General features: G+C 48.3%; 2 protein-coding genes across 11 annotated transcripts; one reads left to right on the top strand and one right to left on the bottom strand.

The window, feature by feature from the left end:
* Nucleotides 1-6,311: 6,311 nt before the first annotated feature.
* On the top strand, nt 6,312-24,231 carry CHRNA2 (cholinergic receptor nicotinic alpha 2 subunit). 8 transcript variants are annotated; one of them, XM_061425902.1, is made up of 7 exons: nt 6,316-7,057; nt 9,787-10,021; nt 11,237-11,388; nt 11,831-11,875; nt 16,345-16,454; nt 20,752-21,769; nt 22,926-24,231. In XM_061425902.1, the coding sequence occupies exons 2-7, from the start codon at nt 9,949-9,951 to the stop codon at nt 23,049-23,051; spliced, it is 1,524 nt and encodes a 507-aa protein (XP_061281886.1). In that variant the 5' UTR covers nt 6,316-7,057; nt 9,787-9,948; the 3' UTR covers nt 23,052-24,231. The 8 variants fall into 8 exon arrangements, with proteins under 8 accessions (XP_061281887.1, XP_061281886.1, XP_061281888.1 ...); XM_061425903.1 differs by lacking the exon at nt 22,926-24,231 and having other exon boundaries at nt 6,312-7,057; nt 20,757-21,767; XM_061425904.1 differs by lacking the exon at nt 9,787-10,021 and having other exon boundaries at nt 6,319-7,057.
* Nucleotides 24,108-89,606, bottom strand: PTK2B (protein tyrosine kinase 2 beta). 3 transcript variants are annotated; one of them, XM_061425900.1, is made up of 30 exons: nt 89,366-89,606; nt 60,664-60,842; nt 60,066-60,153; nt 58,432-58,511; nt 55,993-56,055; nt 55,420-55,474; nt 54,848-54,988; nt 54,379-54,453; nt 53,662-53,763; nt 52,892-53,009; nt 52,296-52,335; nt 51,591-51,637; nt 50,418-50,468; nt 49,807-49,904; nt 49,001-49,085; nt 48,282-48,382; nt 47,930-48,045; nt 44,816-44,916; nt 44,548-44,637; nt 43,492-43,696; nt 40,990-41,098; nt 39,141-39,206; nt 36,834-36,959; nt 31,682-31,828; nt 31,092-31,127; nt 30,703-30,727; nt 28,485-28,531; nt 27,691-27,828; nt 27,184-27,264; nt 24,108-25,211 (listed from the first exon to the last, which is right to left on the bottom strand). In XM_061425900.1, the coding sequence occupies exons 1-30, from the start codon at nt 89,567-89,569 to the stop codon at nt 24,996-24,998; spliced, it is 3,030 nt and encodes a 1,009-aa protein (XP_061281884.1). In that variant the 5' UTR covers nt 89,570-89,606; the 3' UTR covers nt 24,108-24,995. The 3 variants fall into 3 exon arrangements, 2 of the variants coding, with proteins under 2 accessions (XP_061281884.1, XP_061281885.1); XM_061425901.1 differs by lacking the exon at nt 36,834-36,959; XR_009738123.1 differs by lacking the exons at nt 24,108-25,211; nt 27,184-27,264; nt 27,691-27,828 and adding an exon at nt 28,682-28,989.
* Nucleotides 89,607-121,896: the final 32,290 nt, after the last annotated feature.

The raw sequence follows: 121,896 nt of genomic DNA, 5'->3' as shown, positions 1-121,896 counted from the left end.
GACACAGCATAATATGTGGGAGAGCACACAGAGAAACAGTTTGTTTATTTAGAGCAGAAGTGAGACAGAAATACACCCTCAGGGAGGAGCACAGGTGTCCTGAATGAGGAACACATTAAAGAGGTGATTTAAATCAGCAGTCCCCAACATTTTTGGCAGTAGGGACCAGTTTTATGGAAGAGTTTTTCCACAGACCCGGCAGTGGCGGGGGAGATGGTTTCAGGATAATTCAAGTGCATTGCATTTATTGGACACTTTATTTCTATTATTATTACATCAGCTCTATCTCAAATTGGAACAGAGCAGGACAATATGGTCCTTGTCCTACCAAGTCCTCTGCCTGCCTTTTGTCTGGAAAACTTTAGTCAAAGAATAAGTTTAATCAGAGAAGTGAGAACGTGTGAAAACAAAGGCAAATAGTCAAAGGAGACCAAATAATGATAATGAGTCATTAAACATAGTCAAGGATCTTTAGTTCTTTCTCAAGGGCCACAGATAATATTCTGAGCCATGTCCTATGAGCTGTCTTATAGATACTAAAACACCAGGTGGAGAAGTTACTTGCATGATGACCAGACTGTAGCCATGACATAAGCTGCCACAATTCCGTGAACTGACCACAGAGAAATGGTAACAAATAGACCCTGAAACTGAAGATTCAGTTCAGTTCAGTTCAGTCGCTCAGTTGTGTCCGACTCTGTGACCGCATGAATCACAGCACGCCAGGCCTCCCTGTCCATCACCAACTCCCGGAGTTTACTCAAACTCATGTCCATCAAGTCGTGTACCTAAAACAACCAAGAGGATGCCGGTGAGACCATCCACAACCAATTTGAAGGTGGCTCTTAGAGCTGACTATGCTGTTTCTGCATGTAGCCCCCTGCCACTCTGTCCACAAAAGCTCTCACCCCCTGCTTGTCATGCGGGGTTGGGGGAGTCGCCCTTGAAACAGGTGTCCACTCTCCCCCACCAATTGCTGGCATCTGAAATAAAACAAACTTTCCTTTCCACCAATCTGGCCTGTTTATTGGCTTTTGAGAGGCAAGCAGCCGGGCCCACATACCTTTCAGTACCAAGATTACCAGGCATTAGATCCCGGAGGTTGTGAACTCCTGATTTAAATCTCTTGTATAGGACAGTCCTTCCTGGTTTTTGTTTACCTTTGGCCAATTATCTCGTTTTTTTCCCCTAGGACCCTCCCCAACATCTATATGCAACTTTTTGTTAAGATGGATCCCACCACAGAGGACTATGGGTGCATGTCCACACTTATTATGGGGTGGCATCCCCTCCCTTTTTTACCCCCAAGGAGTCTTCCTGTGTATGTGTGGGCAGGGGAGTTTTCCTGACCTCAGGAGCAGCCATCTTATCCCTTCACTTCAGCAGAGCTCTGATTCTGCCACTAGCTTGGTCCTTGGAGTGTCTGGGTGAAGACAAAGCTTGAATTTTCCTCCACTTGATAAACACCAGCTGTCCGGCCCAGGGGCCCATCCATCTCCAACTTCAGATTCACTGGGGAGCTGGGACAGAGCTTCTCTAGTCTAATCCTGGGCGTGCTTGCTGAGCAGTGGTGGCCTTGTTAACATTGTACTGTCACTAATTGTTCTTGGCTGTGTGCTTTCCACACTTGCTTCTCTCATCCTCCCTGAGAGTCTGTGAGCTATCAATATCCTGTAATAAGCCCCTTTTTTCTTATAAGACCAAGAGAAATGTCTATGGTAGCAAATAAGAACTCCATAAGTCATAGCTAGGACTTCCCAGGTGACGCTAGTGCCAATGCAAGGGACATAAAAAAAATGGGTTTGATCCCTGGGTGTGGAAGATGCCCTGGAGGAGGAAATGGCAACCTACTCCAGTATTCTTGCCTGGGAAATCCCACAGAAAGAGGAGCCTGGTGGGCTACAGTCCATGAGGTCTCACAGAATGGGACACAACTAAGGCTACTTAGCACGCACTCCAGATGTGGCCACCTTATGAATCTTGGAAGAGCCACCTTGACCATAGAATCTAGAATTGCCAAGTGCTCACTTTCCTAGCTCCCTGCCTTGAGGCTGGGGTGAAGGTCAGTGAGCTTAGCCCAGCAAATCAGAGGCACCCAGCCCAGACTTTACAACAGGGGCTGGTGAAGAGAACAGGGAGAGAGGAAAAGGGTTTTGGTTGGCAGCGTCAGGGCAGCAGCAGCATCTGGGGTCCACAGCTGCCAGAGGTGATGCAGGTCCTATGGCCCTCCACCTTAAGCAACGGCAGTTCCAGTGTTCTTTGCAGGCTTCCTATCATTTTTTCCTTTCTTTTAAAAATATTTTTGTTTTTTGATGTGGATCATTTTTAAACTCTTTATTGAATTTGTTATTCTGTTTTATATATATATATATATATTTTTTTTTTTTTCCAGCCAGGAAGCATGTGGGATCTTAGCTCCCGAACTAGGGATCCAACCCACACACTCTGCATTGGGAAGTAAAGTCAACCACTGGATAACCAGAGAAGTCCTCCCCTTCCCATCATTTTTCTGATTTCTAAGTTAAAAGTCAGTCCTTGGGCCTCTTCTCTTCTTCATCTACATTCATCCTGTTGGTTATCTCAACTGATCTCCTCCTCCCTAAACTCTCTCTTCTGTGGTCTTCCTCATATGTGACTGCCTGGCCACAGACAGTTCTGTGTGAAGGCCATACAGGCCTCTGATTTTCATGTTCAAAAAGCTGCAGAGAAGTGATTGCCATGCTGAGACTACAAGCTGCACTCCAGCCCTGTCTGTGCTGGGAATTGCAGGAAACCTGTCTCTCTTCCACCTGCAAGGTCTCCCCAGAATTATCTCCTGAGAACGCTTAGCATCGTGCACCCTTCAAAGGAGAAATGCTTGAAGAAACATGTCAGAGCTACATTTAGAAATGAGAGGCTGAACCTAGATAACTGATCAGAGGGCTAAGGTCCAAACTCAGGTTTAGATCCTGTGATTTGCCTAATTATTGCGTCAATTTAACTTATAGCATCTATGGCGGGGGAGGGGACAAGATCCCAGGACAAATGCCAGGAAGCCTCCCTTGTCAGGGAAATGTATTTTTCTTCCTCTATCAGATGAGCTTGTTTCTGCTTTAGCAAAAATTCTTGCAACAAACTCACCTAAGGATTTTTATTCTTTAATCTTAAAAATTTTTTATTGAAGTATAATTGACCTACAACACCCTGTTAATTCCATCCGCACAACACAGTGATTCGATATTTATCACCAGTCTAGTTACCATCTGTCACTCTACCAAATTATCACAGTATTATTGACTCTATTCCCCACTGTATATTTCATTTCCCTGACTCACTTATTTTGTAACTGGGAGTTATACCTCTTAGTGTCCTTTACCTATTTCACTCATTTCCCCGACTCCCTTCCCCTCTTCATCTGAAAGATTTATCATGGACCAGGCAAGCCATCTTTCTTCCCTCCTCTAACCACCTCTCACTGCCTCTAAACTCGAACAAGGGTTGGGTCCCCACATGCCCCAGCAGGCAGGTTCAAAGGACAAACCTGGGAGGAGATGCAGTCACACCCCAAACCTCCAATCCTAGGCTGCTTACCCTATCCTGCCTTGTGTTCCCTACAGAAACTCCAGTACACACTCTGGGACATGCTTTCTCCACTGCCCTTTCTGCCCTGTCTGGCTCAAGTGCTTCCCCAAGTGGCCCTACCTTACATGCTATGATTCCTGCTTCTGGGGATCTGTGCATATAAACTCCTTCCTCCATGAAATCATTCACCTGTCTGCATGTCTTACCATATCTGATTGAAACAAATTCTGAGTATACATTCTAGAATAGGATATGTAGATGTATGCATTTTTTCAAAGTGTAATTACGAAAGAAACTTGGGTGTGTAAACTTCTTTTTTTTTATTTTAAGAGCCAAAGTGCTTGATTTGGGGGAGCTTCCCAGCATTTAAATTGCTTTCTAACACACTAAGTCCCCTACATACAAATGAGTTCTGTTCTGAAAGTGCATTCGTAAGTCTGATTTGTTTGTAAATCCAACAAGTTGGCCTGAGTACCCAACTAATACAATTGGCTATATAGTACTGTACTGTAATAGGTTTATAATACTTTTCACACAAATAATACATAAAAAAACACAAAAATAAAGAAAAAAATTTTAATCTTTAATCATTAAAGATTTAAATCATTTAATCATTTTTAATCAGTACAGTACCTTGAAAAGTACAGTAGTCCAGTACAACAGCTGGCAAACAGAGGCTGGCATCAACTGAACAGGCAAGAAGAGTTACTCACTGGCAGGGGGAGAGGAGGTGGTAGATGGTAGAGCTGAAGGATCATCAGCCATAGAAGATGGAGGGCAAGCTGTGATTTCACTCACACCTGACGTTGATGGCATAGGTTCTGGTTCCTTGCAGGAACCAGATGCATGTTCTCATTTTTGAAAGTTTGCAACTAGAAGGTTACTGTATTCTGTGAAAGTTCCCCCCTTGAAGGAGCCAGAGGCTACCTTCCACATAGAAGCTCAAAACACCACAGATTCCTGCTTCCTCTGGGTTTATACAGATAGTTGACCAGCACAAGATTAATCAGATGTATCTGTCCTGACCTTTGTCTTGGGAGCCAGTGTGACACAGAGAAGCAGGGAGAGAGGAGAAGCAATTCTGGCAGCAGCAGGGACAGTGGTGACAGAACCAGTTTCAGATGGTGCAAGCCTTCACATCCAGTTCTGTGGCAGCAGGGCCCACTGTGCAGGGGATGGCTTGTGACTTGGGCTCTACTCCAACAGGCATTTTCCTCGCTCTCATCTGTGCCCCAAGGGGTTTCTCTCGCTTTGTAAGTGCACCTGTGAACTTCCTGTTGCCCTTTAATAAAATTGCTTTCTGCTTAATCAATGGATTTTTTTTATTGCTCAAACCAAAAACCCTGATGGATACAATCAATGATTATTTTCCCCTTTCCTTCCTTCCTTCCTTTTATCTTTCTTTCTTTATGCCTTTAATACTTTAACTCTATGCACATAGAAATATCCATATATATCAATATGAAAGTACATATGGTAAAATATTAACATTTATTAATTCTGGATAGCGGGAATATGGGTAGTTAAATTTTTTGTATTTTATGGGTTATTATCTTTTTGTCAAAAGATAATCTATCATCTACATACATGTAAATATATACTCTTATATATCATATTTGCATATGTGTGTGCATGAGTGCTTAGTCATTTCAGTCATGTCCAACTCTTTGCAACCCCATGGACTGTAGCTCGCCAGGCTCCTCTGTCCATGAGATTCTCCAGGTAAGAAGACTGGAGTGGGTTCCAATGCCCTCCACCAGGATATTGTTCCAAGCCAAGGATTGAGTCTATATCTCCTGCACTGCAGGCAGATTCTTTATCACTAAGTCACCAGGGCTCCCATATTTGTATATATCACACGTATGTATCACATGTATATTCACATACCTATATATATATCCAACCAGTCCATTCTGAAGGAGATCAGCCCTGGGATTTCTTTGGAAGGAATGATGCTAAAGCTGAAACTCCAGTACTTTGGCCACCTCATGCAAAGAGTTGACTCATTGGAAAAGACTCTGATGCTGGGAGGGATTGGGGGCAGGAGGAGAAGGGTACGACAGAGGATGAGATGGCTGGATGGCATCACTGACTCGATGGATGTGAGTCTGAGTGAACTCCGGGAGTTGGTGATGGACAGGGAGGCCTGGCGTGCTGCAATTCATGGGGTCGCGAAGAGTCAGACATGACTGAGCGACTGAACTGAACTGAACTGAACTGATATATGTATCATGTATCATTTCCATTTTCTAAGCCCTTTATTTATACTAACATATTTACTCATCATTACACACTTATTCAGTGGAACCAGTATTCACATCCTCCTTTCACACATGAGGAAACTGAGGCACAGAAAGCTCTACTAGAGACCTGTCCAAAACCATACAGCTTTTAGGGAGCAGAACCAGAAGCTAAACCTTGGCAGTTGTATCCTGGGTCCTTGGCTTTTAACAATATGTGGGAGATGAGACAGCAGGGAGCAGACCCAAAGGGTGTATTTAGAGTGGAGGGTAAGCTTCCTTATGGGCTGAGGGGCAAGAACAAGGAGGAGAGGAAGAGATGAGGAAGTCTGGGGACGTTTGATAGATGGAGTCACTGTCAGAACCCCAGGGCCAAGCTCCACCATGTACCACACATGGCAGGAGGAACAGGAGTCCTGGTTTGATGTGGTCCAGAAGGAGGCAAGGGGTCAGTTTCTGGTTTGAAGTCAGGTGACTTTACTTATCTGGGAAGTTGAAGGCAAGGTCACTGGCAAGGGGGCTGGGGAGGAGACAGGAAAGCTGTAGCCAAACCAGGTCTCAGCAGGAGTGACCCCGGGGTCCTGCAGGAGGCTGGCTGCGGGGAGGAGGCGGGGCTGGGGGGGTTCCTAGAGGCGGGAGGGAAAGGAGAGGACGGCAGGTTGCTGACCTGCAGCTCTCTCTGTGGTCCTGCTTTACTCAAAACTGCACTGCTCTATCGACAGATGGACCCAGGAGGTTCCCCATCTAATGGGTGAGGGTCAGGGGCCCAGGAAGTCATCTTGGAGCACAGAATCCTTCAGAACAAAGAACGAAGCATCCTGGTAACCACGCAGAGGGTGAGCAATCTGCTGTCAGTCCCCACTGGACACGGACTGGAAAGTCAGAGGCTCCTCCTCCTCCCCTCTAGAGTGTGTGTGTGTGTGTGTGTGTGTGTGTGTATAAGACAGAGAGAGAGAGAGAGAGAGAGAGAGAGAGAATACGAACATGAGTCTGTGTGCTTGCCAAGCTGGCGATCCCTCCCCTGGACCTGCCTGACTCTTACCTGCAGAAGCCTCCATGCCAGGCTCTTCTGTAGGACTTAAATGTGCAGCTTCTCTGCCTTCAGAGCTGAGAGCCTGGAAACAGCAGCCTGATTCAGAACTTGCCCAGCACTCCCCAGGAAGACAACCTGCCGGTCAGAGTCAGACCTCTCTCACGCATCGAGGCGAGTCCTGCCCCAGCATCTGTCTGACCAGGAAGAGAAGTCACCCAGCTTGGTTTGTGCCTGCTTTTCTATTCTTGGGGTGGAGGGGGAACTTTTGCCAGCTGATCAGGACCTCCAAACTGGGCTGGTTTGTTGAATGGCTTGTCTTCTGTGGTCATAGATAAGAAAGGTGCCCCCCTCCGCCCCCGGCTTGTGTTGGTGACTTGGTGGATATGCAGACATTAAGTGGGTGATTCAAAGGAATATGCGAGGACTAGCAGCTTCTGGCTACTTTCGGCGGGGGGCAGGGGGGGCCGGGGGGGGCGGGGGGGGCGGGGGGGGGCGGGGATGTACATCAGACTGCTGGAAGATGCCTGCCTCTAGAAAAATTTTAGTTTTTTGGTTGTCCCTGCTGGGGATGTACAAGTCAGTGACAGTCACCTCCTCTCACTGTGAAGGTAGCTCCATCTCAGGCATTATTGGCTTTACTTTATTGAATCTGCTTCTATGTCTTTAATATCACTATTCCTCTTTTGTCATTTGTTTATTCACTCAGTATTCCATATCCTTGAATAAAGGCTACCAGACATCCATGGTATTCACTGACTTGGAGGGTAGCAAGTTCTATCATTGCTGTTTCCCCCGCGCCCCCGCACCCCCGAGGTTGGAATTTGTAGAAGAAAATGACCAGGAAAATGACCAGCTGGTGTGGTAATCCAGATGACCTTTAAGATTCCACCCAACCTTGAGAGGTTAAGCTTCTGTGATTAATCAATGTATTGAGCCAATCATAAGAAAGCTAGAAATAGGCTCTCTCTATCACTGCCTAAGCAGTTCTGATGAAGTGATTTGGAAGAAGAAACACTATTATTTCCTCTAACCGAGGGACTTTCTCTGGGGTATTGACAGTTACAGGAGAGCAATGACTCCCATGCCTGGGGATGTGCTGGGTAATGCACAGGGGCTCAGTGAGATGCACGCAGGTTTTATGGAGGAGTCTTGTGAAAAGAGTAGAACAGTGTGAGAAGTTGAAAACCATCTGCCGTGGGAAGATGGACAAAGAAGTCAGTGCATACGACCTTAACTTCAGTGGAATCCGGGTTCAGGACGTGGGCAAGAGAGGCTGACTTGGGTTGGGGTGTGGGGAGCTCTAGTCACAGCAATGCAAGCCCAGTGAGCATGTCTGAGCCCTTTGAAATGAAAGTGAAAGTGTTAGTCACTTTGTCATGTCTGACTCTTTGCAACCCCCATAGACTGTAGTCTGCCAGTCTCCTCTGTCCATGGAGTTCTCTGGGCAAGGATACTGAAGTGGGTAGCCATTCCCTTCTCCAGGGGATCTTTCAGACCTAGGGATCAAATTCAGGTCTCCTGCAGTGCAGGCAAATTTTTTACCATCTGAGCCACACGGAAGCCTTGAGTCCTTTATATATGCAATACTTTTTGTATAGCTTTCCCTATGCATCCCCTTCATCCAGACCCACTTTACAAATAGGGTCTTCACTCCACAGGCACCAACTCCCTAACCTGCCAATACAGGCATGTAGAAGATTAAAGGGTTTGGGGCTCTTTCTCTTTTCATATCTTTCGGACAAGAGGTGGAAGTTTACTCTAATTACTGCTAATTACCTGGAACAGTTTCTCCTTTGGTTTCCAGTGACAAATTAATTAAATTATCATAGTGGACTAATTACAAGATATGCAAGTATGAGTCTTCTTGTAGGAATATGTCCACCGGAGTCAACTGAATCTCATTTGCACAGTCTTCCAGAGGGTCTTGGATGTCTCTGGTTGAATCTTTATATGATGCAAATTCAGCATGCCTTGATTTCTACTTCTTTTCCCCCTATTCTTATGAGTGGGGGAAAAAAAAACATGCTTTTATTTAGTGCCCTTGGTTGGAAGGTGAAACAGATTATAGTCTTGGGATTGGCAGCCATGATACTGGTTGGAAGGAGAAGGGAGTGAAGCTGTGCGTGGAGGAACCTCCCCACACTGGCTTTGGTGTGGGGCACCTGGGCCTTGTCACCACCTGTCTTTCACAGACCTTAGTTGTGATTGTGGCAGAGCAATGACAGTCACAACCTACAAAACACAGGCCAGTACTGGCCGAGTCGCCCATACAAAATTATCTTTCTAGTTTCCATCACTGAGTGGCACCAGAACACGTTATAGTTGAGAAGCTGAGATGTGAGCTTGAATTCCAACTTCATCATGTGTTAACTGTGTTGTTGTTCAGTTGCTAAGTTGTGTCTGACTCTTGGCGACCCCGTGAACTGCAGCACACCAGGCTTCCCTGTCCTCTACTATCTCCCGGAGTTTGCCCAAATTCATGTCCATCGAGTCAGAGATGCTATCTAACCATCTCACCCTCTCCCGCCTCCTTCTCTTTTTGCTTCAGTCTTTTCCAGCATCAGGGTCTTTTCCAGTGAGTCAGCTCTTCGCCTCAGGGGGCCAAAGTATTGGAGCTTCAGCTTCAACATCAGTCCTTTCAGTGAATATTTAGAGTTTATTTCATTTAAGATAGACTGGTTTGATCTCCTTGCAGTCCAAGGGACTCTTAAGAGTCTTCTCCAGCGCCACAATTCAAAAGCATCAATAACTATGTGGCCTTGGGCAAATCAGTCGATTTTTCTGATCACCAGTATTTTTAATTTAAATAAAAAGGATAATACTATCCCCTTCCCCGTACCTTCCTAGGATTGATGGGAGGTCCAAATGAGGTCAAAGGTGTGAGGCGCTGGAGGTGATGCCTTCTGTGTCAAGGAGGCATCAGCCTAAGAACACTTTGTTGGGCTCACTCAGGTTCTGAGGTGAGAGGGAACCCCCTCGGAATCCCCCTGGGAGTTCTGCCGTGCTAGCTCCCCAGGCCCTGCTGGGGGAGTGGTCCCAGCTTCAACCCACAGCCAAGCCCAAGCCGGCCTTCCTTCTGATGTCCAGCAGCAGCCAGACCCCTCCTCTGAAGCCATGGGTCCCTCCCGTCTTGTGCTCCCGTTCAAGACAAAGCTCGGGCTCTGGTGGCTTCTTCTGATCCCGGCAGGTGAGCGGGGGCGGTCCCCAGGGCATCCTGTCACACATGCGAGCGCACATGCCTCCGGTTGAAACTGCTGCAAGTGGGTTGGTGGTGACCCGCCAGAGCCTCAGGGTAGCTGTTCCATCGCGGGAAGGTAGGGGGCGCTCGCTGCGGCATCTGAACCTCCCAAGCCCAGTTCTCCCCATCTGCAAAATGCTAACTGTGCCGGTACCTTCCCAGGGCTCTTGGGCGTGTGACCTGGAGTGAAAGCTAGTGACTAGCACCTGAGATACATACATGGCAGCTGCTATCGATGTTTTGAATTTTAGAGCGGGGGTTCTCGCCCTGCTCAGACAGGAGAACCCTGTAGAGGTGAAGCTGTTTGCAGAACAGGGTGAAACCAGACAAGGGGTGATTCCGTCAGACAATCTGGGGAGACTTTACCTAGCTGATGAGAAGGAGCAGATACCAGTGGTTTGAGGAAAAACAGGGGAGATTCTCCGAGTAGCAGAGAATTTCATGGTTAGCATTAGAGGTTCCTTATAAGAGGATGGGAGTGAAAGTTCCCGGGGCCAGCTCACCCCACACAATCAGGTGCCTCTCACAGTTTGCTGTCCCTTGGGTCTCCTCAGTTCCAGGCTTAATCTTTTCCCTTTGTCTGACTTCTTCCCACTGCTCTGCACGCCTCTGAGCACTTGTTTTCACCCCTTATCCATTGTTGTTGCTGTTCAGTTGCTAAGTTGTGTCGGACTCTTTGTGACCTCATGGACTTTGGCACGCCAGGCTTCCCTGTCCTTCACCATTTCCTGGAGTTTGCTCAAACTCATGTCCATTGAATCGATGATGCCATTCAATCATCTCATCCTCTGCTGCCCCCTTCTCCTCCTGCCCTCAATCTTTTCCAGCATCAGGGTATTTTCCAATGAGTCAGCTCTTTGCATCAGGTGGCCAAAGTACTGGAGCTTCAGCTTCAGCATCAGTCCTTATCCAGTAGTCATAGAGTAACTGATATTGCTTGAGTGCCGACTATACACTGATCGGTTGCTTTGTAAGCTCGAACAGACATTATTATATTTCATTCTCAGCAGTGTTTTGACATAGGTACTGGATTAGTGTGCTCATTTTGCAGATAAGGAAACTAAGGTTCAGTGAGGCTGAGTGGCTCTGGTTGGATGGGAGAGGGAGCCAAGCCCCCAGCACCACGGACTCCTGGAAACCCCCATCTCCCCTCCTGTCCAACAGTATCCTCGAAGAGGGCCCCCCACACCCAAGCTGAGGACCGCCTCTTCAAACACCTCTTTAGGGGCTACAACCGCTGGGCGAGACCGGTGCCCAACACCTCGGACGTGGTGATCGTGCGGTTTGGGCTGTCCATCGCCCAGCTCATCGATGTGGTGCGTCTGTCCTACCATCCTTCCCCCTTGGGATCAGCCCCGGACATGGACCCCTTTCCAGGGCTCCTCTGTTCCTCCCCATCTCCAGCCCTCCCAGCCCACCTCAGTCAGAGCATCACCCTTCAGCGTCACAGGTATTCAGTCTCCCTCCCACTCTCAGCCCTGGAGCCCCTCCAGGGAGGGCGTTGATTGGCAGCAGTGGGTTTTCTAAATGCCCTACTTGTGTCACCTGATATAAGCCCAGAGGACCCAGAGGCCTGTGTGATCCTGAAGAATCTGAGTGAGGAGGGCAGTATCAGGAGGGGTGGAGGGCGGGCTGGACTTGGGGCATCATGTCAAAGCTTCTTTGGCGAGTGGGATCCTGAATCAGCTCCTCCCACTCTGCCCTGTTTTCTGGGACTCGCTCCTCAGTCTAACTGCTTTCTCTCCCGCTGCTGGTCAGGATGAGAAGAACCAAATGATGACTACCAACGTCTGGCTAAAGCAGGTGAGTGTCCCTCCCCGGGGCAAGGCAGGAGCAGGGTGGGAACTCATGAACCCCAGACCCTCCCAGGACTCTTTCACTAGCAGCATGATTCTAAACTCACCTTTTGCCTGAGACTTGCCACTCAGGACCCTTCCAAAGCCAGACGATTTCAGGCCACTTTTTGCGAGGGGCTGTGCTGCTGTGGCCAGGCTCTGAGTCCAGTATAGAGACTCCACCTACAAGAGCCACGTGGTTCCCTTTCCTGGAGTGGACATTGCCTACATCCCCTGCTACATTTGCAGGTCAGCTCACTGAATTGTCACTGGAAACATGGGCAGTTTTATTCTGTCCCCTTTACAGCCGAGGGAAACAGAAGCAGAGTGCATCTCGGCTAGAAGAGAGGCCAGGTGTGTCCCACTCGGTATCCCAGGCTCCTTCTACTGGAGAACACTGAGTGCTCTGTGTCTACACTGCCTAACAGGCTTCCCCAAACCTCACCGGCTTAAAGCAACAGATAGCTTATTATATCAAGAGATTTTATGGCCAGGCATTTTAGTGCTTTGCTTGGAGACTCCTGGTGGCACTAGGCTGGTGGCTGGAGGGTCCAAGGTGGTTTCACTCACCTGTCCATCCCTCAGCAGGGATGTCTGGAAGACTCTAAAAGATTCTGGAAGCCAGGCCCAGCCATGCCTTCTCCTCCAGGCACTTTCAGGGTCTCTCCACCTGTTCTCTCCAGAAGAGGAGCTGGACTCCTCACCTGATGGCCCAGGGACCCCAGAGAAAGGGTCCCAAGAGATAGGAAATGTAGTTGCTGCCTCTTAACCAGAAACTGGTTCAGCATCAGTTCTGGTAATGGGTGAGTGGACCTCTTTGATGTGCCACTCACAAGGGCAGAACTCGAGTGCACAGCCTTTTTAGATCTCTCTGCCTTGCCCTCCTCATGCTCACCCTTCCCCAGACCCTGAAGTGGAGATGGGAGAAGACAAGAAAGAGGGCCCAGCCCTTTGCCTCTGTCCCACTCATGGCGTCTTCTCCCCAACCCACTGGCAACCTAACCCTCCCCATCTCAGAGGCTGGGACTTTGAAAACTATAACCATCAGAATTTTGATGGACATTTCTGTTTGGGTCACTTTAAAATATATATATTTAGTTTTGGCTGCGCTGGGTCTTTGTTGCTGTGCATGGGCTTTCTCTAGTTGCAGGGTACGTGCTTCTCATTGTGGTGGCTTCTCCTGTTGCAGAGTATGGTGAGCACTCAGGCTTTAGTAGTTGCCGCACATGGGTTCAGTAGTTGTGGTACCTCGGCTTAGTTGCTCCCCAGCATGTGGGATCTTCCCAGACCAGGGGTCCAACCCGTATCCCCTGCATTGCAAGCCAGATTCTTTTTTTTAAAAAAATTAACTTATTTTTAAATGAAACAAAGATGAATATTTTTAATGAAAAAAGGTACAATGCACAAAGAAGACACATCATAAACCATTAGACACTAAACAATAAAGAAGCTAAGATATATAAAGCAAAAATCAGAAGAAATATAAGGGAAAAGAAAAAATATATAATAGTGAGACATGTTAACATCTCTCTGAGAATATTTCATCAAATGCAGAAAAAATAAGAATAGGAGCATCTTGAATGATGTTATTAACAATTTAAATGTGATAGATTTCCATTTATATTAATTTGTATAAATCTTATATCCTACACAAATATATTTAAACTTTTGTATCTCATATGCTGTTATTAGATGTCCACAGGACATTTAGAAAAACTGGCAAAAAAATAAACATAACTAACTTTAAAAAGTAGGTTTCTTTTTTGTGTGGTTCAGTTATACCTATACACATACATTATTTTTGAAATTATTTTCCACTATAGGTTATTATAAGATATTGACTATAGTCCTTTTTTGGAGAAGGCAATGGCACCCCACTCCAGTACTCTTTCCTTGAAAAATCCCATGGATGGAGGAGCCTGGTAGGCTGCAGTCCATGGGGTCACTAAGAGTCGAACACGACTGAACGACTTCACTCTCACTTTTCACTTTCATGCACTGGAGAAGGAAATGGCAACCCACTCCAGTGTTCTTGCCCAGGGACGGGGGAGCCTGGTGGGCTGCCATCTATGGGGTCGCACACAGTCGGACACGACTGAAGTGACTTAGCAGTAGCAGCAGCATAGTTCTTCATGCTGTACAGAAGCAAGCCAGATTCTTAACCACTGGACCACCAGGGATACTCTGTCAGTGGCGGGTGTGCCATTCCTGCTCCATAGGCTGTAGATGGTGGGGGGCTGTCTGCTGGCCATTCAGGCTTTACAACTGGATGTTTAGATGGATGGCATGGATCAGACCCCTCTGATGCTATTGACCTTGGAACTGTGGGGGCCATGAGGTTCCTCTTTACAGATGAGATGCAGAGCCATGAAGGGACCTGGGAAGACACAGCAGTGCAAAGATCAGATCTTGAACCTGGGTGACTGCAATTGTCCCGGTGGGCCAGTTATCTTGGCTTCAGGGACTGGGGTAGTAAAGAGAGAAAGAAGCACTGCAGCAGAAGTCAGGCCAACAGCACCGCCTCTGACCAGCCTGTGATACCATGCAAGTTAGTCTCAGAGCCTCACTTTTCTCATCTGTAAAATGGGGATACTACAACCTATTTGCCAATTAATATAACCCAACTTGGTGTGGATGCCCCTCCACTGTTGGTCGAATCTGAAAACTTGACACACAGTGGACTGGGGGAAAGGGAAATATTTATAAAGACCAATCCCTTTCAAAATGGTTCCTCAATGTCCTGAAAAATCATGACAATTTTAGGAACATTTTTATCTTTCCTATTTGCAATCTGGCTTCTCTTTCTGTCTAAGCTGTCATCTGAAAGTGAAAGTGAAGTCGCTCAGTCATGTCCGACTCTTTGAGACCCCACGGATTGTAGCCTACCAGGCTTTTCCATCCATGGGATTTTCCAGGCAAGAGTACTGGAGTGGGTTGCCATTTCCTTCTCCAAAGCTTTCACCTACACACAAGTAATTAGCACCACTGCTAAGCCAATGTCTTCCCAAGCATGGTTTTGCTACCAATGGCAGTTTCTTGAGATGATTTTAGTTGGCTCCAAAACCTCTTAAAAAAAAAAGTCATACATGTGTATTTTAGTAGATGGGTTCAAATGATGTGGGTTTTCCAGCTACTTCAGTGATGTAAAATTCAAAAATTTATGTAAGCTTAACTAGGACTTCCCAGGTGGCTCAGATGGTACAGCGTCTGCCTACAATATGGTAGACCCGGGTCCGATCCCTGGGTTGGGAAGATCCTCTGGAGAAGGAAATGGCAACCCACTCCAGTACTCTTGCCTAGAAAATCCCAAGGATGGAGGAGCCTGGTAGGCTACAGTCCATGGGGTCGCAAAGAGTTGGTCACGACTGAGCGACTAAACTAGTGAATCACTTTAAAGGAAAATTCTGCTGCTGCTGCTGCTGTCACTTCAGTCGTGTCCGACTCTGTGCGACCCCATAGACGGCAGCCCACCAGGCTCCCCCTTACTGGGATTCTTCAGGCAAGAACACTGGAGTGGGTTGCCATTTCCTTCTCCAATGCATGAAAGTGAACAGTGAAAGGGAAGTTGCTCAGTCGTGTCCGACTCTTAGCGACCCCATGGACTGCAGCCTACCAGGCTCCTCTGTCCATGGGATTTTCCAGGCAAGAGTTCAAGAGTGCACCACTGCACCACTGCACTATTTTAGTGCAAATGCACAAAAGGAAAATGACCCCTAGAATTAGGGCAAGTTTGACTACTCGGAGACTTGGGTTCAAGCCCTAGCGCCGCCGCTTGTTGACGGCATACCCTCCAAGCTTCACTTGAAAAACACAGGTTCACTTGAACCAGCCAGCGGAATCAGGGCCACAAGGGGCGCTCTGGAGCACAGTTGGAAAGTCACTGGTTGACTCTGCTTTCTCAGCTGTGTAACTCTGGTGTGTTGTTTTTTACCCATCTGGTCCTCAGTTTTTACCCATCTGGTCCTCAGTTTCCTTATCCTTATCTGTTAGATGGGGCAATACTTCTACCTGCTCTGCCCTCTTTGCCCAGCTCTTCGCATTGAGGCTCTTTCTAGACGGAGGGTGTGAAAAACTTTTGTAAACTGTGATGCACTGAAAAAAAAATGTTACTATAAACGAGTGAGGTTGCTTGCCGGGGTCGTCCAGCTAGGGACCGCTATAACAAAGGCGGGAGTAGGGTTGACCCATGGTCAGATGTGACCCGGACTTTGAGTACTAGAGTTGGGGCAAACCGAGAGCTTGGTCGTCTTAGACTGAACTCCCCTTTCCCATCTCAGGGCCCTTTTGGGGCATCGTGGCCCCTTCTATGCTGCAGGACCGGGTGAGGAGCTCCGGATGCTCTGTAATTGGCTGCGGGGAGTCCCTAAGCTGCCCGAGGTTTTCCCAGGCCCCTTCCCCTGGCAGGGCCGCTTACAGGACTCCCTTCCCCACGCACAGGAGTGGAGCGACTACAAGCTGCGCTGGAACCCGGTCGATTTCGGCAACATCACATCCCTCCGCGTCCCTTCGGAGATGATCTGGATCCCAGACATAGTGCTCTACAACAAGTAGGAAGCGGCTGGGGTCCTGGGACACTGAGCCTGCGACGGGCGGGTAACTTGGTGCTGGGCTGCGTTGGCCTTGAGAGGCGCACCCCCTCGTGGCCCAGCTGCGTTGCCTTCCTCGCAAACTCCTGCTTTTCTCGACGCTCCACCTTGTCTCTTGATTCTCTTCTTTCATTTCATGCTTTCACTCATGCACCCCAAGTTTACTGAGCACCTACTATATATCCGTGCCTGCGCTCTGCTAGTGGGACACAGATTTGCCAACACTGAATATTGTTTGAAAAATGCGGTTGATGCAGGCTGTGAAAACAATGCCTAAGGGTGGGAGTTTTGCAGGATGACATGATTGTTGGAACAGGTAAGCAGCATCTCCCGGTAGCACCTTTGAAAGGAGCGAAAGTGACATTTAAAAATATTATTTATAGTTGCCTTGTATTCAGAACCAAAAAAGACCAGTCTTTGAGTGTAAGGACTGGAAGTTCTCCAGGGGATCTTCCTGACCCAGGTTCACTGGGTCTCCTGTATTAGCAGGCAGATTCTTTATTATCTGAGCCCCAAAAGAAGCCCCAAAACAAAAGGCAGGGGAATCTAAAGAGAGCCCCAGAGAACCAGGTCGGTTTTTTTTTTTAACAGAAGATATAAAGAACTATAACTTAATTTATGTTTCAGTTCAGTTCAGTCGCTCAGTCGTGTCCGACTCTTTGCGACCCCATGAATCGCAGCATGCCAGGCCTCCCTGTCCATCACCAACTCCCGGAGTTCACTGAGACTCACGTCCATAGAGTCAGTGATGCCATCCAGCCATCTCATCCTCTGTCGTACCCTTTTCCTCCTGCCCCCAATCCCTCCCAGCATCAGAGTCTTTTCCAAAGAGTCAGCTCTTTGCATGAGGTGGCCAAAGTACTGGAGTTTCAGCTTTAGCATCAGTCCTTCCAAAGAACACCCAGGGCTGATCTTTAGAATGGACTGGTTGGATCTCCTTGCAGTCCAAGGGACTCTCTGGAGTCTTCTCCAACACCACAGTTCAAAAGCATCAATTCTTTGGCACTCAGCCCTCTTTATAGTCCAACTCTCACATCCATACATGACCACTGGAAAAACCATAGCCTTAACTAGACAGACCTTTGTTGGCAAAGTAATGTCTCTGCTTTTCAATATGCTATCTAGGTTGGTCATAACTTTTCTTCCAAGGAGTAAGCGTCTTTTAATTTCATGGCTGCAGTGACCATCTGCAGTGATTTTGGAGCCCCCCAAAATAAAGTCTGACATTGTTTCCACTGTTTCCCCATCTATTTCCCATGAAGTGATGGGACCATTCGTTTCCTGAATGTTGAGCTTTAAGCCAACTTTTTCACTCTCCTCTCACTTTCATCAAGAGGCTTTTTAGTTCCTCTTCATTTTCTGCCATAAGGGCGGTGTCATCTGCATATCTGAGGTTATTGATATTTCTCCCAAAACTCAGCAGTGGCCACAGGACTGGAAAAGGTCAGTTTTCATTCCAATCCCAAAGAAAGGCAATGCCAAAGAATGCTCAAACTACCGCACGATTGCACTCATCTCACACGCTAGTAAAGTAATGCTCAAAATTCTCCAAGCCAGGCTTCAGCAATACGTGAACCGTGAACTTCCAGATGTTCAAGCTGGTTTTAGAAAAGGCAGAGGAACCAGAGATCAAATTGCCAACATCTGCTGGATCATCGAAAAAGCAAGAGAGTTCCAGAAAAACATGGCTTTATTGACTATGCCAAAGCCTTTGACTGTGTGGATCATAATCAACTGTGGAAAATTCCTCAGGAGATGGGAATACCAGACCACCTGACCTGCCTCTTGAGAAACCTATATGCAGGTCAGGAAGCAACAGTTAGAACTGGACATGGAACAACAGACTGGTTCCAAATAGGAAAAAGAGTACCTCAAGGCTGTATATTGTTACCCTGCTTATTTAACTTGTATGCAGAGTACATCATGAGAAACAGTGGGCTGGAAGAAGCACAAGCTGGAATCATTTATGTTTAGTAGCCAGTAATTATTTATTTAGAAGTCAAGAACTGAAAATTAAGAGATGTTTGGCATGATATTTGTCTAAGAATGTTTTCTAAAGTGGGGTTCCAGAAAGCACTAGTCCCTGGAGATATGACTAGGTATGAAAAATAGTTTTGTGGTCAAATAATTCTAGATAACCTTGTATGTCATTAAAACCCCCTTGGCACCCCATCTCTAGTCCTTTGGAAAATGTCATTATAAATGTTGTTAGAAGTTGGACAGACAAGACACCCCCTGAGCCCAGCATTTCCCAGTTCGTTTGACCCAAATTTGGAAAAAGATATTTTTAAACAATAGAATAAAGGGAAACATTCAATTCTGAAGTTTGGTGTCCTTAGATGGGTCAGGAAGATGACAGTGATCCCTTTACACTGCCCAGCCCCAATCAGGTCCAGAGCCCTTTCATCTGAGCCATCTCTGTAAACACACATTCGGCAGGGATTATCTGCACTGTCTCACACTGCTACTGTTAGACCACTCACCTTACTCAGGATCCCTCTAGTTTCTGCTTCTCGTTTCTGGCAGAGGGCAGGAGCAAAGTCCTCGCATCAGCTAGGGCCTGGAGTTTTAGGATTGCCAATAAGGCCAGTGTTACCTGATTATAACAGGAAGTTCCTTTGATAGAACAAAAGTTCAAATCAAATTCTTACAGACATTTGAAGAAAGGTCTTTCCTCCAGCCAAACCCTCCACTTCAGGTTAAGAAGACCCAGGACAGTGTTTGGTTCTTTCCTCAAAATAGGGGCCCATGGTGCCATCTAGTGGTCATTGAGTATGATGTCTTCAAAAATTAAACTTGCCCTCATCAGTTTGCACCTCCTTTTCAAAATTCCGGTTTCCAATCGGCTTAAGTCTCTAGCCTGGAACTACTGCAAGGGAAAGAAGTGTCTCTTCCTGTGTTTACTGGTTCACCTGCTTTTAGGATTGACTGTGGAAGCTGCGGAGGGAAGTATGGTTGGGGCCAAGAGCCCATTGCGCCACTTTGCAGGGGCATTCAGGGACTCAGGATCCCAGGAAGCCCAACTGGACTGGTCACCGCTGTTCCAGTGTCACCAGCATCCTTATGGGCCCTTGGATGGGTAGCCTCAGGACGCTGCTGGCCTCCTCTCTCACCACCCCCACCTAGGACCCACCCTGCCCCCAACTCACCGTCCAGCAGTTCCCCTAGCCCAAGCATAGTCTGTGAGCCATAGCCTTTCATCCTCCATTCCTTGTTCCATGGAAGCTCTGCTGGTCCATTCTCCACCCCAGCTTTCTGCCAGATCCTACCATCCATCCATCAAGGCTTTGCTAAAATGGCAGCTTGCTCACCGGAAGGGAGCTCCCCCCAATAGTTCTTGGGGAGCACTCTGACTCTGGCCTCCTAATCCTGTTGCCAAACTGCCTCCCTTGGACTGTAGATGTTTGAGGCTCGTCTTTTCCTTGTGGTTCCCTCAGGGCAGGCGTGAGTCTCCCATCCCATCCCCCCAACAGCCCCTATAGTGGCCCTGGTGGGGGCAGCTGACTCAAATATGGCTGTTAACTGGATGGATTCCTCCTTCATCAGCAAAATTATCAGGTCTATGCTGAGGAAGAAACTAAAATCCCAGGTAGAAAAGACAAGACCTCCAGCAGAGGGGCTTCATCACCACCTGCGGCAGATGGTGGGGGGATATAGTAAAAAACAACCAGGTGGCTCAGCGGTAAAGAATCTGCTTGCCAATGCAGGAGACAGAGGAAATGGGTTCAATCCTTGAGTCCCCCGGAGAAGATCCCCTGGAGAAGGAAATGGCAGCCCACTCCAGTATCTTGCCCGGGAAATCCCATGGACAGAGGAGCTTGGGTGGCTCCAGTCCATGGGGTTGCAGCACAATTACCCTAAAATATTAAATGAATACAAACAGGCCATCAAACTATGTATATACCCTATGATCACAAATATATAAAAATTCTATATGTGTTGTCTAGATGATGATCAAATATATGTGATATATATATATATATATCATCAACAGCAGTGATTATTTTAAAAATTCTTGGTACTTTCCTATATTCTTCAAAATTCCTACTTTTGTAGCTAAGAAGATGGTGTTTGAAAGACAACTCAGGTAGCTCTAGCTGTCTGTGTGCTGAAGAGTCTTGCTTCTTCAAGTCCCAACAACCCGGTGTGGTCTGGCTGTGTTATTGGGGTCCCCCTGCTGGTAGTTATCTGGAGTAGCCTGGGTTGGGCAGCTGGGGTGCCCCAGCTCCCCGCCCCCCAATGCGTCTCCTCTCCTCAGTGCAGATGGGGAGTTTGTGGTGACCCACATGACCAAGGCCCACCTCTTCTCCTCGGGCCTGCTGCACTGGGCACCGCCTGCCATCTACAAGAGCTCCTGCAGCATCGACGTCACCTTCTTCCCCTTCGACCAGCAGAACTGCAAGATGAAGTTTGGCTCCTGGTCGTACGACAAGGCCAAGATCGACCTGGTGCAGATGGAGCAGACGGTGGACCTGAAGGACTACTGGGAGAGCGGCGAGTGGGCCATCGTCAACGCCACGGGCACCTACAACACCAAGAAGTACGACTGCTGCGCCGAGGTCTACGCCGACGTCACCTACTACTTCGTCATCCGGCGCCTGCCCCTGTTCTACACCATCAACCTCATCATCCCTTGCCTGCTCATCTCCTGCCTCACCGTGCTCGTCTTCTACCTGCCCTCCGACTGCGGCGAGAAGATCACCCTGTGCATCTCTGTGCTGCTCTCACTCACCGTCTTCCTGCTGCTCATCACCGAGATCATCCCGTCCACCTCGCTGGTCATCCCGCTCATCAGCGAGTACCTGCTCTTCACCATGATCTTCGTCACCCTGTCCATTGTCATCACCGTCTTCGTGCTCAATGTCCACCACCGCTCCGCCAGCACCCACAACATGCCCCACTGGGTGCGGGTGGCCTTTCTGGGCTGTGTGTCTCGGTGGCTTCTGATAAGCCGGCCCTTGCCACCCTTGGAGCTCCGAGACACTCCGGATCTGAAGCCCTGCCCCTCCTATCACTGGCTGGAGACCAACGTGGATGTGGAGGAGAGAGAGGAGGAGGAGGAGGAGGAGGAGGAAGGCAGATGGGTGTGTGTGGGTCCTTCGTCCCCCTCCGTGGGCATCTACACCTGTGGCAGTCTGCACCCAGTGGCCTCGGGTCCCAGGGCAGAGGCTCAGGTGCCGGAGGGCGGGCTCCTGCTGTCCCCTCGTGTACAGAAGGCCCTGGAGGGTGTGCACTATATTGCTGATCACCTGCGGGCTGAGGATGCTGATTCCTCGGTGAGTGGGGGCTGGGGGAGGGTCCCTCCCCTGGGTGACTCTGCCAGCCTAGAATGGAACCACTCCCCCTCCCCCAAGGGTGTTAGCTGGCACCACCCCAGTCTCCTCCATAAGGACCAACTCCCTTAGTCATGGCTTTGGAATCTGGAATACATTGTGATGGAGAACAGCTGGCTGGCCACTCTTATGACATTTATTGGCAGCCCAGCAGTAAAGGCTGTCCCAGCTCAGCTTAACTGGGAGGCAGCAGGACAGAGGAGGAGGGGTCCCCCACGCCATCCTCACGCCAGCCACTTCCCACCAGTGACCCTAGGTGGGTGGACGGGGATGAGCGGAGGCGGACGGAGGGAATTCATCAGGAGATCCTCCAAAACCGGCCTGCTCCTTTGTCCTGGTGGGCTCCCCTTCCTCGTCCTTGTCCTGGGCTCTGGTCACTTTGTCAACTTCACTATTCACCCACAAACCCTGAGGAGCTTGGGTGGGCCAAGTGGGTTCCCATTCACCCCACCCCTGCTGTGTTCTGCATATTAGGTGACAAGGCCACTGCCCAGGGTCACAGAATTCTTCTCACCAACCTTGGTAAGGATGAAAGGCCAGGAGGTTATGACTGGGTGGCCTTGTTGAGTAGATAAGAAAAATTAATTATTATCTAATCTGGTGGCACCTGGCTAGGCTGTGAGCCCCAATCCCATGAAACCCTCAACCCTCACTGCATATACCCCCTGCTAGCCTTCTCTGGGCCATACCCTCACCTACCTTCCCAGTGGCTGGGTGAGTGGTTGGGGAGGCAACTGTGGGGGAAACAAAGTCTTCACCGTTTTGCAACTTCTGAGTGTCGTGCTGAAAATCACTCTCCTCCAGGGAGGGTTCATGCCCCTGGGTGATTCTAGAACCTTCTGTGTCCCTCTAACTCCCATAACCTGGAACTTGAGAGCCCATGGAAAGGCTCTGGGCTATTGTCATAGGGGTGGGATAGGGTGGAAATCACTAAGTGAGGGTTATTTGAGTCTTGAGACATCTTTGTCGTCCCTGCCCCCTCCACTGCCTTAGCGTCCCAAGGTCTCAGTGGGGTTGCCACTGCCCCCAGCACCAACCTCACAGGGGCTGCGTGGATGGGTCACTTCCCCTTTCACTGTGCACCCATCTCCCCCTGCAGGTGAAGGAAGACTGGAGGTACGTGGCCATGGTCATTGATAGGATATTCCTCTGGTTATTTATCCTCGTTTGCTTCCTGGGGACCGTCGGACTCTTCCTCCCTCCCTTCCTGGCTGGAATGATCTGACGTCACATCTCCTGCTCTGGCCTGGAGGTGGCATGGCTGACTGTCGTTCCCTGCTGCCACCTCTGGAGTTCGCCTTTGGGGTCAATGCCATCCGACTGCAGGTGTCTCTCCATGGAGTCCTGACGTGGACGTCTTCTTAGAATGCTTCACTTGACATTTTTGTACTATGTGCTGAGAATCTGCTGGGTACAGAGCCCTGTTTGGGTTTTAGGAGTTGGGCAAGGAGGAACTTGCTTTACCATGTTACCATGGTAAAGAGAGTTACCACGTGGTGAGGACGATGTGAAGATGGTGACGTGGTGATAAGATGCTCCTGGAATGCAAGAGGGATGGGAGGGCCAAGTTGGGGGACCCAGGGGGTGGCATGGGGCCATGTGAGGAGGCTCAGACATCAAAGGAGGGATGTGTGGGGTGAGGGTGCCTCAGGGGACAGGTAGCTCAGGTGCCCACCCCTTCCACACCTCCACATGCTCTCCCTGACACTCCAGGGAAAGCTGCCACCGCAGGCCCAGTCCACCTGCCTCAGTTCATTCCAAGAACCAACCCCCTGGGGGTCATTCTTATTTCTGACCCCTCCTGCTCTATGGATGCAGCCCCAGCCCCGCTACCCCCCCTCCCACCTGTCCTGAAGCAGGGATGCTCCCAGCCTTGACCTCCTGATATAGAGATGCTCCTTCTGGTTAATCCATCTCCCAACCAACTTGCAAATGAGGAAAGAGAGCAAATAAAGCCGCAGTCACTGCTCAGGCAGCTGGGACCCCTCTCCAGCCCCCCAGAGCCCTGGTTTCGTGGATGGCGGCTGGGAGGGTGCATTGGCTTTTCTTTGTGGCAGTGGAAGGGCTGTCTGGGTCCCCACTGGAAAGCCGCCCTTGGGTCAGGCACTGGGGCAAAGGGCTGGAGCACACAGGTACCTGACCCCACCACAACCCTGGCTTTACCTGTACCCTGGGGGTTGAGCCCTGGCTTCTTTTAGCTTTTTGATCTCTGCCCAACACAGCACAATCGATTCCTTGCAGGGCCTCAGAAGGCCAAACAAAAAAACAATCAAACCACAAAGCAAATGGTACAATTTTAATTCATCCACAAGTCAAATATAAAGGAGATAAAAGAGTGCTCTGCACAAACACAAGAGAGGGAGGGAGACAGGGCGTGGACGAGAGAAGGGGAGAGAAAAGACAAGTAAGAAAAGGCAGTAAGAAAAGAGAAGGAAGGGGCCAGGGAGGGAAGAAAAGCAAGGGGGCGAGGAATGCAGAAGGCGTCCAGGTCCAGTGTGGCCTTGTTTCTCCCCTCCTCCCCTCTCTGCGTGTGGAGGACACAGCCTCCTGGGCGCCAACTCCCAATAGCTTGTCCCTTGATCGTCCCAGGCCCGCTCCGGCCCTCAGTGGGGCACACGGCTGTCGATCCAGACCAGACTCACATTAAATAAATTCCAATATACACTGTACAAGAAGGCCAGGTCCATCCCTCATGGCACCAGCCACCGGCGTCCCCACTGAAAACCCCTGTCCGCCCCTCCCTCTGTGCATGGGGTTAGGGGAGGGGACCTCCGTGGGCGGAGGAGGAAGGAGAAGGACTAGCTTGGTTCCCCAATCGGCCTGCCCTGTCCCTGCGTAAAGCCATCTTGGCCACAGGGGACTGCCATGTGACCCCCTTGGGCCAGGCAGGAGTGGCTGGTGGGCAGCAGCAGTGCTCCCTCGGAGCCTCTTTGTAACCCCTTGGTGTCCTGCAGCCCCGAGTCCCCTCTGTCCAGCTGCGGCCTGGGGAGCACAGTCTGGGAGTAGGGTGGGGGAGAGGGGTCGTGCAAAACGGCAAGGGAAGAAGGACCCCTCTCGGCCTTCCCTCCCCAAGTGGGCCCACGGGACCAAAGGCGAGGCAGGGGCAGGGGCAGGGGCAGGGAGGGGTAGGCGGGTGGGGCGGAGACGTGGGCGGGGGGCGCCGCCCTCTTCACTCTGCCAGTGGGCGGGCCAGGTTGGCCAGGACCTTGGCTTGGTCCACGGCGTCCAGCAGGTTCTTGGCGTCCACGGCCAGCGTGTGGGAGGCGGTGAGCATCTGCCGCTTGCACTCCTCACTCAGGGAAGTCACGGCGTTCTGCTGCGCCAGTCGCATCTTATTGATGAGCTCCGCCAGGTCCTTGTTGAGCAGTTTCTGGGTCCCCTCGATCTGCAGGAAGAGCACATGGGAGGGGCTGGGACCCTGAGGGGCTGCCAAGTCCAGGCCGGGAGGACAGGGAAGCCCCACAGAGGTCCACCTCGGTGCTGGCCCAGGAAGGTGGGGCTGGGGGAGGGGCCGGGGGGGGGCAGGTCTGACCCAGCCCTGGGCTGAGTCCAAGGCCCATGCTGGTTGGAGCCAGGTCGTCTAGGACAAACACTGCAGGCACCCCAGGCCCCAACCTGCCCAAGTCAGCCCCCTCCGATCCAGCCCCACAAACATCCCCTCCCTGGCAAAATGCCTGGGTGCTGGCCTGACACGGAGTGAATGGAGAGAAGTCAAGTGCCTCCACACAGCTGTTAATTCTCTACAATCACATCAATAGATCACAGACTGCGGTCTGGGCTGTAAGGTTTTATTAACCACTATATCCTGGTATCTAGTGCACTGCTGAACAAAGACTTGGCACTCAAGAGATATTTATCAAGTGAAAGAAAAGACTGGGCCTTCACTGCCCAGGTGCGGCGCTCTCATGCCAGACGTGACCAACCCGGAGGGTGCTCCGCTGGGCTGCCGCAGCCACCTCGAAGGAACCTGGGAAGTGCCCAGGCCCCCCTGCCCTGTCCTGCCTGTCTTGAGTGGTCAAGATGGTGGAGACAGTGGTGGGATGCAGGGGGTCAGCTGTGTGTCACACTGCTGACCACTAGGAAGTGGTAGCTCAAGTTATAGCCTGGCAGGGGGTGTGGGGGTCTGTGACTGGGTTTCCAGACAAAACCAACAAATGCTCAGAGGCACTGCCTCTATTTCTAGTCCCATGGTAACAAATTACCACACAGTGGCTTAAAATAAGGCAGATTTATGCTTTTACAGTTCTTGGGGGTCACAAGTCTGGAATGGGTCCCCTGGGGCCAATGTCCAGGTGATGGCAGAGCTAAGTTCCTTCTGCCAGAAGGGGAACTTCCTTCTTCCAGGGGAGAATTTGTTCCCTGCCTTTTCCAGCTTCACATGGCTGCTGCCTTCTTCGGCTTGTGGATCCTTCCAGCAATGGCCTCATTCCAACCTCTGCTTCTGTTATCCCATCTCCTTCTCTGACTCTTATGAAACAAGCCTCTTCTTCCACCTCCTTCTTACAAGGACCCTTGTGACCACATTGGACCCACTTGGATAATCCAGCATAACTTTCTCATCTGAAGATCCTTAACTTAATCACCTGCAATGTCCTGTTTGTCATGTAAGGTCACATAGACACAGGCTCTGAGGACCCAGACATCCTTTTTCTGGTTGTTGTTCAGTTGCTAAGTCACGTCTGACTCTTTGTGACCCCATGGACTGCAGCATGCCAGGCTCCCCTGTCTTCCACTGTCTCCCAGAGTTTGCTCAAACTCATGTCCATTGAGTCGCTGATACTATCTAACCATCTCATCCTCTGCTGCCCGCTTCTCCTTTGCCTTCAATCTTTCCCAGAATCCGGGTCTTTTCCAGCTATCTTATGGGGGTGTATTCTTCTGCCTACCACTGGCACCATCTCAAGATAGAGCACTGGCACTCCCGTTTTGGTTTTCAGTGGTTGCTTCTCATTTAAATAAAGAAAATTAGATTACACGATCAATTGAAGAAAACTTAACTGCTATTTCTGTGACACACTCACCTTGACCTTAGTAAGAAGGGTGACTAGACAGAGTCATGGACAGGATGGGGCTAAAAAGGAGTATGTGTGTCCTCCTTTGCCTGTCCTCAGGCATTAAGAAGTCACTGCCACGATCTGAGACCTAAACTAGGAAATTTGCCCCAGAAAGCCGGTGAGGTCCCTGGGTTCCAACTCCGCTCCCTAGTGGTACCTGCAAGGATATACAGTGCAGAGCCACCTGCTGAAGTCTCACAGAGGAGATGGGGCTGCCCAGGTGGCCCTTCTGGGTCTCCTGTTGAAACACACCTGGAGCAGGATAAGGGGGCAAGGGACAGTGGATGACACCGAGACACTCACCTCTGTCCGTGAAGAAGACGGCAAGGAGGGCAGGAGGTCATCCACGCTGCCGATGAGCTTCCGCAGGGTCAGGCCCACATTCTGGGAGAGAGAGGGGTGGGTGGCTGTCACCCTTTGCCTTTTTTTTTTAAAGTCTTTATTGAATTTGTTACAACATTACTTCTGTTTTATGTTTTGGTTTTTTTGGTCCCAAGGCATGTGGGAATCTTAGCTCCCCGACCAGGGATTGAACCTGCATTCCCTGTACTGGAAGGTGAAGTCTTAACCACTGGACTGCCAGGGAAGTCCCACCCTTTGCTTTTTGAGAAAGCCACGTTTCCCTTGAGAAGAGCCCTCCTGGAATGGTGCCTGCCTTCCAAGGCTACCTGGAACTAACTTCTCTTTGACAACCTTGCTCTAATGGTGTCTAATTGGGCAGACTGGGAAGCTCAGCCCCTCCCACGTCCTTCCAGGGATGGGCTGAGTGGCCTCCATCCCCTCAGTCCACGGCTCCTCCCTGGCTCTCACCTTCACCACCACCACGTAGCCCTCGGGAGGCAGCTGGCAGAGCTCATTCTTGAGATCCAGCACGGCCCGCACCAGCTCCATGACGTTGAGGTACACCAGGTCGTCGGTCCGATCCAGGTTGGCTGTGGGCTGGATGGACTGTGGTGGGGAGAGGAGGAGGAGAAGCAGGTGGCCGGAGGGGAGGGTGGCGAGTCAGAGGGACACACTGTTCTTTCCTGGGCATGCACTAGTGGTGCCAACTCAGCCACCAAGACGTTTCTCTGAAGTAATAGTGCCTGGTCCTGGGGGGCCTCCTTCCCTTCTGCTTCTGGGGCAATGGTTCTTATGTGAGAGTCTGCCTGGGTGTCTTAAAAAAGTGCTGGTGGACAGCAAAGCAACTGAACCATCACCTGGGCGTGGGGGCCAGGCACTGTCAAAGCTCTCAGAGGATTCTCATGGGCTTCCAAGGCTGAGAACTGCTGCTCCAGAGTGAAGAAAGCAGCAGCTACCCCAGAACACGAGAGTTCAGGGAGCCAATGGGGGTCCACATCTCCTGCTCCTTGGGACAGGTGAGCTTTCCTCCAGGTCAGGGTCGGGGCTGGTTTTACCCCTGCTTTTTTTTTTTTTTTAAATGAATTAGCTGTGTGGCTTTAATTAGCTGAGAAGGCACTTGCCTTCTCTGGGCCTCAGCTATATAATGAGGATACAGGACTCGATTCTTTCTGTGGGCCTCTGCAGTCTTTGCAGTCCAGGCCTTGAGTCTTGTGGGGCCCTGATTCCAATCCATTACCAGCTTCAGCAGAGCCAGCACATACCTGTGCGCCGAGCCGTGGTGGTTTCTGCGGGGGGGCTGTGAACTCCGCTGCAAAGGGAAGGGACAATGAGTAGGGGATGTCCTCAGCACCCTGACCCCTCCCTTCATAGGTGCTGATGACCAAGCCCAGCCCTTCTCCACTATTACCAGGAGACCCCAGGGAAATGGGACCTGAAACCCAGGACAATGGAAAGTCACCTCTGGTCTCCCTGATCCTCTGTATGCAGGGACAGGCACTATGTCCATTTCAAAGACAGAAAAAGCCATAGTCCCGGTGGAGATGGAGTGATGGCAGTGGGTGTTCCAGTATACCAGGGCCTGAGACGCTGACCTTGATTGTCATGAGGGAGAAACCTGCTCTGAAGGCAGCAGGTGACCCTGGAGCCTCACCCAGTGGGTGCAACAGCCACCGGTGTGGTAGATTTGTGAAGCTTCCCTATTGTCTACTTTGTCCATCTGGGGGTCAAGGAAGTGAACTGCTAGAAGCATGCTGTTCTCTGGCCACTCTGATGAACAAAGACACACAGGCCGCGTGGGACTGCTTGGAGCAACAGTCAGAAGCCCTGATTCCACTTTCAACTCTTCCCCCAGAGTGGGGCGAGACTAGGGCAGCTCACTGACAGGCCCCGGGCCTTAAGTTTCATCTGTCAAGTAGGAGGGTTCGCTTAGAAGGGCCCTGCAGGAGCCAGATGCCTGGGCTCAAATCTAGGCCCTGCTAATCACTAGCTGTGGAGAAGGCAATGGCATCCCACTCCAGTACTCTTGCCTGGGAAATCCCATGGACGGAGGAGCCTGGTGGGCTACAGTCTATGGGGTCGCTAAGAGGCGGAAAAGACTGAGCGACTTCACTTTCACTTTTCACTTTCATGCATTGGAGAAGGAAATGGCAACCCACTCCAGTGTTCTTGCCTGGAGAATCCCAGGGACGGGGGAGCCTGGTGGGCTGCCGTCTATGGGGTTGCATAGAGTCAGACACGACTGAAGCGACTTAGCAGCAGCTGCAGCAATCACTAGCTGTGTGACATTGGGTAAGTCACTTGCCCTTCCTGTGTATGTTTCATGTCCTTTGTAAAATGGGCATGATGATACATTGTACCTATTGCATAGGAAGGACTGCTGTGGGGTTTAAACTGACATTTTAAAGCAACTTGGGCCAGTGCTTGCCATTGTCTTTAGTGGCTGCCATGGTCACCATCACCATCATCATCAGCCTCATTCCCCTAGGATGGTGATGAAGAGCCTGGCTCACTGCAGGACTGGGATCTGGGAACCTTTGCAGCAAAGTTTGCACCAGGACAATACAAAGAAATGATATGGGACTAAAAATAGCTGTGTGCATGCCGCAGTTGGGGCAAATTCTGGACTAAAAGATACAAAAAAGACAAAAAAGAAACCCAAAATAAAACCCAAGAACCATTTCTGAAGAGCCAGGAGCAAAAAACTGGGTGTTGGGAGCAAAAGCAGGGTACTCCTGCATGCCCCACTGCACGCACCATCACAGAGGGGTGGGCAAACCACCTAAGCCACTCCTATCCACACCCCATATAAGGAATGAACTCGCCCCTGCCTCTGGGAGCAAGCAAGGGAGCCTGTTTTCACTTCCTCCTGCAGCCTGCAGTGCAGGAGCCCCAATAAACTTTGCTTAAATTTCCTGTCAGGCCTCTAGTCAGTTTCTGTTCATTGGGAAAGGCCAAAGATCCTGCCAGGTAACACTCCCTCCCTGCCTTTCAGGGAGGCTCCTGGAAAGACCCTGGGGAGGGGCAGGGGTGGGTGGGAAAGTCAGTTGGCCCCGCCCTCTTCTTGCTTCCGTTCAGCTGGCCCCGCCCTCTTTCTTTCTTCCCTTCCTGGGGCCAAGGGAAGAGAAGAGTCACTTGGGAGAGATGCCATGGCGCTACTTTAGAGCTTCCGATAGAGTGGGTGGGAGACAGGAAGGATCACCAAGTCCTCCACATAAATGCAGCAGCAGAAAGGCGGGAACAGGAGCCATGACGCGAGAGGGGTGGGAGGCAGCAGTCGGAGCACAGGCTGGAGGTGGAGGATAGGAGGTGGTGTATATTGACTCCCAAACTGGGCCTCTCTGCACACTCTGAACTCAGGACAGATGTTTCTTTCTATGGCAAATACACTCCGTTTGCTCTCTGCAAGGGGCAGGGAAGGCGGCTGCACACAAGATGCCACGCCTGGGGACATTCCCGCCAAGAGGAAGGGTGCTCACTTACTGTAGCCGGCCTCCTTCTCTGGGGTCTGGAAGGAAGGAAAGAGAAGAGGTCACTGGTGCAGCTCTGGGGGCCACCCACGTCCCCCCTTAGCTTGTTCCCGTCCCCCTTGAGTGTCTGAGAGGTTTGGAGGTCATAGAGGCAGGGGGACCTGGGGACTCCCTGACTGGAAGTGACTTGGGGAGGGGGCGTCTTGTGCCAGAGCGGGGTGGCGCTAAGAGTACAGATCAAGTGTGAGCTCAGCAAGGAGACTCCAAGATCAGAGTGAAATGGAAAAAGGTGCTCTCGTGGTGAGAGGCAGAGAGGGTGAGGTGGGCAGGTGTGGAGTCGGAGGTCCCACTAACTACCCTACAAGCCCTCCCTCCAGGTAGAGTGCTCTCCCGGTGACTCACCAACGGGGACTTGTCGTTCATGTAAACCATGGGGTCCTGCAGAGGGGGAAAATAAATCAGAGGACTTAGGATTCTATAACCAAAAACTCCAAGGATGCCTGGAGAGCAGTTCACTCCAGCCAGGTGGGGAGCCGAAAGGGGACAAGATGGCATGGATCTCTCCCAGGGGAGCATGGTTATCAGAACGCGTTCAGGGGCTTCCCGGCTGGCTCAGCAGTAGAGAGTCCACCTGCCAATGCAGGAGACACCGGTTTGATCCCTGGTCTTGGAGGATTCCACATGCTGCGGAGCAACTAAGCCCATGCACCACAACTACTGAGGTTGTGCTCTAGAGCCTGTGAGCCGCAACTACTGAAGCCCAAGCTCCCAAAAGCTTGTGCTCTGCAACAAGAGAAGCCACTGCCATGAAAAGACTGGGCATCGCAAATGTAGAGTAGCTTGCCACAACTAGAGAAAGGCCCGTGTGCAGAAACGAAGACCCAGCACAGCCAAAAATAAAAAAAATAAGTAAAATTATTTAAAAAAAGAAGGTGTCCAGCAGTGGTGTCGGGGCATGTCCTCTCCCTCCCCTTGCTGGGCTTTCTCCTCACCAGGGCTTTCTCCTCCTGCCTCAGCCACTGGTAATCTTCCACCATCTGCTTCTGCTGCTTGTCCAGGAGTTGACGCATCTTGAGCCTCTCGGCCTCCCACAGCTGCTGGGCCTCCTCCCGGCTGCTGGGCCGGACGAAGTCCTCCTCCTGGGAGCACAGCAGAGGACACAGTCAGCCCAGTCTCCGGACCCAGGGAGGACAGTCCTCTGGAGAGCCTTGTGGGAGCCACACGCCTTGGCCTCACTGGCCTCAGATCTGCAGCCATCTATGCAGATGGTTATTACTGTTGGCTCCATCAACCCCAGTCACATGCAGTGTGTCTGTGAAATGCTGAATCGCAGGGCATAGAGTTTAACAGGTACTGGTTTCAAATCGTCATGTGATCCGTTAGTACCATTTTATTTTCAAGTGACTGTCCTAATATTATTTTCTCAGTTGGTATGTGTCATGGCTGCAGTCACTGAATTTACACTTAGGAATGCAAAGCCAGCCCTCTGGGAGGCCTTGAGTGCTTAGCTAAAACCGAGATGGCAGGTCTGGAAGCTTCAAGGAGCAGTGGTGTGTGGTCCTCCAAAGCTGTCCACTGAAGGGTGGAGCCTGAGAGAAGGAGCACGAGTGTGCACCCATCTGATCGTGCCTTTTTATCAAAAGATACTTGTTATTTGGGCTTCCCCATCCTAGTTATGGATGGCTCAGACAGTAAAGTGTCTGCCTGCAGTGCGGGGGACCTGGGTTCGATCCCTGGGTTGGGATGATCTTCTGGAAGAGGAAATGGCAACCCATTCCAGTACTCTTGCCTGGAAAATTCCATGGATGGAGGAACCTGGTAGGCTAGAGTCCATGGGGTCACAAAGAGTCCGACATGACTGAGTGACTTCACTTTCACTTTCTGTGGCTCAGAAGGTAAAGAATCTTTCTGCATCATTCTCTTGATTAAGAAACTAACCTGGGTTATGTCACCAAAGGCACCAAAGGTTAAAAGAGATGCATGAGCTAAGAGATAAAGTGAAGCACAAAATTTAAAGAAATAAGGATCTATGGATATGCAATAAGTGGTTCCTCTCCTGAGTTTTATTAATCTAACCCCATTTCAACTCATTTGTGGGGCTTTGGACCTATTCATAGTTCTCCCTGTTATTTCTCCCTGCATGTTTCCCTTTCCTATTATTTCTCTTCCCTCAATCTTCCCCAGGGTTTCATTTATATAAATATCTGCTCAGTCCCTTTAAACTGGCTTGCTTTTTTCTGCTGCACAAGATTACCTGGGTCTCCTGGACATACGAGTGTTACCAGCATTCTTTTGGTTGTGTAAAGCCTGGGGTGACCTTTGCTGGGGGTAGGTGACCTTTCTATGACGTTGAGGTCCGCAGGCTGCTCAGATCCCTTTCTTTGAAGTGGCCCGTTTACATACAAGTCACTTACATAAAATGCTAAAAATGATCCTCAGTCTACTTTAACAAGCCATAATCTCTGCCAAGCCTCTAAAAAAGATTATCCCCACTAAAGTCTCTAAGCAGCACAGTTTGAAAATAGTGACAGTGGTGTGTTTTTCCTAGGCTGTCGGCTACAATAACTGCTCTCAATTTCTAACAATACTTCTCCTCATAAGATGTCTTGCTGAAATAGTCCTTGTTCATTACGCTAGTCAACGACTGTTTATTGAGCAACTATTATGTGGCAGGGACAGGGTTGGGCCATGCTGGGCTGGGAAGGCAGTGATGTTTAAATACGCAGTGTCCTTCCTGTTTTCATGAGGCTATGGAACCAATTGCAGACTGGGGTTTCTCAGCCTTAGCACTATTAACATTGGGGCCAGATGATTCCTTACTGGGGAAAGATTTCCTGTAACCTGTAGGATGCTTACAGCAACCCCACTCACTAGACGCTTACAGCACCTCCCTTGTTGTAACAAAAATGACTCCACACATTACCAAATGTCCACCCAGAGTTGACTTACTGAGTTAGACCTTATTTTAAACTAACCTGTGGACATGGTGTGCGGGAGGAGGGTGGGATGAGTTGGGAGATTGGGACTGATGGATGTGCTCTGCCATGTGAAAACCAGATAACTAGTGAGAAGCTGCTGCACAGCACAGGGAGCTTGGTTCAGTGCTCTGTGATGGCCTGCAGGGTAGGATGGGGTGGGGAGGTCCAAGAAGGAGGGGATATATGTATACTGTAGCCGATTCACTTCATTGTACAACACTGTAAAGCAACTATACCTATCCCAATTAACAAATAAAAGCAAATTTCAGAACAAGACTATTTTATCATCATAGGATTGATAAAATACATAAGATTTACTTCATAAAGGCTTATGCCCCCCAAATGAAAGGATTTTAAGGCTGTAAATATCCTCAGTTAAATGCCAACACGTGCAAACACAATGATGTGTCTATATCAGGCTATTGACGAATCATGACAAATAGAAACTCAGTGTCAAACGTTCTGAATATGGCATTAGGAATCTCCAGGTAAGGAAAATGTATGGACTGAGGAAGACTAGAGTAGATACTGACAGGAAGAGTTTCCAGACTCAGGAGAACACTTTGTAGTTTTGAAATTGCCAAAGAAGTTTCCTACCACTCGAATGTCTAGTATGCCCCAGGCTTGATCACCATCTGACCAAATATTTTAACATATATTGGTGGATGTATTCCTATGTCTTCCAATTTTCTAATAAAACTCAAGAAGCAAATGAGATTAAAAAAAAAAAAAAACTGGATCTCTTTAGGGCTTACTGTCCAAAATATACTTCAAGAATTTTTATCAGGCAATGGATGCTTACACTGCTGGTCATTTTTAAGAGGAATTAGACCCTTGGGGTGTTTTAAAAAGACTCTGATAAGCTGTGACCCCTTCCAGGAATTGACTCTTCATCCTGCCAGGCCTATTTCTATTGTAACTAAACAGCTCCTGCACTCATCCTAAGTTTTCCCATCATTCAATCTGGGCCCCAACTCATGCTTCTGCCTTCCTCATCCCCTGGGATCCTTCTAATTTTTCCCATCCATTGAGGCCCAACTGCAAAAAAAAAAAAAAAAGAAGAAGCTGGAAAGAGTTGTTTTACTCTCTGAACTTCTGCTGCACTTTGGCTGTACCTCTGTGTGCTACTCACAGCTCTCTGATTTACATTACAGGCAACCATCTGCCCTGTTCCTTCCTCCGATGGTAAGTTCACTGAAGGCAATTCTCCCTTCAGCACCTAGGACAGCACCTGGCAAAGTGTCCCTTAAAAAAAAAAAGGTGCTGTTTACTGAACTGTTATTTTAAACCTCAATTGTGAGGGCTTCAAGAGGGAGACTGCTGCCATCCTGACTCTGGAATGGAATCCCACAGATTCTCAGATGAGTCAGGCAGTAGAGTTAGTCACTAGAAAAGTTGTTTTTGTGGGAAAACCATCTCTGATTTTTGTTAAATGCTTTCAAATGCTTTGCAGGGAGTCTATTATACTTTTTCAGCATTCTACCTGGAAGAGGCTTTCTTGGTGTTTCTGATGCATACCATAAAATGGAGTTTATATTTTTAACTTTTTTCTTTTTTGCTTATTTTAAGAAATGCTTATTATGTTCTTTTAGGTAGGCTTTCCTATGGCAAGTACATCTAAACCCCTGACACAAAAGGCCATTTTTCCTGCTGCACAGTTTGTCTTTATGGAAGGGAACAAAGTCCTTATGGTGAATCAGGGGTTAGACAAAGGCAGTGCCGACCCTCAAATGTGCAAAACACCTTCTTTCTGAAAGGGCACATTTTAAAGCCAAACTCACTAAAACCCAATTAATTATGAATAAAGAGTTAAGGGCAGGAGAGAGAAGTTGAGCACTGCCTAAAAGATAGTGCATGCTTACAGATGCAGTTTTATTATTGTTGAGTATATGCTAAGACATAAATTGGTTCAGTTCAGTTCAGTTCAGTCGCTCAGTCGTGTCTGGGTAAAACTAATGTAAAAAAGAAAAATGAGCTAGGTTAAGGGAAAACTTATTCCACTAAGCTCTCACTGCCTTGAATTCTAAGTTATCTTAATCATTTCAAAGTTTTACTAAATTAAGAAAAACAGCAAGGATATCTCAACATACTTTCCTACATTTTTGTAAATCTATTGTAATAGAAATGTAGTCTCCTCCAATTTTTAGAGTCCTATATACCCGAGTCTGAAATATGATGCATGGTTACAGAGTTAGAGCTAAAGTAATAAGGGGTTTAGTCTGTTATATCACATATCAAGACTCAGTTCAGTAAAATATATCAAATGCTCATGGCAACTGACCATGGGGCCCATTTGTTTTGAAGGAGGAGAAGATGGATGGTGACAAGTAACGAGTGGACAAGCAAAGGTGCACTTTTTTTTTTTTTTAAAAGGAGATCTGACAATTAGAAGCTAGTTCCCAGGTGTGCAGTGGTAAAAATCCACCTGTCAATGCAGGAGACTCAGGTTCAATCCCTGGGTCAGGAAGATCCTCTGGAGGAGGAAATGGAAAGTCACTCCAGTATTCTTGCCTGGAGAATCCCATGGACAGAGAAGCCTGGAGGGCTACAGTCCACGTGGTTGCAAAGAGTTAGACATGAGTGAGTGACTGAGTGACCGACAATGAAATACTCAAGGCTTCATTGGTAGTTGACAACAAAGAGGTGACTGGGGAGGGTGTGGCTTAGCCCTATGCTAGTCCCCAAGTTTGTTCTCATATAGCAGCAACTTTTGCAAAGCAGCAGGACTGGCAACCACAAGGCAGACTTTTCTTTGACCAAGGAGAAATTGAACAGTCACAACAATCAGGCAGGAGGAAGGGCAGAGCGGAGCGAGACCTCTAGAATCTTTTACTTTCTGGCACCATCAGGCTTCCTTGCCCTCTGCTCATGAGCTTTCACACTATCACCAGGGCTGAGGGAAGGGGGTGGTTTTACATCTTTTCCACAGCATCAGAGTAGGGATGGGGCAGGTCTGGGTCCAGCTGGAGTCTCAAGGGCAGCGCCTGGCTTGGCCCTCAAACTCTGCTGCTTATAGAGGTGCAGGAGGCACAGAGCCCCTCTGTGGCTGACTGGTGCAGGGAGGGCATCTCCTGAGCCTGAGGATGCAGGGTTCCCAGTATCCCAGGCACCTCCCTCCAGCAGCTTCCTTGTCCTGGCCAGGACCCAGCATGCAGAGTCGTCTTACCCGCATGCTGTGGCGCTTGAAGACATTGTGCCGGTGGAGAGGTGGGGTGTGCAGCGAGTTTACGGGAGATGGATACTCCATAGGGCTGGTGAGCGTGGGTGAGCTGGCACACAGACCCTCAGGGACCTATTCAGGAGAAGCAGAGGAGCACCAGGCACGGGGACAAGGCAACAAGGTGGACAGTTAGCTGCTACGAACACGAGCACAGAGAAACGATACAAGAGCTCCATGGGAGAAAAGGGACTTGCGCTCCAGGAGCTTATAAAGAACAAAGTGTGGGCATTTCACTGGTACTGTTTGGGAGACGTGGCAGAGCGACATACACAGCTCTTGGCTAGAAGTCAGCACAGACGTGATGGCTGTTCTTTCATCTAACAACCGTTCCCGCGATGCTGTGCATACCATGGGTCCACGTGTGGCACTGACCTACTGACTACATCTCCTCCTTCAGGACTCTTCAGGGAAAAGTCATCATTGTGTTAGAAATGAACAGATACTGTTAACCCACAAGTATATGTGTGTATGGGCTTCCCTGATGGCTCAGTGGTAAAGAATTTCCCTACAATGCAGGAGACATGGGTTTGATCCCGGGGTTGGGAAGATCCCTTGGAGAAGGAAATGATAACTCACTCCAGTATTCTTGCCTGGGAAATCCCAAGGACAGAGGAGCCCAGTGGGCTATAGTCCATCAGGATGCAAAAAAGTTGGACATGACTGAGCAACTAAAACAAACAACATATGCATGTATATATATGTTGTTGTGGTTTAGTTGCTAAGTCATGTCTGACTCTTTTGTAACTCCCATGGACTGTAGCCCACCAGGCTCCTCTATCCCTGGGATTTCCCAGGCAAGAATACTGGAGTGGGTTGCTATTTCCTCCTCCCGGTATCTTCCTGATCCAGGAATCAAACACACATCTCCTGAATTGCAGGCAGATTCTTTACCACTGAGCCCACATGGAAGTCTATATATATACACACACACATTTTTAAAACCCACTATTTTGGGACTTCACAGGCAGTCCCATGGTTAAGACTTCACCTTCCAACACGGGGGGTTTGGGCTCAATCCCTGTCAGGGAGCTAAGATCCCACATGCCTCATGGCCCAAAAACCAAAACATAAAAAATAGAAGCAATATTGTAACAAATTTGACAAAAACTTTTAAAATGGTTCACATAAAAAAAAATCTTAAAAAAAAAAAAAAACCCACTATTTTAAATATCACAAAGGGGTATGTTGCTTTCTAGGGATATCGTTCCTGTCTTCTGCCTTGAGGTTTGTTTTCTTTTTCTTTTTTTCGTATGAAGAGGGTTTGTCTGTTTGTTCCTGGTTAGGCTTGTTTTGCAGAAGGCAATGGCAACCCACTCCAGTGTTCTTGCCTGGAAAATCCCATGGATGGAGGAGCCTGGTGGGCTGCAGTCCATGGGGTCGCTGGGAGTCGGACATGACTGGGCAACTTCACTTTCACTTTTCACTTTCATGCATTGGAAGAGGAAATGGCAACCCACTCCAGTGTTCTTGCCTGGAGAATCCCAGGGACGGTGAGGCCTGGTGGGCTGCCGTCTATGGGGTCGCACAGAGTCGGACACAACTGAAGTGACTTAGCAGTAGCAGGCTTGTTTTGGCTCAGGAGCATTTCCTTGACCACAGAACACCAAATGAAGGAGCACCAAATAAAAGACACTGTTTCCATTTTTTAAGGAGGGACTCTGAGCTAAGGGATAGAAAGGGAGAAAAGAGAGAGGGCCCCTGGCTCCTTCTGACTTAGATGCAACAGAGAGACACAGGACAGAGACATCCCGAGAGGGACCAACAACTTGGGCAGGTCCTGTGGTTGGTAACCATGGAAGTGGGGGCGGGGAAGCACAGGGGGAACCCTGCTTTTTCTCCACCAGCTACCGAGGTTCTCAGCAGGGCCCCTGCAAGGAGCCCCAGTGAGCAGCTCCATTCTCTGGGGAACATCACTGGTCCCCAGCTGCCTGGATTCCTTTTCAGAGGCTCTGCTCAGGGTTGGGGAGACCAGGAATACAGAATTAGCTGCAGGCAGGCGCACGCAGCAGCCAATACTGTGGACAGACAGATGTGGGTTGAAGTCGTCTTAACTGAGGACAACCTGGTAGAGGTTCATTTAGATTCTTTGATCTCTGGGCACTTTGAGTTCGAGTTCTTTTCTGGGTACTCAGGAAGAACTGTCTCCATTGCCTGAGCAGATAGGACTGCTGCTCTGCTAAGGCACGAGGATGGAAGTTCAGGAAGGACAGAGATGAGGCCTGCACTTCCCCAGCCCTCCAATTACGTGTTTACCTGGAATTGCAGCTTGGGTGCCAGAAGGTTGGTTTGTGGAGGGGGTCTGTACTTGGGTCGGCTGGGCTGCAGAGAGAATATGAAGATGAGTCAGTCCCTCATTCTGTCCTGTTGAGGGAGCACAGCTCACCAAGGGGAATACCATGTAGGAGTCGGGTCAGGCTTGTTCAGGATGATGAAGACGAGGGACAGAGTAATCGTTAAAATCATTCATGTCCACTAACTGTGCATCTATTACTGCTGAGTGATATGACGGTACTAAGAGGCCAGTTTTCTCTGCCCTTCTGGAGGTCACTGCTAACTGGAGGCATTACCAGTCTCTGTGTAGCCTCTCTGCATGTGCCAGGCATCCTGGAGTGTGAAGTCAACTATGGCTTAGGAAGCATTACTATGAACAAAGCTAGTGGAGGTGATGAAATTCCAGCTGAGTTATTTCAAATCCTAAAAGATGATGCTGTTAAAGTGCTGCATTCAATATGCCAGCAAATTTGGAAAACTCAGCAGTGTCCATAGGACTGGAAAAGGTCCCAAAGAATGGCTGTGTCAAAGAATGTTCAAACTATCGCACAATTGCACTCATTTCACAAGCTAGCAAGGTAATGCTCAAAATCCTTCAAGCTAGGCTTCAACAGTATGTGAACCTTGGATGTGCAGAGTTTGCCAAATCAGTAATCGGGAGCTGCAGACATCCAGAGGTGAGTCATGGAGGCCCAGGCGTCCACAGCAGCTTCCTGGAGGTGATGAAACCTGAGCTGGGCCTGACTGCGGGAAGGTGCAGGGCACAGCAGATCAGGGGGACCTCGAAAAGAGGCCCAGCACCCACAGGGCTTTGTTATGAACTGAATGTTTGTTCCTCCACCCCACCCCACACACCCCATTCATATGTTGAAGTCTTAACCCCAGGGTGATGGTGTTTGGAGGTGGGGCCTTTGGGAGGTAATTAGGATCAGATGAGGTAACAAGGGTAGGACTCCTATGATTCTTATTAGTAGTAGCATTAATGAACTTCCCAGGTGGTGGTAAAGAACCCGCCTGCCTATACAGGAGAATAAGAGATGTGGGTTCAATCCCTGGGTAGGGAAAATCCCCTAGAGGAGGCCATGGCAACCCACTCCGGTATTCTTGCCTGGAGAATCCTATGGACAGAGGATCCCTGCAGGCTACAGTCCATGGAGTGGCAAAGAATCAGACATGACTGAAGCGACTTAGCATGCAGTCATATTAATAACAATAACAGACACCAGAGCTCACTCTCCCCACCATGTGAGGACATGTGAGAAGGGCACATCTGCCATCCAGGAAGAGAGTCCTCACCAGACACCTTGATCTTGGATTTCCCAGCCTCCATGCTGTCTGTGTGTAAGCTGCCCAGCCTGTAGTATATCGTATGGCAGCCCAAGCTGACTTCTACAGACGTGGTCCCACCCATCTAACAGTGGGGCAGAAGGGCACTGGCTCCTGCACCCAGAGATGCCACGGACATCACAGGCTGGACTTCAGGGCTCCCCATCACGTACTTTCAGGGGAATCTAATTTGTCCCTAAAAACACCAAAAGGGAAAGTGCTACTGTCTCCCGAGGGAAATGTTTCCAGGGTGACTGCCTGCTCCAGCAGCCCCACAAGGTGCCTGCTCTCTGGCTGTCTCAGGTTCCATCTGCCGAGGTGACTGATGGGGGCTGCCTCAGGGCTGATGGATGGTTGGGTGGAAGGGCTGAGAAGACGCAGGGGCCCATCTGACCGCCACTGTAAGGGGAGCTGCACAATCAGATCTGGGAGGGGTTGGACAGGGTCCCCGCTCTGCTGTGATTCATGGGGCCACTGGGGCCAATGAGTTCGGGGCTTGGCTCACCTTGGGTGGGGGTTCCTGGAAGGCTGTGGGCTCTAAGATTTTGGGAGGTCGGTAGCGAGCATTCCTCTCCTGCTCTAAGGCGATGTCCTTCTCCATCTGGTAAATGTCACTGCCAGGAAGTCAGGTCAGATAAGGAGACAGAAACAAGGTCAGATACACTCCTGGGGGCTCCCCTCTGTGTTCCACTGCAGCCGGGATCCTACTCCCAAGTCTTCTCCGACGTCCTTTGCAGACAGCACTGGGGAGATCCCTAGGAGACAGGCCACAGCACCGTGGACCCTGCAGCTGCCCCAGCCTACGCATTCCTGTTGTGTCCTAATGGGAAAGGGTACACATATATTCCTGATATGTGCTCATAGGAAAGGGCCATGGATTTCCTCCCAGGTTAGTTGAATGCACGCTTCTTCCCTTATTTTCTTTTACCCAACAGTGGTTCCCAACCTGGGAATCACACACCTCCAAGGACTCGAATAAAGGCAGAGGGTCCATGAATCCACAAGTATACCAAGCATTGTCTGCAGACAGGGATTATGTGTTGTTGAAATATATTTCTAGGCCCAAGATGGAACCGCTCCTGCCCAGGGGGGTCACATCAGCAGGTCAAAATGCAGATAACTTTTGCGTCCTTCTAAATGCTATGCTTTATCAGAATCAAAGTAGCATCCCAAACGCCAACCCAAATACCAATCCAAATGCCAATTCAGCTTTATGTGCTTAGTTGCTCAGTAGTGTCTGACTCTTTGCAACCCCATGGACTGCAGCCTGCCACACTCCTCTGTCCATGCAGAGTCTCCAGGCAAGAATGCTAGAGTGGGTTGCCATGTCCTCCTCCAGGGGATCTTCCCAACCCAGGGACTAAACTCAGGTCTCCTGCATTACAGGCAGATTTTTTTTTTTATCATCTCAGACACTAGGGAAGCCCATTCAGCTTTATACTTGTTTCCTATTCCCTATTCATTCTCTAATTATCTCTTCTTTGTTCCTTATTCTTTATCCTATAAAAGTGTCCTACCTTCCACTCCCATTTGCCATTGCTCTGGCCCTTGGAAATGGAGATGGCCACTTCACGCAGTGTTAAAGTTTGCTTGTATCACTTAAATTGCCTTGTTTAATCATTTTAAACAGTACTGTGCTGTGCTTAGTTGCTCAGTCATGTCCAACTCTTTGCGACCCCAAGGACTGTAGCCCCTGACTAGGCTCCTCTGTCCATGGGGATTCTCTAGGCAAGAATACTGGAGTGGGTTGCCATGCCCTCCTCCAGGGGATCTTCCCAATCCAGGGATGGAACCCAGGTCTCCTGCATTGCAGGTGGATTCTTTATCATCTGAGCCACTGTTTAGAGAAGCCCTAAATAGTACTACAAAACATATAATATTTTGTACCATATTTTCAGATTTATATGCATTCTATTGTGTGCAATACAAAAAGTCATGATACGGCTTGTTTATAGAGCCCTACCTATAAACAAATGCATTATCATTCTGAGAAATGCATATTTCCTGCCATATCAGTAAACAAGGATGTCACAGTCATCAGCAATTGCCTCCACCATGGATAGTGAGCTGGTGAGCCCTGAGGGAACTCAGGAAGGAAAGAAAACCTGCCATCTAGGAGCCATCAACCTGCAGCCACTCCCTACGGTGAGCCCTGAGGAAACTCAGGATGTGAAAACACAGGATACTGGCCCCAGAGAGCTGAGATGCATATCAAAGGAATGATTCCAGTGAGCCCAGACTCTCGCATCTTCCCATACATAGAAAAGCACTCAATTCTTTAACTTGGGTATCTGGTTTTCTTTAATTAACAATAATTGTTTGCTGTTCAGACAACCTGCCCTTTGTTGCAAAACTTCTGTATAAGCTGGCTCCCCCTTCACCTCTTCCGAACAGTTTCTCAAAACTATTTGAAATGTTGTCTCCCAGGCTGCAGACCTCATTTTGCTCGCAACAAAACTTAACTCCCAGCTCTCACACTGTGTAAATTTTTTTCAAAGATTCCCATTGCCTGGACCTGGGATTCCCAGCCTCTCCTGTGATGCCTTCCCATGTGGCAGTTTCTGGGGATGATTTTCTAAAAGAATGCCCACAAGTTGCCTACCGTGTTTAAAGCTGTAGTATTTAATGTTAATTAAGCACTGGGTTCCTTAAAGTAGGAGCCAGCAAACTAGGCCCACAGGCCAAATATAGCCCCCTATCTATTTTTATGTGGCCCCAAATGGTAAAGAATCTGCCTGTAATGCTGGAGACCCTGGTTTGATCCGAGTCAGAAAGATCCACTGGAGAAGGGAATGGCTACCCACTCCAGTATTCTTGCCTGGGAAATCCCATGGAAAGAAGAGCCTGGTGGGCTACAGTTCATGGGGTCACAAAGAGTTGGACATGACTTAGTGACTGAGCACACACACACACAGCTATAAACCTCTATGTGCTGCTAAAGAGGAGACTTGCTCTCAGGGGGCCCTGGGCTTGCAGTCCTCCCCCCCACACCCATCTCCTTGCTCACCTGAGGCTGCACACGAGCTCGGTGAAGCGGGGTCGTTCACTGGGGTCGTAGTCCCAGCAGCGGGTCATGAGGGTGTAGAGAATGGGCGGGCAGAGGTCAGGCTTGGGCAACCGGTCTCCCTTCTCCAGCACCCCAATGACATCCTTGTTCTCCAACCAGAAGAAGGGCTGCTTTCCGAAGCTCAGGATTTCCCACATGCACACAGCTGCAAGCGGGAGGAGAGGGCTCAGGGCCCATGCTGAGGGGACTTGAACCTGGAGAGGCAGCCCATCCTCCCCAGAGACAGCCGTGTGGTCAACACTCAGTGCCTGCTGGGGACCACCCTGTGTTCCCTTCTCTCCTCTATAGATAGCATCCCTGGGGGGCCTGCCCACGTGATAGTCTGTTAAAGGACCAATCACCTATGACTGTAAGTGAACTAAGCTCCCACACCCAGGCCCTTTCCTCATGGAGCTGTTAGGGTTCTGGAGAAGGAGACCATCAAAGGAACTTCACTGGGACCACCAGGAGGGAGTGATGGCTCCATCAGAAAGCTGGCATACGAAGCCTAGAGCCAATGCTTGCTGCCTGTGTGATCATGAGCAAGTCCCTGACTTGCTGAGCCTCAGTTTCTTTGTCTGGAAAATGGGAAGAAGAATGATGAGATTGTACTGGGCAGGCTGTGGAGACCTGAGACAGAGGATCTACATGGCTGTGTGCCTTTTAAGTAGCTGTCCAGCACCTGGGTTTCGTCTCTCCTCACCCTGCACCTTCTTCTCAGAGAAGAGCTCAGCTCTGCCTATGAGGCTCCCCTGCGGGGTGGCCTCACCTCAGTCCTGGGGCTGTCTGGGGGAGCTCATGCTCATATCAAGAGCCTTTTCCATGAAGATGAATGCAGGCTGGCCCTTAGCTCGTGTCACCCCCAATCCACCACTGACTCCCCAGCTCTGGGACTCCTCAGTGGGGGCAGCAAAACAGAACCTGAGGGTCCAGACCTCTGCTTCTTATGCCCCCTGTTATCCTGGTCACAGAGGGGTAATCAAACCCTCATTCACGCCCTATGGAGAGTCTGCTCACCAAACATCCAGACATCGCTGGCGGTCGTGAAGCGGCGGAAGTTGATGGACTCGGGGGACATCCATTTGATTGGTAGACGGGTTACAGAGGCTGTGGGTGGACCAAGGGTTTATGGGAGCTCTTAGAGAAGAACCATCCAGACTTATCCAGAAAGGCAGCTTACTCTCCAGAGACTGTTGGCCTAGACTTGCCTTATAGTCACCTTTTGGGGGGATTTTGGCTTCAGGGACGCCCTTCGGGGACAATGCTGTAACACACCCCCACTCACCTTTGTAATACTCCTCATCCTCAATGTATCGGGAAAGGCCGAAGTCCCCCAGCTTCACACATTCAGGGGAGGCTACCAGGATGTTCCGGACAGCAATGTCCCTGGAAGGAGGCAAAGACCAGGGTGAGGTGGTTCATAACACTTCAGGGGGACAGACAGATAGATAGATGGACAGAGAGGCAGAGGAGAAGAGAGCCTCAGGGCCCCAGCCTCCGGAGGAGAATCAAGCAGCTTCTGTGGGTCAGCCCTTCCTGGCCCCACAACTTGTCTTGCTGGAACTTGGCTCAGGCAGGAGCCTCGGATGGTCTTCCCTGCTGCTCACATGCCCTGGTTGCCTCCCTGCATCTCGCTGCTGAGCCCTGTCTCCCATCATCCCTTCTCATGCATCTCTACCTCCAAGCCTGTCTTGTGTTCCCCCTATTTGCTCCAGTCACTACACGTATTGTCCCCTCTGCTGGGGATGCCGTCACCCTGCTGACACTTCAGGGAGGAAGCCCGACCACTTTCCTGATCACAATTAACCTCTCCTTGTTCTGTGACCCCACAGCTGCTCACAGCTCACTTTCAGGGGGCACTGGGAGAGCCAGGACCCCCTAAAGGCTACATGCCCCTGAGCCGTGGCACAGAGTCCCTGGGAACCCCTGGTACGGAGGAGAGTGGAGCAGAGAGCTGGAGGAACACACCTGGCAGCTGGCAGGTGAGAGGCGCAGCCCAGAGCTGAGCTCTCACTACCCCCCCAACTTCCATCCCCCACTCTGGGAGCCCTTACCGACTCAGTCATCTTGAATCCCCAAATCACTTCTAACCCCAAACTGGCTCATCTCCTGCTTCTCCCAGGCAGGTTCTGCACCCTACTGTTTGTCTTTGTTATTGAAAAGATGACTTCAAAGCCCGACAATGTCACAAAGGATGCAAATCTATTATACCACTTTGCCCCAGGACTGTTCACCCTAGAAGATGCTAGAAGATGAGCTTTACAAAGAAAGGGGTTTCTGTTTGTTTTGATTGTGAGTTAATCGCAGAGCTTAGGACACTGCCTGGAGGTCCACAGGAAGAGTTCCACCATATTTGCTGCACGAGTGAGTGAATGAATGGGTGGATGAATATGCACATCCCCCAACTTCGCTGTGCATAGTGTCACCCATATGGCCCCATATCTCAGGAGGATGGCGTTGGACTGAAGAATTCACCTGCTCACCCCAGGGCTTTGAGTTGGATCATAGAAAAAGCAAGAGTTCCAGAAAAACTTCTACTTCTTTATTGATTACACCAAAGCCTTTGACTGTGTGGATCACAATAAACTGTGGAAAATTCTGGAAGAGATGGGACTTCCAGACCACCTGACCTGCCTCCTGAGAAATCTGTATACAGGTCAAGAAGCAACAGTTAGAACCCGACATGGAACAGCAGACTGGTTCCAAATTGGGAAAGGAGTACATCAAGGCTGTATAGTTTCACCTGCTTATTTAAATTATATGCAGAAGTACATTATGCAAAATGCTGGGCTGGATGAAACACAAGCTGGAATCAAGATTGCAGAGAGAAATATCAATAACCTCAGATATGCAGATGACATCACCCTTATGGCACAAAGCAAAGAGGAACTAAAGAGCCTCTTGATGAAAGTGAAAGATTAGAGTGAAAAAGTTGGCTTAAAACTCAACATTCAGAAAACTAAGATGATGGCATCCGGTCCCATCACTTCATGGCAAATAGATGGGGAAACAATGGAAACAGTGAGAGACTTTGTTTTCTTGCACTGCAGGTGGTGACTGCAGCCGTAAAATTAAAAGACGCTTGCTCCTTGGAAGAAAAGCTATGACCAACCCAGACAGAATATTAAAAAGCAGAGATATTACTTTGCCAACAAAGGTCTGTCTAGTCAAAGCTATGGTTTTTCCAGTAGTCATGTATGGGTGTGAGAGCTGGACCATAAAGAGAGTTGAGTGCCAAAGAATTGATGCTTTTGAACTGTGGTGTTGGAGAAGACTCTTGAGAGTCCCTTGGACTGCAAGGAGATCAAATCAGTCAACCCTAAAGGAATTCAGTCCTGAACATTAATTGGAAGGACTGATGCTGAAAATGAAACTCTGATACTTTGGCCACCTGATGTGAAGGACTGACTCAGTGGAAAAGCCCCGGATGCTGTGAAAGATGGAAAGCAGGAGAATAGGATGGCAGAGGATGAGATGGTTGGATGGCATCACCGACTCAATGGACATGAATTTGAGCAAGCTCCAGAAGATGGTGATGGACAGGGAAGCCTGGTGTGGGGCAGCCCATGGGGTCGCAAAGAGTTGGACACAACTGAGCAACTGAACAAAACTCTGTCTCCTCCAGAGGATCATATCCCCCTTGATGGGGACCTTCCTTCAGGGAAGGGGACAAAGCCGGGTGGAGAAGGGACCAGCACCACAGTCAGAGGACTGGACTTGGCAGCTTGGAGGTGTCAGAGACCAGGGCAGTGTTACTCACTTGGGCTGCAAGGCCTGGGACCCCAGGACTGTCCTAGTGCTGCCAGAACCCAGTCTCTCCTGCTAGACTGCTGCTGCTGCTGCTGCTAAGTCACTTCAGTCATGCTCAGCTCTGTACAACTCCAGAGACGGCAGCCCACCAGGCTCCCTGGTCCCTGGGATTCTCCAGGCAAGAACACTGGAGCAGGTTGCCATTTCCTTCTCCAATGTATGAAAGTGAAAAGTGAAAGTGAAGTCGCTCAGTCATGTCCGACTCTTAGCAACCCCATGGACTGCAGCCCACCAGGCTCCTCCGTCCATGGGATTTTCCAGGCAAGAGTACTGGAGTGGGGTGCCACTGCCTTCTCCTGCTAGGCTGGGTGCCACCAAATGGAAATGCCAGAGAATAAGTGAGCAGCAAGCAGGGAAGTGATTTCCTGCACCCACAGGGATGCGGGCTACTGAGTTACAGGCAGACACCCCCGATTTCAGATTTCCTCTTCCTAGCAATCCTGGGAGGGACCACTGGCTGTTGTACTTTTAGAGGGGGACACGGGTCCCAAGAAGGTGCTCAAGCTGTCACCTAAGCGGGACCAAAGCCAGGCCTTCAACCCTGGTCTGTACCTGACCCCTCCTTCTCCAGGGCCCTCCCCAGCCTCACCTGTGGACACAGTTGATGCTCTCCAGGTAGGCCATGGCCTTGCAGATCTGCAGCGAGTACAGGACAAGAGTGAGCACCTTCAGGCTGTTCTTGTTTCGCTCCAGGTAGTGGCCCAGCTGTAGGAAAGGGAAGATGCCCTGAAGATTCTGCCTGACCTGGGTGTGGAGCTGGAGGATGGGGGAGGGGACACCAGGCTGGCAGAAGAATCTGGCAACTTCCTCTCCAAACAGCCTTGCCGGGAGTTAAGGGCCCCTGGCTCCAAATGCATCCTCCGTGGTTACCCTCTCCCTAGGTGTTGCTCCACTGCAGTCCAGCTGTCATCACAGGGGTCCTCCTTGGCCCTCCAGCTCACCTCCCCGTAGGGGTACAGTTCCATGATGATCCAGGTGGGCTCCTCTTCGATGATGCCGATCAGCTTCACAATATGCGGGTGGTCCAGGTTCTTCATGATCACTGCAAGTGGGGGTGAGAGGGTTAGGGTTAGGGGTTAGGTTTAGGGTTAAGGCAGGGTTAGGGGTTAGGTGTTATGGTTAGTGGTTAGGTGTTAGGGTTAGGGATTAGTGTTAGGAGCTAGGGATTAGGAGTTAGGGTTAGGGTTTAGGGATTAGGGATTAGGGTTGGGGTGAGGTATTAAGGTTCGGGGTTAGGAGTTAGGTTTAGGGTTGGGGTTGGGGTTAGGTTTAGGGGTTAGGGTTAGTGTTTAGGGTTATGGCTAGGGATTAGGGTTAGGGTTTGGGCTAGTGTTTAGGTTTAGGTTCAGGGTAGGGTTAGCTGTTAGGGTTATGGTTAAATGTTAGGGTTAGGGTGAAGGGTTTGTTTTAGGTGCCAGGGACTAGGGACTAGGGGATAGGGATAGGTGCTCCAGCGCTTCCAAGGCCCAAAGCAAGAATCAAGGTCTGCTGGCTGGACCGAGAGCCAGGGGTGCAGCCTTTCCCCGCTGTGGATATTAGCTCTGTCCACTGCCTCCCCGACCTCCACCGCAGATGCTTTGACCCCTTCCTGCTTCCCGGTCTGCATAGTCTCTTGGCTTTTTTTTAGCCCCTGTGCTGGTGTCTCCCCAGGGACACCTACCTGCCTCACTCATGAACTTCTCCTTGTTATCCAGAGTGCAGTTTTTCTTGCAGGTCTTCACAGCCACATTGATCACCTCCCCTTTCTGAAATAAGAGTGTGTCCAGGTACCCTCAGTTCTGCCCAGAACACCCCACCCTGGCATCCCCAGGAGACAGGTGACATCTGGGTCTCTGCAAAGCCTTTACTTCCTATCTCTTCCCCTCCTCTCCTCCACACCCACTTCCTCCTGATCAGGGTACATTTGGACTGGAGGAACGCCAAAGATCAGATCCCTTGAACCCCTGGCTGTCCAGGTGAGGGCACGGAGGCTGGGGGTCCATGTGACCTGCCCAAAGTTAGCGGGTGTGTGCAGGTCACATGCAAGGCCATCATCAGACATGGCGTCCAGGCCTTTTTCTCTTTATTGTTGGTTTTTTCAATTTTGCTTTTTCCCCAGGCCTGGTTGAAGCACGAACACAAAGGCAAACTTGTCCAGCCCCCATTGGTGACCTTGGAGCCCACCTTGCCTTTCTCACAACTGCTTCACATGGAGCTTCCCCCTTCATGTTCTCCCATAAGACTCAGTCCCCACCGCTGGGCCCCACCCCATGCCCCATAGATGTTGCCTCTCTTCCGATCCCTGCAATTGCAGCCTTTCTGGGAAATGACTCTTGTTTTCATCACTCCCTGCGTATTTCATAAACACTGCAAAGGCCAAATGCATGAAGTTCCACACACCACAGCACACCCCCTCCCCCAACACTAGAGTATTTGAGCTCCTTTCTCTTTCTACTGAAGAGCAGAACTTGGATATCATGAACTCACGTGATTTGTGTAGACACCTTCATAGACCTCCCCAAAAAAGCCTTCACCGAGAATACGATTCAGAACCACATCTTCCCGGGCGATGCCATACTGTGGGCCTGCACAGGGGATAGAACAGACAGTCCTGGGGCACAAAACTGGTTGGCACCCCCTGGGAATCCAAGAACTGACGTCCCCGGGGATTCTGAATGCCCATATCCCTGGGATTCTGAGTATCCAGAGGCTCTAACACCAGGCTCTGACCCCTCCTGCCCAGGTGTGACCAGACCTCCCCCACCAACACCTCAGCCAGGAACCAGGGGCTAGACTGGGAAAGGGGGTCTAGAAGGTTCCATTGTCTCAGACTTGGGAAAGCTGAGTCCCATGTCCATGCTCTTAGCACGCCCCTCCACCACAGACACACCAAAGGTCAATGGTGACGGGATAAAAACAATGATCTCTGCTTTCAAATCACAGGTGCCTCACTCAGCTGTGTCCCTGTCTGAGACACACGTGGAAGATGACATAGGAAGGAGAGAAAGTCCCCTTGTGATGTCATATGTGTCCCCAGATGTCACTTCCCACGGCTCTGGCAGTGGTTGACATGGGGTGGGGGGCGGTCAGGGATCTACCTCCTGGTCTTCGCAGGGTCTCGTCAGGGATCTCAGCATAGATGTCTGATTCTGAAATGACAGGAGGACACCCCATGGGCAAGATGCCTTGAGGGGGGCATCACCAGGAACCAGGTGTGAGCCCCCCTCCTGCCCCTCCCGCCACAGGTCAGGGGAACTAAGCTGACATCACTGGGAGGGACTTGGGGAGGAGCCAGGGGAGAATGGGTTTCCCCCAGGTATCTGGGTGGCCGCAGGGCCCAGGGTCCTCAGCCTGAGTCCTCCTTGCTGCTGCCTGGCTATTTAGGGCAAGTTGGTTCATCTCCTTTAATCTGCTTCCCTTTCTGTGAAATGACTATTTCTGGGGAATGTAAATATTAAAGAAAACAATACCAGTTATGTATTTAACACTGTCATGAACTGAATGCTTGCGTCCCCTCAAATGCATATGTTGAAACCCTAACCCCAGGAGCGCTGGTGTTTGAAGGGGTCTTTGGGAGGTGATTAGGGTTAGATGAAGTCATGAGGGTGGGGCCCCCATGGTGGGATGAGTGTCCTTAGACGAAGAGGAAGAGAGACTAGAGCTCTCCATCTGTCCACCACACGAGGACACGGAGGAGGTGGCTGTCTGCAAGCTGGGAAGAGAGACCTCACCAGGACCCCACCACACTGGCATCTTGGTCTTGGACTTCCACCTCCAGAGCTGTCAGAAATCAATGTCTGTTTAAACGTTTAAGCTCCCCAGTCTGCGGCTTTTTTATGAAGCCTGAGCTGACCAAGACAAACATGGCGCCCCACTAGCTGCCTAATACATGTTCATGTTCATGCTCAGTTGCTAGGTCATGTCCAACTCTTTTCAACCCCATGGACTGTAGCCTGCCAGGCTCCTCTGCCCATGGGAGTCTCCAGGCAAGAGTATTGGAGTGGATTGCAATTTCCTTCTCCATCGATCTTCCCGACCCAGGGATCGAACCTATGTCTCTTGTGTCTCTTGCATTGGCAGGTCAGTTCTTTACCATTGAGACACAAGGGAAGCCCCACCCAATACTATTTATTTTTTAGCCGTCATTGAGCAGTCATAGGGGAAGTTCATTTGTCTGTAACTTTGAGAGAATCCTTCAAATTGCCACAAGAGCAGGCAGAAGGGAGGCTCTGGGCGCAGGCAGAGGACAGGCAGCAGGTGGGCAGGCTTACCTATGCTGCAGCTTTCTGAGAGGTGGGGCCGCCGAGCCTCCAGGTTTCTACAGGAGGAGAGGACAGGGCAGGAGCCCAGTGAGCTCAGAGCCTGGAAGTGCCCACCCAGGGCAGCCTCATTCCCCCTCTCTCCCTCCCACCCTGCCTGGAGAAGCAGAGTGTTCTGATGGCACTAAGCTGGGAGCATGGCCCAGGCCACCAGGAGACAGGAGGGAGCTTTGCTTGCTAAGTCGTTTCAGTTGCATCCGACTCTGCGACTCTGTGGGACTGTAGCCTGCCAGGCTCCTCTGTCCATGGGATTCCCCAGGCAAGAGTACTGGAGTGGGTTGCCATGCCCTTCTCCAGGGGATCTTCCCAACCCAGGGATTGAACCCATGTCTCTTACACTGGCAGGCAAGTGCTTTACCACTAGCGCCAAAGGAGAGGACAGCAGCAATTCCCCACCCCGCCCTCCTCGGCCCAAGATGGTGCCAGGTGGCTTTAGGACACAGGAATACAACCCTGAACGAATTTACTGGGAGAAATTTACTGGTGAAAAATAACCACTTGTGAAATGCTGGAATTCCATCATTTTCTCCTGGGGGCCAGAAACTGGAAACCGTGGCGGGGGAGGCCCCCTCTCTGTTCGGTCTGCCTTCGTAAGGAAGACACCGGCTGAGGGCGGGGCCGGTTCTCCGCCTCAGCCTCGCGGTTGGTTGTACTCACAGCGTGGGGATCTGGGGCAGACTGTTCCGCTTCTCACCATCTGGGGAGAGGAGAAGAAGAAGGGGAGCTGGAACCAGGGACACAGGTCCCGGATGGATGACAAACCTCACTGCTTCTACCAGCCGACACACAGGAGACCCCTCCCGCCACTCTGTGGCCCATGAGAGTTGAGTGGAAGCTGGATACACTGTTGCCCTGAACTGGAATCCTTTTAGCAGAAGAAACTCTCAGACTTCCTCTGCCACTGTCACACGTCCCAGCCTGACCCTTGCTTTCTGATTCCATCCCCAAACAGGACGGACCAGCCATGTTCTGGGAATAGCTTTGATCTTCCCAGGGCGACAAACATCTCTCCATCAAGTTGACTCCCGCACCCCGTGCCACCCTTGGTCAGCGGGGCCAGGGCTGTAGCCAAGCATCTGGGATGGGATCACAGGGAGTGTCCAGCAGGGCTGGGTGGGCCCCTCCCCACTTCCAAAGGCTCTTCATTCACATATCCGTCAATGGTTTAGCTTCTCCTGCTCCTCCCCGGAGGCTTGGCTCGGGTATGCCACCCACTGCCTGTTGGGCCAGGTTACCTTCAAGTGGAAACACACCTTTTTTGGTTCGAATGATGAGAGAGCCCTTGTGCTCTCCTTGCAGCCGGCAGTAACCATCTACGAGGTCAGCCATGTTCTCGGCCTCTGCCAGAGAGGAGGTTTTGATGGACAAAGACTGCAGGGAAGAGACCAGCCAAGGATGAGACCCCAGAGCCTTGGCTAGAGTCAACCCTACGGGACTGCAGGACTTCTAACCATGGCCTGCCTGGATTCCACCAGCTCCTCTTCTGGGGCTAGGCTTGAATTCCCTATTGCCACCAGGGGGCGCTCCCGTCACCCCGCCCAACTGACCACCTTACACTCCAGGAAGGGAATGCCTTTTTCTAGTCACTCAGTGTACAGCACATGCCTTGCATGCTTGAACAGAAATGGAGAAAAGGGAAGAGGGAGGGAGTGGGGCAGAGGACACGTGGATGAAAGGACAGGCATACAACCTGTTTGTGGTCTGAGGTCTCTCCCATTCTCCCACCTACAAAAAGCCCTGGATCCCCAAGGTCTTGGTTCTGAGTCATTGTTACCTGCTCACAGTTAGACCTCTGATCTGTACCTTGATTCCTGGTCACTTTACTCCTGCCCTCCCCCAAACTTCCTACAACTTTTTTCTTGACATTTTAAACAACAGTTTTGCTTCCTGATGTACTTTTCCTTAGTTTGACATCATCCTGTTACCTGGTCTAAGAACTAGGTGCCCTTTACTTAACAAGATCTCAGCAGCCAGGGAAGCCCTGGCCAGGCTGGCTTGAGCAGGCATGCCCAATGATGCTCACCTGGGGAGCGCCTTCGATGCCCAGCTGCAGTACCGCCTGGCCCTCTTCCAGAGGGAGGCATCTGATGGACTTGATCTGCTTGAACTCGGCCAGGCAGGTGGGCTGTGGGAAAGGAGGGGTTCCTTCAGACCATCTCATTCCTGGGATCAGGGCATGAGGATTGATCAGTATGGGGTGGGGGTGAGGATCGAGGAAGAACCAGGCATTGGAGTCTCTCGGCGGGGATAAAGAGGGAATCAAAGACCATTCAGGTTAGAAGGATCACCTAGCCCAAGCCCCTTGCAGAAGAAAAAATGAGCCTGGGAAGAGTCAAGGTTTGCCCACAGTCATATGCCAAGCTGGTGGTAGGGCCAGGGCTGGACCTGGTTATTCTGACTCCCAGGGACATGATAGCCCCATATGCCATTGAAAGAGCAGCTACTATTGCCAGAAGAGCAACAGAAGTATCCTTCCCTCTTCCCCTCCCCCACCTTAACCACATCTGTCCCCACCCCCTCTGTGCCAGGGACAGTCCCAGGGATGTAATGGCCCATGCTCCCTATGCCGTTATCCCAAATAGCCTCCCCACGGCTACTGATACCAAAAGCCTCTCTGCTCTCAGCAATGGGGTGGAAGAACCGATGGGACAGGCCAGAATGGGAGGCAGCCAAAAGGGGAAGAACGCTCTGCCTGGAGCTGGGTGGGGCCTGCCCCCCTCCCCACCCCATCTCTCTCTACCTTTGCATCTTGACTTGTCAGCTGGCGGATGCCTTTAGGGCCAATGACCAGGTCCACAGTAATGTTCCATCCTTGCTGGAATCAAAGGAGAGACAGGTTGTTGCCTCTTCTCTGTCCACCCGTGTTTCAGAGGCTTGAAAACAGTTCACTAGCTAGACACAAGCCATGTCTCCTGGGCCCTCTAGCTCCTTCCATCCTAACCTCCCACCATACAGATCACCCCGCTCCCAACACTCTGCCAGCACTGCCCACCTCCTCCCAGAGTTGGAGCCAAGGTTTCAGCTCCCTTCGGCAAGCAAGTAGCTTAGCGTTAGTTGCATTTTCAGATACACTGGGGGAGGTCCTGGTGCCACAGAATCTACAAGCAGTAGGTTGGAGGGTTGTCTTGATCCCCATCCCCACCCTGAGTTGCCCTCCTGAGAGGCTTGAGATTTGGGTCAGGGGTAGAATGAAAAGAAGGTGGCGTTACAATGAGTTCACAGCGATAGGTCTCCTGGTCAATGTTGGCGAAGCCTGCGAGGGTGTTGAAGAACTTCATGACGCACTCCTCCTCCCGGAGCGAGGCGTACTGCTGGAACGTCTGCTGGATCATCTTCCGGAACTGCTTGGGCTGGGCGAGAGGGTCAGGGGTGAGCGGGGCCTGATTCCTTCCCTTAGGATCTCACCGCAGGCCTGCACGCTGCTGTAGGACAGTTCCTTAGGCCTCTATAGACCATGAGAGCAGTGGTGATCTCTTACATCATGGTGGTCTCAAGGGAGCTCACCATGGCCCTGGGAGGGAGGCGGGGTGGTAGCATCCCCGGTGCTCAGGCCATAGAGCTAACTGGCCTTTGATGTGGAACTAGAGCAGGGTTTCTTGATTCCCGGACACAGATGGGCTCACAAGATGCATGGTCCCAGGTCCAGATGGCCTAAGGCAGCACAGATACCCTGGCTTCCCCGAGGGTCCCCATCTCCATCCCTTATAGATCTAATCCTTGGGCGACATAAGGGAGACACGAAGGGAGTCTTCCTGGGCTCTTCATCCACTGGTTTCCTCACCTTTAAGTTCTCCTGCATTTGCTTTGGGAAAAACAGGTCCAGGCCCACTTCTCTCCTGAGAGTAAGGGGGAAAAAGCAGCATTTGAATCCCCTTTGGTGGCTCAAATGGTAAAGAACTGCCTGTGTTGTGGGAGACCCAGGTTCGATCCCTGGGTCAGGAAGATCCTCTGGAGAAGGAAATGGCAACCCACTCTTGCCTGGAGAATCCCAGGGATGGTGGAACCTGGTGGGCTGCCGTCTATGGGGTTGCACAGAGTCGGACACTACTGAAGCAACTTAGCAGCAGCAGCAGCAGCAACCCACTCCAGTGTTCTTGCTTGGAGAATTCCATGGACAGAGGAGCCTGGTGGGCTACTGTCCATGGGGTTGCAAAGAATTGGACAAGACTGAGTGACTAATACTTTCTATATCCCCAACTCAGGACTTCGGGCCAATCAGGGAAAGGTGAGCACACCAGGGAGATGGGTCTTGCCTGGCTCTGGTCTGGGGGGTGGAGGTGTATAGGAGGTGAGCAAGAAGAGCAAAGCAGGAGCGGGGAAGGGAGGAGAGGCTGGGGCCAGTCCCGGGACTTACTCCAGGAGCTCGAAGTTGGACTTTTTGTCAAGTGCGTTGTGGGGCATGTCCTTGAAGAACCGCCTGCAGAGACAGAAGCCACGGGGAACAGGGCCATCAGAGCTGGGCCACCCAATGCCCACATGTTGGACTAGAAGCACCCTCCCCTGCCGGATGTGGGAACCACTGGGAGGGAGAAAGGAAGGAGAGGCGAAAAATTCAGTATTTAGAAAACTATGAGTTTTAGAAAACCTGCAAATTTCCTTCCTAGGAAAGACTCCAGTTGTACTCCAGGGTGTCCACCTCTGGCTTATAGAGTTTGTGGGCAGAGGAGGAGGATAGAGGTTCTACCAGTGGTCTCTGAAAATAAATGACCCAGGGCAGCCAACACTCGACTTATAGCTGAGGAACACCGACATCCACCTTTTAGGTTCTGTGTTCCCTTTGTGACTTCCTTTCCCCTCATTTGCTACCTCTGGAAATCTATGTGTATGCATGCAAATAATTATAAAATATACACAAAAAAATTTAGCATTTATGGGACAGAAGAAGAAAATAAATCCATAATCCTACCACCTGGGTGACATCTATTAAATTTTTATAGATATTCTTTAAGTATGATTTTCCCTTAAAATGTATGTCTTCGTGGAGATTTTTATGTATTACTCATTTATAATAATTGTTTACGTGGAGACCAAATAGCCAATACTATTTGTCTTATCTTCCCTTCCCTGTTTGGATCATTGTGTCTAGTAATTTCTTCAACTGTTGCAGACATTGTCCCACTCCTGATCATACATTAGTAACTCAGTGTTACTTCAACCCACATGTACTTGTGCACATCTGGGAATAGTTTTATGCTGCTGATACCATAAGCAGAGAAGGGCAACCAACTTATGATTAATAAACAATAAGTTTACAAAATTTACAGTGTTTAGAAAAGAGTATGCTTAGGCCTTCATCTCACACTTTATTCTAAATATTTATTCTAGATAGATTAAAGGGAAAATTTTAATAATAAAATTATTTTAAAACTAGAAGAAAAGCTAGGGAAATATTCTCAAATCATGGAACTTAGAAGACTATCTAAAGCATGAAATCATAGATGAGCTCTATATAAAAACTTGAAACATGTACTGCTACGTCCTTAACAATTTTTAATAAATGGTATTTTTGAGCATATTGTCAATCAAGATAAGTAGTAATAATTATTTTAGAGGAAAAATTTTAGAGGAAAAAAAAATGCATTGGAAAAAACCTGACTTGGAGCTACTCTGCTAATGGAGGTTATCTCTCGTTCATGATTTTAGTCACTTTTTCTCCTTCGCTACATGTTCCAAATACTCCACATTGTACAAGGCAGTGTGGCCATCTGCAACGCCCCCTGGGTTGGGTGAGCTGCAAAATGTACTTCCAGGTAACTGACCATATTGGCATGTTGCATGTAGTTAAGTAACTCTACAAAATAAATGTCAGCACATGTCCACCAGCAAAGAGGTCTTTAGATCTTTCATAGTTACCCAATCATTCAAATTCATACTGTGCCCTCGTGTGTGCCAGGAGAACGGGCACCAACCCTGAGTTCAAGGATTTGATGGATTTCAGACTAGTGCATGTGAACCACTCGGCATCTGACAGAGTGGTGCATACATACGGCCTTATGGCCAATCCATGCAGGGAGGGTAGGTGGGGTGGACCTGGGAAATGGGAGACTTCAAGATGGAGAGACCCTTGAGTGGGCACTGAAGGAAGAGCCCAGGGCCACACTGCCTGCTCTCAAGGTGTGCTTCACAGGCATGCTCCGAGGTTTTCTAGGAATGTTGAGGGAAAGCAAACAACTTTGGGGGCTTCCTTGGTGGCTCAGTGGTAAAGAATTAGTCTGCAGTGCAGGAGATGCAGGTTCAATCCCTGGGTTGGGAAGATCTCCTGGAGGAGGAAATGGCAACCCACTCCAGTATTCTTGCCTGGAGAATCCTACGGACAGTGGAGCCTGGTGGGCTACAGTTCGTGGGGTCCCAGAGTCAGAAATAGACTGAGTGTCTGAGCTGGATGATTTACCGACTCTGTACACGTCTATTAGCACCTACTGGAGTGGGGAATACAGCAGTGAGCAACACAGATGGAATCCCAGCATTCGAGTATCTCCCAGAAGCTTGTCTAGTATTCAAAGGAACGTTTACTGGATCACCTGGATGGCAGGTAGAAGGAAGAAGCTGGAGCCTGGAGGCAAGAACAATGGCAGCAAAAGGCAGACAGGGGACACCGACCAGAGAGAGGGCTGGCGCCTCTCTTCCCAGGGCCAGACGGTGAGCACCTCAGGGCTTTACCGTCTGTCAGCCACCACTTGTCCCCTTCCGGCTCTCACATTCCTGCCTTGGAAGAGTGTCCAAGCTGGCCGAGAGCCCAGTGGAGGAGGGAAGGAGCAGGCAACCTCCCTGGAGTGGCCTGGAGGCCACCTACCTGAGCTCCAGACAGCCCAGCTGCAGGGCCATCCCCTCGCTGACCTTGCTGGCATAGCGCTGCATGTAGTCATTCCGGAGCTGGCAGGGAGAAAGGCCACAGTTCAGACTCTCGCCTCGCTCCCCATTTATTTCCCTGAGATGAGCAGAGGCCCCAGGAGGTGGAGGGGGCTTTGAACACCATCCTGCTGCCCTGAGTGGTCTCTCATCCCTCCCCCGACAAAGGCACAACTGCGTAGCAGGAGGGGGAGGTGCCCTGGGTAGTGTCGATTGTGCCCCCACAGGCATGATCGAATTTTTGAAGCACTTTCATAGCACGTTTTTTTAAGGGTCCACAAGGCAGGAAGTTCAGGTTCCCCTCTCCCACTCCTCACTTTGGAGATAAAGAAACTGGGAATGGGGGGAGGAGTTAGTCATTTATTCTGGCTTCCCGATGGCTCAGCAGTAAAGAATCCTCTTGTAGTGCAGGAGACACAGATGAGGGTTTGACCCCTGGGTTGGGAAGATCCCCTGGAGGAGGGCATGGCAACCCACTCCAGTATTCTAGCCTGGAGAGGCGAGAGGAGCCTGGTGGACTACAGTCCTTGGGTTTGCAGAGTCGGACATGACTGAGCGACAGCACACATCCAGGCAGTAATTTACCCAAAGCCTTGTTGGTAAGTAGTGTTGGATGTCACCCAAGATACAAGAAAAGTCTGGCTTGGTCTCTAGAGGACCAGGAGGAAGATGTAGGCTGGGGCAAAGGCCAGACACAAAACAGCCATGGCGGCTCTCGTGCACAAAGTGCTTATTCCCTGCCATGTCTTGTGCTGGGCACCTCAGGGGCACTACAGCCAGGAGTGTGGTGAGCTCCAAACAGCTCGTGGAAGTCAGTTATTAAGTTTTCCAAAATTTTGTGAGCCAAGATGGGAGTATTTGATTTAGTTTAGTTGCTAAGTTGTATTTGATTCTTGTGACCCCACAGATTGTAGCCCATCAGGTTCCTCTGTCCATGGGATTTCCCAAGTAAGAATACTGGAGTGGGTTGCCATTTCCTTTTACAGGGGATCTTCTGGACCCAGGTCTCCTGCATTGCAGGTGGATTCTTTACTGCCTGAGCTACCAGCGGTTATTTACACCATGGAAATTGGCAAGTACTACAAATCAGAGTTGGTTTACCAGTACACTGCTAGTACTATCGTTAGGTCTTCATGGCAGCCCAATAATGTACGTATTCTTCTTATCATCCCCTTTTTATAGAAGAGGAAACAACCTCATGCAGGTAAATTACGTCCTGAGGGGTTTCAGGTTGAGAAGTGGCAAAAGTGGGCTAGAAACCAGCTGTGTCAGACAGCCAAGCCTGTGTGCTACGACTGCTTCCCTTCTCTTTGGACTTGCTCTGCGTGCTTCCCCAGCCAGGTCTTCTGGGTAGTAAATAGCCCCTAGGAAAATCCAAGAGGGCCTGTGCCTATGGGGAGGGGTCATTCAGCCCTCAGGTGTGAAGGAAGCAGATTTGGATAGCTGACCAGGGACTAAGGAATGTCCCCGAGAGAAGTTTCCTGGAATGGGACCTTCAAAATGCAAGCCTTGTCTTTCCATCTCCCCAGGAGAGGATGGTCATAGGACCCAGGGGACTGGAAGATAAAATACTTTTACCTGTTGGTAAAAATAAAGCAGCGTGGTCTTGTCTTCTTTCAGGCTCTCCATGAAGTCCTCTGGCAGGTAGCGGACTTGAAGGTCATACCTGGGACAGGAAGTTCAAATTCTCTGGTTGACAGAGGGAAGCTGGTCCTACCAGGGGCTGCCCACGGAGCCCCTGGCTACCCATTCAGGACTTGCTCCTTCTTTCCTTCTTTTCCACGGGTGGGTGGAGGACCGCAGAGGACAGAGGGGTGGGTTGCCAACCACAGTGGTCAGTGCTGGTTCTGACTCTCCCTCTCCTCCCCGCGATGGTAGCTGTTCTCCTTAGGTTCACTCCCCAGCCCTTGGCCTGGCTCCCCCTTCTCCTTGCACTTCTGCTCCTCCTCCTCCACAGCTCCAAGAGCATCCAGTCCAGGGATGCACCTAGATATCCATCTTGGAATGCGGATGTGTGGTCAGCCCTTATTAGGTCTTCGCAAACACGTGCATTGGATGCTACAGAAGGGCCAACCTAATACGCCACTCAGTAAGTGCTCTGAGGAAAGGCCTCCCAGGGTCTCCCTACTCCTCATTTCCCCCTCCCCCACTCCAGAACCTGCGGCTCCTCTCCTACCTCCACTCGGCTTCCACATGTAGACACTCATACTTGTCCTGCACCTCCCCCACTGTCATCAGCGGGTGCAGCCAGTGGATCTCATCTGACTTCATGTGCTTCAGCCTCAGCCCATAGCAGTCAGCCAGCTGGATGTTGGGCCCGATCCGCCCGCTCAGCAGGATGGAGGCGATGACGTCCTACAGAGGAGAAGAGAGGAGGCTTGACTCAGGGGTATGCCCTTCTGGGCTCCTACAGTCCTCACAGAGCCCCTGGAAGTGTGATTCTCTAGGGTGGGTTCTGACTTAAACGTTTTATTCATTGCTAATTCACTAGCACTTAGTGTAAGGCTTGGTACACAGTAGGCTCTATGTGATGAATGAACGACTTTGCAAAATCAGACAGAAATGGAGGAACTGAGAGGAGAAGCAAAGGAGAAAATGCAGTGAGGCAAACAGCATGGATTCCATGCTTATGCATTTCATTCCAACCCAACCAATCCATAACTACCAAGCACTGACCATGTAACAAGCACCCTCTGAATGACTTCCAATTCAGCCAGCATTACTAAGTGTCTGCAGTAGGCATTTCTGGGAACTGTGCATACATTATTTCACTGAATCTGTGCAACACAAGGGAGCAGGTATTACATCCCCATTTGGCTGATGGGGAAACTTATGGAGATCACAGGGGCTTCCTTGATAGCTCATTTGGTAAAGAATCCATCTGCAATGCAGAAGACCCAGGTTCAATGCCTGGGCTGGGAAGATCCGCTGGAGAAGGGATAAGCTACCCAGTCCAGTATTCTTGGGCTTCCCTTGTGGCTCAGCTGGTAAAGAATCTGCCTGCAATGCAGGAGAGCTGGGTTCAAGAGCTAGGTTCGATCCCTGGGTTGGGAAGATCCCCCAGAGAAGGGAAAGCCTACCCACTCCAGTATTCTGACCTGGAGAATTCCATGTACTATATAGTCCATGGGGTCACAAAGAGCCGGACACAACTGAGCGACTTTCACTTCACTTCATTTTAATGGAGATCACACAGCTCATGGCATTAAGGTGGAATATGGACTCTGAGCCCTGGACTCTGAGGACTAGTACTAGATCAAGCTGCTTCATGGAAAGGTGGGCAGGGTAAGATAGAAGGGCAGGACTAGCATTAGGGATTAAGTGGCACCATTTCTGCACAAGAAGCATGGCCACCAGAAACAGAGCACTGACAAAAAATTAGGTGCCCTCCTTATTCCTGCTTTCTTGATCAGAAGCCAGCCCACCCCACAGCCTGGCCTGGAGCCTGAGTTGGATTAAGAGGCCCATTGACAGCAGCCTGGAAAACCACCATCTATAAAGTCCTGTCTAGTTCTGAAATCACATTGGTTCCACTTTAACTCAGGTTTCTCATGGAGTTTCACACATAATTCGTCAATCAAGCCCACTCCTGATGGAGTAAAAAGTGCTCTAAAGGCAAATGAAAAAACTCCCAAGCACTAACCAATCTCTGTTGAGTATCTTTGCAGTACATGCCACCCAGTCTGAGACCTCTGTGAATATTGAAAACTTCTAATATATATGAAGAAGACAGAAGTCAGTAGATTAGTATAATAAATCCCCATGTATACCCCACCCATCTTCAACAGTTACTAACATTTCATCATTTTTACTTCTTCTATAACACCACCATCTACTACTTAACCACCACTCAACTATCATCAATTTTTACAGTTCTTCTTTCACAGTGAAATATATATTAATTTAAAGATACAAAGTTTAGGTACACAGTTTGACACATGAACACAACCTGTGCAACCCACATATCAATTAAGATATTTCCAGATCTCCAGAAAGTTCCCTCATATCCCTTTTCAGTCAACTTTCATGGTACATTCCTATTTCTGGTTCTAGGCAACAATTTTTTCCTCCCACTTTTACTTAGCTTTGCCTGTTGTAGAACTTCATATAATTGGAATCATTTCGTATATATTATTCATCCTCCTGTTGCTAAATACCTGGGCTATTCTTCATTTTTGCTATTGTAAATAAAATTACTATGAGCATTAATGTACAAGTCTTTTTGAGTATGTGTGTTGTCATTTCCTCTGGACAAATACCTAGGAGAGAAATGACTGGGTCAAAAGTAGATGAACTTTATAAGTGATTGCTACGATGATTCCATTATATATATATATTGTGATATATGAGATGTCCATTACACTGCATCCTCTCCAACTTTTGGTGTTAGAAATGTTTTTAATATTAGACATTTTAGTGAATATGCATAGTATCCCATTGTGTTTTTAACTTGCATTTCCCTGAAGACTAACAATATTGAGCACTCTTCCATCTGCTTGTAACAATTGCTGTATCTTCCTTTGTGAGGTACTTGTTCAAATTCATTGTCCAGTGTGTATGTGTGTCTATTGATTGTTGGAGGTCCTTATACAATCTAGATAAAAGTACTTTGCATATGTTTTATGAATATTTTCTCTAGATCTGTCCTGTGAAAGAAAGTGAAAGTCGCTCAGTTGTGTCTGACTCTGAAACCCCTTGAACTGTAGCCTGCCAGACTCTTCTGTCCGTGAAATTCTCTAGCTCAGAATACTAGAGTAGGTAGTCATTCCCTTCTCCAAGGGATCTTCCCAACCCAGGGATCAAACCCAGGACACCCACATTGCAGGTGGATTCTTTACCATCTGAGCTACCAGGGAAGCCCAAGAACACTGGAGTGGGTAGCTTATCCCTTCCCCAGGGGATCTTCCAGACCCAGGAATCGAACCAGGATCACCTGTATTGCAGGTGGATTCTTTATCAGCAGAGTTACCAGGGAAGCCCAGGTTTGTACTGTGCCTATTATTTATTTCCTTAACAGCATCTTTCAATAAAGTCTCATTTACCAAAATATTCTTTTATGGCCAGTGCTTTTTGCATCTTAAGAAATCTTTGCCTGTCTCCAAATCATGAATATATTCTCCTGTTTTCGTGTATAAACTTCATAGCTTTAGAACTTCCCTGTGGTCCAGTGGCCAATGCAGGGGTCGTGGGTTCAATCCCTGGTCTGGGAAGATTCCATGTGCAGAGGGATAACTAAACCTGTGTGCCACAACTATTGGAGTCCTCGTTCCCTAGAGCCCATGCTCCACAATAAGAGAAGACAAAACTAGGAAAAGGCTGCACGCAGCAACAAAGACGTGGTGCAGCCAAAAATTAATTGATTTTTAAAAGGTTATAAAATAAAAACTTCATAGTTTTAGCTTTTACCTTTGTCTCTGTGATTGAGCTTGAGTTAACTTTTGTGTCTGGCATGAAGTAGGGGTCAAATAAAATTTTTTTTTAATCATAAAGATCTATGGTTATTCAGCATTGGCTGTTGATTTTCATTTCCTAATCGAATTGTTTTGCTGTCTTTGTCAAAATCAATTGGCCACATAGATTCTGGGCTCTCAGTTCTGTTCTACTGATTTCTGCCTGCGCTGTGCCAATGCCACTCTGTCTGCATTACTGTAGCTTTAGATAAGATCTTTTAAATTTTTATTTATTAATTTTATTTAGTTTGGTGTGCTGGGTCTTCATTGTGGCACACTGGCTTTCTTTAGTTGCAGTGAGTGGAGGATACTCCCTAGGAGCAGTACGTGGGCTTCTCTTTGCAATGTCTTTTCCTTGTTTTGGAGTAGGAGCTCTAGGTACCTGGGCTTCAGTAGTCATAGTGTGCAGGCTTAGTGGTGCCAAGGCATGTGAGATCTTAGCTCCCAGACCAGGGATTGAACCTGTGTCCCCTGCATTGGCAGGCAGACCAGAGAATGAGTGAACCGCCAAACCATCATTCTTAACCAGTGAACCTCCAGGGAAGTCCCTAGAGGAGATCTTGAAGTTAAACAGCATAAGCCTTCCGCCATTTCTTCCCCAAGATTATTGTGCTATTCTGGGTCTCTGCCTCTCCATATACATTTTTGAATGTTTGTCACTTTCTATTTAAAATATCTGCTGAATTATGATTGAGATTGTGTTACATCTATAGCTTAGCGAGGAAGAGCTGGCATCTTAACAGCATGGAGTCTTCCAATCCTCACACATGGCATATCTTTCCATTCGTTTTGCTTGTCTTTCACATTTGTCAGCAATGACTTGTATTTTCCAGTGTATAGGTTTTACAGGTCTTTTGTTAAATTCACTCCTAATTTTAACAATTAGGACTGATGCTGAAACTCCAATACTTTGACCACCTGATGTGAAGAGCTGACTCATTGGAAAAGACCCTGATGCTGGGAAAGATTGAGGTCAGGAGGAGAAGGGGGTGACAGAGGATGAGATGGTTGGGTGGAATCACTGACTCAATGAACATGAGTTTGAGCAAACTCCGGGAGATAGTGAAGGACAGGGAAGCCTGGCATGCTGCAGTCCATGGGTCGCAAAGAGTCGGACACGACTTAGCAACTGAACAACAACATGGTTTGAGAGAGAAAGGTCTGTTTACTGAGAGATCCTAGGACCAATGACACCCTGATAGTCAGCTGGATACCAAACACCCAGTCTTACTTTCCAAATACCCTTCTGTACTAAACAGATCTAGGATTCCTTGGAGAAATGCTGATTCCCCGGCTGGGGCAAAGAAGGTCTGAGATGACCCTGGAATACCTTTTTGTGCTAGAAAAAAAGGAAGTGTTTAGAGCATGTTGGGGGACACATAACAAGGAACCAGTATCAGCTCAAAGGGGCTAGACAAGCCAAGTCTGGGAGAACATAAGCATTACAGTCTACCATGGTGGAGTGCATCCACAGAATAAAACAGAATCTAGGACAGATCAGTAAATAAATGGGGGAGAAGAGGATGTTTTTCTTTAGAGTAGAATACTAACTAGGAAATGTAGAAGAAAGGATGGAAATAGAAAATCACTGTCAACAAACTCAGTGTTGGTTAGTTCAGGCATGATTCATCAATGGAAGATAAGGCTGGAGGGCAGAGGATACTGACGTGGTCTGAGTGTATCTCCTTTTAGACACTAAACAAATACAAAGGAAAACCTGACAGACACAAGTGATCAGGTCAACAAAGATAACTTGACCAGTGCTAGAACAAAGTAAAGAGGACATGCCTCCCACCTTGATACACGAAGATGGGCACAGGACGTCATGTCTGGGCCATCTCTGCTCTGAGTTCACGATGAGTCTAGCACAGACCTGGGTAAGTGGTCTCCTCAGAGACTGATAGATGGAATAAAGGGCTTAACTCTCTCAGACTAAGAAACTCTTTCAGATTGGAGGAGACCAGAGAGATATAACAATCAAATGCAATGTGTGTTCCTGGACCAGACAGGAAAAATAGATATTTTAGGCACAGGTGGTGAAATTTGAATGGGTTCTATGGTTTGGGCTTCCCTGGTGGCTCAGTAGTAAAGAATTCACCTGCCAATGCTGGACACATGGGTTCGATCCCTGGGTCAGGAAGATCCCCTGGAAAAGGAAATAGCAACCCATTCTAGTGTTCTTGCCTGGAGAGCCCCATGGACAGAGGAGCCTGGGGGGTTACATTCCATGGGGCCACAAAGAGTAGGACATGGCTTAGCAACTGGACAACAAATGGTTTAGATGGTAGTGGTCATTGTAGCAATGGTGGTTTCCCACTTTAGATGGTCACAATTCTGTAGAAGAGTGACCTTGTGTGGGAGAAATAAACACTGAAGTCTTTTCAATGATGGAGCAGTACTGCTGCAACTTGCTTTCAAATAACTCAGGAAGAGAATAATGATAGTGGGCATAGTGTATGCGTGTTTATGGAGAGATAGAGCCACTACATATGGAAAATGACACATTTAAACAATTGGGAAATCTGGGTGTAGGTGATATGGGACTTAGGCCATGTCTTTCAATTTTTTTATGTTTTAAATAATTTCAAAATGAAGACAGTCTCTGGTAAGGGAGATTCCCAGCCATATAAGAATTAAAGGCACCATATCAAATGGACTAATAGAATTTCTGCCCAGTTTGACAGGGGCCTTGTGTCCAGTTTCTCTTCCACTTAAGAGTCTCTAAGAGAAACCAGACTGTATCCACTTTTTGCTCTGTGGTTGAAAAACTCTCCAGGGCATAACTGGTGCAAAATTTTTCCCCCCTAGGTTTCCTTCTAAAACACAACCAACTTCTATCATAGGGATGTTGGGATAAGGTTAAATCTAGATCCTTAGAGTGGAAATTCATTAAGAGATTCTTCATCCAACAGATTTTCACAGGAAGATTGATCTCAGCTTCAGGTAGGGAAGAGTATAAAGTGTACTATTTGGGGGGCTGCTTGATACTGAGCAGGCTTTTACCAGAAGGCATTCTTCCTAGAGGAGGAAACCTGAAGCTCCTGGGGGGAGGAAGCTTTACCAAATGGCTACTGCACCCACCATCACCATCACCGTCACCCCACTAGTTACTGACGAAAGGATGTTGTACATAAAAGAACTTGGCTGCTCTTTGTCCTCGCTTCTGGGAAGGGAGCTTCTGAACCCCTGAAATTTCCTAAGTATCACTTGCTGCTGCTAACTGCTAAGTCACTTCAGTCGTGTCCGACTCTGTGCGACCCCATAGACAGCAGCCCACCAGGCTCCCCCGTCCCTGGGATTCTCCAGGCAAGAACACTGGAGTGGGGTGCCATTTCCTTCTCCAATGCATGAAAGTGAAAAGTGAAAGTGAAGTTGCTCAGTCATGTCCGACTCTTAGCGACCCCATGGACTGCAGCCTACCAGGCTCCTCTGTCCATGGGATTTTCCAGGCAAGAGTACTGGAGTGGGGTGCCATTGCCTTCTCCAAAGTATCACTTAGAGTATCTTTATTGTTCCTGGTGGGTTCCTTGGACTGAGGTTTATGCTGATGAAGTGATTCATGGTGGGCCCCTGAAAAGTCTCATGAAGGGGGCTGGCCTTGTTGGAAAAACCAACCATGTCATTAGAGGTTTAGAGCTTTGAATCATGTGATATTAGCCTGGCTGAGGAGGAGGAGGTGGAAGGTTGGAACATCAAATCAAATAGATAAAGAAAATGTGATACATAAATATAATGGAATATTACTCAGCCATTAAGAGGAATGCAATAATGCCATTTGCGGGAATATGAACAGACCTGGAGATTGTCATACTCAGTGAAGTAAGTCAGATAGAGAAACAAATATAATATGATATCTCTTCTATGCAGACTCTAAAAAGAAAAATGATATAAATGGATTTATTTACAAAACAGAAATAGACCTACAGATTTTAAAAATGAACTTGTGGTTGCCCAGGGGAAGGATGGGGGATGGGACAGTTAGGGAGTTTGGGATGGACATGTACACACTGCTATATTTAAAATGGATAACCAACAAGAACCTACTATATAGCACAGGGAACTCCATTCAATGTTATGCGACAGCCTGGTTTGGAGGAGAATGGATGCATGTATACGTACGGCTGAGTCCCTTCACTGTTCACCTGAAACTATCACAGCATTGTTAATCAGCTCTGCTGCTGCTGCTGCTAAGTCGCTTCAGTCGTGTCTGACTCTATGCGACCCCAGAGATGGCAGCGCAGCAGGCTCCCCCGTCCCTGGGATTCTCCAGGCAAGAACACTGGAGTGGGGTGCCATTTCCTTCTCCAATACCCCAGTAGAAAATAAAAACTTTAAAAATAAAATAAATAAAAAAGGAGACGCTTCTTTTCAGGGGGTGGAAGGGAGAAAGTGGCTTAAGTGGAAGGGGGCCCTAGAGTGAGCTGGGCAATCAATTTAAAAGAAAAAAACTTAGAGGTTTGACATGATCTCACCATGGAGGCTTCTGCCGCCCCTCTCACCCTTCACTGCCTCTTCTCTCTTATCCACACAGCTTCTTGTCCAAACGGTGGGAGCAGCAGTATCAGCCCTCTGCCCACAGCTCATAAACTGTCATTAATGAGTTCCATATTTCTTTCTCTATGAATAAATCACTTCGAAAAACAATGGTATAGGATGTTTACCTACTCACGAAATTGCAATATGTAACATGATAGAAAGGAGGGGGGAAGCTGTCTTAATTGTATCAATTGTTATTGAGCTAAGTCCAGGATTCTTTTTTTTTTTTTGCTACAAGAAAATCTTTCCTTCTGCCCATGTGAGGGCTACTGAAAGGCAGGCCCCCAATCAGCCTATGGCTCACAGCTTCGGATGTGCAAACAGTGGGATTTCTGTGGCTTTTCCTCCTGCTTGACGGACATAAAAGTATTGGCTTTATCAACCAGCGTGAAGACTTCAGACTGTCTTCACCTCTCTCCCTGTTCTCTGGCATCTCCTCGTACAGGTCAGAAACAAACAAGGGGCAGGACCAGATGCCTATCCCCATGCCCAGGATAATTTAGTTCTAAAGAAAAAAGATCATCTGAGCAATTAATTCCTCAATCCATTTTCTTGCTCTTTTGTTGGAGTTGAGTCATATTTTTTTCCATCTGAAGTTGATTTCTTTTTTGAAATTGATTTTTATATATAGTGTGAGGGCTCAGACAGTAAGGAATCTGCCTGCAATGCGGGAGACTGGGCTTGATCCCTGGTTGAGAAGATTGCCTGAAGAAGGGAATGGCAACCCACTCTAGTATTCTTGCCTAGAGAATCCTATGGACAGAGGATCCTGGGGGGCTATAATCCAGGTTGCAGAGTCGGATATGGCCAGCAACTAAACCATCATGCCTGATGTCACACCCCTTACTGGGGGAAGCCTGCAACCAGGGATTGGTCACCGTGGGGGTTTCAAGCCCCTATCCTTTCATGCCCAGCAGAGCTGTCCCATCCCAGCTCCAGTGCTCCCTGTGACGTGTCCTGTCACAGCCCAACTCTTTTCTCTGCCCAGTCCTGTTGTTTTTATCACTCGCTCCAGGTGAGGTTCATGGGCATGCTCACTGATGCTTCCTGCCTGCAAAGATCATTAGGGTCTGCTTTCTGGGAACCCACCCAAGGCTCTGGCCTTCATTTGCTTTCCAGGCTTGATCTAACTCACTCTCCTTACTTCTTACTCTTTGGCTTATGAAAACAAAATGATGGAACTTAGGGACTTCCTTGGTGGTCCATAGTTAAGACTTCATCTTCCAATGCACAGGGTTTGGATTTCATCCCTGGTCAGGGAGCTAAGATCCCACATGCCTCTTGGCCAAAAAACCAAAACATAAAACAGAAACAACATGGTCCACATTTTAAAAAAATCCTTTAAAAATAGTAGAAATTAAAATTTTAATAACTTGAAACTTCGGTTTTATAAAGTCCTGCTTGAATTGTACTTTAAAAGTTACCCCTTTGAGATGAAAGGCACATTTAAGGCGGTGACTTTTGTTACTGGGTTCTCATTGTCTAGACAATAAGATCCAGACTCTTTAACATGAGGCATAAAAGGCCCTCTGGAATTTTCCTCCGTGTGTTTTTTCCAGATCATCTCCCATGCTGACACACAATGAATTTTAAGCACCTGCCATCTCCCAGTATTACTCTCCATGCCCAAGAGGCTCTTCCCTCTTGGAGGATGCCAGGTCCCCTCCCCTCCTGTCCTCTCCTGATTGAGTTGCATCAAAGCAGTCAGTCCTAAAGGAAATCAACCATGAATATTCATCGGAAGAACTGATGCTGAAGCTGAAGATCCAATACTTTGGCCACCTGATTCGAAGAGCCGACTCATTGGAAAAGACCTTGATGCTGAGAAAGACGGAAGGCCAAAGGAGAAAGGGACAGCAGAGGATGAGATGGTTAGATAGCATCACCAACTAAATGGACATGAGTTTGAGCAAACTCCTGGAGATAGTGAAGGACAGCAAAGCCTGTTGCAAAGAGTCAGACAGGACTTAGCAGTTGAACAATAACAACAAGCTTTCTGAGGTCCCCTGGGAAGCCCTGCCTGAATTGCCTTGACAGGGTTTGTTTTCGTCCCTGGGTTCCCAAAGAAGTTTGCACACTCTAAGATGCTGTTGGGCTTCCCTGGTGGCTCAGATGGTAAAGAATCCGCCTGCAATGCAGAATGCGGGAGACCTGGGTTTGATCTCTGGGTTGAGAAGATCCCCTGGAGAAGGGAACAGCTATCCACTCCAGTATTCTGGCCTAGAGAATTCCACAGGCAGAGGACCCTGGAAGACTGCAGTTCATAGGATTCCAAAGAGTCGGACATGACTGAGTGATTTTCACTTTCATGTTTGTCTTTCAGGTTGCTGTTATGGATTGAATTTCCCACCCTCCCCACTGGGATATGTTGAAATCCGAACTGCCAGACCTTAGAACATGACCTTATTTGGAAGCAAGATCTTTAGAGACTAATCAACTTAAAATGAAGTAGTTAGAGCGGACCTTAATCCAGTATGACGGGTGTCTTTATAAAAAACAGAAATTCAGGCGCAATGAGAGTTACACACCCAAGAAGAATGCCATGTGAAGATAGGGGATCTTGTTGCAGAAACCAGTAATCAGGAAATCAAGCATCAAACTCGGTAAGTTGGAGAACTCAGGTTTATTAGGCTGATGGGCCCGGAGGAGTTAACACTCTAAGCTCTGAGCCCCAAACAAAGGGGTTACAGAGTTTTTATAGACAGACTATAGTGGGCAACATTAGCTGTTAATAGGCTGGTTTAAACTAAGGGGTTTCGCGCACTGGGAACAGCAGTCAAGATGGGGAAGGGGTTCCTGACCTCTACACGGAGAGGCATGATTAAGCAGGTTTGCAGGGGCTTGCAAAAAGCAGCACAAGAGTGAGTGAGATAAGCTCCAGTTTCTAGTATTTTAAGTCCCTACTTTCTGAGACTACATGATATAGGTGATCCAGACTTTGCAAGGAGCAAGCTGAATTACAGAGGCAGAAAGAGCAGGAGGTTATGTAAAATTTTTACTTTTCCTTTTCATTCTGAGTGATACTTCTGCAAGCCCAGGAATGGTAATGGTTGCTAGGAACCACCCAAGGTGAGGAAGATGCAAGGAAACATTGTTCTCTTACAGGTTTCTGAGGGAGCATGGCCCTGCCAACAACTTGACCTTGGACTTCTAGCCTCCAGATCTGTGATAAAAATGAATTTTTGTTGTTTTGACTCACCCCACTTGTGTTACTTTGTTAGAGAAGCCAGAAGAAATGAATACAGACATTCACCAATTAGAACTAAGACAATGGTTGATATTTGTCTTTCTAACCTTTCAAATGCAAGGTCAGAAGCCAAACCTTACATACAATATTATCCTCTTGACAAGCCCAGTGCTTGGCCCACAGGAGAGTCTCAAATACTTCAGGGATGAATGAATGAGTAAATGAATAGAAGCCAGCTCTCTGGATAACAAGTCAGGGTTATGAGAAACAGGGACCAACATTAAAAGATGTTCAAGAGATCAAGAGTGTGGTGACTAATGACATCACCAAGACTTTGGCATCTATCAGATCCAGCCAAGACTGTGCAGTAGGCCATGACCAGGTTACCTAACCTCTACTTCCTCATCTGAAAAATGGGGAGAATACCTCTTTCGTTATGAGATTTTTGGATGGGATTAGATAACGTGCTATAAATATAAGGTGCAGATATAAAATTATAAACATGTAACACTGTCCCTTTTCCACCTTCTAAGGAGGTTTCCATGGACCACTCAACTCTTGAACTTAGGTAGCATGAACTTGGTAATGGGGAGTGTGAAGCAATGCAGTTGAATTTGAATTATACACTGGAAGAAACAAACAGTTGACAGTACGTGTGCGTGCTAAGTCGCTTCAGTTGTGTATGACTCTGTGCAACGCTATGGATGGTAGCCCGCCAGGCTCCTCTGTCCATGGGATTCTCCAGGCAAGAATACTGGAGTGGGTTGGCATGCCCTCCTCCAGAGGGTCTTCCTGACCCAGGGATCGAACTGGCGTCTCTTACATCTCCTGCATTGGCAGGTGAGTTCTTTACCAGTAGTGCCACCTGGGAAGCCAAAGAGTTGACTAAGGGAAGAAAAAGAATGGATTTTGCCATGAGCAGTAGAGGGAAGGAAGATAAGCGCCTTCGTGGGCTGGATTTTACAAATTTAAAAAAAATGCAAGTAAAGATATTTTTGGTCTGCAGTCAACCGGATTTGATATTAAGACATGGTTATAAAAATGTTTAAGAAATGTTGCTATTTTTCATAAAAGTGATCCCTCAATGATATTTTTTCCCTAAGAGATTACAGTAAAGATTCAAACTGATTTCTAATTATTTTTAAATAGCAGACTAATAATTTTTTTGGAGTGTGAAACTACTAAGATTGGCTTCAAGGATAACAAGCTGGCCAAGCTTTTGGTGGGTTCCAGACATGTAAAGAGCTTACGTAGAAAGCTTACGTAGCAAGCTTACCTAGCCTTAAAGTAACACAGAAGAGTAGGTGCTTAATAAACAGTGGCCATTGTCAGGGTGGGTCGGCAAAGAAGAAGAGATGAGCCTGGCTCAAGGTCAAGTTATCCTGGGAGTTGGATTAATGAACTCAAGAAGTCTATTTTGTCATTGTTTTCATCACTAAGTGATGTCCAACTCTCCTGAAACCCCATGGACTGTAGCACGCCAGGCTCCTTTGTTCATAGCATTTCCCAGGAAAGAATACTGGAGTGAGTTGCCATTTCCTTCTCCAGGGGATCTTCCCAACCCAGGGATAGAACCCATGCCGCCTTCATTGCAGGTGGATTCTTCACCATTGAGCCACCAGGAAGATCCCCAAGAAGTCTATAGCTGAGACATAAAATTTGAGAGCCTGAAATAGAGTCTAAAGTTGCCTGATCAGAGGCTCCTCTGACTCCCAGCCTGAGTGGGAGCTGGAGGCCTGGGAAATGGACCCATGGAGAACCTGTCTGAGTAGAGGCTGAGGGAGAAGGAGAGAGCCATGGTTACCAGTAACTTCCGGTAACAGCTCTTCAGCTCCATCAAAGGGGTCCAGGTGGCTAAGGAAAGCTGTCACTGGTAAAAGAATCTGAGACCATTTCTAAGCTGAAGACAGTCCTGGTGGGAGCAGGCAGCTGACGAATGATGAATGAGCCTCAGAGGATGTCATGTGATGGCCATGGAGAAGTCGCCCGGGAAGAAATAATGCAGAGAAAAATGACTTCCTTCTGCCTGGAGCAAGAAAGCCACAAAGGGTTTTGCATTCCCAGGGCAAAGCTCATGATAGCAGGCTTCTTCTTTTCCCCTTCAGCCACACATAGAGGCAGGAAGTGAAGTTCTGAGAAAGTGCAGAAATAGGTGGAAAAGGACTTCTTTTTAAATGACTTGTACAAAATGTAAGAGGTGTCTCTGGAAAATATTCTGTTAAGAATAAGACCGTTCTGTCAAATATTTGGATTTACTAATAAACCCCAAGGAAAGACTTTGGCTGCCAAGCTGAGATTTATTAATAGAGGGAGGAGGAATGAGATAATCCATTATGACAGAACCAAGAGGACTTCATGTACTTCTTTTTTTCTTTCTCATTTCTTTAAATATTAATTTTTTTTCATTTATTTATTTTTGGCTGCACTGGTTCTTCATTGCTGCACGCAGGCTCTCACTGCATGCAGTGATCGGGGGCTACTCTTCATTGAGGTGCACGAGCTTCTCATTGGAGTGGCTTTTCTTATTGTAGAGCACAGGCTCTAGGTGCCCAGGCTTAGTTGCTCCGTAGCATGTGGGATCTTCCAGAACCAGGGATTGAACCCACTTGTCCTCTGCAATGGCAGGCGGATCCTTCACCAGTGGATCACCAGGGAAGTCCCTCATGTTCTTCTTTGAAACAAGTCTTCCTACCAAAATATCTCTTGAAGTCATGACTCACTGATTTGTTTGTGTGGCATATAGGGTCTGCCTTAGAGCGAGTTTGCTTCAGTGTGACAGGTGAAGCTTTATTCTCACATAGGGCGATGGGTTCCAGGTTGTTCATTTCACCATAATGCTTCATAACTCACATCAGTGAGTGCTAACAGGCATTGGCATTTGGGGCCAGATGATTCTTTGCTGTGTGGTGCCATGTGGCACCCATGGCTGCAGCCTACTGAATGTCTCGCCCCGGTCATTCCGACAATGATGATAACGTGACAAGTGAAAAAGAAGGCCCCTACATGTTTCCAAATGCCAGGTTCCAGGAGATGTGGAACAGCCCTCAGGGTGAACTGTCAACTCATCTATTTGGTACTGTTTTCTTCTGCATGTATTGATACCAAAAATTACACAAGAAAACCTCTCAATGATTCTCATCCATGCATTCAATAATTAACATACTCTTGCATCAGGCTCCCTTCTAGGTGCGGTGGATACAGCAGAGAATGAGAGAAAGTCCTGTACCCGGGGAGCTCCCATCCTAGTGCAAAGATAGATAGGAATATCTGCATTGTATCAAGAATCTGAAGGGCTTCCCAGCTGACTCAGTGGTAAAGAATCCACCTGCCAATGCAAGAAATGAGGGTTCAATCCCTGGGTCGGGATGATCCCCTGGAGGAAGAAATGGTAATCCACTCCAGTATTCTTACCTGGGAAATCCCATGGACAGAGGAGCCTGGTGGGATACAGTCCATGGGGTCATAAAGTGTTGGACATGACTGAGTGACTGAGCACAACACAACATCAAGAATCCGAAATGTGTTTATATCTTGGATTTAGTTTTATGCCTGGAAGTGTGCTATAGACTGCTGGTGTGACCCCCAAATGCATATCCTGAAGCCTTAATACTCAATGGGATGGTAGCTAGAAGTGAAGCCTTTGAGAGGTGAATAAGTCATGACGCTGGAGCCCTCACGTAGGAGACTAGTGCCCTTATAAGAAGAGACAAAAGGGTAATGAACATTTTCTCTGTCACGTGAGGACAGCAAGAAGTGGCCATCTGCAAGCCAGGAGGAGGGCTCTCACCAGAACCCAGCCCTCCTGGCACCCTGGTGTTGGATTTCCAGCTTCCAGAACTGGGAGTAACAAATCTCTGTTGTTTAAGCCCTGTAGCCTGTGTTATGTTCTGACAGCAGCCATGTTGTTATGGTGGCCACGCTGTTACAGCAGCCAAAGCATAAATTGATGAACTGATTCAAACCCCAGAAATATTCTGTATACAAAGAAACTCACTGTAGCAGTTATAAACACAGCAAAAGCCCCAGCATAAGCCACCAGTCCAAATAGTTTGAAAAGGCCCATGAAAGTGATGGGAGGACCACATGGGGTTTATGTGCTAGTATAATTTTACAAAAATTGTATAAAGAGCTTGTAATCACCTTTGAAAACAGCTTCTATTATAAAATGGGAGGTGTAGTATATATATACCCTGGGGGCTCAGTGGTAAAGAATTTGCCTGCCAAGCAGAAAATGCAGGTTCGATACCTGGGTCAGGAAGATCCCCTGGAGAAGGAAATGGCAACCCACTCCAGTGTTCTTGTCTGGAGAATCCCATGGACAGGGGAACCTGGTGGCTATAGTCCAAGAGTCGGACATGACTTAGCGACTAAAAAACAGCAACAACAACAGCAAGTACTATTATTAAATGAACATGTATTCCATTCTACATATCGTTGGATTCAATTTTCTAATATTTTGTTGAGTATTTTTGCCTCTATATTCGTGAGAGATAATGATTTATAGTTTTCCATTCATGTCTGTCTTTCATATATTCTTGTTATACTTGTAAAAAACTTTGAAAATAAATGTCTAAATTTGGCTATTATATTAGGCTTAGTTTAGCAGATGAGGCATAAGAAATCCACAGTGAAATAAGAGCAGACATCAGCTTCCAGTCCGAGACAAATGGTAACTTTTGCCTACATGCTTGGCTTACATGCTACCCGGTAGAGACCTCCTACCCAACTTATAGGATAAGCTCTTAAGAGATACACAAACTCCCTGTGCAATATAACACTTTAAAATTAAAATGCTGACTGGACAGCAAATGTCACAGGGTCAGAGAAAAACAATGGCCAAAACTCACTCAGGTTTTGATGAAAGTTACATTGAACAACTATTTTGCCTTCTGGATCCTGGAAGCTCATATGTAAAAGCAAACCTCACTGATGCAACCACAGCAATACAATCTACAGCTCCACAGATATTCAAATATTCAGACATTAATAAGCTCATAAAACTTAGACCATAATTCTAGAGTCTTAAGTAAATTTAAAGATCACTTAATTTGATTCAGTTTTTAAATGAAGAAACTGTGAGCCTGGGAGGTCAAGTGACTTGCCCAGGAATATACAGGAAATTCTATTTTAAGCCAGCTGAAATGCTATTAACTCTCCTATACTTAATCATTTTTGAAGGCCAAGCTTCCTTGAGGTCAACTTCCTCCTTGTCTTTACATCAAGTGATGTAGGAGATTCCTGGTCTCCTTTGTGGTCTACAGGCTCAGCTCATTCACTCATTCATCCATTTATTCTACAGACATCTGAGTGTCTGCTTTCTGTTAGGCACTAAGTAGCCACTGGGGAGATAATGGTGAATGAGACACAGTCCCGGCTTTCCAGGAAGCCACCTCTGTTTAGAGGCTGACAAGAGGCAGGCACCGTACAACCTTTCTAGGGCTCAGATTAGGGAAACGGGAGCACAGTGGCACCACCTCCAACCCCACGAAACCCACCTACACCCCACCCCATCCCACCTACTCTTGTCACTTTTTCACAGATCCTCCAAGACTTCTAGTATCTTAAGAGCTCTCAGATCCTCTACCATGACTCCGTAGCCTGGGCTCTGCCCCACCTGGGTGATGGTTGATAATCCTTCTCCAGGGCATGTGAGCTAGGTGGGCAGCCTGCAGGCAGAAGTGGGTACTTCGGGGCAATGACCAGTCCCAGCAACCTGAGATTTCAAAGCAGTGAATTTTGGATGTGACTTGGAAAACTCATAGTTTCAGTCTCCCTGGTGACTTAGCTTGTTTGCCTCATCTGGGAAGACTGTAGTAGGGGTTATATGAACCCCTCTGCCTGCCCTATTCACAGCATCTCTTAGCATTCAATGCCACTGACCCCAGACACTGCCCTCTGTACACATCAGGTCAGTCCAAAACTCTCTCTCCCTTGCTGGAATCTAGAGTTGAGACATGGAATTCCAGCCAGTCTCTGTTGACTTTATAACTGGAGTTCATCCATCTACCCATCCATCATTAAGTAACTACTCAATTCAGCAAACTGGGAAAACAAAAGCTTGCTCTCTCATGGAGCTTATTTTCTGTTGGGAGGATGGTTAACAATAAACAAATAAGCATAATAATATCATGGGTCCTAATAAATACCAGGAAGACAAACAAAGAAGGCAGGGCAGCAGAATGACGGTCAGGAGAGGCTGCTGTTCTGTGTGGTGTGTTTGTGTGCGCTCAGCTGTGTCCAGGTCTTTGCAACCCCATGGATTGTGGCCTGCCAGTTTCCTCTGTCCATGGGTTCCCCAGCAAGAATACTGGAGTGGACTGCCATTTCCTTTTCCAGGGGATCTTCCCAACCCAGGGATCAAACCTGGGTTTGATCTCCTCCATTGTAGGCAGATTCTTTAACATCTGAGCCATTCTATGTAGAGTGGCCAGCAAAGTTCTCTCTGATAAGGGGGCATTTGAATGTATCTCTGAAGGAAGTCAGGGAGAGAGGGATGGCCTTGTGAGGGGAAGGATCTTCCAGGCAAAGGGACCAGATGTACAGAGTCCCCAGGGGGAGCATTTATGAAGCTCTGTGTGCTTGGCACATTTGGGGAACTGTAAAGAGGCCAGTGGGGCTGAGGTGGGGAAGATACAGAGGAGATGACGTCAGAAAAGGTCAGAAGACCAGGCCAGAGGTCAGCAGACTTTTTCTGGAAGGGGTCAGGTAGCAAATACTTCAAGTTTTGTGGCCAGATGGTTTCTGTTGCAACTACTCACTTCTGCTATTGTAGCTCAAATGCACCAGAAATAATACACAACAAGTGTAGTTAGGTCCCCCCGAAAACTTGTTAACAAAAACAGGTAGTGAGCCATATTTGGCCTGCAGGTCCTGTTGCAGGTCAAGGCAAGCACTTTGGATTTTACCTTGGGTGAGGAAGGTAGGCACCAGAGAGTTTAAAGCAGAGCAGTGATATGATCGAAGGTATACCTTAACTATATCCCTCTGACCTGTGTTTGAAAAATTCACCATGTCTGCTGCCTGTGGAATGGAGCACACAGGGATACAGGCAGAGGCAGTAAGGAGGTGAATGCGTTATTCTAGGTAAGAGATGCTGTCGGCCTAGACCAGGGAAGAGGCAGCAGAGGTGCTGAGGAGGAATGCTCAGAATCTGGATATGTTTTAATAGTCGAGCAGACAGGATCTCCTAATGCATGAGGTACAGAGTGTGACAGAAAGAAAGAATTCAAGGAGGACTCGGAGGTTGACAGCTAGAGACACGGTCACTGAAAGAACAGCTGCAGTTGGTGGAGCTGGAAAGACTGGTGGAGAAGTGAATTTCAGGAGAGGATTCTGAGCTGTTTCTTCACACGGAGGTGGGCAGCCAGTGGAGATGGTGGGCAGGTAGGTGTACCTATGGCCTGGGGTCATGGAAGGAGCCAGTACTACACACTTAGGTGCCACTGGGTAAAATCAGAATTTCAAGCTCTGTGACTGGATGAGGTCACCTGCTGAGGGACAAGGGACCAGCCCATGGTGTCACCTGGGCTGACTGTCATCGGAATCGGGCTGGGGTGGGGACAGCCCACAGCCGGCCAGCAACCAAGAGTCTCAGGAGAGGGCAGGGCAAAGTGATAGGCCTTCATCAGCCTGTGGTCACTTTCTGACACTTGGCCTTGTATCAGTGTGGATGTAAAAAGGTTGCAAAGTACTCACACCACCCTGTGTACTGTGTACACAGGCCTATGGGCTCCTGAACGAGGGTACCAGCATCTGCCATTGTAATCCCACTGAGGGTTTGAATGGTGGCCCCCTGAAGATGGGTCTGGGTGTCTGGGAACCTGTGATCATGACTTCATTTGCAAAAAGGGTCTCTGCTGATGCCATCAAGTTCAGGATCTCAAGATGAGATCATTCTGGACTATGTGAGGTAGGCGACAGCTCTTAAATCCAATGACTGGTGTCCTTATAAAAGACACACAAAGGAGTGAAACAGTGAGAGAAGAGAATGGAACGTGAAGATGAAGGCAAAGAGTGCAGTGATGCAACCGTAAGCCCACAAGCCGAGGAAGTCTGGAGTGGCCAGAAGCTGGAAGAAGCAAACAAGGATTCCATCCTAGAGTCTCCGAGGCAGCCCAGTCCTGGGACCCCTTGATACAGGACTTCCAGTCTTGGGAGCCATGCGAGAAAACACTTTTGTGTTTTAATCCACAAGGACCACAGTGATTTACAACAGCCGCTCTAGAGAACAAATAACAACAGCAGGACAAGTTCTGAGTTTTCCACGCACCTAAGGGATAATTTTTAAAAAGTGCCTGAAGAACAAAGTAATCAAAGTTAACATGATTTATCACTCTGAAAGCATTCATTTAGATGTGCTAAAAGCCTGTACCTAACAAGGACATTCAGTGATGCGACTGCCATTTAAAAATAGAAATGTGAGCACTGGCACCTCACTGCTAATTTGCGGACGTCATGAATCTGGGTGCGCAGTGAATAAAGGGCCCAGAGGTCTGCACAGTTGCCTCTCGCTCACCTCTGTGGGTGTTGGGGGTGGGTGGGCTGGGCTGCCAAGCACACACAGGAAATGGGGAGAGGGTGTTGAAAGGAGGAGGTCCTTGCGAATGTACCTCTCTTTGTCTCACTGTGTCTCTGTGGTGTCGATCTGTGGTTTCCTGGCTGAACCTTTGTCTCGGGTTTCCAGGGACTGGTCTCACGCATGGGGGGCTGGTCTTGTGTGGCTCTTTAGGGTAACCTTTCTCTTAGCAATAGTAGCTTCCCAGGACACGAATTCCTTTCCTCTTATCCCTCAGCCTCATGATCTTCCCTCCGGAGACACATGATAAGGGCAGCTTGGATTGTTCTGGAAACAACCTGAGCCCATGAACTGTGGCCTGTAGACCCTCCTCTGACCACAAAGAGCTGTTGGTCTTGTGTCTGCTGAGGCTACTGTAACACAGGACCACAGACTGGGTGGCTTACATGCCAACATGTACTCCTCAGAGTTGGAGAGGCTAAGTCCAAGGTCAAGGTGTTGGCAGATCCAGTTCTTGGTGGGCGTTGTCTTCCGGTTTGCAGAGAGCCGCCCTCTGGTTGTGTTCTCACATGGCAGGGGACAGAGCTCTTGTCTCTTCACCTTCTTCTCAGCACACTAAGACCTCATGGAAGCTCAAAGGTCACGACCTCAAGCCCACCTCGTAGTACCACTGCACTGGGAGTCAGGACTTCAACATACGGATTTTGGAGGGGGCATGCCTGCTCAGTCACTCAGTCATGTCGGACTCTTTGTGACCACCATGGACTGTAGGCCACCAGGCTCCTCTGTCCATGGGGATTCTTCAGGCAAGAAGATGAGTGGATTGCCATTCCCTTCTCCAGGGGATCTTCCCAACCCAGGGATCAAACCCACATCTCCTGCATTGGCAGGGTGGGTTCTTTACCACTGAGCCACCCAGGGGTAGGGTGGGGAGGGGGCACATGTTCAAGCCATAATACCCTGTGTCTGGTTAAGTGATAAGTTTAAACTCAAGAGTAACTGGGATGAATGTCTGACAAGATAGGGCAGGGACAATGGGTGGCAGCATCTGGGATCTGCCTCTCTGGGAATATTCTGGGATGTACTGTAAGACCACTGAATCTACAGGGAGGGCAATGAGTCCAAGCAGGTGTACAGCAGGCTGCCTTTGGACTGGACTGTGCTCTCCTCACACGCCAGGTGAGTGGCCTTTACTGGCCGCCCCACAGCCTGGAATCACTGCTGTAGAGGGGAGGGGACAGAACTGGACCAGCTGGGAAAGGGCACAAGATGGCTCTGTCTCTGACCCTCCCGGGGATGTAGGCATGGATTCTAAGTAGGGTGATGCTTCGGGACTAAGTAAGGGTGGATCTTTTTGTTTGTTTGTCTTCTTTTGTACACATGTCATGTGGGATCTTAGTTCCCTGACCAGAGAGTGAACCCGAGCCTCCTGCAGTGGAAGCACAGACTCCTAACCACTGGACCCCCAGGGAAGTCCCAAGGACAGATATTGATCACAGCTTTTCAGCACAATAGAGGCTGGCCGAGGGAGAGGGTTTTAATGTGGGGGCTCTGCTGACATCCTTGGAACCACACCGAATCACAGACAAGTGCCTCATTTTCTGCTTAAGGCCCTCCTGTGTGAGACACAGATGGTCCACTGATGGAGAGAGATGGGTCCATGCAGGGTGTGGGTCAGCTGGTGTCAGCAGGGGAGAGAAAACACCACGAACCAGCCAATCAGTGTGTTATGCAGAGAGGAGTGAGAATGGCACTTAGCTGTAGGTGATTTATCCTCCGAATCATGATGCTCTTGAGATTGGCAGGGGTACTGTTCATATTCATTCCTGGACAGTGTGTGGAAAGAAGGACTCCCCCATACAACTGGGACATATGGTCAACCTACCCTAAAGAAAGAGAGGAGAAGGAGAAAAGAGGAGGGAGAGGAAGACGGGAGAGAGAGAGAAAGGAGAGGCTGTAAGAGTCAAAGAGAGACGCCCTGTGTGGGCACGTCTGGGTGGCACTCAGCTGGCTGTTTGCAAAGTGTTATCTTAACCTCTTTCCCGACAAGCAAATTAGCATGTTAGAAAAATATATGATGATAGAAGCCTCCACTTGCTCCAGAGCTCCCCCCCCACACAATTTCCTATGAATATCAAACAAAAGCGAAACAAGAAATCAAGAGGAGCAATCTCCATTTCTCATTCAGCACGTTGCTCCATTCTCTCCAACACCTGTCTAATTTCTGCTGGGTCCTAAACACAGGGGCCAGGGCTTATTTACAAAGCTTTTAACAACCTAGAGAAAACATCCTGAGGCAACTGTATTTATGTAGAAAGAGGCTGAGAAAAAAGGGGAAAACACAAGATCAGCAAGTAGACATGGAGTAACTATGTTTTGGAAATGTGTTGCCAAGTGGATTGTACCAGGGCCATTCTCCATGGCTTCTATTCCATCAGACACAATTCTGACACCTCCACTATTTGGAGGTCAGAATTTCTGGAGTGTTCTTGTGGAAGGACAAGTGCTTGGCAAGCTTGAAAGGACTGGCAGTACTTTGACGCAGAGAAGATGGTGAAAGAAGATACAGAGCTGCAAGGAGAAAAATCCATCAGAGCATGAAGCCCAGTTGGGGAAAGAAATACTGGAAGCAGAGGGTGGGAGTGGCCAGTCTAGGAGATTCTTGGGCAGGGAAACTGGTCTGGATCTAAAAGGACTGGAACACAGCATCTACAAAAAGGCCATGAAAGGCTAAACAGTTCCTTGATGTTTAGACCAAGCTCTTTTGTACTCTGTGCTCTCACAGAAGTTCTGTCTTCCTGTCGGAGCACTTGTCTCCATTTGTAAAGGTTCATTCATCAGTGGGGGTCAGTGTCATTCATTACTGTGGGTCCTTGGCCTGAAAGCCCATTGAAAGCAGGGATTGTATTTGTGTTTGGGGGTTTGGTTTTACTTCCAGGCCACAACCGGCATGGTGCCAGGTACATGGGGGCACTCAACACATCCTTGTGGAATGGATGATGAAATTATTCAGGACTTCTTCATTGATGATTTTACCCACATTCATGGCTTTAACCACCACCCAGAGGCTGACAAGATCCAAGTATCTATCTCCAGCCCAGTTTTTCCTCCAGAATCACGTATCAAACAGTCTACTCAACATTTTCACATATATAACATGACATGAAAACGTCAGAGCATCCCAGTTGCTCTCGACAGTCCACAACTGGTTCTGGGATCTCCCTACTCTCCAACTAGTTTCTCTTCAAGTGTCTTTCACCTTAGGGAGTGGGACCCTGACCACCTGAACTAGAGCTGCTGTTCTTGACACCTTCTTCTTTGTTTCTGAATCTCTGGTTCATTAGCAAAACCTTTCATTTTCATCTCTTAAATTTTCTGGATTACAATCACTTCTCTCCCTAAACCATGGCGATTAAGAGTGCAGGCTCTGGAATTTGGATTGCCTGGGTTTGCAAACAGGTTCCACCACTTACTAGCAATTTGCCTAACACTTCGGAACCTTATTTCCATATATAGAGAATGGAGATAATAGTAGTATGTACTTCATAGGTTTCTTCTGAGAAGTTGATGAGATAATACTTATGATGCACTTTCAAAATTGCTAGTTGCTATTATCATCACCACCGCCATAAGCAGTACCACTATTGCATCACTACCACCATCATCACCATCACTACCATCACCATAACACCATCATCACCACCACCATCAATACCATCAACATTATGATCATCATCGATCCTCACCATCACCACCGCCATCATCATCACTATTACTGCCACCATCATCACTGTCATCACCATCACCATGAATGCCATCATTATATCATCACCATCATTACCACCGGCACCATTAGCACCACCACCAGCACCATCAACCCTATCAAGATTACCATCACCATCATGATCACCACCATCACCTCCATGGCTAGAGTCTCAATCTAAACTACCATCATCTCTTATCTGGATCATCACGATAGCCCCCTAACATCTTCTCACATCCATTCTTGCCCTCTCCAATCTATTTTCCACTGTGTAACCCAAGTGATCTTTTAAAAACACAATCTCATGTCACTCACATATTTAAACTCTATCAGTAGCTCTCCATGGAAGATGGGGTAAAATCCAAAATTGTTAACATGGTTTAACTACTCAACATTGGACATCCTTTAGCCTCAAAACTAACAGATGTATTGGTCACTTCAGGATCTTAGCAAAAGCTCTTTCCTTTGCCAGTAACACTGTTTCTCTTGCTTTTTCCTCTTTCCTTCCTTACATGAGCAAAGCCTCTCTGGAATGATAACATTCACGGTCTCTGCTCTCCAACTGACTGCACAATGGCTTCTTCCCCCATCTTTTCATTGAAATTGACCAGAAAAAGAGCATTATAGCACTTGCTGGTGAAGTCAATGAGTCTATTTTTAGCCGTATCTGACTTGACCTTTCTGAGAATCTCACACAGCTAACCACTCTTTCCTCAACGTTTCCTCTGCCTTTGTCTCTCCTTCCTGCTCTCTTAGTTCTTTTCATCTTCCTCTGGATGATTCTTTGGTTTTCCTTCATTTGCCCCTCTTTATCAGCCCCTTAGAAATCGATTGCCCAAGGTTTCCTACTTAGAACCTTTCTTTTGCTCTTTTCATTCTCCGTGGGTGATCCTACCTATTCATATGATATCCACTGCATAATGACTCCCAAATCCTCATCTCTAGGGCCTTTCTCCCTCCTCAGCTTCAAGTCCATGCTCCTCTATGAGGGTGTTTCATAAAAATGTCAAACAGAACACTCATAAAGCTGAAATCTCAGAATGTCCTTCCTTTCTCTGTTGGTATCTCAATGAGTGGTATCAACACCCATTCAGTTGCCCAAGCAAAAGCTTGAGTCATCCTTGTTTCCTTTCTTTCTCTTCCTCCCTACATCAAGTTAATCATCAAGTTCTGTTGACTCTGCCTGTTTAGATGCACTTGGATCTGTTGACTTGTCTTTGTAACCTATGCCACTGCCTTAGTTCATCATATCCCACCTACACGACAGCCATGGCTTCCTAATTCCTCTGCCTTTCACCAGCCTTTCCTCTCTCCTACACTTTTTGTACTTTGGTCAGAATTGAGGGAAAACAGATCCCTAAATGATTTCTTAGAGAACTGGTTCTCCAACTCATACAAGAAAGGGTTTCTTAGGCAAATCAGAAATGACTGACTTAAGAGAACAGCCTCAGATATGCAGATGACACCACCCTTATGGCAGAAAGTGAAGAGGAACTAAAAAGCCTCTTGATGAAAGTGAAAGAGGAGAGTGAAAAGTTGGCTTAAAGCTCAACATTCAGAAAACTAACATCATGGCATCTGGTCCCATCACTTCATGGGAAATAGATGGGGAAAGAGTGGAAACAGTGTCAGACTTTATTTTTGGGGGCTCCAAAATCACTGCAGATGGTGATTGCAGCCATGAAATTAAAAGCCGCTTACTCCTTGGAAGGAAAGTTATGACCAACCTAGATAGCATATTGAAAAGCAGAGACATGACTTTGCCAACAAAGGTCCGGCTAGTCAAGGCTATGGTTTTTCCTGTGGTCATGTATGGATGTGAGAGTTAGACTGTGAAGAAAGCTGAGCGCCGAAGAACTGATGCTTTTGAACTGTGGTGTTGGAGAAGACTCTTGAGAGTCCCTTGGACTGCAAGGAGATCCAACCAGTCCATTCTAAAGGAGATCGGTCCTGGGTGTTCTTTGGAAGGAATGATGCTAAAGCTGAAACTCCAGTACTTTGGCCACTCATGCGAAGAGTTGACTCATTGGAAAAGACTCTGATGCTGGGAAGTATTGGGGGCAGGAGGAGAAGGGAACGACAGAGGATGAGATGGCTGGATGGCATCACCTACTCGATGGACGTGAGTTTGAGTGAACTCCGGGAGTTGGTGATGGACAGGGAGGCCTGGCATGCTGCAATTCATGGGTTGCAAAGAATTGGACACGATGGAGCGACTGAACTGAACTGAACTGAAGAGAACATCACTGCTGTGGCTCTTTATTAGAACCCATCATGCAGAACAGCATATTAAGGATTCTAAGAAGTCCTGTCACAAAGGAATTGGTTCAGAATTATTTAACCAAGGATCTCCAAACGCCTTTGACCATAAAAAAACCTTCTCCAGAATGCACTTCCTAACATCTTGCAGGACACTACAAGCTGTTTCAAAATACAAATCTGATCATCTTACTTTACTTGAAGATATGACAGGTAAGTGGATAAACACTAAAAGAAGATGATTTTAATTTTATTCTACAGGCAATTAGAAACCCTTGGGGATTCTTGAGCAGGGTTAAGACATAATACCCACACAGTCAATAATTTCCAAGGACTGAGCTCCTGCTATATTCTGGATGCTTCTCATCTACCATCTCTGATCCTTAACAATGAGGCTACAGGCAGGCATAATCCTTAGGTGAGGGACCTGAGCCAGGTTGGCTAAGTGTTGGGTCTAAGGCCATACAACCAGTAAGGGTGGAGTGGTATCAAGCTCAAGGTCTAGATAATTTTAAAGCCATGGTTGTTTTCAGTGAGCAGGTGACATGCTGCCTCTAGGACAGATGTGAAACAGGAAAAATCAGAAGGCTGGGACATAAACTCCTAGGAGGCTATCACTTCTTTCTTTGTTCTTTTTCCACCTCTGTTTTCATACTTCTCCAGATAATACTTCAAGTACTAGCCATTCTTCACTTTTGCTTAAGATTTTTTGATGTGGATCATTTTAAGTCTTTATTGAACATATTACAACAGTGCTTCTTTTGTGTTTTGGTTTTTTGGCCATGACGCATGTGGGATCTTAGCTCCTTGACCAGGGGTTGAACCTGCACCCCCTTCATTGGAAGGTGAAGTCTTCATCACTGGAGGCCAGGGAAGTCCCTGAGCCATTCTTTCTAAGCTCGGGTCTCCTTGCCCTTTCCGTAGGCTTTTGTATTTTTTCTCCTTAAGCACCCAGCAAGACATCAAACGGCTCCAGGAAAGCCTCTCTCTTGCTTGAAAGCTGTGTGTCTCTAGTGCCTGTCTGAGCCCAGATTCCTCAGCTTGATATTCTAAGCCCTCCCTTATCCACCATCAGATTTCCCTTCTGATCTTGACTCTAGATACTTTTCTAAATATAACCCATGCCCCAGCCAAACCCAGCTACCCACGGTTCAGCAGCCTCTCTGTCTTTGTCCTTGCCGTGTCCTCCTCTTAGAAAGCCCTCTTCAGTGCTGCCTCTTCCAATCCACCAATCCTTTCGGGTCCCCTTTCACCATACCTCCACAGAACATGGGATTCCCTGGTGGCTCAGATGGTAAAGAATCTGCCTGCAATGCAGGAGCCCTGGGTTCAATCCCTGGGGTGGGTAGGTACCCTAGAGAAGGGGATGGCTATCCACACAAGTATTCCTGCCTGGGAAATCCTATGGACAGAGGAGCATGGGGTTGAAAAGAGTTGGACATGACTGAGCAACTTAGCATGCATGCACACCACAGAGCACATCCTAATCTGATTAATCTAACCACATGCTCTTTGGGTTTCAGCCCCAAAGGGCAAGAAGGTGCTCCAAACATGGAAAGTGGATTGCCTTCTGAAATTAAACTGTAAACCCCATTGTAGATGGCATCAGCTATCTGCAAAGATGATATACCCAAAGGAAGGCTCAAGAAGTAGAGAGTTAAGGAGATCTGAAAACATCCTTTTGGAGGAAAGTGCCTAGGACTTACTTCTGGGACATAATTGTACACACATATCTGGAACCATAAGATACAGACAAGACCCTCATCAGATCAGTTATAGGAAACAGAGGGAAGAACCAAGCCAGAATCAATTGTGACAATAGGCCAAGACAGTGACCTAATCAATTACATTTGGCTCAGTGTGTTGAAGCACAGCATGTGCACAGACAGAAAGGAGCCAAATGCACAGATGTGGAGAGGCTGCTGCCAGTGCCGACTGGAAGAGACGCTTGCCGAGTCTGGGAAATGCTGACTTCCGGGACATGGCAGGGTTGCTGATTAAAGAACTGAAGATGGTTCATCCAGCTCACTCAGATCTGATGAGTGTTCCCAAGATCCTCCTGCTTCCTTTGTTCAAATGACAAACCCAGCAAAGCCAGCTCTGGAGAATCAGTTTGGCTTTGGCTTACTTTCGCATCATCAGAAAGGAATACTCTGAGCAGTGGAAAACGATATCCTTGCTGTATCTATCTCAAAGGTTCAACCAGATAATGTAGAGGGATTGATTCAGGCATGTATAGGAAAGAAAGAAAAGTGTTAGTTGCTTAGTTATGTCCAACTCTTTGTGACTTCATGGACTGTAGCCCGCCAGGCTCTTCTGTCCACCGGATTCTCCAGGTAAGAATACTAGAGTGGGTTGCCATGTCCTTCTCCATGGGATCTTCCTGACCTGGGAACTCAACCTGGGTCTCCTGCATTGCAAGCAGATTCTTTACCATCTGAGCCACAGGGAAGCCCCATGTAGATAGGAATTGTTCAATAAATGTTGCATTTAAAATTAATCGGTGTATTGTGGCTCTGCTTTTGATGACAAGCTCTCATACATTTGGTTAAGGTGAGTTAGCTTCCTGGTGTTAAGGTGCCCTGGTGACTGTGGGTACTTGGATTTGCAAAACAGATTCTGTGACTCTGGATGAGAATGAACCTGTTGAAGTACAGCCTCAGAAAGGGCCTGGCAACCAGATACCTGGTCAAGGGCATCTCTAGTTTATTACCATCCTCTAAATGTCTCCACAGCTCCCTTTTCTAAGCATCCAGGGCATGTCTGGAAAAGTCACTCTTGTTCTGTGTTCAATGCAATCACTTGTGTTATTCCAATTCCATGAGAGTGTGAACTCTTTGAGGGGGGAGGGAGCATGTATATCTCTTGCAGAGCCTCAAATGTCATAAATAAGGAACAAGTTGAAATGAGATAAATCAAAGCTTGAGCAAATGATCTAGGGTTTGAAGGAAGGCTACACACTCTGCCCCCACCTCTAGAGCTGCAGAGCCTTGGAGAGGAAGCCCAGAGCTGCAGGAGGAGAGCATCCCTCTGGTGCCCACCCCTCCCCGCCATCCAAGGAGTGTATACAGGAGAGCTGTCAGGCTGAAGGAGAGATGCTCAGCCACCCAGGAAGAGTGAGGGAGAGACGGACAAATGGATGGAGCAGGTGGCGCCCGCCACACTCACCCGGATCTCGGTCTGCACAGTGCATTTAACCAGTTTGAAGTTCTTCCCAGAGTTGAAGCTGTTGCCATAGAAGCAGACCTTGAGGATCCTCACGTCTTCCTTTTCCACGTCTACTGGCACCACCACCATGGGCTCTGGGGGGCCCTCAGGCCGACGTAATGTGCCCACCTTCACTCGGCTCAGGGCCTCAGACACCCCGGACATCCTCTCTGACGGTGGCTAGGACCAGCACATCGCAGTCCTGCGGAGACAGCAGAGGGATAGCCCTGAAATGATGGGTGTGAGCCCACCTGCCTCACTCCCCAGGGGCAGCACCCAGCAAGCACACATCCTCCTACTCCTGAAGACTCCCCTTAAAGGCATCCGGCTCGGAGGATGGGGAAGCGGAAGTGTAAAGGAGCAGTCTGAATGAACATCCAGGTACCAGCCAGAGGACCTGGTGCATGCAGGCGGGCACTCTCTGTGGGGGGCCCCTTCTCCCCATCACTTTCCTCCTCCCACACTGGCTCCTAGGCAAGGGGCCCACACTTTGCAAACGCAGCTGTGAGAGGAGGCGGCCCCAGTATGGTTCCAAGGCACAGCTGAGCAGAAAAAGTGAAGAGCAAGACAGTAGAAAATAGCAGGAGAGAAACAGGGACAAGAGGGGAGAAGCCTGGAAGAAACAGAAGTGGAAAATGGGTAGCCTGGAGGGCAGTGGGATGGGGAAGCCAAGAAAGGGTCCAGGTAGGGGACCAGCCAGGGGCTGATGGCTTTGCCCACACCCACCTGCAGCTGCCAGCCTGGGTTTCAGGGCTGGCAGCCTCAGTCCCATTGGAAGTCATCTCCCAGAGCATCTGTCACCATATCAGATGGCACCCTGGCATCCCAATCTGAGAGGTCTTTCTGCTGAGGGAGGGGTGTTGAGGGGGTTGGGGGGTGCAACTGGGGCCCTAGAAGACCCAGCCCAGTTCTGATGACAGTTTGGTTGACATCTACATGGACTATAAATATACTAGGAATCTTCAGTTCACCCCGAATCTCAGCCAACATTGGCCGTGGCTTCTTGATTCAACAACAGCTCTGTAGGGTTTACTATCATTGGTCTAAAGCTATTCCTGCTTTAGTGATACTCAAAGGGAGCAAAGGAAGTCTTACACCAGACTGGAGATGCCAACCTTGGCTCTGCATTAATATCCCCTGGGAAGCTAAATCCTGACCCATGCCCAGAGATCGTCAGTGAGGTGGCCTGGGGGAGGCCTTGCATTGGTATTTTTAAGTTTCCAAGGATGTTTCTAACATTCAGGCTGGGTTGGGAACTTCCGTTATAGACTAAGTTTAGTTCTCATCGAAACCCATTCCTACAGAGAAATCTCTCCCTTCTAACAAGAGACTGTGATTTTAGGGGGACATTCCTAGACTAGGAGTTGGGGGCCGAAGGATGGAGTGACAAGTGAGCTTACTCATGAAACAGAAATAGAATCACAGATGTAGAAAACAAACTTCTGGTTGCCAGAGAGTAAGGGGTGGGGAGGGATAAATTGGGAGATTTGGACTGACATATACACACTACTACATATACAATAGATAACAATAAGGACCTGGGTTTCCCAGGTATCTCAGTGGTAAATAATCTGCCTGCCAAGCAGGAGACGCAGGTTCAATCCCTGGGTTGGGAAAATCCCCTGGAGAAGGAAATGGTAACCCACTCCAGTATTCTTGATGGGAAAATTCCAAGGACAGAGGAACCTGGTGGGCTACAGTCCACGGGGTTGCAAAGAGTTGGACATGACTGAGCGATTGAACATACACCACACACCAGAATGTAATGAATGTACCACTCTAGTGGGGGATGTTGGTAGCCAGGGTGACTATGCATGTTTGAGGGCAGGGGGTAGATGGGAAATCTCTGTACCTTGATACCACTGACACTGGCACAAACTCCATGCAAGAAAAAAAAAAAAGTGTCAGCCCAACATGGAACATCCCAATCTGTGAACAGTCTTGAACCCTCGTGGCTTAGAGAGTGTCACCCCTTCCCAAGCTAGGATGTGGTCATGACAGGTCCTTGAGGGACTTAAGAGTCTGGGCAAAAGACCTCAGTCCAGAAAGGTGGTGCCCACATCTCTGATGACACATGGCAACTCCCTCAAGGGCATCCGAAACCACCAGCTGTCAGTACAGACCTGCAGTGAACTGCCAAAGGGGTCCCTCCTGAACTCTCTGAAGCTGAGTAACTGAAAGGTGTTCTATAATCAAAGCCTCAGTTACCTGCCTTTGGGGTCTTAGAGAAAACAGCCCTCAGCCTCATGCATGGTCTTCTCTCCCAGCCCTCCACAGCTGATTTCAATCTACCAACTTAACGGCAGTGGATGCAGTGTGGAAGACAGTGTGGAAGACAGGAGAATAACCCACTGACTCTAGCTCATGCTTCCTGACAACACAGCCTGCCTGTTCCTCCAGACTTTGCCTGATAATGTGAATCTCTCACTGACAGCTTGCCTCTGGATTTTGATGGTCACAAAATCCTCTGGCTCTCCATGTGCGAGTCAAAACCCCTGCCCTCCAGTCCAGACCTGGACTACAGCCTGGTGACCCCTTCTCCCTGCGTCCTGGCCAGCCCCAGACTCTGTGAGCACTGGCGGAGCAGAGACCATCCCACCACCCCAGGGAGAGCCCTGGCAGTGAGCCAGTGTGGGCTCCGGGCTGCCTCCCAACCCCCAGATCTGCCCAAGTCAGAGCCAAAGAATAACAAACACAAGGAAATGGGCTCAAATTAAAACAGGAAAAGTTTTGATTGGCTCTAAGAACGTCTTGGACAAGACCGGCCAAGGGCACTGACGGAAGCTGAACAGTCTTTGCGTCCCTGAAGAGTTCAGGATAAAAATACAGGACACTCAACACGAGACATTCACCTACCTGAAGCGGGCAGGGGGAAAATTAGGAGATTTATTTATTTATTTATTTTTAACTTTGTATTTTATATTGGAGTATAGCCGATGAGATGGTTAGATACCATTACCAACTCAATGGACATGAGTTTGAGCAAACTCCAGCAGATAGTGAAGGACAGGGAAGCCTGGTGTGCTGTAGTCTATGGGGTCGAAAAGAGTCAGACATGACTTAGCAACTGAACAACGATAGCTGATTAACAATATTGTGATAGTTTCAGGTGGAGCGTGAAAGGACTCAGCCATACATATACATGTATCCATTCTCTCCCCAAATCCCCTCCCATTCAGGCTGCCACACAACATAGAGAAGAGTTTCCCATGTATACAGTAGGTCCTTGTTGGCTATCTATTTTAAATATAGCAAGATGTATACATCCATCCCAAACTCCCTAACTATCCCTTCCTCCCATCCTCTTCACTGGCAACCACGAGTTCATTCTCTAAGTCTGTGAGCCTGTTTCTGTTAGAAAAATATACTCTTGTTTTTGAAGATGTTGCAGGGTAACGTTACATCTTACTGAACACACACGGTGTGTTAGGGAGCTTGTGTAAGCAATCGTTCATTCTCTAGAAAGAGTCTACAGGATAGGTAATGTTAGAGAGATCCAGTGAGGTGACTTTGTCCAGATCACACAACTGGTAAGGGCAGAGAATTAAGGCCGCTGAGTTGCCAAAGATTAGAGGACCCATGGTATCATGTCCTGCCAACCAAGTGTCCGGCTCTGCCACCAACCAGCCCTTGTACCTTGAGACGTCAGGCTGGGATGGGACAGAGTTCCCAAACAGCAGCTGGCAGGTGGATGATGGCCTTTGGTGATATTTTGCTGTGTCCTTGGCAAAATGAGAAAAAATAAGGACACTATAGAGAATCCATCATAAAGCTCAATGTATTCCATTTGAGGCGCAGGGGCAGTCTTTCATTCTTTGTCTTTCCACCTTTTTTTTTTTTTTGGTTTGGTTTTCCAATGTTCATTAATTTATGAGATGACAGTAATAGCCTTTGGCAACTGACATTGAAGCTGGGCCTCTTGGGCAACCAGACTTGAGGTGACACTGGGAGTTCCAAGGGTAAAAGGCAAAGTCTTGAGGATTGGAAGTTCTGCCCTGGATTTCAGGGAGCAGAGACAGGGCACCATTAATCAGGAAGATGGCACAGTATCAGGAAGAGAGCACAGACACCTGACTCATTTGAACCTGGTTTAAAACTCATGTCCTCGGGGCTGCCATGCTGCACAAGTCTGGGGCATTACTCATGAGGGATTTCACAGTTAGGCAGTGTGGTGGCCTTCAGTCTCTGCTGCTTATCAGCTGTGTGATCTGGACAAGGATACCTCTCAAGACCTCAGTTTCCTTTCTTGGGATAGGAGGCTAACATTACCTATCCTAGAGAATTTTCTGAAAAATCAGAGATTACTTAGATAGACTCCCTGGCATGTGTATTTTTTTAAAATGCCTGTGACTTGGCAGAAGACAGAATCAGAAACCCAATACCAGTGCCCACTTGTAAAAGATTAAACAGAGCCAGTAAGTCAAGGCTCAGAGGGTTGTGACAATCTTTCTTATCTCCAGTACCAGTGCCCACCCGCTCCATCTACCTTGGCACCTGAAAAGATCACCTCCACCTCCAACCCTCTGCTCACACTTAGAGCCATCGTCTGTTCTGTACGTGGAAGGAGGCCCCCCAGGACACAGTTGAAAGGCCAGTCCTCTGCGTCCAGCAGAAGCCAGAATGTCATGAGACACACACTTTATTTCCACTCTGTCTCTGAGTCACTTCCTCTTGCCGTTTCCACATCAACAAAATGGGGAACACATGCCTTTCCTCTGCAGAGGCCTGCTGAGAACAGCCACTTAACGAATTGGCAATGACCTTGCAGTCTTGGGGAGCCAGGCCTGTGTTTCTGGGAAGCCGGGCCCTACTGGCTCCACACAGTGCCCCTCCCCAGCCCAAGCCCTTTCAAACCCCAGTTCCCACTGGGTGGAGGCATTCTGCTTGCCCTGGGGAAGCCCAATCCATCACTTGTTTAATCCCTTCCCCTCCTCTCCAAGCATCCCTCCCCACTATCTTGCAAAGGAAGGACCCAGGAAGGTTGTGATTAATGCCAGCTCTAATTCAATGTCATTCAAAAAACCTCTACTGAGACTCTATCGCGTTTTCAGCCTGCCACCTCCGCACACAATACCCACTCTGGCTCATTCTCTTGCCAGCACTTTGTGACCAGAGGTCCCCTGACGGGGGCTGGCTCTCAGGGGGCTGGAGGGGGCTGGCTGAGGTGCTGCACCTGCCCTTTCTTGTTCACAGAACCTCTGTTCTCTCACTAGTTCAAAGGCTCTGAGCCTCACAGCTGGGCAGAGCATTTTTACCTCCTGTGACTTCTGGGTGCCCCTGTTTCCCCAACCCTTCACAAAATCCCCCTCCCCTTGCTTCTAACTGGCTAGTTCATGAGTGATTTGGGCTGGCTGGTTTTTCTCCCCCTCCCTCCCTTCCTTTTTTCCTTCCTTCTTTTTCTTCTTCTTCCCTTCTCCTCCTTCCCCTTCCTTCCCCCTACTTTTCTCTCTCCCTTTCTGCTTTGCTATGTTTCAGGAGGCATGCCAGAATCCAGAGATAAGAAGATAAACAGAAGAAGGAAGAGGGTCCCCATAAGCAGGGACTCATCCAGTAAAAAGGAAAAGGATTAAGCAAAGCAGCCACAACGTGATACAGGATCTAATGGGGTCTCCCCTAGGTGTCAGAGGATCACAGAAAAGGACTTGCCTCTGGGTCCCTGGGGTCTCAGGAAAGGGGAACACAGCAAGATCAGGAAATCATGTGACATGATAAAGAGCTGGCCAGGAGGGTGCTGAAGGGCTGTTGGGAAATGAGGTGGTAGCAACATACCACCCTGTGGAGAGGCAGATTTTCATTTAGAAAATAGAATTTGGGCCATACAATGAAGCATAGGTGAGAAATGGGAGGCAGGAGGAGAGGCTCAGATAATGCCTTTGTATGAGTTTCACAATGGGCTTCCCGGGTCGATCAGTGATAGAGAATCCACCTGCCAATGCAGGAGATGCAGGTTCCATCTCTGGGTCAGGAAGAGCTCCTGGAGATGGGAATGGCAACCCATTCCAGTATTCTTGCCTGAGAATCCCATAGACAGAGGAGCCTGGCAGGCTACAGTCCATGGGATTGCAAAGAGTTGGACACGACTTAAGTGACTGAGCATGTACATGAGTTTCACAACCAGCAATCCAGAGGAAAGATGGCTCAATTTCAGTGTTTCCTGATTTCTCTGGTGTAAATGCTTCTGGCATCTCTGATTTCAAGCTACCAGTGTGACCTCACTGACAGCAGACTCGGGGAGAGAAGGGTGTCTCCTGCTGGTCCCAGCCCTGCAGGGCTTTATCAGGAAGAGACCTGGGAATAGGATGGGGGCAGAGACTAGAGCACTTGCTTCAAGCCCACCTCTGACCCTGGATGTTGCCTGCTCTTGGCAGTGGTATGGCCAGCCAGTGCTGCAAGATAGCAACACACTATAAGGTGTATGGAAGCACAGAATTTTTTAAAAATATATAATTATTGTATTTATTTGTTTGCTCCAGGTTTTAGTTGTGGCAGGCAGGATCTTCGACCTTCATTGCAGCATGTGGGAACTTTAGTTGGGGCAGGAGAACCCTTAGTTGGGGTATGTAGGATCTAGCTCCCTGACCAGGGATCAAACCCTGGCCCTCTGCATTGGGAGCATGGAGTCTTAGCTGCTGGACCACGAGGGAAGACCCAGAAGCACAGAATGTCAAGATTCGCTCCTTTTTTCAAGGAACTTCTGTTTCTCTCCAATTTCCTAAAAGTTGTAGTTTTCAAAGCCACACCCTGTCCTCATTAACCATCAACTAAATTCTCCAACTTCTCCACTATCAGTCCCAGTCTCAGCCTTTTCCATCTCTTCCAGCTTTCAGCTCCAGCAAACCCCATTTCTCTTTTTGTGCGTGCTTAAGTGTTGGTTATTGGGCTGGGAAATTCGGCACCATGATGAATCCATGCTCCATTGGGTGTTTTGAGCTCTTCCCCATTTTCTTGAGAAGTGAATGAGGAGGCCAGATGACAAGCAGGTGAATTCACAACTGGTCAGATGGTTTCCCCAACAACTGATCAAACGTCTGTGTTAACCTGAGGAGCAATGGCTGTTCGAACTGGCCCTTGTTCACACCGCTGCGCTTGGCTTTAAGGAGTTTGTGGTTGTCAGACAAGGAGCACTAAGATCAGCACAGGATTAGGGGAGATTGTGGCTCTGGCTGAAGGACCCTTGACATCTGCACGAGAGGGAAGACATACCAAGGGAAAAAGAATGCAACCAGTGAAGTGGGCTAAATGTGAAGTTCTTCATGTAGAGAAAAAAGATCTCCTCCATCCTGGGATGAGGAAGATGTGGTTGAGCAACAGCATGGATTAAAAAGTGGAGTTTAAGCTGTGTCACCATGAAATAGCTGCCAAAAAGTTAGCACTGTTGGGGTTACTAGAAAAATCCCTAATATAAGGATGGTGATTTCCCGCTGGGGCTCTGCATGGGAACAACTGCATCTATGGAACTGGTGGTCTACGGCCCCGAGGTTTGATAGGCTGTGTTCTAAGATAAGCATCCCAGGACACTCAGAGCCCTGGGAACCTGGAGGGCTGACCCTGAGGCTAAAGGGAGATGGCAGTCCTGGGAAGTGAGGACTGGATGGCTGGTCTCAAATGGTTGCAGGGCTGCCATGCAAGAGATGGACTCACTCCCCCCATCCAGGTCATTGTTTTAAAAACAGTACAACAGGGACTTCCCTGGTAGTCCAGTGGTTGGGACTTCACCTTCCAAAGCAAAGGGTGCAAGTTCAATCCCTGGTTGGGGAACTAAGATCCCACATGAGTTGCAGCCAAAAAACCAGAACACAAAACAGGAACAATGCTGTAACAAATTCAATAAAGACTTAAAATATTTATCCACATTAAAAAATATTTTAAAAGCGCAACAGACGGATGGGAGGAAAGAGGGTCTTTATACACACAGAGTACCCACTGTGCACCCGTTTCTGGAGCGTTTGCCCCCTCACTGGGTATCTTGTTGCTCTCTCCCAAGGCAGACGTCACTCCCATTTGGAGGATGAGGAAAAGTGATCAAGTAGCTTGCCCGGGGTCACTGTTGTTAAATGTCAGAGGCAGGACCAGAACTCAGAATTTCCCATTTTAACCCAACAAATGAAGCCCACAGCCCGAGTCTCCCAACTTTGTGCTTTGTCTCCTCACAGCAAGTGATTCCTGTGCTCAGGTGGACACTGCTTTTCTGGTATGGCCCCCAGAATTCTGCTCAGATGAAATCCCACACATAAACGTCATTTTCCAGCCTTGCAGTGCCAAAAGGGATACTCGCCTTTTGATATATTAATATTATAATCATGGTGTATAGAATTTTGTCTTTGATGACACATTTAATAAACAGAAAAAAATTGACCATGAAAAGAAAACTCAAGTTTTTTTTATTTTCACCTAGATAGTACAAACCCAGGTCTGACAGTACAGATATTGTCTTCTCATCTAGTACCACTTGAAAACAACCAAAACATCCTCCTGAACAAGCTTCTCCACCTGACAGCCCCCAATATGCTGCTCTTTGCAACTTCAGTAGACACAACAAATTTGCTTTTTGTACACAGATATCCAAGCCATTAAACATGCTGGTGGTCCCAATCTGTATATTGAAGTGATTGCCTTTCACTTTAGTGAAATTAGATGCCCTGTCAAGTAAACAGGATGCCACCTGTGTGTGAAATGACTTGGGAAAATTAAAAATAGAGGGGAAAATCTTCAGCAGTTAAAAATACTAATAAAAAAACACTTTGAGGCACCACTACAAACCTTTTAAACAAGCCAACATAGCTGGAGAAAATAATACAATCTTATGTTTATGGACTGGAAATAAAACTAGTACAATTGCCAGTTGATTCAGAACCAGCTTCCTGAAGAATAAGCTAGTTGAACAGAAAACAACTCATGAAGGGCAGAAGACCTAGACAGAAGTTCCTCCAGAGAAGGCAACAGGAACATGAAGAGATGCTCAACATCACTAATTATTAGAGGATGCAAATAAAAACTACAATAAGGCATCACCTGACACTGGTCAGAATGCTGCTGCTGCTGCTAAGTTGCTTCAGTCGTGTCCAACTTTGTGCGACCCCACAGACGGCAGCCCACCAGGCTCCCCCTTACCTGGGATTCTCCAGGCAAGAACACTGGAGTGGGTTGCCATTTCCTTATCCAAGGCATGAAAGTGAAAAGTGAAAGTGAAGTCGCTCAGTCGTGTCCGACTCTTAGCGACCCCATGGACTGTAGCCCACCAGGCTGCTCTATCCATGGGATTTTCCAGGCAAGAGTACTGGAGTGGGGTGCCATTGCCTTCTCCACTGGTCAGAATGGCTAGCATCAAAAAGTCTATCAAAAATAATATATGCTGGAGAGGGTGTGGAGAAAAGGGAACCCTCCTACACTGTTGGTGGGAATGTAAATTGGTGCAGCCACTATGGAGAACAGTATGGAGATTCCTTAAAAAACTAAAAATAGAGCCATCATATGATGTAGCAATCCCACTCCCAGGTATATATCCAGAGAAGATGAAAACTATAATTCGAAAAGACACATGTGCCCCAGTGTTCATAGCAACATTATTTACAAAAACCAAGATGTGGAAGCAACCTAAGTGTCCACTGACAGATGAATGGGTAAAAAAGATGTGGTGTATACATATATATATATAATGGAATATTATGTAGCCATAAAAAAGAATGAAATACTGCCATTTGCAGCAACATGGATAGACCTAGAAGTTATACTAAGTGAGACAAACACAAATATATGACATCATTTATATGTGTAATCTAAAAAATAATACAAATAAACTTATTTATAAAACAGAAACAGACTCACAGACGTAGAAAACAAACTTATGGCTACCAGAGAGGAAAGGGGGAGAGAGAGGGATAAGTCAGGAGTTTGGGATTAACAGAACAACCTTACTATATATATATATATGTATATGCTGCTGCTGCTAAGTCACTTCAGTCGTGTCTGACTCTGTGCGACCCCAGAGACGGCATCCCACCAGGCTCCCCCGTCCCTGGGATTCTCCAGGCAAGAACATGAGTGGGTTGCCATTTCCTTCTCCAATGCATGAAAGTGAAAAGTCAAAGTGAAGTCGCTCAGTCGTATCTGACTCATAGCAACCCCATGGACTGCAGCCTACCAGGCTCCTCCGTCCATGGGATTTTCCTGGCAGGAGTACTGGAGTGGGGTGCCATTGCCTTCTCTGACATATGTATACACACACACACACACACACATATATATAAAATAAACAACAAGGATTTACTGTATAGCCAGGGAACTATATTCAACATCCTGTAATAATCTCTAATGGAAAAGGATCTGAAGAAAATACACAATATACACACACACACACATATGTATAACTGAGTCATTTTGCTGTATACCAGAAACAAATACAACATTGTGAATCAACTATACTTCAAAAACAAAAACAAAACAAGTAACTGACATAGGTTGACATTGCTGTTCAACTTTGGGAAATGCACACCCCACATATCTAAAGAGGAAGCAAGGTCATGTGCACAGAAATGTTCATAACTATAATATTTATAATAGAGTAAAAGTGAAATCAGAACAAAATGCTCAGGGAAATGCTGAAGGGGAATTCTATCTAGGCAATATCCATAATGATAAACCCCATTTAAAAACATGAACAGTGGTAATTCATGAAAATACTGGGTTGGCCAAAAAGTCTGTTTCCATACAACATCGTATGGAAAAACTTGAATGAATTTTGGCCAACCTAGTATTTATATTAAAAATGTTAAGTGACAAGGAATGGGGCTTATGTACAGATTGTAACTATGTAAAAATACATTCTGAATTACATACAGTAAGGACTGACGCTAAAGCTGAAACTCCAGTACTTTGGCCACCTCATGCGAAGAGTTGACTCATTGGAAAAGACTCTGATGCTGGGAGGGATTGGGGGCAGGAGGAGAAGGGGACGACAGAGGATGAGATGGCTGGGTGGCATTACTGACTGGATGGCCATGAGGTTGAGTGAACTATGGGAGTTGGTGATGGACAAGGAGGCCTGGCGTGCTGCAATTCACGGGGTTGCAAAGAGTCAGACATGATTGAGCAACTGAACTGAACTGAACTGAAAAGAGGTTAAGATCTTTTGTTGTTAGGTTGCCTTCCCAGGTAGCTCAGTGGTAAAGAATCCGCCTGCCAATGCAGGAGACATGGGAGTCTTGGGTTTGATCTCTGGGTTGGGAAGATCTCCTGAAGGAGGGCATGGCAACCCACAATAGTATTCTTGCTTGGGAAATACCATGGACAGAGAAACCTGGTGGGCTATAGTCCATGGGGTCGCAAAGAGTTGGACACGACTGAGAATGCACACACTGTCTGTCTCTCTGGTTAAATATAAGCAAATATTAAGTGGCTCCCACAAGGCTAGAAGCTGGCCCTGTCTCTCCTTCCGACCTCCAGCTCCCCTTCTGATGGTCTGACTTTCTTATTTTCTGTGCTCTCCACATAGCCCAGAATGGCAAATCCTCCTACTCCAGAGCTTGACTAGAGAGCAAACAGACCCCATATGTAGATAACAGCATCCCACTCAAAGCAGGAATTGGGGTGAAAAGGCAGAGAGGGAGCTCAATAAAAGCTACCAAGAGAAACTGGAGCTACAGAAAGTTACCCTCAGGCCAAGACAGTCCTCCAGTAGACCAGAGCACATGGCAAGGCCTGGTGGGGGGCTCTTTGCCACAGGTCTCCAGCCTGAGCCCACGTTCCCTTCCTTCTCCCCTGCACACTCGTGGAAGGCTCACTTCTGAGAACTGGCAGCAGTTCACACGAAGACTGTTCAGCCCTAACAACAAATTGAGAAGGTAGGTACTGTTATCACCCACCTCATGGATGGGACAGCTGAGGCTGAGCAAAGTGACTTCCCAAAAGTCACAGAGGAGGCAGAGACCAGATGGGATTCCCACATTGTCTTGAGGGCTCTGAGTGTGGGCTCTTGACTGCCACACCTGCAGTAACTGTGTCTGGGATGACTTGGGGAGGGGGCCTCGGCATACAGACAACACCAGGGTAATTCCCTTTGGGGTTCTGAATTCTAACGGTGAAAACAGTGGACTATTTGCCCTGATACATAACACCTAACAGCACTTGGACTCTACCTTCTTCAGCTGGCTGTGAGCTCATGTGCTAATACACGTATGGATAAAGATTCTCTCCTTGACCAAACTTTAGTCTGGCCCCTCTGAGCCCCTCTGCTCTATTAGGCCTGGATATCAGCTTCTGTTCTTGTCTTTGTAGAGTCCAGATTTTAGTAAGAATCTCACTAAGCAGGTTTAGTCAGAATTCCCTACTTTCTATAGCTCCCTACTCCCACCCCCAAAGTAACATCTGATCACTGTAGCGTGCCTTCAGTAAGAATCCTGTTAGGTTAACTTAGAAAAGAAATACCCTGTCCTCTTACTCTGTCTATCCACTGACCCCCATCCCCCACTGTGGTTCTTGGCAATAATTTCCTCTTTCCCTTGTTTTGTTTCAATTTCTTTCCCCTACTGCAAAAACCCACTGTAGTAGTTCCCTTGAATAAGGTCTGCAATGGCACCCCACTTCAGTACTCCTGCCTGGAAAATCCCATGGATGGAGGAGCCTGGAAGGCTGCAGTCCATGGGGTCGCTGAGGGTCGGACACAACTGAGCGACTTCACTTTGACTTTTCACTTTCATGCATTGGAGAAGGAAATGGCAACCCACTTCAGTGTTCTTGCCTGGAGAATCCCAGGGACGGGGAGCCTGGTGGGCTGCCGTCTATGGGGTCGCACAGAGTCGGACACGACTGAAGTGACTTAGCAGTACTTAGCAGTACCATTCTTTAGCGAGCCTCTGAACATTAATAGTTTTGCTTTAACAATTTACAAGTGTAAATATCCCAAAGCATGGTGGCTCAGTGGCAAAGAACCCACCTGCCAATGCAGGAGACTCGGGTTTGATCCCTGGGTCGGGAAGATCCTCTGGAGAAGGAAATGGCAGACCACTGCAGCAAATTTACCTGGGAAATCCCATGGACAGAGAAGCCTGGCAGGCTACAGTCCATGGGGTCGCAAACAGTCGGACACGACTGAGCAACTAAAGAACAAGAAGTCTCATCTTAGTTTCCATGACTGGGCCCTCTGAACTGGGGGCCCAGTCATCTACTTTTTAAATCACATCCTAGGTGATTCTGATACATAACACTGAGGGTGCAGAATGGCTGGTTTGGCCTTTGTCTCCCTGCTGAGCACTTAGTTTCAGAGAGACTAAAATCTGAGAACTCTTGGCTGAACCCCAGGTCTCCCCATTCCCAGGCTACAGGCTCCCACTAGCAGGGTGGTGTCTGATAAACACTTGATGCAGACAGGTCTCAGTGAGTTATGATTCTTAAGTGTGGGACCTTCCTGGCTGTCATCGAGACTGAGTGCAAAGCACAGTATTGGTTTCTATTTCAGTTTCTTGTTGTTACCCAAGCCTATTATTGGGAAATGGACTGATCGACAAGAGACAGGTGGCTTCAGTTATTTAGAGCTCAGAAAAATCAGAAAATTTGGGGGAACTCTGGTCTTTGAAAACTCTAGCCACTCTAGTTCCAAGGGAGGGAAACCCTCAGTGTAGTGGCAAGAAATCCCCCAGCTTATACCCCTTCTCTCACTATCTTCTCAACTACTTCTCAAAGTGTGATAGGATATTTTTTTCCTCCCCTGGTTAGAAAAATAAAACAAAATACAAAGGGAAAACCCAAGCCAAAATTCCCTGAGCCCAAAAGGTAGCAAAATTACTGTTAGCCTTTTACAAGGGCTATGCAAGGAAAAGGTCTCATGTACCCAAAGGCAGGCATACAAATGATGCCAGGTGGCCAGGCTAGGATGGGGAAGAACTGACCCTTAGGGACTCAAGTTTGAGTCATGATTTGAGTAGGAGGCCCCGAGAATGGGGGTTTATGGGCAGAAAGCTCAGCAATGTGCCACCAAAAAAAAAAAAAAAAAAAAAAAAAAGGAAGGAAGGAAAAATGAAAGAGAAAGAAAGAAGGAGCCTGGTATTTCTCCATAGTTTTGTCTTTCTCACCCAGGTATAAAATTTCACTCATATATTACTTTCCATCTGTTCTCAAAAGTATTTAATAAAGAGACTACTTAGGCATATACAATTAAAGTAATATTAAAAAAAAACTCCAGAGATTCGATGCATATTCATTACACAAATATATATGCTCCCATGGTTACAACTAGCTGCATGCAGAAAAGGAGACAGAGAAATTAAAATGGTTGTGGTAAAGAGGTGAGTAAGCATTCTCTTTTAATGCGTTTGATTTCAGTGACACATATTTCTCAAGAATCATTTGGGCTACCTCCCGAGGCATAGTGGACCCAAGCCCAGGCGTTTGTGTTCCCTAGAGACCAGGTAGGGGTCAGAACCTTGGGGTCTGGTTCTATAAAAGTCATGAATCTAGCTCCCCACATGTCAGATGTAAGTCTATGTTTGGCATAACGGTTCTTGGCCCTTTCTTCCTTTAGTTGGTCTTTCACTGAGGTTTCCGAAAGCACACAGGAAGTCAGAAAAAAGAATAGCAACCCCACTCCTCCACAGCTTCACCACAGATGAGAGGCAGTGGGGGGTGGGGTGCAGAGCACAGCAGATCCCAGAAAGGGCCCCGTGTCAGAGGAGGGGCGTGGGGACTGGCGGGCCCTCCGTGCCCCACCGGGCAGGGATGGGAGATGGCAGAAATAGGTGGGAGGGCAGCAGCAGGGGTTACGTCCACAGCCAGGTCTTGTAGGGTCTCCAGAGGAACCCAGCTCTGGTACCTCCCTCCTTCTGTTGGCTGAGAATTTTCTGGGTACCTCACATACACCCACAAAAGCTATAGCATGTGAATTCTTTTGAATCCCATCTAACTTAAATGCCAAAGAAATGCTTGGTTAACTATGCCAAGTCACCTTACCTGCTGGGACCTCAATTTTTTCATCTAAAAAGTGAGGGTAAGAGGAAGATTTTTTCTAACAAAGTCTAGAGCATGAACATTTCACTTTAAAAGGGGTTCCTGGGGTGGCTCAGCTCATTGTTTGGCTGAAAATGCTTCCATTTTTGCAACCCCCGACCTAAGTCCTTTTCAATGGCCCTGAGTTCCAGGCTAGAACTGCTGGACTAGGTTAGATGCCTCTCAAAGGGCCCTCTTAGATGGAAAAGTCTGGAAGCTGAGGTCATTAGCCCCAAGGAGAGACCCTGGGTCATTGAAACAAGGGCAGGGAGGGGTAAGTCATGAGTACAAAAAGAAAAGGAATGATTTGGGATATTGATGAGGGAGAAAACATAATGACTCTGATTATAAACTCATTGGTGGTGAGAACCAGAGCTGAAGGGGCTCATAAATGATATATTTTTACCTCTTCTGTCTTATTTTTACCTCACCAGTAGGTGAGGAAACTGAGGTCGGAGATGTCAAGTGACCTTCCCAAAGACACAGAGCTGAAATCTTGATGTGAGGGAGCAGAGCAGGGGCCCTTTGATGTGTCAGCCACAGAACTTGGGGGGCCTGAGTCTTTGTCAGGAGGTGCATCTCACCAAAAGGGAATCCCCTGTGGGTGCTAGAGTCCAGGCGACCCTATAGGGACTGACTATGTAGGTGATGCCAGCCAGGAACAGGGTTAAACAGAGGAGGACTCTGCCTTCTAGAACCTTCTGTATCTCCCTCTAACACTTCTGTGGTCTTTACCTTGCCCTGCCCATCGTGGACAGCCCTCTTGGGAGAGCTTTCTTGCTGCCCAGAAAGGAAGTCTACATTTCAATGGCGAGCTAAGCTAGAAACGGGGCTTTCCCAACGACTTAGCGGTAAAGAATGTCCCTGCAATGCAGGAGACGCAGGAGACACGGGTTTGATCCCTGGCTCAGGAAGATCCCCTGGAGAAGGAAATGGCAACCCATTCCAGTTTTCTTGCCTGGAGAATTCCATGGACAGAGGAGCCTGGTGAGTTACGGTCCATGGGGTCGCAAAGAACTGGACACGACTGAGTGACTAACACTTTCACACTTTCAAACTAGAAACACTCCCCCCTCACACAAGTAGTCGAAAGTAACAGTCCACAGAGCAATTGTCCTTCTCCTTCTTCCTCTCTCTGGAGGTGGTCCTGATTCCTTTACAGAGGAAGAGACATTGGCTTAGAAAAGTTAAGGTCCATGCTCAGCTGGAAACAGAACTGAAGCCTCCCAATCAACAGCCGAAGGAGGCCTTCTGGGAGAACAAAGTTCATATCATGCTGGAAGAAGCACATGTTTGGAGGTCTGTCCTGGTTCAGGGCACTCATCTGGGACAAATTCTGTTACCTCTCGGCATCTCAGTGTGCTCACCCACAAAATTTAGGTATGTTAAAATACTATCTTCCCTAGAACTGCTATGAAGAGGAATGAAAAAAACTGTATATAAAAGCATTTCAGAGGGGCTTCTCTGGCAGCCCAGTGGTGAAGAGTCTGTCTTGGTATGCAGGGGACATAGATTCGATCCCTGATCTGGGAAGATCCCTCACTGATGCAGAACAAATAAGCCCGTGCACCACAGCTACAGAAATTCAGACGCTCTGGAGTCTGTGCTCCACAACGAGAGAAGCCATCGCGACGAGAAACCTGCACACAGCAACTAAAGAGTAGTCCTGCTGTCTCCAACTAGAGAAAGCCTGTGGGTAGCAACGAAGACCAGCACAGCCAAAAATAAATACATAAATAAAATGAGTGAAGGACAGGAAGCTGGCGTGCTATAGTCCATGGGGTCGCAAAGAGTCAGACATGACTTAGCAACTAAACATTACAACAATATTAAAAAAAAAAAAAAAGCATTGGGGAAACACTAAATCCTTGAGCTTTGATCATAATCATACCTAATCCACAATCCCTGGGTTCCTTCAAGCATCTGCACAAACATTTCCGTGACAAAGACTTATTCCTGTCAAAGAAACTCATTTGTCCCATGTTGGGGCCAATTTCAGTACTAGAGAGGTTTTTCCTGTGATATGTTAAAGGCACTTTTCTGTATCAGTAAGTGCTGGACCTGCCTCGGGAGCTGCTAATCATGAGCTCTGCCCCTTCACCTATCCTTGGCACAGCCAGTCCTGGTTCCAAACACAAGGCTGCAGGGAAACAGGGGGGTTTGCAGGACTCTCGGCTCATTCCATACCAGAACCACCTGCTGCACATACACATCTTAATGCCAAGAAACCCATAGAAATCATATGGATGAGCTATGCCAGCACCAGTGTGATGGTAACTGGACACCTCCGGAGACCACTCAGCCTGCAGACTTGCCTGGCCTGAGCCTGCCCCAGGTCCCAGGTCTTTGGATCTAGACTTAGGTTCTTAGGACTTTAGAGCTGCGTATGTGTTGGCTCAGATGGAAAAGAATCTGTGTACAAAGAAGGAGACGTGGGCTCGATCCCTGGGTCAGGAAGATCCCCTGGAGGAGGAAATTGCAACCCATTCCAATTTTCTTGCCTGGAGAATTCCATGGACAAAGAAGCTGGGTGGGCTACAGTCCACGGGGTTACAAAGACTCAGACATGACTGAGCGACTAACTCTTCACTTCACTTCATGGGTTTTGAAGGGCTTCCCTGGTGACTCAGCAGTAAAGAATCTGCCTGCCAATGCAGGAGACATGGGTTTGATCCCAGGGTCGGGAAAATCCCCTGGAGGAGAGAATGGCAGCCCACTCCACTATTCTTGCCTGGAAAATTCCATGGACAGAGGAGACTGGCGGGCTACAGTCCATGGGATCACAAAGAGTGGGACATGGCTGAGCGACTAAACAACAACAGACTTTGAAGACCAGATCTTCCCCATGGCCTTGTAGTCACCAATGTGGCTCCTGGGGACATTCAGTCCACTCTGAGCACTGGTCCCTGCTCATCCTCGAGCTGGGGTGGCAACCACACCTGCCCCCTTTAGTCCCCATAGCACCCGTTGAGCAGACTCACCTCCCACTCGTTGTGCTATTCTCAGCTGTCAACATCGCCATCACCACCACCATCGTTTGTCAAGTGTCTAATTGCACATGGCCATGTGCCAGGTGAGGGGGAATAAAGAACCCAGAGCACGGGCTGCCCCACATGCCATTGCAGCCCACAGTCCTTCTGAGGGCAAACAGCTGGTATGGGCAGAATGCTGAGCCTGATGTGGATGGACACAGTGCACTTGTTGTATACACTGGGCTCAGTGGGGACCCGGGCTAAGTGCATAATGGGGGATGGGATTCGGGTGGGGGGAGGCCCACTATGGGAGAGACATGTGGGCCAGAGCAGAAATGCAGCCTCAGGAGACAGGGCTATGGGCTTCCTGTGCTGAAGCCCTCCCCACAGGTCCTCAGATGTGACTGCATTTGGAGACTCGGCCTTTAAAGAAGTAATTAGGGAAAAGTGAAGTCAATAGTGGCTCAGTGATAAAGAATCCATCTGCCAGTGCAGGAGATGTGGGTTTGATCCCTGGTCCGGGAAGATCCCGTGGAGAAGGAAATGGCAACCCACTCCAGTCTTCTTGCATGGAGAATTCCACGGACAGAAGAGCCCGGTGGGCTACAGCCCATGGGATGTCAAAGAGTCAGACATGACTGAGTTACTAAGAACAGTAGCAGTAGCACAGTAGAACTCAAGGTCTATCAGGCAGAATGAATGGGTGGGGCAAAGAAAGAGGAAACTTTATTTTAACAGGGAGGCTATCAGGCAGCAGGTTGGGAATGACTGGATCACAGTTGATAAGCCTGATGATAGGGAGGGAAATAAGCTGCCCAAGTGAGACACTTGGAGGGCCAAGAAAGCTGAGACCAGCGTGGCACCTCCTCCCCTAGGCTGCATCTGCTTGCAGACCCTGCTTCCAGGTCTTCCTTGTGCCTCTAGGGCAGAGAAGGGGAAATCAGGAGCTTTGCTGCACTACCAGAAACTGCAGTTCCCACCTGCCCTAGGAACCCCAGGGGCTTCCCAGGTTGTTCAGTGGTAAAGAATCCACCTGCCAAGGCAGGAGAAGTGGGTTTGATTTCTGGGTTGGGAAGATCCCCTGGAGAGGGAAATGGCAACCCACTCCAGTATCCTTGCCTGCGAAATCTTATGGACAGAGGAGCCTGGCCGTCTACAGTTCAGGGGGTTGCAAACAACTGGACACAACTTGGCGACTAACAACAACAGGAGCCCCAGATGTTGCTAGCTAGTCCACATTCTCCCATTGTGGGCTTTTATGCATGAGGAATCTGTGCCTGCTCCCTCTAGCTCCTTCTAACCACAGAGAGTGACCAAAGGGGCACTGGGTTCCAGGCCCTTCTCTGAAGCGAACCTGAGACTTTGACTGAGTCTGTTTACCTCTTTGGGTCCAGGGTCCCCTCTGAACAAACCAAGAGTAAGGCTGGACTTTTGGGTTACCTCTGGCTCAGAGGTGCTACCTGATTAACAGCACCTCTGGGCTGGAAGGAGACGCAGGCATCACTTGGTCTGGCGCTCCCCTCCTGGTGCACCTGGAGAAACCCATCTCCCCAGCCCCCAGGCACATGGGCCAAGCCTTGTTAATCACCATGTTTCCTGGTTTCTGTGTTTGGTGCTCTGACTCCAGGGGCTGCGCTGACTCTGGAGGGACTGCTCCTCCCTCTGCTAGCAAATTCTTGAGAAGGTGCTTTTCATGTACAAACCTGCCAATCCTGAGTCCCTCAGTTCAGTTCAGTTGCTCAGTCCTGTCCAATTCTTTGTGACCCCATGGACTGCAGCACGCCAGGTTTCTCTGTCCAACACCAACTTTTGGAGTTTATTCAAACTCATGTCCATTGAGTTGGTGATGCCATCCAACCATCTCATCCTCTGTTGTCCCCTTCTCCTCCCGCCTTCAATCTTTCCCTGCATCAGGGTCTTTTCAAATGAGTCAGTTCTTCTCATCAGGTGGCTAAAGTATTGGAGTTTCAGCTTCAGCATCAGTCCTTCCAATGAATATTCAGGGTTGCTTTCCTTTAGGATGGACTGTTTGGATCTCCTTGCAGTCCAAGGGACTCTCAAGAGTCTTCTCCAACACCACAGTTCAAAAGCATCAATTCTTCAGTACTCAGTTTTCTTTATAGTCCAACTCTCACATCCATACATGACCACTGGAAAAACCATAGCTTTGACTAAATGGACCTTTGTTGGTAAAGTAATGTCTCTGCTTTTTAACATGCTGTCTAGGTTGGTCATAACTTTTCTTCCAAGGAGCAAGCGTCTTTTAATTTCATGGCTGCAGTTACCACCTGCAGTGATTTTGTAGCCCAAGAAAACAAAGTCTGTCACTGTTTCCATTGTTTCCCCATCTATTTGCCATGAAGTGATGGGACTGGATTCCATGATCTTCATTTTTTGAATGTTCAGTTTTAAACCAACTCTTTCACCCTTCTCTTTCACTTTCATCAAGAGGCTCTTTAGTTCCTCTTTGTTTTCTGCCATAAGGGTAATCTGCATATCTGAGGTTATTGATATTTCTCTCTGCAATCTTGATTCCAGCTTGTGTTTCATCCAGTTCGGCATTTTGCATAATGTACTCTGCATATAATTTAAATAAGCAGGTGAAAATACACAGCCTTGATGTACTCCTTCCCCAATTTGGAACCAGTCCATTGTTCCATGTCAGGTTCTAACTGTTGCTTCTTGACCTGTATACAGATTTCTCAGGAGGCAGGTCAGGTGGTCTGGAATTCCCATCTCTTGAAGAATTTTCCACAGTTTGTTATTATCCACTCAGTCAAAGGCTTTGGCATAGTCAATAAAGCAGAAGTAGATGTTTTCCAAGAATCCTCTTGCTTTTTCGATGATCCAATGGATGTTGGCAATTTGATCTCTGGTTCCGCTGCCTTTTCTAAATCCAGCTGAGTCCCTAATCACTCCTAATCACCTTATTTATTGGGTTCTCATACTCTGGTCACTACCTCCCTCTCCTCATCACCCCAGGGCCAGGTATCAGACAACCAGAGACAGTCCCTATGCCCCAGAGTCCTCTGATGTTATTCAGAAAAAAAATCACAGGGAAGGCTCTTCCCCATGTTTCCCCCCCTCATTCCCTCTGCCTCCTGACACAGCCTGGTGCTTCCCCGTGTGGCCCCCTGTGTAGCGTGTTCTTCCTCTTATTCTAGAAACCCATATGTATAAACTTCTTCCTGCATGACATGCATGCTAAGTCACTTGAGCTGTGTCCAACTCTTTGCGACCCTATAGACTGTAGCCCGCCAGGCTCTTCTGTCCACAGGATTCTTCCTGCATGACTGTCATCTCCATGTCTGCACATCTTTCCAGACCTGCTTAAATATAATCCCTGGTTGGGCTTCCCTGACGGCTCAATAGTAAAGGATCTGCCGGCCAGTGCGGGAGTCATGGATTTGAGCTCTGATCCAGGAAGATCCCACATGCTGAGGAGCAACAAAGCCCACACGCCACAACTATTGAGCCTGTGCTCTGGAGCCTGGGAACCATGACTACTGAAGCCTGTGCACCTAAAGTCCATGCTCAGCAATGAGAGAAACCTTTGCAATCAGAAGACCACGAACCACCACTCTTTACAATCAGAGAAAGCACATGCAACAATGAAGATCCAGCACAGCCACAAATAAATAACTGAAATTATTAAAAAATAATAACAAGCCCCGATCTCCTCAAAACTGCAATGGCTTAGAACCCTGGGCCTGTATGCAACGCCTCTAGGGTTAAAATCCCCACTAGTCAACCTCCTACTGTCGTAAGAATATTTTCATTGCCTATGTGTACCACCCATGAAGGAGGTTTGGGGCTCTTGATACAGTCATCCTCCAGTCTAAAGATCAAATCCCCTCTGTAGTCCCCATGGCCATGGGGCTTTAATGTGTTATGCATTATGCCTTTCTACTTCCAAGGAGCCTTCTTTGCTAGAAAAATCTGCATTATGCTCACCACAAACCTGCCTTTTCATGACTGTTGGTCCCTGATTTGATGCCTGCCCTCTGGGGATGTACCAAACTGGTGTAATCCCAAACTTCCATATGACATCCCTTCAGCTTTTTAAAAAGCAGCTCTTGGTTCCCCTAGAGGCTTTTCTTCTCCCATCTTAACACCCCTAGTTCCCTCACTGTGTCTCATTAGTGGAAAGTCATGTTTTTCATGATTCTGTGACTCTAGAAGTTTCCATCCCAAGGTCCATCTCTGAGTATTGGGCTTGAAGAAGAAGAAAAGACACCCTGACCTTAAAGATGCCTGACTTACATGTGACCACTTCTTCTAGGTTTTCACAAGATTTTGAATGTGAAATCAAATTTTTAAATGTTGTTATGAACTCACAAAACATGGTAGCAGCATGGGGCTGCTGGTCCTCTCCCAGCCACTCGCTTAAGGCCAATTCCCTCCGGATGGCTCGGCTGTTCCCTGGTTGGAGGGAATCTAGAGCTTTCCCACCTCCACCCAAGATCCTTCCCAGTCATAGCACTCTGGAGGGCCTGTGGCCATGGGGCTGCTTTGGATAGAAGCTTGTTAGAGAATCTTGTGAGGAGACCTGGGCAAGATCTTGGTGAGTGCTTTGAACAGTCTTATCCTTACTTCTCCCTCTGCTCTCACAAGGAAAGGACACAGCCTGCTGTTGGCACAGGCTCTCTGCTAGGGGAAGCGGGGGGTGGTGGTGGGGTGCTGATGTTCAGGTCAGGTGTCTCTGTTCCTATAACAGTGAATAAGTGAAAGTGTTAGTCACTCAGTCATGTCCAACTCTTTGTGACTCCATGGACTATAGCCCACTAGGCTACTTACTCTGTCCATGGAATTCTCCAGGCAAGAATACTGGAGTAGATAGTCATTCCCTTCTCCAGGGGATCTTCCCTACTCAGGAATTGAACCCAGGTCTCCCACATTGCAGAGTGATAGTAATAGACATGAGAGCAGCAAGTCAGGAGTGGGTGATGGAAGCTAAGCCAACAGGTTGGGGGTACCTCATGGCAGGGGGGTGGCAGCCCCAGCTCAGATGTCTAACCTCTACACAATCACTTCTGTTTTTTCATGTGCTCAGTCATGTCTGACTCTTTGTGACCTCATGGACTGTAGCCTGCCAGGTTTATTTGTCCATGGGATTTTCCAGGCAAGAATACAGGAGGGGGTGGCCATTTACTTTTACAGGGCATCTTCCCCTGGCCCAGGGATCAAACACACATCTCTTGTGTCTCCGCATCTCCTGTGTATTGCAGGTGGATTCTTCATGCACTGAGCCAGTGAGGAAGCCTTCTATTTTTTTTTTTTTAATATAAGAAGCTAGAAATTCAGACTTTTAATGAGAACTCTTCAAGATGTTGGCACAAACTTATAAAGTACAGCGTAAACCATCAACAATACATCTTTGGATTGGACAGAGCTCCAGGACATCTAGTTTGCATCCTGTCCTGACCTCAGCCAGGGTTACCCTTCCCTTCAGGATAGGGTGGTCACTCAGTGATTCCTCAAGGACTTGCTCAGCTAAAACATCCTCCAGCCATGGGTCCTGGGGCTGGTTGATTGTGATGTGTCAATTTGACTGGGGTGCCCAGATCTTTCATCAAAGATTATTCTGCATATTTCTGTAGGAGTATTTTGGATTAAGGTTAACATTTGAATTCCCTGGAGAAGGAAATGGAAACCCACTCCAGTATTCTTGCCTGGAAAATTCCAAGGACAGAGGAACATGGTGGGCTACAGTCCATGGGTTTGCAAAGAGTAATGTAGGTGGGCCTCATCCAATCAGATGAAGGCCTAACAGGTTTAAAAAAAAAATGCTGAACTTCCCCCAAATAAGAGAGAATTCTTCCTGTCTTATGGCCTTGGAAGTAGGACATTGGATTTTTCCTGTCTTTTGATTTTGAACTAAAATACTGTCTCCTTCTGAGTATTGAGGCTGCTGGCTCCAACTATACCACTGTCTCTCCTGGGTTTCCAGATTGGGACTTCAGATCTTGGGATTTGTCAACCTCCATAATCACATAAACCAATGTCTTATAATAAATCTCTTTATACATTCACATATACATGCAAACCACTCAAGTATTATTGCCTGGAAAATTCCATGGATAGAAGAGCCTGGCAGACTATAGTCCAGGGGTTTGCAGACTTGAACATGACTCAGCGCATAGCATGTATATACACACACACACATATATATGCATCATATATATGAGATACATATATATTACTATATGTATACCCATCTCCTGCTGTTTCTGTTTCTCTGGGAAACCCTGACTAATACAGTCTTTCCTTAACCAAAAGAGAACTATAAGTCTGAAGAAGCTATATATTTTACTGAATGAAAACATCATTTCTGATTCTCTGCCTGGCCATTTACACCATATTTTTAGTGTTAGATGTAAGAAATATAATAACAGTAACAACTACCATTTATCAAGCACTTTTGTGCACCATGCATGACGATAGGGGACATGCACATACACATATATACACACACATCCATACACGTGTACTTTCTTAATCTGAACATCACCTAGTCCTTTATTGGAATACATGAGTATCAAGGGGACAAGAGCCATATCAATCCTTCCCACCAATGATGCTCGTGCCTGGCAAGTACTTACCAAGAAGGGGGTGGTCAATAAATTATGCATTGAATTAAATGTTCTTAAAAAGAGATACAGTTAATATCCTCATGTTACAAGTGGGGAAATGGAATCTCAGAGATGTTAATACCCAGGGTCACAAGACTAAGGAATGGTGGAGCTGAGACAACCCCAAGATCACTTGAGTTAGCATCCCACATTCCTGACCCTCTGCCCTCTTCCCAGTGAAGATGGAAGAGCCTGGAGTCAGGGTGGTGGTCTCCAGTGCCTGACCTTGACATTCATGCCTACCTCTCTCTCAGCCAATGTGGATGCTTGGCGTGAGAGCCTTCACAGCTCAGCACCCCTCACCCGCCTGCACACTGATAGCCCTGCTACCAAGCTGTCCGCTGAGGTTTCGAAAGACTAATTTGAGCATCTAACCACAGTTTCATCTTTAAAAATAAGACAAAAGCAAGACAGGAAACTGGCTGCAGAGGTCTTTGTTCACCTCCTTTTTTCAGAACTGCCTCAGGGAACAGAGGAGACTGAGCAGGCAGACGCCCAGACTGAGAGGCCAGATCATAGAGTGACTGAGGGGAGGCTGACCACTCTTGGCTCTGGCAAGGAAGAAGGCTTTGAGGAAATGTGCACAATTTCTAGAAACTATCCCATCCTTACATTTGGCCTCTGTAACCCAACGTGGGTCAAGCTGCACAGCAAGCTGGCAGATAAACAGTGGGTGGTGAGTGCAGTTAGGTGAATGGCAAAACACAGCAAGCACAGGAAAGAGGCAGGAGGGGGATGAGAAGGAGGAGCTCCAGATGGACCACAGAGAGATGGGAGGTTTATCAAATCATGGATGCCCATGGGACCCATCTGGAGTAGAAGGCACAGCAAAGGATGACTAAGAACTTGGTCTGGAATGTGGCCGCATACACTAGTCTCTTCATTTGCTTCTTAATGACCAACCCCTTCCACCAGCATGTCTCTGGAAAGCATCATTGTCTGGATCCCTCCAGGGGCCATTTCAGTCCCTAAGTACCCTGGGTATGCCACTTTTGCTTTATCTAGAACAAACAACAGTCTGGTTTCTCCTTCTGTCCCAGAAGCAATGAGCTCTCATTTCAATGATTGCGATACAACACAGCCAGGACTTCCTTTGTGGTCCAGTGGTTAAGACTTTGCCTTCCAGTGCAGGGAGTACAGGGGGCTTCCCAGGTGGTACTAGTGGTAAAGAAAGTGAAGTTGCTCAGTCATGTCTGACTCTTTGCGACCCCATGGACAGTAGCCTACCAGACTTCTCTGTCCATGGGATTTCCTAGGCAAGAATACTGGAGTGGGTTGCCATTTCCTTCTCCAGGGGATCTTCCTGACTCAGGGATCAAACCCGGGTCTCCGGGTTTGTAGGCAGACATTTTACCCTCTGAGCCACCAGGGAAGCAGTGGTAAAGAAGCTGCCTGCCAATGCAGGAGACATAAGAGACCTGACTTCGATCCATGAGTCAGGAAGATCCCTGGGAGGTGGGCATGGCAACCCACTTCAATATTCTTGCCTGGAAAATCCCCATGGACAGAGGAGCTTGGCTAACTACAGTCCATGTGGTTGCGTAGAATCTGACATGACTAAAGCGACTTAGCACCCATGCATGCAAGGAGTACAGGTTTGATCCCTGGTTGAGGAGCTAAGATCCCATATGCCTCACAGCCAAAAAAACCAAAACATAAACCAAAGCAATATTGTAACAAATTCAATAAAAGACAAACAAAACAAAACAAAAAAACCCACACCCATTCTGAAAACAAAATAGGAGGGTCTGAGGACAACTGCAAGTCAGGGTGTTACAGTTCCTACCTTAATTCTTGGCACAGGACATCCCAGCAAGACATTAGTTGCTTATCTAAGCAGGAGGGACTGAGCCAGTTCTTAACAGTCTATGACTCAGGTCCTTAGTATATGAACCCTTGTATCACTTGACATTGCGTTCTTTGTAGGCCCAGGAACCCCAGGCCTAGCACAGGCTGGCTATAGCAGGGACCCATCCATGACTGGGAGGGGATTCTGTGATTACCAGATGGTTGAAGGAGGGCTACAGGGCAGGGAGGGAGGTGGAAGGATTTTAGGGGAAGACCTGTAAAAAGAGGAAAGTGAAGTCTAGAAAACATTGGGAGGAGTGAGGGCATAAAGAGGAGATGATATTCCTTTCTTCTTTTATCTCAATATCACAGCTCTGTTTATTCTGAGAAGCAACCAGCTGCAGCTCCAAAATAGATATGCCAAGAAACGCCTCTAATGACAAAATGTTTCTGCGGGAACCAAGGTTAGAACAGCTCTTTTCAAGCAATGGGAGCAGGAAGAGCCTAGAAGGGGACACTGACGGCTTCCCTCTTGTCCCTTCCAGTCCAGGGCAGTTGTGGTTCTTCCCAGAGTCCCCAGGGCTTGGAGCTGGACATGGCTCTGCCATCACTCACAGGCCTGGGTAACAGTGATCAACCCTTCCTCATGAGGGCTCCCATGGCAGGGTGTGACAGATGGCTTTCCTCTCCCTGGACCTGAATGTCCTTTCCCAGCAGCTTTCCTGAGCTCAGGAGAGATAATGAGATGACCCAACAGAACCAGAGAGTTTGTTAACAGTGTGTTGGTACATGTACATGAAGAAAACAATGCACAGGAGGGAGTCCAACAGGCCAGGCAGACTTTTCTCAAGACTACTGCAGCAGGGGAGAGAGAATGAGTTCATCTCAATACAACAGAAGCAGCTGGGGGCTTACAGCAAACAGGCAGGAGAGGGAATTAGTGGATGGCAAATGACTAAGAGGAACTTGGTTAGGTGTCAAGGGTGGGGATATTCCAGCACTGAACTTGTCAGGCCCAGGATGGGGCCCCATTGAGAGGAGGGCTCCTGACTCAAGTTCAGTCAAGGACAGGGTCCTTGCCAGCAGGATGGAAGTAGAGAGTAGTTTTGGGATGAAAAGCTGCTGCCTCCTTTCTTTCCTTCTTCAGAAACAAAGCAGAATGAGCATCAGCTCTCCTAAGGGCCACAGGACGGTCATCCACTCATCCTGGGGCAGAGTGAAAGGACAGTTCTCACTACCTGGAACTGGTCACATGGGCAGTGTGGGCCATTCCCCACACAGAACAGCCCAGCCTAGGCCTGACTCCACTGAATCTTGATTCATGGGGCCTTCCTGGTCCCTGGCTCTGGACCTTTCTATTAACTGCCCAGAATGCAAGGTCTCCTTCTGCACCCCCAGTGCCCCAAGATGGTCCCTCAGGGAGGACTGGGCTGCCCCAAAGCCAATAGGGCCACTGGCTCAGGCTTCACAGGACAAAGGGCCTCTGTCATGATTTCTCAGTGAGTCTATTCACAAAGTCACCATGTATCTGTGTGTGTGTGTCTTGTATGTAAAACTATTAGTTGATGAAAGTAAACATTTAAACCACATCATGATATCTGTTGCCCTTCTTTGATAGTTGTGCTTTTTTAATGCAGAGAGCTTCCAAAAATGGAAGTAGTCCAGACTTCTCTAGAACCCGAGAGGCGCCATCATCAGGGAACTTTTACTTTTTGAAATTGAAGATTCGAATGCCAGGTAAGCCAGAGAATAGTCTCTCACCCTCTCCCTTCCCACCTTCTCTCCTCCACTTCCCTTGCTGCTTATCACTCCCCTCTGCCCAGCACCCACCCCACTCCCACCCTACAGCCCCCACACACTGACCCATAAGCACAAACACCCCAGAAAAACATGAGCTGGAGCCCTGAGCTGTTCTCTCGTGGAGTCTGTTCTACTGCCTCCCTGGGGGATAGAGGCTCTGTCGTGAGCAATTTGCATACTGTGCAGTCTGACCAGATGAGCACAGGAGCTCTGCTCAGGCGGTACGTCCCTGGCGGGGGGTGGGGGGGTGGGGGGGAAGCAGGGAGGGGAAGGTTAGGTAGCAAGGGGTACAAGGAAGAGGCTGCAGGTCTCTACCCTCCCCTGATGCCACTCTGATCTTGGTCTGGGACAGACTCTGCACCATTCAAGGCAGATGCTGATTGGGCAGCTGAAAGACCTCCTGCACTGAATGAGGCACCCACATCTTTAGAAGCTGGTTTTGCCTGGACAGACTGTGCCGTTTACATGGGAAACAAACTGGGTTATTGGAAAATCTACAGCGCCACAAGAGGGAGGGGTGGGAATTAGTCCAAAGTCTGAAATAAGTCTGAAGCCTACAGGGACACGGTAGGGTGGCTGAGCAGTCAGGTGGAGGCTGGCAAGTCTGAGATCAGGGTGACAGTGTCCTCTTCTGGGTGGGCTGGCAGGTTTCTCACTCTGTCCTCACATGGGAAAAGAGGCTAAGGAAACTAGGAGGGGGGTCTCATTTATAAGGGCACTAATCCCGTTCATGAGGGCTCCACCCTCATGACCTCATCACCTCCCAAAGGCCCCACCTCCTAAGATCATCACCTGAGGGGGTTACAGACTTGAACACATGGATTTGTGTGTAGTGGCAGGGTGGGGTGGGGTCACATATTCAGATCACATCAGATGGAGGGACTGAGGAGATGGGAGTGCCCAGGGGGTACCTGTCCTCAGGGAGGTTGAACTAATTCTGGAGTCCCCTAAGATTTTCTAGAATGTGCTTGCTTTCCCTGAGACTCAAGTCCGTAGCCTGATTTGCCTGTTGGGTTTCAGATTTCCTGTTGAGCACAGGAAGTGGAATGTCAGGTGGGTTACTGTCCTATTTGAGAAAGAGGCTGAGCAAAGGAGAGGCTGCTGGTAGGACTTCTGGCTGGAGGTCTTGTATTTCTGGGGTAACGCCAATGGGAAACATTACAACATGAGATCTGATGAGTGTTCTGAGTCCTTCTCTCAGGACCGCCCAGTCTGCAGCCCCTCATGACCTTACCTCACATCTGAACCCTCCCAGGGTCTGTTTTGTGGTCAGGAAGGTACATTTCCAACAACTATCCCCAACAGTACCCATCACTTGGGCCCCCTTCAGGATCTCTGGTTCTCAGATATGTGCCTCTTGCTTGCTGAGAGGGGGCCAGGTTATTAGTAATATATTATTATTACATTATTTGGGTTATAGTATTCCCAGGTGGTGCTAGTGGTAAAGAACCCGCCTGCAAATGCAGGAGACATAGAGATACAGGTTCGATCTCTGGGTCAGGAAGATGCCCTGGAGGAGGGCATGGCAACCCACTCCAGTATTCTTGCCTGGAGAATCCCATGGACAGAGGAGCCTGGTGGGCTATGGTCCATAGGGTCACACAGAGTCAGACACCACTGAAGCGACTTAGCACACACATGCATGAACACAACTATAGTTATAAGGTTAATATAATAACCTTAAAATAATAACATATATCGGGTATTTTTAATACACCAGTGACATAAATATTAACTTAATTCTCAAAATGAAGCAAAGAGGTCAATACTATTATTCTCCTGCCATGTTACTTGCGGGGAATAGAGAGGTTAAATGATTTTCCCAGGGTCATGGAGCTTGGAAGCTGCAGATCTGGCTCCCACTTCCTTCACAGTATATCACACATCTCTCAAGGAAACATACAGGACTTTGTCACAAAGTGGAGGAGAACAGCCACGGCAATGGCAGGTCCCTGTTCTTGCTAACTTGTTTCTTTTCCCATAGAAAGTGTGTATGGCGCTCTGCCAAGGTCAAGCCCTGTGTACAGCTGCTTTCCCAGGGTCTCTATCTGCATCCCTTCAGTCTGAGGCTGGACCTCAGGCCCTGTGATTACAATCAAATCCATGAGCGGGCTGACAGAAGAGGGACGACAAAGGCAAATGACTCGCCATGTGGGAACTTAGAGCCAAGCTAGGCAGACAGGCAGGCGTGTCCATAGATTAACTCCACGTGGCAAAGTGTCCTATGTGCTGGCAGAGGAGCATAGATCCAGTTATACCCGCGAGCAAGGAAACAGGAGTTAACTTCACCTGAGGAGGCGCGGCATTGGGAGGCGGGAGTGGTGAGGTTTGTAATCAAAGTTTGTAAAACGAAGGAGATGGGCAGGTAAGGTTGTCAGCAAAGCCTAGAATAAATGTGGGCAAAACCACAGCAAAGGGAAGTCTTGCTGTGGATTCAGTCCAAGTGCCAAGGTTTATAAAGGTGATTCTACGCCCAACTATGCGTAAGGTGGATTTGCAGGGAAAGACTCTGGAGCCTGATAGGTTGATTTACGCAAGAAGCACGGGAGTCTCGGCTAGGATAGGAGGTAGCAGTAAGGGATGGATAAAGGGAGGTGTCCGCAGAGAAGCTGCAGGCATCAGTAGTGGTTTGGAAGAGGCCCTGGTGTTGCCTACTACAACCTCCAGTTGCTGGCAGCCTGGTGAGGCTCTTTGTCAAGTCAGAGGAGGAGAAGCTTGGGTTGAACAGTTCTGTTGGGGGCTGGGGCCACCCAAGAGTGGGTAGAGAAAATATGAGGGTCAGGCATGCTTGCTTAACAACAGCTCAAGACTTCACAGGCCCAATTCTGTCACCCAAGGCTCCTGTTGACAAAGTCCATTTCAAATTCCATCTCTGTTATGAAGCTTTTCCTCCTGTCCTTCAATACGCTGACCTCTTAGGCCCAGTGAGGTGCACCTGGCTTATTGTGAACACGCAATGTTCATTTTTGGGACCACAGCTTTCTCATAAGCTAGAAATAGTACCTTATACTCTTCCTCCCCCCACCCCTGTTGTATTTAGCACAGGGCCTGGAATCTATGGAGAAGGTCACACCTTCAGGAGTATGGAATTGAACTGCTCGGTCCTGAACCCTGGAGTACATGCAGGTAGCTGCCTGAGGCTCCCTCCGGCAAGTCCACGGGATGTCCCTACAGCTCCTGGTGGATATGCTAGCAGCACAGCTCTGTCCCTTACTAGCTGTGTCCCAGGCACAGTTCCATCTATTCTGAGTCTCGGTTTCCTCCTCTGTGCAATGAGTTGATAACACAGATGTTTCGGACTTGCCTTAAGGATTTGACTTGAGGTTGCGTGTAGGATGTACAGCATGCAGGCGCCCCATGAACAGTGTCAGCAAGAGCAGGCCAGGCTCTGGGCCTAATCTTAGCTCTGCAGTGGCCTGGATATCTCCTTACTTCCTCATCTGCAGCCTGAGGGAGAGTAATCTTGACCCACAGGACTGGTGGGTGGGTGAGATGACCAGTAAGAATTCACAGACATGTGTCACAGAAACGCTTGGTGACTGGACTGGCTCAACACATGGCAGACTTTTCTGGGGGCTCTGCCAAGAGCTGTCACCCAGCCCACCCCAGGCTGGTGTGTGTGTTAAGTTGCTTTAGTCATGTCCGACTATTGGTGACCCTGTGGACTGTAGCCTGCCAGGCTCCTCTGTCCATGGGATTCTCCAGGTAAGAATACTGGAGTGGGTTGCCATGCCTTCCTTCTGGGGATCTTCCCAACTCAGGAATCAAACCTATGTCTCTTGTGTCTTCTGCACTGGCAGGCAGTTCTTTACCACTAGTGCCACCCCAGGCCAGAGCACAGGCCAGACTATGGGCCTCTGTCTCGCTCAGGGGAGGATTCCGATGATGGAGATTTGCTGCAAGAGTGTTGTGGGTTTGGAAGACAGGCAGAGCTAGACCCTATCAGAGACTCCTGGACGTGAGAGTGGAACAATCCTGCAGCCTGAGCTTTAGCCCAGTTGCAGAAGCTCCGTCTTGGCCAACTTCTGCTTGAATTCCTCTAGCAATAAGAAGCTCACTATCTCAAACTGTGAGCAGTCTGTTCACACTATTCAAAGCTCTCATTATAGGCAGGCGTTTGTTTCCAGTCAGCCCAGATACACTGTTCTGTAACTTTCTGAGTCTGTCTCCCGGACCTCCACTTGACAAAGTGCATCTCACTTTCATGGAACAGCCTTTTGGTACCAGAGAGCAGCTCACCTGCTCCTCCAGGGGTTCACCAGTCCTTCAGACATTTCTCGTGAGACACGACCTTCAGCTCCTTCATCACCCTAGATCCTTCCAG

This window comes from Bos javanicus, chromosome 8 (assembly GCF_032452875.1).
Source record: "Bos javanicus breed banteng chromosome 8, ARS-OSU_banteng_1.0, whole genome shotgun sequence".
NCBI lineage: Eukaryota > Metazoa > Chordata > Mammalia > Artiodactyla > Bovidae > Bos > Bos javanicus.
This window is presented reverse-complemented; position numbering and strand designations above follow the sequence as displayed.

Excerpts from the sequence above, each read along its gene's own strand:
- CHRNA2 (XM_061425902.1), top strand. The coding sequence starts at position 9,949 with ATGGGTCCCTCCCGTCTTGTGCTCCCGTTCAAGACAAAGCTCGGGCTC. Across the intron at positions 11,389-11,830 it reads TCGCCCAGCTCATCGATGTG|GATGAGAAGAACCAAATGAT; the intron begins GTGCGTCTGTCC and ends GCTGCTGGTCAG. Across the intron at positions 21,770-22,925 it reads CTGAGGATGCTGATTCCTCG|GTGAAGGAAGACTGGAGGTA; the intron begins GTGAGTGGGGGC and ends CTCCCCCTGCAG.
- PTK2B (XM_061425900.1), bottom strand. The coding sequence starts at position 89,569 with ATGTCCGGGGTGTCTGAGGCCCTGAGCCGAGTGAAGGTGGGCACATTA. Across the intron at positions 52,336-52,891 it reads CATCATTCGAACCAAAAAAG|ATGGTGAGAAGCGGAACAGT; the intron begins GTGTGTTTCCAC and ends TCCTCTCCCCAG. Across the intron at positions 41,099-43,491 it reads GAGCTCGTGTGCAGCCTCAG|TGACATTTACCAGATGGAGA; the intron begins GTGAGCAAGGAG and ends ACTTCCTGGCAG.